This window comes from Pinus tabuliformis, chromosome 1_2, assembly GCF_031772625.1.
Source record: "Pinus tabuliformis cultivar Carrire ecotype Pingquan chromosome 1_2, CPIR1, whole genome shotgun sequence".
NCBI lineage: Eukaryota > Viridiplantae > Streptophyta > Pinopsida > Pinales > Pinaceae > Pinus > Pinus tabuliformis.
In genome coordinates, this window is record NC_142298.1 from 772,217,850 (window position 1) to 772,362,028 (window position 144,179).

A 144,179-nucleotide genomic window follows, 5' to 3' on the forward strand; every position below is an offset into this window, starting at 1 on the left:
TAAAAAGATAAATGATACGACCTCAGGTCGGGTTGACAGTGCTTAGATGGGTCAAACAGTAAAGAATCAACTCAAAACTGACTCAGGAAGCTCATGCACTCAAGCAAGCAGAAGAAAATTAACATGCAAGACAGAAATCAAAGAGTTACTCCCCAGCGGAGTCGCCAATTTGTTGGTAAGGTAAATCCCCTCTGCGGACAGAGGCGATCCCACTAGCCTATCACAGAACTAGCCACAAACAAACCACGCTGCTACGCAAGTTCCTAGTTATGCATCAAAGGTGAATCAAGAAGACTAACCTGGAGTCCAACGCTATGATTGAAGCAGAGTTGATATCCTCGCTCCCTTGCTCCAACAGATCATGACGTATACCTGCACATGCAAAGGAAGAGACAGATACCAACATAAAAACTACCAAGGCACAACTATATTTCAGTCAAAAAGGAAATAAATCAACATATCACCATGATAGATAATGAGATTGGAACTATAATAGCAGTCGCTCATCAATTAATAAACAGGAAAAGTTACAACCATTGTTCTGACGTCGACCCTTCTCCTGGCTGGGCGAGTAACTATATGTGTCTTGACATGCATCTCCTCTCCGGCAGCATAACCTCTCTAGCACTCGTTAGCATTCTCTCCATGACCAATAATCATCACTACTATAACTCAATTACCAGATCACTAGCATAACACTAACACCAACACTCTCGCACTAGCACTAGCTTGTCCAATGCATAATGACAAGCTTATATAGATGGAGAAGGGAGGAGGATGCGATGAACCGGGACACCTTTTGTGGAATTAGCAAAAGCCATAAAGATGGATAAAGCTTGACAAAAAACTAATTTTCTATCCTCAGAAAAGCTCCATGTAATGAAGGAAACAACAGTCGGACGTGCATTAAGGCAAAAAGCACGACTAAATTTGGTTGGCGCGACTGTTGCTCTAAGATAGAGCGCCAATGGTCGCGCCCCCTTTTGAGGATCTCCATCATTGGCGCGGGTAGGATACTGTGGACTTGCGCCAATGGAAAAAGAGCACTTTTTAGGGATGATCTGCAGAAGGTGTCTTCAGGGAACATGGAGTACATACTCAGGGGAACATAATGCAAGTGTTTTTAGCCCTTGTCACTTCTTATAACTCCCGGAATGAGTCCTCTAAGGTACGACAAGAGGAGTAACAGGGATGGTGACAAATTACTGTGTAACAGGAACCATTGGTTCCTATGGAGGAAGGACTAATCCAGGTGGATATTGGTGCCCACTTTCCTATTCCACCTAGACCTCTAGTCGGTTTCATTTGTTTCCTTGTTTATTTTAGCATTTACTATTTTTAGCAGTTTTTCGGGTCCTGAACTTCCGGAGCAGTTTTGACCCCCTAGACGAAGCATTTTTTAGGTCTGATGCAAGCCCATTTCCATAGGCAAGGGCCTACTACAAATCTTGTAGTACTCAGAGATACCTTTCCAACAAGGTATCGTATGCACCAAATAGAGATAATATGACTAAGTTATGACCTTGGGAAGTTGACTGCCCAACTAACCCCAACGGGACCCACAAACTCTTGGCGTTCCATGTCCTGGGGTTATGGTTTTGGTTGTTTATGGTTTTTCCTTATTGTTAAATAATAAATAGGCCCTTAAGCCTCACTGTAACAAAGTTCAGAGGCATGTAGCCACCACATCTCTTCTTATACATAAGTTACCATCGCCCGAGCTAGTTTATTTCCATTCTGTTTGTAAGCATATTTTAGTATGTTGATATTGATGAAATGAAGTGTTATTTTTACTGAATCTCTATATTTATGGTTATATATGTAATTTTTTGTGTTCCTATTCAAGTTTATATCAATAGGTTTGGGCACAGATTTGGCCTTCAATACAGCTTATCATCCGTAGACAAATGGACAGACAAAGACAGTCACCAGGATATTGGAGGACATGTTGAGGATGTATGTGATGCATTAATAGCGAAAGTGGGAAGACTATCTTCCAATGGTAGATTTCACTTACAACAATGGGTATCAAGAATCTCTTAGGATGAGTCTGTTTGAGGAATTGTATGGGAGGAGTTGCAATACTCCTATTAGTTGGAGTGATCCAGTTAACAGGGCGTTGATTGGACCAGACATGTTGGCAGACATGGAACAAGAAATGCAGGTGATCAAGAAGAATCTAAAGGCAACACAGGATAGGCATAAGACCTATGCAGATCAGAACAGGTTGTTTAAGGAGTTCCAGCTTGGGGAACATGTGTGCTTGTGCATCAAACCAAAGAAGAGATCCTTACGAATTGGATCATGTGCTAAGATGGCACCATGATTTTGTGGACCCTTTAATATTGTTGAGAGGATTAGGCCAGTAGCCTATCAACTTACACTACCTCCGATAGTGAGAGTCCATAATGTTTTCCATGTGCCATTTCTTAAGAAGTATGTTAAAGATGTTCATAATATGATTGATTGGTCTGTATTACAGGTGGAACGAAATTGAGAATTCTAGTTGGAGCCTTAGTGTATATTGTAGAAAAGGTGCTCATGCTTCGAAACCGAACAATCTAGCAAGTTAAAGTGCATTGGGAGCACTTTGGGCCTGATGAAGCTACATGGGAGATGGCGTATCATATGCGATCTATGTATCCTTCTTTGTTTTCAGTTGAGGCAAAGCAATTTTGGTATGGTGTTTTGGTATATGTCTTGGTATATGTTTTGGTATATGTTTGATTATGTTTTGGTATATGTACATATGTATATGGATGTAAATACCGCCATGATCTATGTTATAAAGCTCCAATAAGAAGTATGGGTATCATGTCATTATGTTGTTATGTTGTGATGTTGTCATGTTGGTTTGCTTCTCAGCACAGTAATCATTGTAAATACTCATCAAGCTATGTTATAAATCTCCATGGCTAGTATGTTTGGTATTTAGAGATTTTGCTGAGGTATAGGTGTGGTTGAACAATGAGGATGGTGTCCCCCAAGGGGGAGGGTTCTGTAACAGCCGTGGTGAAAATTCCATGTAAAAGTTAATAAAGGAAAAAATAATAACCATGGTTGATGGGACACTTATTCCAAGCTAAATGTTGGGTAAGACATCCTAGTGTGGGTGTTCATCAGTTTATTATGGCTAAGGAAATGGCTAAGGCCTTGGAAAGCAAAAATGACATTTTTGGCACATTTATTTATGAAAATAGTGGAAATTAGGAGTAAAGGGAGGTGAAAGGTCATAAGTTGCATGTGAGGAGAAAAATGAAGGAAAATAATGGAAAATGAAGAAAATAGGGGCCTCATTAATAATAAGGCTTTTGAGGATGAGTTGGTAACCTTTTGTCAGTTTAGTTTGGAGATCTCTCATTATTCTCTCTATCTCTCTCACTCTTGGACAAATATTTTTCTTGGAGCATTTTGGCATTGGATCAAGAAAGGAAAAGAGGGCAAGAGGAACCAAAGATCAAGCAGGGAAAGGAAGGATCAAGCAACTACGACAAGATTCTTTGTAGGCATCAATTTGCATGTGTATTTTCCTTACAAGATTTGGCATGTATGGTATTGCATGTGGTTCTTTTGTTGTTATGGCATGGGTTTTTCCTGGTGTAATAGTGTTTTCATCCTAGCCTTTCCATTTCCGAATAGACATTGTGTGACAAGGTTCTCATGTTTTGGTTGAGCTGGATTGTTGAATGGATTCAAAGCTAAGTGAGGTGGATCTCCGAATGATAGAGCTCATGGCCTAATGGTCTCTAAACCGAATTATGGACCACGGTAAAGAAACTAGCCTTTTGACCCTTGAGCGAGACTACGGTTAAGGTAAAGCCGGGATTGTGTTTCCTCGGTGTTCCTAGGAGTCCTTCTTGGTGAATGGAAGGATATACAGTAAATCCAAGAGGTGGTTTTCTCTCTGTTGGGCCTAGTAATCCCGAGTTTGGGATATGCGGTAAAGCCTAGAGAATGGGTCTCAGTTTAGAGCCTAGTGATCTAGGTTTGGATTGTAGTAAAGCCTAAGAGACTAGAAGACAGGAAAATTACTCACGGTGTAGGTGAAGAAATCTTGTGGCATCCATGCTTGTTTTGGCCTAGTGACCAGGTGGAGATCATGGTAAAGCCAATTATTACATGTTTATTGTGTTGGCCTAGTGATCCTGGATGGATTATGGTAAAACTTGGTTTCTATTGATGAGGGTGAGGTGGTTTAGCCTTGGGATGCCCTGGTTGGTTCTTTTGGTTTGAGTCCCACATTCATGCTTGGAATATGGCATGGGGGTGAATGGATAAAGGGAGATTTGGCTCATCCATTCTATGGTCAAGTGGAACATGGTAGTCCCATCCCAGGTTTGGATTTTGCATCATCAATATGATGTTATTTCTCCTTGTATTTATATGAGTATTATACTGTTTTATATGTGGATCATATGGCTGTGATTTCATTGGTATTTCTGTTTCTATTATGCTGGTTATGTATATGCTTTATGACAGTGACTATGTATGGCTCTCATCATGTTTTTAATTGTAAATAAATGGAAAATGTATCTATGACCTAATAAATGATAATGAAACAAATGATATGAGGGAGCAATGGTTCTTAGTGATTCTCAAATAAGTATGAGACCCATATGTTTAAACCTATAGATTATATACTTGTGATATGTTTAATGAAATGCCTATCATGGCTAGTAGGGGTCTAGTTAAGGTCTTATTCAAATATTTTATTTTGCATCATTGGTTTCCTATTATTTTACTGTTTTGAAGATGTCATTCAATTTTGGACAATGACTTGGGCTCTAGGCCTGAAAAAGTGGCTTAAATCCCTGGGACGTTGGCACAGAACTAGACAAAATAGTCCCTAGATGTTGGCATGCCTATAGCATGAGAGCGTATGGAGCCTCCTAGATGTTGGTAGGCCTATAGCATGAGAGTTCCTAGAGGTTAAGTGGTCAAAGACATCAATGGGACCCAGGGGCTAGCTACCTGAAGAGTTGGGATGGTTCTCAGGGGTCATGTAGTTGATGTGGAAGGTTAGTATGTTGTGTTTTCATCGATTCCATTTCCTTAAGGTCATAGAGGAGGTTGAATCTAATCATAGTAGCCTCACGTCACATGTTTACCCTAGTTGGTTTGTTACTTGGGTAGATTTGGGAGGAGGGTGTTACACGTATTTATTTTGTTTTGTTGTACATTGGGTGTAGGTGTATGTGTTGTATGGCAAGTGTAGGTGCATGTATTTCATGGTGTTGTATGTCGTGTGTGGTTGTATGGGCATGATGCACACTATGTGTATGTGCTCATAGTTGAGGAGAAGGCACTGAGTTTTTGTCGGTGTGACAACCGATTCAGAGTGCATATGGAGTAAGGACAAAGGTAGAATCTAAGAATTGATTAAAGGATAAGTATGTGTATTTTATTTTAGTTTTATTATGCATGTTATTTATGATTCTGGCCTACAATGATTACATGTGATCGATGATTTTGGTTTATCATGATTACATGTGCTTTATGATTTTGTTATATGATGGTTGTGTTTTGAGATAACTTGATGTGATATGTTTATACATAATGATTTGAATAAAGATGCTAGTTTGACTTGTTGTGAGAGGAAGTAAATAGGAATCAAAGTGTACCTTATTGATGACCTACCAATGAGGTATGATGTGAATTTATTTCAATTTGTTTTAAATCTAATGGAAGTTATGTTCTTTGTACAAGAAAGCATGTAAAATGCCTAGTTGGGTGGTCGAACTTGACAGCAAGGATCAACAACAACAACAAAAAGGAATTGGAACAAGCATCAACATGATGGTAAAGTATTCATGAGTAAGGCCATTGTGGGACAATGGTACCCAATAGTTTCCATTGATTTCCATGAGCATGTTATGACTGGTATGATGGTTTTGAGGCAGGGATATGCCTTGGTTTTTAGACCTTCTGATGCGAGGAAACCTTTCCAAGGGATGGACTGCCTGGGATGGGGGTGCCAACAGAACTTGGAAGGTGTGTGACTGCATGGAGAGGGGTGACTGGATTTCCTGAGGGATTGTGTAGTAGAGAAGGGAAGGTCGTGAATGGATTTGTTTTGGTAATTAGCATTTCCGGATGGAACTAGATGGACTTTGGGAGTGCACCCTAGAACAATGAGTTGGTAACTGTTCACTGAGAGGACAAGTGGTGCATGATTGTAACATTGGGCATTGGATGCAACTTTGGCTTTGACAATGTATTATGGAATTCCTGGGAAGGAGATGAATCTTGGTACTATTTTCTGGGGTGGAAGTGTGAGCCTCTAGATTCCCTTTAAGATTGATATGGGCATCATATCCTTTTATTTTCTGGTTGAGAAAATGTGTATATATGTATATCATTGTAAATATTGTATCTAGTTGGTTTATAAATCTCCACAGAAAGTATGGCTATTTTTTGGTTGAAGAAAATGTGCTTAAATATATATATGGTTGTTATTGTAAATACCGTAATGAGTTGTGTTATAAAGCTCCAGTAAATGGTATGATTGTTATGTTTCAGCATTAGTCATTGTAAATATTGCTATGATTTTTGTTATAAATCTCCATTGGAAGTATGTTTTTTTTTCAACAGTCTTTTTAGTTATAGGTGTCATTAAACATTGAGGATGGTCTTCCCCCAAGGGGGAGGGTTTTGTAATAGCCCTGGTTAAAAATCCATGTAAAAAAAATATAAGACCAAGGTCATGGAACACATATTCCAAGTTGAATGGTGGTAAAAAATCCTAGTGGTTGTTCATTCGGTTTATTTTGGCTAAAGGAATTTAACAAAGGAAATGGCGAAGGATTTGGAAAGGAAAAATGACATTTTTGGCACATTTATTTATGAAAATAATTGAAATTAGGAGAAAAGGAAGGTGAAAGGTCATAGGTTTCATGTGAGGAGGAAAATGATGGAAAATAATGGAAATTGAAGAAAATAGAGGCCTCATCGATAAAAAGGTTTCTAAGAATCAGTGGGCAGGCTTGGTCAAGGTAAGCTTTTGGTTAGTTCATTTTTGGAGCTCTCATTCTATTCTCTCTCTCTCATACTCTTGGACACTTAGAGTTTTCTTGGAACACTCTTGGAGAGTGTGGCATACTTAGATTCTTGGAGAAATAAGGCAAAGGAAGAGCAGGAAAACACAAGAGGACATTGGGATCAACAAGTACATCAAGTTTTGCTTGCAGGTACTGAGTTGCATGTATGTTTTCCTCACTAGTTTTGGCATGCATGGCATATGCATGTAGTTTTTTGGTTATGATCTATCATTGGCATGGAGTGGATTTTTCTAGCCTTTCCATTTCCCAGATAGCCATGGTGTTATGGGTTTTACTTTTGTTTTCTGGTTGGTTTTATTACACCTTTGGATGTGGGTTGAGTTATTAGTTCCTATAATCCTTGGTTGGACAAATGCTCTGGAAGCCCTATAACAACTTAGGTTGAGTTACTAGTCCTAGAAGCCTTGGTTGGACAAATGCTTTCGAAGCCCTTGGTGGGTTGAGTTACTGGTCCTGGAAGTCTTGGTTGGAAAAACGTTCTAGAACCTCAATGATAGTTGTGGGTTGAGCTACTAGTCCTGGAAGCCTTGGTTGGAAAAATACGTTGGAAGCTTAGAGATAGTTGTGGGTTGAGTTACTAGTCTTGGATGTCACATTGGAAAAAACACTCTAGATCCCTAGACAACCGGGGTAGAGACCGATCTAGTGACGATTTGTGATGTCCGACCGTGAGGTGGAATCATTGTTTGATAAGTTAAGGTGGGTTGGCCTCTAGAAGCCCTGGTTTAGTTTTGATGGATTGTTCCATGAGATCCCATGTTCACGCTTGGTATATGGCATAGGGGTGAATGGTTGAAGAGATATTTGGCTCAGCCATGTCTATGGTCAGGTGGTTTGTGGACGTCCCAAACCTAGTTGGCCTTTTCATCATTAATATGAGGTTGTTACTCCTTGTTACCTCATTAGTATTATATTGGTTTATATGTGGATTATATGGCTATTGCCTCCTTGGTATTTTTGTTGTTATTATGCTGGTTATGAGCATGTATTATGACAGTGGTTATTGATGGTTCTCATCATGTTTTTACTTGTGAATGAATGAACAATGTATCTATGGCATAATAGATTAAATTACGGCTAATGTGTTGAGGCATCAATGTTTCTTAGCAATTCTCAGATAAGTATGAGACCCCTATGAATAGTTATGTTGTTAAGACTTGTAGCTTTCATGTTTGTGACATGTTTGAAGAAATTTATGTCATGGCTAGTAGGATTCCAGTTTAGTCCTTGTTGATGTTTTTGCAAATGTATCTTTGTTTCGTTGTGAAATGTTATTTTTGAAGGTGTCATTGAGTTCAGGGCAGGGTCATGGGATCTGGGCCTGAAAAAGTGGCACAAATCCCAGAGTTGCAGGCATAGAACTGGGGAAAAAAGTCCCCAGACGCTCCCTTACCCTTGTTGTGGGAGCTTCTGGAGCCTCCTAGACAAACCTTGGTCCATATCAAGGGAGCTTCCAAGGGTTTTATGCATTAAAAATTCAGTTGGTCCTAGGGACTGGTTACCTGAGTGGTTGGGATGCCTCCTAGGAGTTTTGTTGTTGATGTGGAAGGTCTGTGTGATGTGTTTCACTGGTTCCACTTCCTTAACTAACACATAGGGAGTCAAATCATATCATAGTAACTTCTCGTTACATGTTTACCCTGGTTGGCCAGTTACTTGGGTAGATGTGGGAGGAGGGTGTTACATCTCTATACTTACAATTTTTTTCCATCGCCCCAAAAATGACATGGATTTTTGCCACTTCTACAACTATGTTCCCAAAATCCTTGCTTACACTCAATACGACAAGATCAAATGTATGATAGTTGGATTTGACTGTGTCTTTCTTTATCCCACGCACAAAGTCATGGTAGCTACCCTTTTGAAACTTTTTCCTTTCATAATTTTGTTTGTGATCTTACTTTAAGATTTAATTTTTCACTTATTCAATATGAAATTAGATTAGGGTTTAGCTATATCCTATAGTCAATTTACAGATGTCTAGCCCTACAAAGATAATTTCAGTGATGTCTTATAACCTAATAATGGTTACCATGGGAAGAAATGGGTATTTATGTAATTACCATGAGTAGAAGCTATAGGGATTCTGTATTAGAAGTAATAACTTTTGAATATTTCTAGTGAAATTAGTTTTAAGTAAAAAAAATTATTATGCAAGCACTAAAATTCATATATTTATGCTTAAAACTTCAATGCATTTTTAAAAAAAAGTACTAAGGTTGTGGCTAAGTCATACCCAACATAAACTAAAAGATATTAAACTATATCGGCAAGATGATGGGGATTGAAAAATGGATAAAAAAGGTCCAAATTAAAGATATCTAGTAATTGTTACTGCTTAAGGGGTCCAAACTGCCACCCATACAGCCTTTATAGCTTGGGTGGAAATGCTTGAGCTCAGGCCTCAGTTGATGACAATTCCTAGAGTGTGACTAGTCGTGGAAAGAATATAACACACACCCAACAGGTCCGATAGTGTTTTAAGGATGGAAGTGGTGTATTAGCAGTGGAGAGAGGTGGATGAAGGTAGAAGGTGGTGAATGAAGGGTGTGGGATCCCTTTGGCCAAACCTAACAATCATCAGAGGTCTATCTTGCACCAAAGTTGATGCCCACGGTGCCTCTTATTTGTCTTGACAAAGTGATTGCAGAGACATAGGTTGATATCAATGTGAGGTGCCTAAGAGGAGGATGGAGAAGTCTAGGTGAATGTGGGAAGGTATGCCCACCTCTGCAGATCAACACAGTCCCTGCAACTAGCCAAATACATGCATGAAATGAGAAATAACATAGTTAAATAAATTAACATGGAAAAGATGAGTTAAATCTGACTAAAATATATTTTATCCCACAATACTACTATGATCACTAAACAAATAACACTAACTCCTAAGTTGCAAAAGATAAGCATGAAAAAGGATCACAGCTAACATTTACCCATTTCCAAGAAATCATAAACAAATACTTTTGGATTGATTTTGTAGATCTTTCCAATCATTCATCCCATAAGAGAGGTGAGAGGCAATCCTGCGACTGCAATTTTTTATGATATAATATCTACTAAAACAAAAGAAGGATTGCAATGCTTTGAAACCAGAACAAGGAAATATAAGTGAGGGACTAAAGCCTCTGGGTGGGGCCCAAAACAAAGGGTTTCAACCCTCCAAAACTAACTCATATGTAGATCAATGGTAAACTTCTCATTAAAATAAAATAATAGTCACATACATCATATGAAAGTTAAGAATAACAATGTCAAGCACTAGGCTCAATAGCTACTCTTAGTTGCAACAAAAATTCGAATCTGTTGGAAATAATACTAAGAGGGGGGGGTGAATCAGTATTATCATATCAATAATTTAATTTCCCAAACAGATTTGTATACACTACTTTAGCTAAGTGAACTAGCATGTATACACGACTGTACTTAAAGCAACCAGCGTATATTTAGAGAAATTTTGATTTACCCAATTTATCATGCATTGAACTTAAACCAGTATATCAGAGATTTATTAGATAGTGAAGTAGAAGCAGAATAAAGCATCACACATAAGCAAAACACATGAACACCAAGATATAAGGTGGAAACCCAATGTGGGTGAAAACCACCTGCTGCTGTTGTCTATCTTCTTCGTTCTCCAGCTTCTACTGGAAGGGAGCTACAACCCCCTAACTCTTGTACTAGCCGATATGTTTACTAGTACATAGGATGTGACCTACAAAAGGCTACAACCTTATTTATTCCTCCAAGGAGCACGTTTCATAAATATTTAGACTTGATCCATCAACAACATTATAATTTATGAGGTATACACTACTTCCATGTGTCGAACTTGCATGTATACACGCTTTTATCAAAGCCAACCAACATACACATCTGCAAATATTAATTCATAATTCTGCAGCTATTCCAGACTTCAGTTATACCTAGATCATAATATTTACAAAACAACACATGCGTTAGTATTCATATATAGACTATACATTATCAAACAACATAATGATAATTCATTTCAAGCCTTAAGATCTTGATCCATCATTAGATCTTACCCTTCACCAACTGTTGAGGTTCATCCTTGGCTTAGATCAAGCACAACACCCTAAGCCAATAACTTGCATACTAGATCTCACTCTTCATCAGATATTTGATACTTGCACACCTGGCCTAATGATCTTCTCCTCCTTTTATATTTTTAGGCCTTTCTCAATACCATGGACCAAAAACACTTAGGACCAATACTTTGGACCAAATACCTAGGGTCAATACCTCAAACTAGATACCTTGGATATAAGTGCTTTTCCTTCTGTGAAAGTGCGTGTGTATGTATATGCTACTTGTGTTCGGTGAACCTGCGTGTATACGCACCTTGGTCAAGGTGAACCTGCATATACCTCTCTTTCTTCATTCTTTGTAGTTTGATCTGTAATTCTTTGTTATTAACCTGCTGTACTGTGAACTTTCATCTGAGTGAGTTGCCATCAAGGACAACACCTATATCATAATGCTAACAATCTCCCCCTTTGGACTTGATGGCAACAACAACACCAAGTCACTCTCCCCATTTGACATCAAGGGCAAAGGGTCATGCTCCCCCTGAGTATATGCTGAATTCTCTGATATGCTGAAATGTACTGATTGAGCTGCCATGATTGAGTCAATGCTTCCTCTGAGCACTAGTAAAGTTTGCAAGAAGATTTTCTGAAAGAAAAACATGACTCTATAAATCAATTATGTGAGGATGACCTTCCCATCACCAATGACTCATACATACACCCATCTCCCAACCAAGTGGGGATATTCCAAATTTGACTCATCCACCCAACCAAGTGGGGATATACCAATTATTTATACATGACAAAAACAAGAAATATTACATCATCCATCCCATGCATAGTGGGGTTACAAATTAGGTCTTTTCATGACCTTTACATTAAATGATATACATGACATTTATAATAAGGACAACCGATCTAAACAAGACCATAATAGTCATCAGCAACTATCATACACCATATATGAGCTGCACCATAAGCAACATCAGGATCAACAACCTGTATATTTCCATCATCAAAAGAGTCACCTGAATCAAAACAACTATGTGGATCTGTACCAAGATCTTCTAAGATAATGCCAACAATGCATTATTAGAAGCATATGCTCCCACTAAACCCTTTTTCCTGAGTCTGCCCCACTACTTTTCCTCAAACCAACATATACACGAATATGGCCATAGAAACCTGTGTATTTGACCACGCTTCATGAAACTCGCGTGTAACAACCTTTCTCTGAAAAATTAGATTTAACAGCAGGATGATGCAACAGATACTCCTAGCTTTTGTCTGAGATATTCAAATGTCTCTTTGGGCAATGGTTTAGTGAATATATCAACAACCTGTTTTGTGGAGGGAACATACTCTAATTTGACCTTTTGTTCAAGCACGTGTTCACGTAGAAAATGATATTTGATGGGTATGTGTTTGGTCTTGGAGTGCATGATTGGATTCTTTGAAATACTGATGGCACTTGTATTATCACATAGAATGGAGATGGGTGGAGTACATGTGATTTGAATGTCTTGCAATGTTTTCATCATCCAAAGTAGTTGTGTGCAGCAAGATGTAGTAGCCACATATTTTGCTTCAGTTGTAGATAATGCAATTGAACTTTGTTTCTTGCTGAACCAAGACACTAACCTGGAACCCATATAGAATGCACCACCACTAGTGTTTTTTTTGTCATCAACACTTCCTGCCCAATCTGCATCTGTGTATGCATGAAGAGTAAGATCTGCATCTCTAGGATATCATAAACCAAATTTCTATGTTCCTTGAAGATATTTGAAAATCCTTTTGACTGCCTGAAGGTGTGATTCCTTTGGATTTGCTTGGAATCTTCCAACTATTCCTACTGCATGCATGATGTCAGGTTGGGTACTTGTTAGATAAAGCAGACTTCCAATCATGGATCTGTAAGTTGGTTGATGTACTATTGTTGATTCATCATTTGAGTTGAGACCACATCCTATTACCATTGGGGTACATATTGGTTTAGAATCTTCCATGACATACTTTTTCAAGATCTGTTTAAGATATTTGGTTTGTGAAAGAAAAATACCATCTTTATTTTGTTGAACTTGTAGACCAAGAAAATAGGTAAGCTCACCAAGCAAGGACATTTCAAATTCTTGTTGCATTACTGAAGCAAAATTTTGACTCATGGATTCTTCATTGCTACCAAAAATGATATCATGAACATAACCAACAATTATTAGCAATTTATCAGTGTCAATCTTTGTATATAGATTGCTATCTGCTGACCCCTTTGAAAAACCCTGTTGGTGGAGATATTTGTCAAGACGGTAATACTAGGCCCTTGGAGCTTGTTTTAGACCATAGAGAGCCTTTCTAAGTCTGCATACAAGTTTTGCATCATTTCCAAGAATTAATCCTTCTGTTTGTTCAATGTATACCTTCTTCTAAGTCTCCATTAAGGAAGGCAGATTTTACATCCATTTGGTATACTTTGAATTTCTGAAAACTAGAAAGAGCAAGAAACATCCTTATGGCTTCAAGTCTAGCAATAGGCGCAAAAGTTTCTTCAAAATCTATACCTTCTTGTTGAGCATTCCCTTTACAAAAAAGTCTGGCCTTGTTTCTAATAACTTCTCCATTTTCATTCGCTTGTTTTTGAATATCCATTTAGTTCCTATGATATTTTTATCATGGGGTCTAGGAACTAATTCCCATGTGTTATCACTCAGGTTGTTCCCTAAGCTCCTCAAAAGGGAATACGGCCGAGGTAACCATTAACCAATCTTTTAGTTGCAGGTCCTAGCCTACCTGCAACCAGAGAGGGCTCTCTCTTTATGAATTAACTTTGTTTTTTGTTATTTAGGCTAGATATGAAGTGCAGGGTTTTGTTCTAAATTTGGTTGGATGATGATTTCAAGCAGATCTGGGATGCAATCTCAGAACAATTTAAACTATTGGGCAATGGAGTCAATGGTGGTGTACTGCTGAAAATGTTTCATGGAAAAATGTAATGCTATAGAGCCAGACAGGCATCTATGGAACAATCCTTGAAATATGAGATATGATGACATGAAATCAGGGAATGAAAGGCAGTCAAGGATCTTTCACTATGCTGATAGAGGGAAAGTGTGAGAATATTATCTAGGAGCAATTAAGAATTCCTAAACAACATTCATAATGAGAGAATTAGTGCAAACATGAGCAATTAAGAATTCATATTTATGACTGTTGAAGCCCCGAAAATCAGGTCGACAACAAGGGGGATACCCACCCGGTTCGGACCTTGGTTGGCAGCTCCTTATCCGTTTGGTATAGCGGGTCTGACTGGGGATAATGGGACCAGTTTCCCAATCTAAGGGTGTGTGTGTGTGTGCAGAGTTGGATGTTTGCTGATCTGAGAATACTTAAAGCTAATCTAATTCAAACTTTTAAACTAACTCTATGCTATTGTAATCTAATGAGAAACAACACATCTAATCTATACTAACCCGGGGTGTATTTCTTCTATTATGCGATCTAAAAAGATTTCAGACAATAACTGGTAATAAAGATCATTCAGCTATCATAAGAATGGAAATCAATTTAAGATGAACCATTTTGCATAAAAAGTTAGGCAAAACAGTTGTGAACAACATATCGCATAATAAGTTATTCATATATCATACATAAATAAATGACTCCACCGCACAAAAGTTCCAAATGGTAACTCACACATTCATGCAATAACATATAAACAACTACATACTGTATATCACTTTAGGAATATAAGCAGAAATGGCCAAGAGATAAAAGTACCATTTATGACTGGTTCTACTCATAAGCTTCAAGAAAAAATGATCTATCTCTCCTTGCTCCAACATCTACTAAGAGTACAGAAGTGCAACATCAGTAGCAGATATCAAATGCAAACATTAATAAAACTTGATCCATCCATTCATCAAAACCCCCTCCGAGGGTGCAAAAGTGCATGTTCTGAGGACAAGTTTTTGACAAATTTCTGGACCCTTCTCCAAATGCATGAGAAGGGTTTAAATACTGCTAACTAAAATAACTTAATTACATAAATTTCGGATACGGTTTAAATGACCGCCCTTTTTCTTAAGCAAAACTATTTCTAAAAATTGAATCTAATTCCTAACTATTTTTGTATTTGCTCCTCAGTGCTGCGAGCATGCAACAATTGCCCGGGAAGAATCGGCTGGTCGTCCTCTGCTTTTGTTTGAGCTATGAAAATAGAAATGGCAAGCACTGGCACCACTTTCTAGTAAACTAGAAGATATTTTTGAGAATCTTTCTTTGGCTGGGTGGATTTACTGCGTGTATACTTGGTAATAACCCAAATTTCTCTCAAACTGCTCCTACTTTTGCTATTTCGGTTTCTGGCCTTGCGAATGACTAAGCAAGTTAGGGACTTTGCTTTCTGAACAATTTTCTTAGCGATGCGTGATTAGCGCTAGGCGCTAATCGCGCATCAAAAACTGCCTCCGTTCTTTGTTCTGGGCTTTTCTGGTGCATTTTCCACTTTTAGCGCTTTTTCCTTCACCGGGTAGAAGTTTCAGGATTTTTCGTAAACATGTTGCTTTTGTGAGCTTTCTGACCCTGAATGTTGAATCACCTATTGACATCAGCATCTGTTGAGTGATACTCTGGAATCTGCGGTTCTGTTGCATGCGGCATCCGTTTATGAAGGCATCTCTTCTCTGTTCTCCGAGCATTGACGCTTTCCCCTTTTCCTTAGATGTTTCCTGCTCATTGCTTCATATTGTTTCCTGTTTTTCATTCCTGCAGTTCACGCAAAGGAAAAGAGTAATGATAATCAATACTAATACGAAAGCTCTAACCTCTATGAATGTATAAAATCATGACACTCATTGTGAACTGACTCTTCGAAAAACACAAAACTGTCCTTCTTGAATACTTTGGCGTACATTCATTAATTTCTTTTAAGGCGCGTGCCCAATTTTGGTTTATAGACAGCTTTTCTTGAATGATGAGCCGAGGAAATGTGCGATGGGCGATAGCAGCATCGCGTCATCGCATTACCTAGATGTGTTATCGCAACTTTTTCAGATTAGATTATCACAGATCGCAGATCGCGATGAGTCGTTAAATCATTGGGTGCTGCTTACGCGATATTACGATATGTGACGTCGCACATCGGCCGTCGGAGATTTCTTAAGATTTTCATTTAAGAGTGCTTCATAATGTGATGCGATGAATTTCGCGTCGCCTCTTTGCAGTTTATTATGCTCATAAGGAAATGCTTTATTCTCTTCTCGCGATGCGATATAGTTTTAAGGAGTTAAATACAAAAGTTTTTATAAAAATGTTTTTTGGATTTTTTATTAAGGGTCCCCATTTGCTTAGTGTTATTGCTAATATTAAACAAAGAGGGGAGTTGTTTGGGCCACAAAAATGGCGATTCACCTGGAAGAACCAGTTATCTCTATTTTTCTATTGAATTCTAACTTCCAAAACAGAAAAATTTTCATAAGTCTAAATTTCGTTATGGACAGATAGAGTACATTATGCCTTATCCTATTAATGATATTTTGTTTCAACCTTTTTCTATTCTAATTGCTTGCTTCCTCAGGCTTTGTCCTTGTATTTACATCAGCCATTACTTGGTCTTGTAAAGGTAAAATAAAGTCTTCTCTGTGTGCCGGCTTTTAAAATATGCTCATTTGTCGTAGGTAGAGCCTCTGCTGCCAGTAGGCATCCATAGCCTCGACAGGGTTACCTGTTACCCAGCAATGATCCTTTATCCTGCCTAAGGCTATCTACAACGTTCGAAGAAAAATCCACATTGACACTTTTTCCTTTTTTATTCTCTAAAGAACAATGTCTTGGTTTGGTAGCCAAATTATGACATAGTCATTCACTTGATTTACACTTTTGCTGAACAAGCTAGCTCGTGATGAGACCCCTTGTCTTTTGATTGCAACAATCTTGAGTCATTGCCCTGTTTTGGTAGACAGTATTGGCAAAGTCAGCAAGTTATAATATCTGTGATCATGATAAGCCGGCTCGTGATGAGACCTCTTATTCTTTTAAGAAATAGTGTTTCTTGGATTGTTCCTCTGAATGCTGTGATTTTCTTTAGCGGGGAGGAAGTCATTGTTTTTCCTTAAGAAAGCTCTGGACGACAATAATAGAGTTTGAGAACAGCATTTTTACAGAGAACCCTTATTTTGCTATTGATACCTTTCATTGTGCTGATATAAAACAATTTCTTCGCTAAAGGTTGCTTTCATCAAATTTTTGAAGTTGAAACTAGTATCATATCTAGGTTAAATTTTTTTAACTCTATCTGTCTATAATAAAGATCAGATTTATGAAAAATTTTGTTATTTATATAAGCGAAAAGCTCAAAATCTGAAAGAGAATTGGTGTCTTTTCCGTGAATACCTGTAGTAACCATTTACAACTGGTTTTATTATGCAAAAGAAAAGAAAAACCAAAACTATTCTACAAAATAGAAGAATAATCTTCTATGGAAAATATTTTTTGAGGATTTGTCCATTAACAGGCAAAGAATCCCTTCTACCTGCTAAATCCTGCACACAAACGTTGATGGACCTATGACTTCAACAATCTGAAAAGGACCAAGCCACATCTTTTGAAATTTCGTATGTTTGCCCTTTTCTTCATGAGCCTTATCCCATTTCAAAACTAAATCTCCCATCTGAAAATTTTTTCTGGTCATTATGCTTGAATCAAAAGAGGATTTTATCAGCGCTTGGTGATGAGCATGGGTTTTCTTAGCTTGTTCTCGTTGTTCTTCTAATTTAATTATTTCCATTTGTCTTAGTTGTATGGAGGAAGTAGATACTTCATCGATGTATTGTACTAAAGACAAAGAGGGGATGACTAAGTGAGTTGGAAGAACCACTTCCTTCCCATAAACTAAATTAAAGGGAGAAGTGCTGATTGAAGCTTTCTTCATTATTCTATCTGCCCATAAAGCATTTACCAAAGCTTTGTGCCAATTCTTTTGGTTCTGGTCAACTGTTCTTTTAATAATCCTGATTAGGTTTTTATTTGTTGACTCAGCTAACCCATTACCTTGCGGATAGTAGTTGGCCGAATATTTCAGTTTGAACCCTCTTTTAAGTGCAAACTCAATCATTGCATTCCCAGAAAAGTATGATGCATTATCAAACATTAAAGCCGTTGGTAATCCAAACCTAGTGATTATAAATTGATCTATGAATTCAATAATATTTTCAGAATTAGCTGTCTTGAGGGGAACTGCTTCTACCCATTTATTAAAATAATCTGTTGCCGTGAGGATGTATCTATGCTGCTTAGAAGAGTGAGGAACGATCTCACCTATTATGTCCAAGCCCCACTGACTGAATGGTTGCTCGATGTTTACTGGCTGTAGTGGCAGGGACAGCTTCTTTTGTCTTCCAGCAATTGTTTGGCAGACTTGACATTTCCTTACATAACTGTGTGAGTCTTTGAACAGCGTAGGCTAGTAATATCCTGCACGTAAGATCTTATGTGCAGTAGCATCTCCAGCATAATGTCCGCCTGCCGGTCCATCGTGGAGTTCCTGCAAAACTTTTTCAGCTTCAATTTTCTCAAGACATCTAAGAAGAATAGAATCATAATTCTTTCTAAAAAGAACATCATTTATGAGCTGATATTGTTTAGCTTTCAATCTCAGAGCTCTTTTCATAGTGTGATCTAGGTGTGATGGAGCATATCCATTCTTAAGATAATAAATGATGTCAGCATATAATGATTCTGCATCGTTTAGGCTTACCTCATTTAGTTGTACCTCTTCAGATGGGACTTTAGGGATTTGCGATGCTCCAGCCAACATTTTGCAGAAGCCTTGACCTCTTACAATGTTTGCTGGTTTGATCTCAAGGTCGTATTCCTGTAAAGCAGTGATCCAATTTGCTCTTTTCTCACCGATATCCTTCTATATTAGAAGATTTCTTACCGCTGGAAACAATACTATGATCTTAGTATGGGTTTTAAGTAAGAAAGGTCTGAAATATTTGACTGCTTTGAAAACAGCATAGGTTTGTTTCTCCACGTCTGAATAATTGAGTTCAACACCTTGTAAATTTGAGCTAAAAAACGCAATTGGAGCTTCCGCTTTCTCTTGATTTGCTTGAGTTAGAATCGCAGCATAAGATTTCTCTGAGGCAAATGTGTATAAGATAAAAGATTCTGAAAAATTCAGGGTTGCTAAAGATGGAGCATTAATAATAGCTTGTTTGATCAGGTTGAATGCTTCATGTTCATCTTGACCCCATTTAAAATTTGAATTCTTTTTAATCATGGTTTGCAAAGGAGACACAATTCATGAAAAATCTGGGACAAATCTCTTTACAAAATTGATTTGACTAAGGAAAGATTGCATGGCTTTTTTATTATGAGGTAGGGATATTTCAGAAATTTCTTTGATTCTGTCACGCTCAATGTGAATACCGGATTTTGACACTATGAATCCTAGAAGTTTTCCTTCACTTAATGTGAAAAAAGATTTCTTTGGGTTAAGTGAAATCCCATACCTTAAACATCATTGAAAGATCTGTTTTAAGTCTCTGAGATGGTCGCTTCGCTTCTTGGAGTACACTGTTATATCATCCAAATAAATTACTACGGATTTATTGACTAAACCCTTGAATGCGATGTCCATGGCTCTCTGAAATGTAGCGTCGGCATTGATCAAACCAAATGGCATCTTACGATATGCGTATGTGCCCCATTTAGTTCTGAATGTGGTTTTCAATTGATCATCGAGATGTACCAGCACTTGATTATATCTTGAAAATCCATCCAAGAAAGACATCAGTTCTGAGCCTGCTACTGCCTATAATATCTGTTCCATAGGTGGGAGAGGAAAATTGTCTTTTTGACAGGCTTTGTTGAGATTTCGAAAATCGATACAGATTCTAATATCTCCGCTTTTCTTTATAACGGGTACCATATTGGAAACCCATTTGGAATGTCTGACGGGGAAAATTATTCTGGCTTTTAATAACTTGTTTAGCTCAGTTTTTATCTGATTTTCTAAATTGGGGTGGATCTTTCTCAGTTTCTGTTGGACAGGTTTTTCGTTGTCGATCATAGGAATAATGTGCTGAATGATAAAAGTGTCGTACGTCTTCAGCTCATCGTAATTCCAGGCAAAGACATTTTTATATTGTCTCAAAAGACGAATATACGCTAGTTTTTCTTCCGGGGCTAGGCCTATGCCTAGAGTAACGTTTTGTGGTTTATCATCGGTCCCTAGGTTTACTAATTCGTAGTTCAGAGTTGAACTGTAGAGCTTTGAATTGGCAGGCCTTTTAAACCGATTTTTCAAATCGTATAAGTCTTCTAACTTAACCACCGATTTAGGTATAGCATTATCAGTGCCATTTTGTTGTATTTGTCGATCGTGATGGTCTTCGTCAATTATCTGATTGGAGTAGGATCCTTCGGAAGTGAGGAAATTTACAATATCAGGATCGTCATTGAATACTCTCCAATTTGTAATGTTGTCAGGGATGGATGGTCTAAAGATCAATTCTATTGAGAATCTATCTGGACTAAACTCTTCGGAGGGAATAAGACTAGAGGCTACGTTAGCCAAAAGGTCTGTGCTTGCGTTCTGGAGTCTTGGGATTGAAGAAATATTGAATGTTATGGAATGCTCAGTCAGATCTTGTACTAAAGATTGATAGTGTTTTAAATGACTTGATAGGCAATGTATAGTATTACGTACCTGTTTGATGACAATCTCAGAGTCTCCGAAGACTTGAAGATACTTGACATTCAACCCGATTGCTTTGTATAGGCCTTGCACCAAGGCTTCATATTTTGTTGTATTGTTTGTGCAATAGAATTCGAGTCTGCATGTAAGCATGGTCTTATTTCCTTCTGGACTAATCAGAACGCATCCTGCTCCTGCTCCTTCGTTAGATTTAGAGCCATCAAAATATAATTTCCAAAACAAAGATGTATTTACAGGTTTATCTAAAAAATTAACACACTTTGAATTATCAGTTTGGGAAAAAATTTCGACTTGGGATAAAACTGAATTTTCTAAGGTGATGTATGAGCATTGAAATTGCCGAGAAAAGAATCTACTGAGTAATTGCCTATGATACTGTTGTTGTACGCTATTGCTTCATTTTCTCCCTCCAATTCCGTTACTATGTACTTCTGGTGTAATTCTCGTTCAACCTTTATTTGATTCAGTTTGCCATTATAGGGTAACCACATGTGTGACCAGTCGGTTGAAAAGTATCCATGGAGTTTCTTGGACCAATCCCTGCTAAGAATCAAGCCATAGAATTATGGGATATCAGCCACTAGAATGTCAATAACATGACATACCTTCGGGTTAGATGACAATCTTATGGTTACTTGATTAAGTTCACCAATCACTTCTACTTGAGATCGATCAAGCTGAACTATGCGCACTACAGATTTTTGTGGTTGAACATTTAACTTGGCACATATTGATCTGGGTAAAATATTCGTTGAAGCACCAGAATCTACCAAACAATTGTGCACATTCTTATTGAAAATTTCATAAGTGAGAAGAAAAGGGGGAGTGTGAGATCTTGATCTTCCTCCAATCAAGGCGATGTCATTTGGATCAATCTTATTGATCGTGTTGGTTGGAGGTCTTCCCATGTTGTGGGAAGCTACAGCTGTAGGCAAAGATGTAATAGGCACGGCATGTAATTCTTTCATCATTATCTTCTGTTGATGTTTCAATTTGCTCAATTCGTAAAGGGTAATATTAGCCCTAGTCTTTTTCATGTCGTCAATAATATTGTATTCCATTTCATCCGACACTATCAATGTTCTTGATGGAGTTGTTTGATCTGGTTGGACTGGGCTAGATTGAGTCGCTTTAGCGGTCGTTTTTTTTGTTGTGACTTTATCTTTTATTGCAGAGCTTGCGCTCTTCTGTTTAGGGGTAGTTTGGGGAGGATCAAGTCGATTTTTGCTTCGTGTGCTAACTGGAAATGCTTCTTGATCTTCTTCTTGTGGGAAGATGAAATCCCACATTCCTTGCAATTCCACAACTTCTTCGTCATCAGTCTGTCCTTCAGTGGTACTGTCTTCTTCTTCGGATTCGACATTTGAAATAGCGTTGGGTGGTTTCACATCCATTGAAGGACCTCTTTTAAAAGCTCTGTAGGGCATTTTTGAAGAAGTTTCTGCTACTTGTTTTTTTATGTCAATCATCTCATTGGACATGGTCTTTAATACTTTCTGCAATCCTTCCAAATCGAAAGGATCTTTTGTTTGTTTCTTCTTGGAGTCTTCTTTGAAGGTGACTTTTTTAGACTTGCGTTCCTCTAACGCAGATCTTTTTTCCAGGGCTATTACGCATTTCTCTACTGCTATCGCTTTTGTCAAGTTTTCAACTAAGGTTGTTTTATTTGCCCTATCCACGAAGATTGCTAAGTTTGATGGTAAGGCCATAATATACCATTCACATCGTACTTCTTCGCTGGGTTAGGAAGCAGTGGGAATTTTTTTGAGGATCTTATTGAACCGTAAATTGAAATCTTTGATGGGTTCTCTAGCCTCGGCTTTAAGGTTGGATAGGTCATTGATTAACGTTGTCGTTGATCTGTCATCACCAAACTTGGTGAGGAATTGACTTTGAAAAATGTCCCGACTTGTGATAGACGTGGAGGGTAATGAAAAGTACCATGACCTGGCTGTTCCTTGCATTGTATAGGGAAAAAGCCGAACAACAGCATCTTCGTTAGTAACTCCGTTGAGATTGACAGAAAGCATGAAATTGTTTATGTGTTCTTCTGCTAGCATGCCTGATTCTGGATTGAATTTGGGTAGCCATTTCTCAGGATGGGCCGGTATTTGACTCAAGTGTGGAGGCATTAAAACTGCCCCAGGATTATTCCATGGAGACTAGGCCATCGTCGAGTTGCTAGTGAATGAAAGCACAGAAGATGATCCCTGTGGCTGGGAAGATGAGGATACTATGATTGTAGATGATTGAAGAAGGGTTGTGGGAGTTCTGGTAAGCGGATGAATGATGGTTTGGAATGAAGATGTGGGTGGCTGACTTCGCGGTGAGGGAGTTGAAATGGACGATGTAGATGAAAGAGTCTCACTGTCAGACTCTTGTGGTGTTTTCCTTGCTCTTTTCCTGGTGGGGAGAGGGAATTCAGTTGGCTGGATGCCAAATTTTTCACTCTTTAATCTGGTCAGGGGATGAGCAGGATTGTACTGCGAAGTCATGCTGCTTTGAGATTTATCAGACCTCTGAGTAGAAATGGAAAATCCCTGGAGTTTGTGAATCAGAGTTTGAACCTTAGGGGGTTCAATGGTAGATTGGTCTGAAATATTAGGGTGTGTAGTAGCGGTTAATACTCGAGCGACTTCTGACTCAGGATTTAAACTTGTTGGGGAAGTCGGGGGAGTTGATGAGGGCGATTTACTCTCAGAATGGTATTTAGATTTTGATTTAGGTGCCATTCATAGTTCGGGCCCTCCTTCTAGCGCCAAATATGTTGAAGCCCCGAAAATCGGGTCGACAACAAGGGGGATACCCACCCGGTCCGGACCTTGGTTGGCAACTCCTTATCCGTTTGGTATAGCGGGTCTGACTGGGGATAATGGGACCAGTTTCCCAATCTAAGGGTGTGTGTGTGTGTGCAGAGTTGGATGTTTGTTGATCTGAGAATACTTAAAGCTAATCTAATTCAAACTTTTAAACTAACTCTATGCTATTGTAATCTAATGAGAAACAACACATCTAATATATACTAACCCGGGGTGTATTTCTTCTATTATGCGATCTAAAAAGATTTCAGACAATAACTGGTAATAAAGATCATTTAGCTATCATAAGAATGGAAATCAATTTAAGATGAACCATTTTGCATAAAAAGTTAGGCAAAACAGTTGTGAACAACATATCGCATAATAAGTTATTCATATATCAGACATAAATAAATGACTCCACCGTACAAAAGTGCCAAATGGTAACTCACACATTCATGCAATAACATATAAACAACTACAGACTGTATATCACTTTAGGAATATAAGCAGAATTGGCCAAGAGATAAAAGTACCATTTATGACTGGTTCTACTCATAAGCTTCAAGCAACAATGATCTATATCTCCTTGCTCCAACATCTACTAAGAGTACAGAAGTGCAACATCAGTAGCAAATATCAAATGCAAACATTAATAAACCTTGATCCATCCATTCATCAAAACCCCTTCCGAGGGTGCAAAAGTGCATGTCCTGAGGACAAGTTTTTGACAAATTTCTGGACCCTTCTCCAAATGCATGAGAAGGGTTTAAATACTGCTAACTAAAATAACTTAATTACATAAATTTTGGATACGGTTTAAATGACCGCCCTTTTTCTTAAGCAAAACTATTTCTAAAAATTGAATCTAATTCCTAACTATTTCTGTATTTGCTCCTCAGTGCTGCGAGCATGCAACATTTGCCTGGGAAGAGTCGGCTGGTCATCCTCTGATTTTGTTTGAGCTATGAAAATAGAAATGGCAAGTGCTGGCACCACTTTCTAGTAAACTAGAAGATATTTTTGAGAATCTTCCTTTGGCTGGGTGGATTTACTGCGTGTATACTTGGTAATAACCCAAATTTCTCTCAAACTGTTCCTGCTTTTGCTATTTCGGTTTCTGGCCTTGCGAATGACTGAGCAAGTTAGGGACTTTGCTTTCTGAACAATTTTCTTAGCAATGCACGAGTAGCGCTAGGCGCTAATCGCGCATCGAAAACTACCTCCGTTCTTTGTTCCGGGCTTTTCTGGTGCATTTTCCGCTTTTAGCGCTTTTTCCTTCACCGGGTAGAAGTTTCAGGATTTTTCGTAAACATGCTGCTTTTGTGAGCTTTCTGACCCTGAATGTTGAATCACCTATTGACATCAGCATCTGTTGAGTGATACTCTGGAATCTGCAGTTCTGTTGCATGCGGCATCCGTTTATGAAGGCATCTCTTCTCTGTTCTCCGAGCATTGACGCTTTCCCCTTTTCCTTAGATGTTTCCTGCTCATTGCTTCATATTGTTTCCTGTTTTTCATTCCTGCAGTTCACGCAAAGGAAAAGAGTAATGATAATCAATACTGATACGAAAGTTCTAACCTCTATGAATGTATAAAATCATGACACTCATTGTGAACTAACTCTTCGAAAAACACAAAACTGTCCTTCTTGAATACTTTGGTGTACATTCATTAATTTCTTTTAAGGCGCACGCCCAATTTTGTTTATAGACAGCTTTTCTTGAATGTTGAGCCAAGGAAATTTGCGATGGGCGATAGCAGCATCGCGTCATCGCATTACCTAGATGTGTCATCACAACTTTTTCAGATTAGATTATCGCAGATCGCATTTATCGCAGATTTCAGATCGCGTTTATCACAGATCGCAGATCGCGACGAGTCGTTAAATCATTGGGTGCTGCTTATGCGATATTGCGATATGCGACGTCACACATCGGCCGTCGGAGATTTCTTAAGATTTTCATTTAAGAGCACTTCATAATGTACACGATGCGATGAATTTTGCGTCACCTCTTTGCAGTTTATTATGCTCATAAGGAAATGCTTTATTCTCTTCTCGCGATGCGATATAGTTTTAAGGAGTTAAATACAAAAGTTTTTATAAAAATGTTTTTTGGATTTTTTATTAAGGGTCCCCATTTGCTTAGTGTTATTGCTAATATTAAACAAAGAGGGGGGTTGTTTGTGGCCACAACAATGACCAATTCTGAAGACAATATAATTAAAAACAGGGATTGAGCAGAGGGTGTATTTAAACAAGTCCTGAGCTATTCTTCTTCTCTGCTTCTAAGATTATGAAACATATATGTGAATTTTGTAAACAAAGAAAAAACAAAACATGGTTTAGGAAAACTTATTGTTTCGTTAAACGACACAGGAATTCTGTAGCATAACACAGTTGATTACTTTCACATCCAAACAGTGCAAAGACCATGAACTTCACCGGCCATTTTATTATAAAGTCCGAGAATTTACAGTGCAATGTCTAACAGAGAAAATCACCAACAACCAACCCCAAAAATGTTCTGTGGGGCGGTATATATACAAAAAATGAGTTACAAAATATCTAGTTGATGAGTTAATAACTCATAACTTCTTTACCAACTCCTGAGGAATAGTAGATGAAAGAGTAAATGATGCAGTAGATATTTAGGGTATTAGCTATCCGTTCTGTCAGAGAATTCAGACTTTTGGGATCAACTGAGTCGGCTGAGGCTGTGCTTTTAATTGCATTTTTTGGGCCTGCTGCCCTGGTGCTTTGCTAAGTCACGGCTTTGTTATCCTGCTTTCGGTATGCATACTTGGCCTTTTTATAAAATTGTTGTAGTCATATCTTGACTCCCTCTGCCTGTTGTCTTTTCTTTAGTTCTCTGTTTCTAGTGTTGCCTCTTGCGAATTTTTGGGTTTTGCAGGTAGCTGAGCAATAGGAAGCTCTCCTTTTTGAGTAATATTTCTTAGATCGAAAACTGCCTCTGTTTCTTGATTCATGCATTCTTTAACACGATTTTCGCCCTTTGCACCTTTTCTGTGATGACATCAGCATGACGTCATCGGTGGGTCCCAGGTACGACAGGTTGATGTGGCAGTGACGTCAGCGGAGGACAGGTGGCGGATGACATGGCAGTACGACAGGGTGATGTGACAGTGACGTCAGCGGAGGACGTGGCACAGGATAGAAGGCGATTGGCAGTTTTATCAGACCGCCTCCTGTACGAGGGTGGTATTTATCAGAGCCCGCCTGATACAATCAAAACGGGACACATGTCTTCTGTACGGCGGAGAAACTGCTACGCTATCGGAAGATAACTGTCGAACCTCGGGGTGGCTCCGAAATCGCCGAGGGTCGTCGGATGGGGAGGGCCCGATCCGACGGTGGACGGAACTGCGAGCTGGTGGGCTGTTAACATACGGAACCCGCCCGAATATTCGAATATTTATACAATGCTGCGAGGGTTTAGACTTTGGGTAATATGGGTTTTATGGGTTTGTAAGTGGGCGCCAGTGGTTATTAATTTAAACAAATGCTAAATGAATCTTAGGTTTGAATGCGGAAAGGCTAATGCCAAGCCCCAAATGAACTTAGCATTTCCCCAAACTAATGCTATAGGGCTATAGTGCCAGGGGATGGGAATATGTATTTTTTTTTGGGTTTTTATATAATTTTTTGTATAATAGGGGGTAAGGAAATGATCTAGGGAGATAGATAATAGAGTTAGGAGTTAATATAACCTTGTGAAGTGAAAGTGTAGGGGCATGAAGCTAAGTTTATGAAGGAAAACTTAGACACAAGAAGTGAATGGAATTTGGAATGAGAATTTTTACACAAGAAATGTGGCTTCTTTTTATTGACGAAAGTCAAAGCTTGACTTAGTATTTTACAAAAAAGAAGTGATAACAAGACTGGTTGGGCAAATCCCAAGGTCTTTCAGGGGATATTAGTAAGAAACTTTGGGGGGGGGGGGGGGGGTGTGAAAGGGAGTTAGACATGCTTCCATAATTCTGCCATCAAACAAATGCTTTGACACTTCTGTCATTGATGAGAGGAGCTGTGATTGACAATACATGAGGTGAGCAAAACCTTGCTTCTGTAACCTTAACTACCTACCCAGCCTAATACACCTAACATTTTTTCTTCCTTTTGAGTGGGTGCACTTAGACTTGCAGACCATGATTATCCTTTTTTCTTTTGACTGCCCTCCTAACTAAGTGTACCCTTATCTCTTCCAAGGGCCCAGATTAAGCAGTTGGGCTCCTTAATTTCTCTACCTAGCTAGTGATCTGCCAAGCTTGAACTGTTTGGACAGATATTCATTCTCTAGTCTAGAACAAGCAATTTAAAACATGGCATGGTCCAGATTGAACTGTTGAGCCATGCATCAAGCTAGCAGTGGCATTTGGACTAGCCACTTTCCTGGTCTTTCTTTGGGGTTCATTTTTATCATTTTTTTTGACCAATTTACTCTTTTTGCCCTTTGATAATTCTTTTAGGGCATACCCTCTTCACATTTTTTAACTTTCCACTGTCTCTTTTGAAATATGGAACCTTTGCAACATGAAAAGATGAACATATTTGGCACTTCCCAGGTCAATCATGAAAAATGAAACCTATTGGTATAGGAACCTAACAGTGGCTCCACTTGGGGATGGCTTTCCCTTGTGGAAAGTCAAGAACAGCAGGTCAGATGGCCTTCTGCATAACTTTCGATCTTCTCTAAAACTTTCATGTTGCGGGTTGCTTTATTTGCATATATGACAGCACACTTGTGGAGCTTAGGGCCTTCTCTTTGGGCTTCAACTGCAGCAAGTTACTATCCAAACTAAACTAAAATCCTACCTACTTATCCTAATCAGCTTTTTGACTGCTGGTTAGATAAAATGAAACAGCCAGTGCAACCACTTAAGCATTATATACATCAGTGACCTTTGCTGCCTGTATTTGATGGTGTTTAAAACTGAGATCTTATAATCAAATCTGGCTTTGTTAAACTTTGAGAAGATAAGGAAACTCCTGATCTCCTTTGCTGAATCTAGAAACTGTAAAAAAGGATCTTGCAAAATATATACACTACTCCTGAGCTGAATCAAACAACTGTGCAAATGTTCTGGATAGCTTTCATGCCATGAAACTGAAATATCATCCTTGTCTTCACCACCCTTCATGCTTTCAACTGTTGTTTGTGATGATATTTTAACTGACTGTAGGGCCTGTCTACTGCAACCATTATCATCTTGATTTGGACCTTCATGGTCTGTTAATGGAGAAGAATTCTGATTTCTTTCCTCATTCAACCTGTCAGCTGTTGGATCATCGAGAGTTTGGAAGGACTTCTGTAATTTATTACATACAGGTTCAAATGGAACTTGACAGATTCCTACTAGCTATTCTTCTTTTTATATGAATAATTCAGATGATTCAAAACAAAAGGGAAAGGAACCAACTTGGATTTTTTGATCATCTGTTGCTACTTCCAAGCCTTTTTCTGCAATCTGATGTTCAATGAGATTCTGGGACTGCAAATTTAGATATGACAAATTTTGAACAAAGATTTGATTGCTTTCCAGATGGTCAATACCAAGGCTTGTTGATATTTGATTTTTAGTAGCATGATAGTTATCTTTGATAAACTGAAAAGACTCAAAACAAAATGGAAAAGTTCCTTCACTTATTTCAAAATTTTCTGCACTTTCCTCCTCATTCTTATTGCTGAAGTGAACAAGCTGATTAGTACTTTGAAGCTGTTGAACCTGAATCTCTTTGTTTTTTCCCAAATTATCTTCTGATTCGTCTGCAAGGTTAATTTGGATCTGAAAAACATAATCATCATCATATTGATCATATTTGGGCACATTATTAAAAGAAGCCATATTATCGAATGCACATAGTAAACTAGGGGATTGCTCCTCCGCACATTGTTTTGTGAATCTGTTTTCTGATCTATGGTTGGTTGAATTGGTAAAAATATGTTTAGAAATGTCAACCCTTTCTTCTTGTGGAGCAAAAGTGTCATGGTGATCCAAACATCAACTTTCATTTTGACTTTCTGCTTTAAATCCTCTGCTTTCTTTATCAAGATATCCAGTTCTTCCTCTTTTTTTGCTTTCAGCTTCCTCTCCCTAACTTTCAGATTAACCTCTACATCTATAGCCATGTTCTGCATCTGTTGCATAGTGGAGGGGTTTCTCTCTCTCAGATGAAATTCTATCTCTGAATCAAATGCTCTTGGATAATGCAATAGAGCCAAATCAGGGGGAGGTTTTATATTCAATGGTATTGAATGATAGATTTGATTGAATCTATTTGAAAATTGTTGTATTGTCTCATCTGGATGTCTTTTTAACTGATTATATTCTTCTATGATCATGAGGAGATTGACTTTGATTATCCATCTATCAAGGAAGAGTTTGAGAAATTGCTCAAGATTTGAGATTCTTGCGTGAGGCAAATTTTTGAACCAACTCCTGACTTTGGCTTGCAAAGAAAGAGCGAAAAGCCTAATACTAACATCCTCAACATCCACTTCAAATAAGTTAAGATAATCTTCAAAAACTTGGACATGCTTTTGGGCACTGACACCATTCTCTCCATCAAATCTAGGGAGATACTTGGGATGATTGCTAGGTAGATTATTGAGTGCAGGAGGCAAAATGAGGGGTTTGTATCTATCAGGAACTTTATGAGGTAGTGGAATATGTTCAGGGATTGGATGATTTATCTAAATTTTTGGGTTCTCCTTATTTGGAAAATGATCTTGAGGATTAGAAGACTGTTGTTCGAATGTATAAGGAGAGTTTTTATCTATATTTTTGGAAGGAAGATAATAAAAATTTAATCTAAAATCATTTTTATAATACAATATACATTGAAAAATTTTGTCAATGAGAAAGAACACAATGTCTTGGATAACAATCCAAACCAAAAGACTAATCTTTCTATAGAGTTCTTTCAAGTCCATTTCTCCAGTGGAGTCTTGATTGTGAAAATGATGTGGAGTCGCCAGGTGGATGATTTTAACCTTGGTATGTCTGATCCCTGGCCACCATCAGAGATCAGATCTAAACTTGTAAAACATTTTGAAGAAAGAGGAAGTTAATAAAAAATAGGAGCTTGAATTTCCTTCAGATGAGTTTGAAACGGGGAAACTGATTAAGCCTTTGGGACAGTTGTTTAAAGAATAAAACTAGGCTGGAGATTGACTGAAGCAGCTTTTATTTACTCTTGTAAATGCAAAGCAAAAACAGTTTCAAAGGCTATCTGGCTAACTTCAAGCTCCATCTGTAGTTTTAGAAAATAGACAATAGTAACAAACATTTATTCAAATTCCCCAGTGGAGTCGCCAATTATTTTATCCCTCAGATTGTTCCCTAAGCTCCTCAAAGGGAATACGGCCAAGGTAACCACTAACCAATCTTTTAGCTATAGGTCCTAGCCTACCTGCAACCAAAGAGGGCTCTCTCTTTATGATTTAACTTTGTTTTTTGTTATGTTAGGCTAGATATGAAGTGTAGGGTTTTGTTCTAAATTTGGTTGGATGATGATTTCAAGCAGATCTGGGATGCAGTCTCAGAACAATTTAAACTATTGGGCAATGGAGTCAATGGTGGTGTACTGCTGAAAGTGTTTCATGGAAAAATGTAATGCTACAGAGCCAGACAGACATCTATGGAACAATCCTTGAAATCTGAGATATGATGGCATGAAATCAGGGAATGAAAGGCAGTCAAGGATCTTTCACTATTCTGATAGAGGGGAAGTGTGAGAATATTATCTAGGAGCAATTAAGAATTCCTAAACAGCATTCATAATAAGAGAATTAGTGCAAACATGAGCAATTAAGAATTCATATTTATGACCAATTCCGAAGAAAATATAATTAGAAACAGGGATTGAGCAGAGGGTGTATTTAAACAAGTCCTGAGCTATTCTTCTTCTCTTCTTCTAAGATTATGAAACATATATGTGAATTTTGTAAACAAAGAAAAGACAAAACATGGTTTAGGAAAACTTATTGTTCCGTTAAACGACACAGGAATTCTGTAGCGTAACACAGTTGATTACTTTCACATCCAGACAGTGCAGAGACCATGAATTTCACTGGCCATTTTATTATAAAGTCCGAGAATTTACAGTGCAGTGTCTAACAGAGAAAATCACCAACAACCAACCCCAAAAATGTTCTGTGGGGCGGTATATATACAAAAAATGAGTTACAAAATATCTAGTTGATGAGTTAATAACTCATAACTTCTTTACCAACTCCTGAGGAATAGTAGATGAAAGAGTAAATGATGCAATAGATATTTAGGGTATTAGCTATCCGTTCTGTCAGAGAATTCAGACTTTTGGGATCAACTGAGTCGGCTGAGGCTGTGCTTTTAATTGCGTTTTTTGGGCCTGCTGCCCTGGTGCTTTTCTGAGTCACGGCTTTGTTATCCTGCTTTCGGTATGCATACTTGGCCTTTTTATAAAATTACCGTAGTCATATCTTGACTCCCCCTGCCTACTGTCTTTTCTTTAGTTCTCCGTTTCCAGCATTGCCTCTTGCGAATTTTTGGGTTTTGCAAGTAGCTGAGCAATAGGAAGCTCTCCTTTTTGAGTAATTTTTCTTAGATCGAAAACTGCCTTTGTTTCTTGATTCAGGCATTCTTTAACGCGATTTTCGCCCTTTGCGCCTTTTCTGTGATAACGTCATCGACAGGTCCCGGGTACGGCAGGGTGACGTGGCAGTGACGTCAGCGGAGGATGTGGCATAGGATAGAAGGTGGTTTGTAGTTTTATCGAACCGCCTCCTGTACGGGGGCAGTATTTGTCAGAGCCCGCCCGATACAATAAAATCGGACACCTGTCTTCTGTACGGCAGAGAAACCGCTATGCTATCGGAAGCTTACTGTCGAACCTCGGGGTGGCTCCAAAATCGCCGAGGGCTGTCGAATGGGGAGGGCCCGATCCGACGGTGGACGGAACTGCGAGCTGGTGGGATGTTAACATACGGAACCCGCCTGAATATTCGAATATTTATACAATGCTACGAGGGTTTAGACTTTGGGTAATATGGGTTTTATGGGTTTGTAAGTGGGCGCTGGTGGTTATTAATTTAACCAAATGCTAAATCAATCCCAGGTTTGAACGCGGAAAGGCTAATGCCAAGCCCCAAATGAATTTAGCATTTCCCCAAACTGATGCTATAGGGCTATAGTGCCAGGGGATGGGAATATGTATTTTTTTTGGGTTTTTATATAATTTTTTGTATAATAGGGGGTAAGGAAATGATCTAGGGAGCTAGATAATAGAGTTAGGAGTTAATATGACCTTGTGAAGTGAAAGTGTAGGGGCATGAAGCCAAGTTTATGAAGGAAAACTTAGACACAAGAAGTGAATGGAATTTGGAATGAGGATTTTTACACAAGAAATGTGGCTTCTTTTTATTGAATAAAGTCAAAGCTTGACTTAGTATTTTACAAAAAAGAAGTGATAACAAGACTGGTTGGGCAGATCCCAAGGTCTTTCAGGGGATATTAGTAAGAAACTTTGGGGGGGGGGGGTGAAAGGGAGTTAGACATGCTTCCATAATTCTGCCATCAAACAACTGCTTTGACACTTCTGTCATTGATGAGAGGAGCTCTGATTGACAATACATGAGGTGAGCAAAACCTTGCTTCTGCAACCTTAACTACCTACCTGGCCTAATACACCTAACATTTTTTCTTCCTTTTGAGTGGGTGCACTTAGACTTGCAGACCGTGATTATCCTTTTTTCTTTTGACTGCCCTCCTAACTAAGTGTACCCTTATCTCTTCCAAGGGCCCAGATTAAGCAGTTGGGCTCCTTAATTTCTCTACCTAGCTAGTGATCTGCCAAGCTTGAACTGTTTGGACAGATATTCATTCTCTAGTCTAGAACAAGCAATTTAAAACATGGCATGGTCCAGATTGAACTGTTGGGCCATCCATCAAGCTAGCAGTGGCATTTGGACTAGCCACTTTCCTGGTCTTTCTTTGGGGTTCATTTTTATCATTTTTTCTGACCAATTTACTCTTTTTTCTCTTTGATAATTCTTTTAGGGCATACCCTCTTCACATTTTTTAACTTTCCACTGTCTCTTTTGAAATATGGAAGCTTTGCAGCATGAAAAGATGAACATATTTGGCACTTCCCAAGTCAATCATGAAAAATGAAACCTATTGGTATAGGAACCTAACACCGTGTATTATTTTTTTTAATTTGCTCAAATTCTTCATTCATGGCCTTGACCCAACATTCATCTTTTCATGCTTCATTTACATTTTGAGGTTCAGTGGAGGATAGTAACGCTAGATAGCTTGAGGTTTCTGTAATAGCTCTTCTTGTCTATACACCTACCTCTTTTTCCCCTAAAATTTGAGTTTCTGGATGATTTTTCTAAACATACCTGGATGGAGTCTTTTCTTCTACCGTTATCTCTTCTTCTAGTGCTTCATTAATTTCTTCTTTAGAATCACTGTGATTTGATGTGGGAAAATAATCCCCATCTTCTTCATTGTCATAATCTTCGGTTTTTATCTGTTTTGGATTTTTGCATGCTTCATCAACTACAACATCAATACTTTCAACAATCTTCCCAAGTCTTTTATTATAACATTTATATCCTTTACCTCGGGAAGAGTAACCAAGAAGAATACCTTCATCTGCTCTGGGCTCAAACTTACCAAGTTTTTCATTAGTCCTTTTGATATAACATTTGCTTCCAAAAACTTTAAAGTATTTTACAGTTGGAGTTTTACCATACCAAAGTTCAAGTGGAGTTTGAGTGTTGTTTACCCGAACATTTTCTTGGTTGAGAATAGTTACGGTGGCAAATGTAGCTTCACCCCAGAAGGTTGTAGGAGTTCCAAATTCATCTAGCATAGCTCGAGCCATTTGTTGAACAGTTCTGTTCATTTTTTCTACCACTCCATTTTGCTGAGGAATCCTTGTGGTGGAGAACTGCCTTTTTTCATGTTGTTCATAAAAATCAAAAAATTCATTCGAGGTAATTTCCCCTCCTCGATCAGATCTGAGGCATTTGATTTTGCGATCTGATTCATCTTTATGCTTTGGAATACCTATCCAACACATTCTGGAAAAATCATCAATGAACAAAATAAAGTATTCTTCTCCACGAGGTGGCTTTTTCCTTGATGGTCCATATAAAATCAATATGAACAAGTTCAAGAGGCTTACTAGCTGACCCTTCTTTTTCAATGAAGTGAGATCTAGTTTTCTTACCAAATTGACATGGTTTTCATATTGTATTTTCAGGAATGCTGATATCTAGAAGATCACGAACATCCTGGAATCTGCATGCTTTTATTATTTGAGAAAAGTTTAGATGCCCAATCTTCTATGCCATAGCCAGTTTTCATCATTTTTTATTAGATAGCATTGTTTTTGTCCTCCCTTGAGTATGTATAAGTTGTTTGGAGTTCTTGTACCTTTGATCATGGTTTCTTCTATATCAAGCTCACGAACAACACATCCGTTTGATCGAAACACCACTTCATTTCCTTGAACACACATTTGACTGACACTCAACATGTTTTGCTTTAAACCATCTACATAAATAAAATTCCCAGCTTTAACCTTTTCTTTCAAGAAAATAGAGCCTTTACCTTTTATGACAGCAAGAGTGTCGTTTCCAAATGAGACATTCTTTTCCTTTTCTAAGGAATTATATGAGTGAAGTTTTTCTTTGTCACCTGTCATGTGTTTTGAGCATCCACTGTCGATGTACCATTGATTTCCTTGTCCTTCTGCATACAAGGCTATACCACATCTTTCTGTTTGAGGTTCTTTCCTTCTCCATATTTTGGGATTTAATGGAGTTTGCTCCTTTTGAGATGTTTGCCGAAATTTACTCCTGCATTCAGATTCTTCATGGCCAAAGTTGTTACAGATTGAGCATTCTATTTCATTTTCAAGAAAAGAAAAGTTATTATAGGAACTTTTCTTGATCCCTGTCACATTCCTTTGATTTCGTGTTTCTCTAGTCATGATGGTTTTGTAAGAAACACATTGAGCAACTTTGTATCCAAAATTATGACAAGAGAAACATTGACCATTAAAGAAGTTCCTACGATTATCGAATCTATTGACCTGATGATTGTAGTTTCTATCGATATTCATCTTTGAAGAAAATTGAGTATGATTTACCTGAGGTTGATTGCTTTTGTTCATCCTTGAAGCAAATTGAGCCTGATTTACCTTGTGATCTACTTTATGCCTTTGTTGACGATTGTCATACTGTTCACTATTTTTGTTGCAACAAGATAGCTTTTAGTGGAGGTTGACGGCTTCTATGATAGAGATGCTTCTTCAATATATCCCAGACTTGTCTTTATCAAAGGAGAACGTTGCACTTTGATAATTTCATTTAAGGTTTCTTATCCTTTAGCAAATCTAAGATTGAGAGACTTTGTTTTCTCAAGATCTTTTCTTAGACCCACAATTTCACATTCTAGTTTTTCATTTTGTTTTTCTCTTTCAGCAAGTTGGTATGTCAAGGTATCTATAATCATATTCTTTTCTTCTAAATAGATTTTGAATTTAGATATTTCTTCATGAAGATCATCTTCTTCTAAAGCATCCCAAAAATTATCATCGTCATAAGCCATTAGAAGTCTATAGTCATTACTATTTTCATCTTCATCACTATTTGATCAACCATCGTTGTCTTCATAAGTATAGTAACTCTTTTTACTTACACTTTGGTTTCTATTCCATTTTGCAGATTTCTTCCCTTTATCATATTTATCTTTATGAGGACATTTGGCAGCATAATGACCGACTCTACCACAGGCAAAAAATTTGAAAGGTAGTTTACCTCTAAATTTTTCGGAACCCGTTGAAGCTTCTTGACAAAGTTTACTCGTCTTCTTTTTTCGAAATATGTCCTGATACATTGAGTTCTTCCCTTCCTTTTGTTTGAAGCTTTAAATGCAGCTTCTCTCATATCTGATGGGCCTCCTTTTCTCATCTCAAAGGCAGTTAAGATTCTGTGAAGCTATGTCATAGTGATAGTCTATAGATCCTGTTTTTATTCTATGGTTGATACTTTTGATTCAAATTTAGCCGACAAGGATCTTAAAACTTTCTCAACTAAGGTAACTTCCTTTATCTCTTCACCCAGATTCTTCATACAATTAACAACCTCATCTATACGTAAGAATAAACTAGCTATCCTTTCATCATTGTGCATCTTAAGAGTTTCATATTAAATTCTGAGAGTTTTCAATTTAGCATGTTTTACTTGAGAGTCTCCTTCATAGCTTAGAACGATTTTGTCCCATATTTCTTTGGCTGATTTGAGCTGCATAACTTTGACAAACTTTGATTATGATAGACTTCCCAATAATTTATTGACAACCCTAGCATTGGTTTCATATTGCTTTTTACCCACCGTATCTGTAGTAATTGATGATGGAAATGTATATCCTCCCACTATTTCCCATACATCAGTTCCAAGTGATGGTAGATAGGTTGTGGTTCTTATCTTCCAATAAACAAAGTTTTTCCCATCAAATATTGGCGGTCTGATGGATCCCACACTTCTTGATTACTCATGATGATGGATCTCCCTTCAAGCGATCAAGCTTCTTCTAAAGGACTTGCTCTGATTCTAATTGTTGGAAATAATACTGAGAGGGGGGGTGAATCAATATTATCAAATCAATATTTTAATTTCCCAAACATATTTGTATACTCTACTTTAGCTAAGTGAACTAGCGTGTATACTTGACTGTACTTAAAGCAACTAGCGTATATGTAGAGAACTTTTGATTTACCCAATTTATCATGCATTGAACTTTAAACCAGTATATCAGTGATTTATTAGACAGTGCAGTAAAGGCAGACTAATGCATCACACATAAGCAACACACATGAACAAAAATATATAAGGTGGAAACCCAATGTGGGTGAAAACCACCTGTTGCTATCGTCTCTATCTTCTTTTAATAATAAGAAAATATGTTTACAATCTTGTACTGATGCAAACTTATACTAGTACGCAGGCTTCTACCTGTAGAAGGTTACAACTTTCTCTCGTTCTCTAGCTTCTACTGGAAGGGAGCTACAACCCCCTAACTCTTGTACTAGCTGATATGTTTACTAGTACGTAGGCTACGACCTACAGAAGGTTACAACCTTCTTTCTTCCTCCAAGGACCACGTTTCATAAATTTTCAGACTGGATCCATCAACAACATTATAATTTATGAGGTATACGCTACTTCCATGCGTCGAACCTGCGTGTATACACACTTTTATCAAAGCCAACCAGCGTACACATTTGAAAATATTAATTCATAATTCTGTAGCTATTTTAGACTTCAGTTATACGCAGATCATAATATTTACAGAACAACACATGCGTCAGTATTCAGATCTAGACTATACATGATCAAACCACATAATGATAATTCATTTCAAGCCTTAAGATCCCGATCCATCATTAGATCTTATCCTTCACCAATTGGTGAGCTCTAGTATTGCGCAATAATGTTGCAACTCCTAGGGCTCCCTTCTTTACTTTTATCAACCCGGTAGTTCATAACAAACTTGGAAGCGACGGTGTTGTATGCACAAGTACTAGCTCTTACTGCAGGCTGTCACTGGATCAGCTGGCACAAGTTCGCTAGGAGTTCAAGCCAACTTCTATGAGTTCTCAGAAGAATATTTTACTGTGATGACAGAAGACTAATTCTATAGGGGCTATTCTACTTGCAGAAAGAGAATGAAAACTGAAATGGAATTCAAACCCTAGCAAACCCTAGAAAACCCTAATCGTGCAAGAAAAGAGATGGAAACTACTGAAATGGGTGCCATTGAAAACTGAAAAGGTAAATTGTATTTATTCAAGCTACTTCTGAAGAGAAATGGAAAGAAATCATCTTTTTGCAATTTTGAGTATTTTTATGCGGATTTATTATGCTTGTGATTTGACTAATTGTGACTGTGCAGAGGTTTGGTGGAAAAGGAGGATGGATTTGGCTTTTGCAAATGGTGAGGAAGGTGTGGAGGGGTCCTAAGAAGTCCCTAGTACCCTTCTAGATATTTCCATTGCGATCAGACTTCGAAAAATCGCTCGCATGAATTTCTATAGGAGGTTGCAGGGGATCTATAGGAAGTTCTACAGGAGGAGGCCGAAAGTGATTTTTGGAGTTTTGAAGATGGAAAATGGTGTGAAAAAGGAAATGAAGGCTAGATGAAGGTGTTGGAGGGTCTAGGACTCTGTTAATGAAGATCAGGAATGAAGGAGAGGGTTGGATTTGCTCAAAGGGAAAGAAAGAAACTTTGCACAAAAACACAGAAATTAGGACAGTTTGGCGAAACGCGGTGAATGAGTGAAGGAATCTGCGAAAGATGAGCTGGTGCAGGTTGTGCTATGGAGGGATGACAAGATGGAATGTTTTTCAAGTGAGTTGCACACCTACTTCTTAAAACTGACCCAAGCAAGAACCGAAAAACAGAGTTTGTCTAATTTGACCTAAAATTTAACCTAAAAACAGAAAAGTGCTAAACAGAACTTTATCAACAAGAAACTATGTGAAAAAGCCATGGTAAATGAACAAGAAATAGTCTAAGCATGTGAATCCAAACAAATAGCAGCTTCTCCAACTCAAAACATCACACTAGCGATTGCATGAAAGGAAAAAATATGTTTTTGGTGGCAACAACAGTGCCTAGTCCTCAATTCATGGTCCCAAGGAGGGAGAAAGGGGATCAAGGCCTGCTGGTGGCCTTTTTGGATCTTTTTCTGTTACTACAGCAAACTACTTAAACAACTTGAAGCAAGAACAACTAATTTAGTCATCAAAAGCAACCTATTTTACCAAAGCAAAATTAATCCTAAACAACAAAAATCAACTTACGAATGCAAGAAAAAAACATATAAATACACAAAGGAGGTGTTGGGCAGCTTGGGTTAGGCTCTAACCCAAGAGCTTCAGCCCTCTAGAAAAGATCAGTGCTGGTTCAAAGTTGGATTCATCTTCATTGATTAAAAAATAATAGTTACATCACAAAACTGTCTGCACAAGGAGCTCGAAAATGAGCTGAGTAAAATATTGCACAAAAGTGCAAAATAGACTATGAAATGGCTAACCTACTAAGGTCTAAATCCTTCTTATTTATACAAGTGAGGACCCCCAACAGTCCCCCTAAACTTAAGGAACTCGGCTGCCTAAAACTAGAGATAACAACAGCCCCACTTGAGTTGCTCGGCTACCCCTTGGAATCATTGATGTGGTGGCCTTTGAACTCCGAGCTGCTGGTGGAGAACTTGAGGAAGGGGTCATTAATGCATGAGACACCCCTCCTATAAGTCCTCAACCCTGTTTCCTCGAGTTTGGCTGCTAATCTGCTCATAAATGCCTGGTCCTTGTCCAAAAACTATGCAAAAATCTGCAATAAACACTCATTAGATTATGTGGCAAAGCGACTATCCCCATTCACTCAATTGACATAAATATATTCAAAAACATGCACAAAACTATGGATAATGGTGGATTAAATGGAAATAATAGGCAAAATGAGTCCATATAGTTACCCATTTCTGGGGCTCATCATCACCCCCCTGCTGAATGGGTTGCTCATCCTCTAAGCAACTAGTCCAGTTCTTCATCCTTGATAGCTTTAACAGCTTCCCTGACATCCCAAGCCTTTGAGGTGATGTCCTCTTCCCTGTCATGAAAACCTGCCTTTCTATCCACTTCCTCTCATTGCTTCTGTTCTTCTTCCTTAACCCCTTCCAATAGTCCTAAGAGTAGTGGAGGACTGAACTTAAGGCCAATCCAGTTGGATTTCAAGTTTTGCATTGATTGTTTGTATAGGGGCACTCTCACCAAAGCCTCTCTCATTTGGTTGGAGAGTGATACTCCATGATCTTTAAGCTATATGACAATGTATTCCACCTTCTCATGCAAGCATGAAGGCAATCATCACTAAATGATCTTTCCATATCTTCAAAATGAGCGATAGATTTTGCTTGCCTTTCAACATAATCAGGGAGAACTTGAGGATTGTTTGCAAGGTGTTGATGAGCATATATGAGAGCTGAGGGGTCTTCCGGTTCGGCCCTTATTAGTAGAGGCCCACTTAGCTCTTTTTCCATGATCTGTTGAATTTCCACTGCTCTCTTTTCCTCTTGGCTCATCCAAGAAGCCATAACCATGAGCTGTAGGTCTCCCAATGTAGCATTCGGATCCCAAAAATTCATATTAAGGAGTGCCATATTATGTAAGTAAAATTCTGCTAATTTGGCTTTATCCTCAGCTAAACTAGTAGCACATAGATGCATAAACTGACCATAATTTTGGAATGGGATTGTGCCCCTTTGGGCCAATGTTTTAATCTAGAACTAGAGCCATTGGTCTTTGAGATATAGTGCATAGGATCTAGCTGGTTTCCTGCACTGCAAGGCCTCCATTACCCAGCTGGCCATGCAGGCCATCTGGGCTTCCCTTTCCTGCAACTGCTGCTTCAACATCAGCACTTCAGCTGCTACCTGAGATTCTCTTTCTTGCTGCTGCTTTATCATCATTTCAACATCAGGTTGTGGCTCTTCCTCTTGTTGTTGTTTCTCTGTTGCTTCCTTATCTGCTAGGGGACCTTCCTGTAGTTGTTGTTCTTCAAAAATTTGTGATTTGTCTCCCCCTTGAGTTTCCCGTTCCTGTAACTGCTTTTTCAGCAGCTCATTCTCTTCCTGTAGTTGGGCTCTTCTAATGCTCTCGGTGTGTCTCACCATGCCCAACTCCCTTCTCAACTCTTTCAACTGTTCTTCCATGTGCCCGATATCTTCCACTCCTTTAGATTTAGCAATCTTCATCCAGGTGTGGGTTCTAACCCTTTCTTGTTCTAGTTCAAAGAAAAGGGGCACAACGAATTTCTATGGGATGATCTTCCCACCTTCTAGCAGATTGTAATATGAGCCTAAATTAGGCTGAGGGCTTGGTTCAGGTATCTCTTTGGCCTTGCCTTCCTCTTGTGACTGTTCTACTGCCTTCTCTTCTAATTTTTCAGTCTCTTTCAGTTTGGCCAGTGTTTCCTGTAGAGAGGTTTGAGCTTCCTATAGAACTGCTTTGGAGTCCATTAGTCTGATTCTTTCCTTCCAGGTGGAAGTTTTGGGATTCCCTCTCTCATAGGTGATAGAGATTTTGGAGGGGGATTCCTCCTTTTTCTCTCTAGGTGCATCCTCAATTATTATAGGTTCTTTTGATGGTGGTTGGGGCCTGCCCACCTTAATCCTGGTGTTCCTTCTGGCTTTGAAATACATGGATGTTTCTCTTTTTCTTTTTCGCTTTTGTTTTGTCGGAGTTCTCAATGTAGCAAGCACAACAGCTGCTTCTTTTACTAATGTTTCAGGGGATGCTTCTTTCTGTGTTCTTCCCCTTCATCTTTTGCAGTCTTTTCTGTGTCTGTTGTTTTTTCTTTTGTCTCTGCTATCTCTCGTAATGTCTTCTCTTTTCCTTGCTGGGTCCCTGCCTCTCCTGTGGCAGTCTTTTTCTGGGATTTCTTGGGCTTTTTCTTTTCAATTTTTGTTCTTTTCCTCTTCTCTGTCTTTGAGGCTGTTTTCTTTTCTGCCTTAGGTATTACAATGGGTTTGTCAAGTTTCTCCTCTTCTTTCTGCTCCTCCTCTGTTTCCTATTCTTCCTCTGTTTGAATATTTATGTCTCCTCATGCATTTCTTTCTCAATTTCCTCTTTCTTTTCCTCCTCCTCACTGCCAGATGGGCTGATGTCCTCAGTCAAAGTTTTGATGTCATCTTCTCTGGACATATTCTTGAAATTTCCCAAGCGGATGGTGTATGTGTGTAGTGGCATCTTCCACCAATAATTTAATGAGACCATGGTGGGCCAGCTAGTCTTAGGACCCCTGCATTCGCTTGGTGCCACATTCTATCAAAAACTGGAGGAGGAAATATGGGAGACTGAGTTTTCTAACTGGAGGTAGGTCCATCCCATACCTCAATTCATGCAATAACCTTAAGTGATAACCATAAATTATACTGAACCTTCCTTCACAAGTGATATATTTCATTATTTGGTAACTGACTTCACTCCATGGAGGAGGTAAGCTTGTCCTTCTGACCCCATTTTTATCCTCTACAGGATGCTCCCCAGGTTGAAAAAATGTCTTCTTGGCAACCTGTCCCAATGTTTTTTCCTCCTTGCTCCAAGGGAGCCCAAGTGGAAGACCTGTGATTTGACTGATAAAATCAGGTGTAAGCTCTAGGGTCAGACCCCTGAAACTAACTGTAGCGTGTGTTTTCGAATGGGGTCTTAAGGACATCAAAAATTCTTCAGTCACCTCATCATCATATCCATAAATTATTTCAAAGAAAATCATCCAATTTTCCCTGGTGAAGAGGGCCACCACCTCAGGGTGCTCATGCAATTGGTTGGCGTTCAAAGGCACCTTTCTCATAAAACCTCCTGACATGGTGTTTAGTGGTTTCTGAAGTGCTTTGGTGAGGAAAAAAACAACAATTTCCAAAATCAAAAACAGAGGGACAGTTGAGTTTGTTTTTTCTTTTTCCTGAAGTGTAGGGAATTTCTTGTGTGCTTCTTCTTCACAACACCAATTTTCAATTCTCCCTTTCTTCAAACTATTCTCAACCTGAATTTTCTTCTTGGTTCTTGGAAGAAATCAATATGCTGACATAACAGGGACTATATAAACAGTTGTTTTTTCACAGAGTAAACAAACTTACAATTTTGTTTCCTCCCCAGGTTTGATTTCTATGACTGCATCCCTTTTTTTTTTACAGCAAAATGTGAGGAAGAGAAAGGAAAATCTTGAACACAGAGAAAGGAACAGAGAGACTGTGTAGAACTTCAGAAAAGACACAACAGACTTTTGAATTTCCCTTTCCTCATTTCTCTTCACCCACTACTCTAGTTTTAAGCTACCACCTTATCTAAACATATCATATGCAGAGTAGGTTTTTGAGCCTACCTCATTCCCAGCTCAAATTTGACAAGAATTCTGAATTTTTCGGCTACAGAGCTACTCTCTGTTTTCCCTGTAGAAATCTTCCTGTAGAAGGTGTTCCTGCTCCTGTAGAATGCAGTAGTGCTCCTGTAGAACCCGATAGGCGGGAGGGTTTTGAAAAATTGGTAGAAACTACTGGTTCGTTGCTCTGAAGGTGGTAAACGAGCACTGCAGTCGAGAGCTTCGTAACATGAAAATGAACCAAAGGGTGGTGGAGGCTTAGACCGCACTGTACTTAATTGTTGGCGTAATCCGCGGTGAGGAGATGAGGTGGCCGGATGGGTATGTTATCCCCATCTAGACCATTGGTCCTATTCCAGTGTAATTATGGTTCTTCATGCTGCCTGACCGCCATCACCTCCCTTACTCCCATTATACGCCGCCACCACTACCGGTTTCAAATGTTTTCTTCTCGAGTTGACATGCCACATGTGCTCACTTGCGTATCTTATCGGCAGTTTGAATTGGACGTGGCTCATCTGAATTCCACGAGGGTGTGTGAACTGAATGAGGGTGGCCAGTTAGCTAGCCACCAAGTCCACTTAATCATGACCATTCCCATAGTTCATGCAGTTTTGAAATAGTATTCATGCAATCGAGGAATAGGTTTAGCCACTTACCTGCTTAGTCGCTGTTGTGCTATGCATACTTTGGACTCTGGCACCTCATTTCCTCGTTGTTGTTGCTGCTGGTGCTCTGCATGCTTAGCCTTCGTCTTATGCTGATGATTCCTTGATCAAGATCTACTCCTTACATGCTTCATACATCTATTTTGTTGATCCTGTCTCTGGAGTTTGTTTTTCAAAGGGATCAGCTACTACAGGAATCCTACAGGATTTCCTGTAGCTGCTTCTCCTTCTGAAATTCAGGCTGATGCTTGAGCAGGCTTAAAAATATAGTTGAAAAAGGTTCTGAATGGAAGACATAGCAACTAGAAGGTATCAGGTAAGAATAAGCAAGAAGAACGCTGCTACTTTATTTGTCATCTTCTTTTGTGTTTTCAAAGTGGAAAAAAAAAAACAGAATTTCTGTATTTTGTTTGTGCAGGGAAAGGAAAAAACGAGTGGAAATGCGGGTGTGCAGAGATGACATGGAGAGTTAGGTGGATGGATGGTGGTAGGGAGGTTCATAGGCCTTCTAGACGAATTTCCATCCCTCGGGTTATTTTCTAAAATTGATTTTGGCCTTTTTGTAATTTCTATAGGATCCTCCTGTAGAATACACAAAGTTTCCTGTAGGATGCGAAATTTTCAGAACAAATGAGACTGAGGCCTAGAAAAGGATAACAGTGATGGAGGGATGGACTATGAAGGGTGCATGCAGCCTGGTCTTGTCTTTCTCTCTTGTGTGACCCTCCTGTGACCTGTAATTCATCCAAAAGAAGCTAGGTTTTTTTTTTTTTTTTTTTTTTTTTTTTTTTTGAGATAGCTGGGGCACCTTTAGGAGGTTTTCACCCTCACTGCATGCCCTAGGTGCCTCCAAGAGGTTTTCGCCCAAGGATCTTTTATTCCTCTTTCTGTTTTTTTTTCTTCTGTTTTTTTGTTTTTTTTTTTTTCTTTTTTTTTTTTTGGTTCAGGGTGTGGGTGGAGTGGAGACAGGGACCTGCTCCACTACCAACACTGTTTTTCCCACATTCTCAATGAACTCCTGCTTGGAAAGGGGCTTCCTGTAGATCTTCAATCTATGCCCATTAACAAGCATAGGGATGGCTTCTTCATCTATGGTCCGAATAAGGACTGAACCATTTTCATTGCATTTTTCTACTATATAGGGTCCCAGCCATCTTGTCCTCAGTTTTCCCTTGAAATATTTATATCTTGAATCATACAGCAGCACCCAATCTCCTTGTTGGAATTGTTTTTCTTTGAGGTGTCTGTCATGCCATATTTTTCTCTAAAGTTGGACTACCTCTGAGTGGACTAGGGCCTGCATTCTCTGTTAATCCAATCCATTTAGCTGAAGCAATCTTTTGTGCATGGCTGAGATCTAGGTCTAGCTGAGTTGCTATCCTTAATGTGTTATATTCAAATTCTATTGACAACAGAGCCTTCTTCCCATAGACCAGCTCATAGGGTGTAAACCCTGTGGTGGTTTTCCAGGTGGTGTTATAGGCCCAGGTGGCCTCAACCAATCGATCTGCCTAATCTTTTCTGCTGTTGCTCACTACCTTAGTCAAAATCCCTTCCAAAGCTCTATTGGTGACTTCCACCTGTCCATTTGCTTGTGGATGATAAGGGGTGGAAGTTCTATGCTTAATCTTGTGGTGTGTGAGCAAGTCTTCAACCAAATTGGAGGTAAACTGACTCCCTTGATCTGTAACTAACTCTCTTGGGTAGCCAAACTTGTAGAAGATATTTTCCCTTAAAAACTTAGCTACTTTTTCTTTTGTTGTCGCTTTGATCGCCTTTGTTTCTGCCCATTTTGTCAGATAATTAGTACACACAATGATGTAAGATTTTTGTTTTGAAGGAGGGTTGATAGGACCCACAAAGTCCATGCCCCACTTCTCAAATGGCTCGAAAGTCACTTGAGGTTGCAGGGGCATCTCATCCCTTGGAGTCAGTTTCCCCATCCTTTGACATCGATCACATTGGCTGATGTATCTTCTGACATCTTGATGAAGAGTGGGCCAATAGTAGCCTGCCTGCAAAATTTTGAAAGCAGTCCTCTTTGCTGCAAAGTGGCCCCCACAAGGTCCATCATGACAGGTTAAGAGGATGTCAAAGACTTCCTCCTCCCTGACACATCACCTCAAAATCTGATCTAGGCCAAGTTTGAAAAGATTGCCCCCAATCTAAGTGAATGGGGCGCTTTTCCTCACGATCTTGCTCTTCTCTTTTGAGGACAGGTGTGGCGGAAATTGTGCTAAAACCAAGTAATTTGCTATATCAGCAAACCATGGAAAGAGTACTGAAATAGCAAATAAGTGTTCATCTGGCATTTGATCATCCACCATTCCTTCTTCACCTGCAGGTAGATCTACTCTAGACAGAAAATCAGCAACAACATTTTCCTTACCTGGCTTATTAACAATAGTCAAATCAGATTGCTGCAATAAAAGTAACCATCTAATGATATGAGCATTTACATCTGGTTTATTCATCAAATACATAATTGTAGCATGATCAGTGTGTATGAGTGTTTGATAGCTAGTGATGTAGTGTCTGAACTTGTTTAGGGAATGGACTACAACTAGGAGCTCCTTTTCAGTTACAATGTAGTTTAATTCTGCCTTAGACAGGTTTTTATTGACAAAATATATGGCATAAGGTAGCTTCTCTTCAAGTTTCCCTAAGGCTGCTCCGATCGCTTTGTTCGAGGCATCTGTGTGAATGTGGAAAGGTAGGGCCCAATTTGGACCTCTCAAGATTTGGGCAGTTACCAGCTTACTTTCAAGGAATCCAGAGCCTCCTGACAGTTGTCAGTCCATATAAACTCAACATCTTTCCCCAAAAGACCAAACAATGGAGAGGCTAGTTTACTAAAATCCTTAATGAAGCTTCTATAATACCCTGCTAAGCCTACAAAACTCCAAACATCTCTTACCTTTTGAGGAGGTGGGACCCTTTGGATGATAGAAATATTGTTGGGATCCACCTGTAATCCTTGCTAATAAATTGTATGACCTAGCACGGTCCCTTCAGTCATCAGGAATTCGCATTTTTTAGGATTGAGGGACAGGTTCATTTCAATACACTTGGCTAAAACTTTTACCAGGTGAGTCAAAGCTTCCTAGAAGTTATAACCATAAGGAGTAAAGTCATCCATATAGATCTCCACTGAATCATGAACCAGTTCAAGAAATATGCTCAGTACTGCTCTCTGGAAAGTGGCGGGAGCATTGCATAACCCAAAACGAAGGACCTGGTATGCAAAAGTACCCCATGGAAAAGTGAAAGTGTTGTTATCCTCGTCTTCTAGGCTGATTTGGATCTGGTTGTACTCGCTAAACCCATCTAGGAAGGAGAAGAACTTCTTCCCTGCCAGGCCATCTAACACTTGATCTATGAAAGGCAAAGGGAAATGGTCATTCTTGGTGGCCTTGTTTAGTTCCCAATGATCTACACAGATTCTCCACTTCTAGTTTTTCTTTGGCACTAGCACCAAAGGAGAAACCCATTCGCTATCAGAGATGGGGTAGATGAATCCTGCATCCAACAACTTTTGCAGTTCTTCTTTGACAATGTCCTTAAGGGCTGGATTCATCCTCCTTTGAGGCTGCCTAACTAGTTTACAATCTTCCTTAATGTAAATGTGATGAGTACACACGGAAGGGTGGACTCCCTTCATCTTCTTATAACTCCAAACAAAAGCATCCAAGTGATTCTTCAATAAGCTACACAGTTCTTTCTCCTGAGAGGTGGATAGGGATGAGTTGATCTTCAAAGTTTTTTCTGGCCCAAATTCCAAATTCTTGACTCAGATGGAGGTCGGATCAGCCACACAGAGATCAACTAGAGGATTAGCTTGGGTTTCTTCCACCAGCTCTTCTAAGGGCAACACACTGGGGGGTGGATTCTGAATCAAGTTCTCAATAAGATCATCCTCAGTTTGTGGACCCCCCATGGTAGCTTCTACTATACACAATGGTGTGGAATAGACTTCATCCTCATCTTCCTCCTCCAACCAGAGGGGTAAATCATGTTCTAGCAGAGGTTCGGTAGGAGGATAGAGGACTAGCTGTTTGGACATATGCCCATTCTTGGTTGACATGTTCCCAGCTCAGCCATTGATGTAGGCATCTACAATAGCCAACCAAGGTCTTCCCAGGATGAGAGGATACCCAGTGAGCTTCTGCCTTTGGTTGGAGAACCAAGAAATCACTAGGGTACTCCCAAGAATCAGTAGAGACCATGACATCTTCCACAATCTCCTCAGGGGTCACGGTGGAGCAGTATGTTAACTACAGTACTATTGAGGTCTTTCTTAGGGAACCCTAAAGGTTGAGTTTAAGCATAGTGTCTTTGGTCATCACATTAATGGCAGCACCTAGATCAATCAAGGTAGGGGGGATTATTGTGTCATTGATGTGGACATCGACTACAGGACTCCCAGGGTCTAGATATTTTGGACAAATTACCTACTCCAACATCAGATCGGATAGTTGTCCTATGACATTGATAGTTGGGGCATCTCTCTTTCGCCTACCTAGGTGTTTGAAGCACTTCTCCTTGATCATCTTGTTGTATATAGGCACATCCTTTATGGCTTGGAGAAGGGGTATTTTTACACATAACTGTTTCAATTCTCCCAGAAGTTCAATTTCTTCTGGGGTTGGTTGGGTGGTTCCAGTTAGTCTCTCAGGAAAGGGTGGAATGACTTTGGGTTCACTTTCCTGTTTTTCTTCCTCATCCTCCTTAGGAGGAGGTTGGCTATTTGGGAGAACCTTCCCAGATTGTAGGTTAATCTCCTGAATCTCCACAACATAGGTTGGGCATGATGTTTCCCCACTATATACCTATTGGGCCTGTCTGTTGTTGGGGTTCGAGTTCAGTTGAGCAGGTATTTGGGGTTGTCTTGGAGGAGCAGGAGGTAATGGTTGTGGTTGAGCAGGTGGTGGAGGCAAAAGAGTAGGAGGAGAGTTATACTGGGGCCTCCACCCCTGATGAGGTGCACTCCACTAAGGTTGTGGCTAAGCATAAGGATGAAATGAATGAGCAACTAGAGGGGCCTGGTATTGAGGAGGATATGACCAAGGAGGGGGTGTGGACCAGGAAGGATGAGTAGGGGGACCCCAAGAAGGCATGGAAGTGGCTTGATTGGGGTAGTAATAGCTCTGGGAGGTCCCTTTCATTCCCTACTGGTAAGGTTGGGCCCATGTGGCCTCCTTTGGTTCATGAAATAGAGTGGTTCAGTGGCTCCTTCAGCCCTTTGATATGCAGCTTTGATTCCGGGCAAGGGAGGGCACTGATTCGTAGGATGGTCTTGTTCACAGACTACACACTTCTATAGAGTGCAGTGGACATACGTTCCTAGGATGATTTCTTGTGCACCTAGGACAAAAGATGGCCAAAGCTCTCTCAGCTTCCTCTTATTTCCTTTTAATATGCAAGGTATCCATTTGCATGGCAAGAGTCTGCCTCACCTCGCTCTTGAAATCTTCTAGTCGATTCTTAAGTTCGCTTATAAAGGATGAGCTGGATGAGGATGTATTGGCTAATGGTTGACTTCCCCTACCTCTCTTCCTAGCTAACCTAGAATGGTTTCTAAACACAGTCTTTATGTCATCATAAGGTAGTTGGTAGATGTCTCCCCCAGCCAACAAATGGAGGGTATCTAGAAGGTCTTCAGGGACTCCTCTAAGCAGAACCAACTTCAGAGATTCAGGGTCAAGTGTGCACGTAGCCCTTTTATAACTTAGTTGAAACCTCTCTTCATAGTCTTCTAAAGATTCATCACTACCCATGGTCATTCGGAAGATTTATTCCTTGGTTTCCTTTGACCTGCAATAGTCCCAGTATTTGTCGTTAAAGGCTTGCTGCATCTGAGCCCAAGTTGTGATACTGTTTCTAGGTAACCCCATGAACCAGTGCAAGGTTGCATCCTTGAGGGTAGAAGGAAACAGTTTCAACTTCTACTCGTCTTTTTCATAGTCATAGGTTCGACAGAGAACAACAAATTCAAACAATAAAGTGTCAGGATCTTCTATAGTCAGTCCATGGAAGTGAGGTAGGGCTGAAGGACTTATGTTTTTCATTTTTGTGTCCCGATTGGTCTCCCAGATGGGAAAGGTACCTTCTATTCTTTCCTCATTCCCTCTAACATTTCGGTTTTCAGCCATGGTCTCAGGAGGAATGTTTTCTCGCTCTTCTTCTGTTATAGGATCTTCGTATATATTTGGAGGTTCACCTATAAGATCTTCTAGATCACTGCCACCAAAGAAGAGAGAAGGGTGACTCAGTGATGTGTTGGGTAGGAATTTTCCTGAATTGTCTTTGTTCCTACGAGGCATGAAAGGAAATCTCTTTTTTGAATTTTTGTGTTTCTTTTTCTGCTTGTACCTGCAAAAACTGAAATGGATTGAACAACAAATTGCAGCTAACTAAAATAAACCTTGCTGAAATGAAAATTGCAGAATTGAAATGAAAGCAGGAGATGTCTAATCTACTTTTGCTGAAATGAAATTGCAGAATTGAAATGAAAGCAGGAAATGTCTAATCTACGCTTGCTGAAATGAAATTGCAGAATTGAAATGAAAGCAGGAAATGTCTAATCTACGCTTGCTGAAATGAAATTGCAGAATTGAAATGAAAGCAGGAAATGTCTAATCTACGCTTGCTGAAATGAAATTGCAGAATTGAAATGAAACAACTACTCTACTCTTGCTGAAATAAACTACTTAGCAGAATGTTGCAGTAGAAAATAGAAGAAAAGCAGTAATCACAAATACTTTGACGCTTCCCCGGCAACGGTGCCAAAAAGAGTGGTGAGCTCCAGTATTGTAGCAATAATGTTGCAACTCCTAAGGCTCCATTCTTTACTTTTATCAACCCGATAATTCGTAACAAACTTGGAAGCAACGGTGTTGTATGCACAAGTACTAGTTCTTACTGGCGGCTGTCATTGGATCAGCTGGCACAAGTTTGCTAGGAGCTCAAGCCAACTTCTATGAGTTCAGAAGAATCTTTTATTGTGATGGCAAAAGACTAATTCTACAGGGGTTATTCTACTTGCAGAAAGAGAATGAAAACTGAAATGGAATTCAAACCCTAGAAAACCCTAATCGTGAAAGAAAAGAGATGGAAACTACTGAAATGGGTGCCATTGATTACTGAAAAGGTAAATTGTATTTATTCAAGCTACTTCTGAAGAGAAATGGAAAGAAATCATCTTGTTGCAATTTTAAGCATTTTTATGCGGATTTATTATGCTTGTGATTTGACTAATTGTGATTGCGCAGAGGATTGATGGCAAAGAAGGATAGAGTTGGCTTTTGAAGATGGTGAGGAAGGTGTGGAGGGGTCCTAAAAGGTCCCTAGTACCATTATAGAGATTTCCATTGTGATCAAACTTCGAAAAATTGCTCGCATGAACTTCTATAGGAGGCTGCAGGGGATCTATAGGAAGTTCTACAGGAGGAGGCCGAAAGTGATTTTTGGAGGTTTGAAGGTGGAAAAATGGTGTGAAAAAGGAAATGAAGGCTGGATGAAGGTGTTGGAGGGTCTAGGACTCTGTTAATCAAGATCGGGAATGAAGGAGAGGGTTGGATTTTCTCAAAGGGAAAGAAAGCAACTTTGCACAAAAACGCAAAAATTAGGACAGTTTGGCGAAATGCGGTGAATGAGTGAAGGAATCTGTGAAAGATGAGTTGGTACAAGTTGTGATATGGAGGGATGACAAGCTATAATGTTTTTCAAGTGAGTTTCACACCTACTTCCTAAAACTGACCCAAGCAAGAACCGAAAAACAAAGTTTGTCTAATTTGACCTAAAAATAGAAAAGTGTTGAACAAAACTTTATGAACAGGAAACTATGTGAGAAATCCATGGTAAATGAACAAGAAATGGTTTAAGCATGTGAATCCAAACAAATATCAACTTCTCCAACTCAAAACATCACACTAGCGATTGCATGAAAGGCAAAAACGTGTTTTTGGTGGCAACAATAGTGCCTGGTCCTCAATTCATGGTCCCAAGGAGGGAGAAAGGGGATCAAGACTTGCTAGTGGCCTTTTTGGATCTTTCTTGTTACTACACAAAACTACTTCAACAACTTGAAGCAAGAACAACTAATTTAATCATCAAAAGCAACCTATTTTACCAAAGAAAAATTAATCCTAAACAATAGAAATCAGCTTATGAATGCAAGAAAAAAACATATAAATACACAAAGGAGGTGTTGGGCAGCTTGGGTTGGGCCCTAATCCAAGAGCTTCAGCCCTCTAGAAAAGATCAGTGCTGGTTCAATCTGGATTCATCTTCATTGATCAAAAAATAATAGTTACATCACAAAACTGTCTGCACAAGGAGCTCGAAAATGAGCTGAGTACAAGACTGCACAAAAGTGCGAAAATAGACTATTAAATGGCTAACCTACTGAGGCCTGAAGCCTTCTTATTTATACAATTGAGGACCCCCAACATTCCCCCTAAACTTAAGGAACTCTGCTCCCTAAAACTAGAGATAACAACAACCCCACTTGAGTTGCTCGGCTACCCCTTGGAATCATTGATGTGGTGGCCTTTGAACTCCGAGCTGTTGGTGGAGAACTCGAGGAAGGGGTCATTAATGTAGTAGACACCCCTCCTATAAGTCCTCAGCCCTGTTTCCTCGAGTTTGGCTGTTCATCTGCTCATAAATGCCTAGTCCTTGTCCAAATTTTTTCCAAAAACCTGCAATAAACACTCATTAGACTATGTGGCAAAGTGACTATCCCCATTCACTCAATTGACATAAATATATTCAAAAACATGCACAAAAATATGAAGAATGGTGGATTAATGGAAATTATAGGCAAAATGAGTCCATATAGTTACCCATTTCTGGGGCTCATCACCAACCACTAAGGTTCATCCTCGGTTCAGATCAAGCACAACACACTAAGCCAATAACCTGCATACTAGATGTCACTCTTCATCAGATATACGCGCTTTTCTTTCTGTGAAAATGCATGTGTACATATACGATACTTGTGTTCAGTGAACCTGCGTGTATACACACCTTGGTCAAGGTGAACCTGCATATACCTCTCTTTCTTCATTCTTTGTAGTTTGATCTGTAATTCTTTGCTATTAACTTGTTGTACTGTGAACTTTCATCTGAGTAAGTTGCTATCAAGGATAACACCTGTATCATAATGCCAACAGAATCCTCATGAGACTTTCAGTAGGTTTACTTATACAAAAATTATTGAGGGGAAACTTCCTTGAAATGAGGAATGCTCCCCTCCAAAATATCGAGATTTGTGGATTTGGTTCCCTTTGTCCTTGTCATTCACTTGAATTTCCTTGACTGCTAGTGAATTCGAGTTTTTGGAGAGGAATATGTGATATGAAGCTAAGTTAGGGAGTTATTGAGGTGTACAACGTCCCTATATTCCCTCTAGGTGTCTCCATCAAGCCCCTACATGCTAAATATCTCCAAAAATGCTTCTTTGACTTGCATATTAGTCACATTAGGCCATAAAATATTAAAAACACCTTTTAGTCTTCCTACTAAGCATATTATGGATAAAAATGTGAATTAATGTGAGAAAACAAGATTTTTAAGGGTTGGAGGATAGCACAATGAACTCCAAAAGATACCTATTGATAGGACCCATCATCACCCCCCTAGTGAAAGATTTTCTCACCCTATGAGAAACTCAGTCACTAATATGAAGTTCATTCATGGCCTTGGTGGCCTCTCTGACATCCCAAGGAACTTTAGATGATGTGCCTTCCTATGGATAGAAACTTGCATTTGCCTCTATGTATACCCATTCTTTTTGTTACTCTACTTGGTTTTTTCCTTCTTGTAGGCCCAATAATAAGGGAGGATAGAGTTTGAGGCATACCCACTTGATCTTTATCCTTTGCATGATCCTCTTGTATAGTGGGTTTTTCTCCAAGGCATTCCTTAGTCTTTCTAGGGAGAGATATTCTCTGATTTCTAAGGTAAGAAGCAGGGCCTACCATCTTGTTTGACAAGCTTAGACGCTTTGGCCCCAACATCCTAAAAGTGTTCTCAAAATGTAGGATAGATTTCTCTTGGGTTGCTATGTACCTAGGTGCCAATTTAGGATCATAGGAGATGAGATTGTGGTTGCCGATGACAGCCTTGGGGCTCACTAATTCTGCTTTGATATATAAGGGATCCTTTTCTTCTTTTTCCATCACCCTTTTTACTTCTTCAGCCCTCAATGTCTCCTTCTAGGTCAACTAGGAGGCTAATTTCATCAATTGCATGTCTACCAACCTTGAGTTTGGGTCTGAGAAATTCATGTCTATGAGGATTAAGTTATGCATGTAAAACTTAGCTAGCTTGGATCTATCCCCAATACTTTCCCTTTTACAAAAGTCTATGAATTTCCTATAGTCTTGGAAAAGAAATGAGTTTTACTATTCTAATGTCTTAATTTTTGCTCTTTGAGGAAAAGAGCATAGGATGGATGCCTACATTATATAGCTTTCATGGATAAACTTGCCATGGTGGCAAGTTGTGTCTCTTTTTCTTGCAGTTGCTCTCTTCACGTGGTGTTTTCTTCCTATACGTCTTCCCTCGAGATTGAATCTCGTAGTTTCATATCATTCAATTATCTTCCCTTCTCATTGAATTTCTTCTCCATGAGACCCACATCCTCTAAAATTTTTTATTTTGAAATTTGCATCAATCTATGTGTTCTGCCTCTTTCCTTCTCTAACTCAAAAAAGAGTGGGATGGTGAATTTCTCAGGTATAATCCTGCCTCCCTCAACAAATTTGTAGTAAGATTTTAGGTTGGGTTGTGGTTCAATAGCTTGAATCTCTTTTGAGGAATTTTTATTCTTCTTTTAAGGTGGTTGCTTCTTCCTGTAGCACTTCCTACTGCTCCTGTAGTAGCCCCTATTTCTCATGTAGTAGCCCTTGTTTCTCTTGTAGCTACCTTGTTTCCTACTGTAGCTCTTCTTTTTCTTCATGTAACATGGCAGCTTGTGTCTTAAGCCTCTTAAAGGTGTCGAACCTAATGGTGGGCCTCCCCACAAGGAGCATAGGTTGCTTGGTTTGATATTAGGATGAGCAATTTCTTCAATCTTCCCCTCACTATGTCCCACTTCTTCCTTCTTACTTCTTGAATCCTCTATGGTGATAGGCACCTTTGTAGGAGGCTAAGTCTTCCCTTGCCTTATCCTGATACTCTTCCTTATTTTTAAGTATAGGGGATCTTTTGAATCAGTGATCAGAGAATCCACAGTTTGAACATCTTTTGGGATTACCTCCTTTTGGGATTGACAAGTGTGCTCAATGTGGCCAATGTTGCAGCCACTACTTGCTCAATATGTCCTGGAGAGAGACTAGTTTGATGTCCTTGTTTCTTTGTCCCTTGAGGCTTTGAGGTCTCCTTAGGGTTATCTTTTTCTTCTACTTATTTCTCTCCTTCTTCTTCCTTAATTTATGCTTCTTCTTCCTTTTTTTTTGTTGCCTCCTCTTCTTCCTTAGTTTCCATTTCTTCTTTTCCTTCTCTAACCCCAATACTAGAGGTTGGTGTTCCCTCTTGCTGTGTGGAGGTTATGTTTTGTGTTTCAATGAAATTTTCCCTGTCCATATCTATAAAATCAGTCTAGAGTATAGGGTACCTTAAGTGGTTGAGGGCATCAATAACAATTAGCTTGATGAGGCCATGGTGAGCAATGTGTTGTTGGTTCCCTTCCCTCACTTTCTTGCTCATCTCGATGATAGACTTTAGTAAGAAATGGGAAATATTGAATCTTTATGGGATAGGAAATTATGATTTGAATATTAACTCATGGAGTAACCTAAAATAGTAGGCATATACAATTATCAACCTCCCTTCATAGGATATGTATTTGAGACTGTGGTAGGCCACTTCATCCTATGGGTAAGGTAGGCTCTCCCTTATCACTCCATTTTTGTCTTCTATAGGTTTTTCCTTCAGAATGAAGAAGTTTTTCCTAGTTGTGACACTCACTGCTTTGTCCTCCTTGCTCCATTGAATCCGTAATGGTAATGTAGTCACTCTTCTCATGATTATAGCACTTAGAGATATGGTAAGGCCTCTAACAATAGTGGTGGCATTTTCTACTCCCTAGGGATTTAGTGCCATGGAAAATTCCTTGGTTATGTTACCATCATACCCCTTCAATAGTTTAAAGAAACCCAACCATTGATGTCTCTGAAAAATATTTACCACAGGAGGATGTTGATGAATTATCTTTATGTTTATGGGTTCTCTTCTATTAAACCCTACCCCCATCTCTCCTACTACTCCTTCTCGAGGATACTTAAGTGTATCTCAAATTATGGCCTTAGAGAAGTCTTAGTTGTAGAGATAGTGTCAAATATTCCCTTTTTATAAGAGGGGGAGAAGGATGAAAATAATTTCTTCAAAAACCAGACCTTTCTTTGACCCTAGCTTGCTCTTACATATGATAATTTCCAAAATGGAACTACTGTATAATTCTTTGCTACAGGGCACTTATTTGAAGTAGACCTTTCCAGGCAGAGGTATGGAAATTAGGGAGGGAAAAGATCACTTATTCCTTTTAATGTTACTCTATCATGTGCATGATGGTTTGAGGGCAATTTTGGGTCACTTTGGATTCCTTTCTTCCTTCAATTCTCTCATGTAGCTTCTTTTCAGGCCTCCTGTATCATCCCAGAGCCTCTTGTAGCTCCTCCTGTAGACTCTCCTTTAGCACCTGAAAACATTGTTTGAAGTAGCTCAGTGGTACCCTAGGCAGTCTCTGATAGCACTATCTCATCTTTGTCTAACTGTTTCTTGAAATGAGTGATTATACAAATGGAGTTGAGCTTCGTACTTAATTTTCCTTTTCTGGTAAAGGATCAGAGCGCTATGTTGACATGGATCTTGCATGAACTTCTGTTTTCTAACCATTGTCCCCACTCATTGCAATCATCACCCTACTCCTTGTGATTATAACCTCACTCCTTTTAATCACCACCTCACTTGAGTTGACTTTTTAATGTTCATGTGTAACTGAAATGAACTTTAGTTTACTAATCGAAGGTGGCCAAGTTTACTAGCCACCTCAAACCCATAAAAAATTCCTTTCTCGAGCATTACGCATTTTATCATCTTATGCATAGGGAAGAGGCAAGGGTTGTACTACCTGAGCCTACATGTGATGTCAATGTGATGGAGAAGCTTGCATGATGAAGTTGGTCTTCATAATATGATGATCCTAAAAGTGTTTGTTTCCTTTGTTTCTTCTACACAGGTCCTCATAAATAATTCTTTCACTGATAACATTGTTGTGTGTGTAGGTTTCTTCTTGGTGTCCAATCTATTGTTGGTGGAGTGGATGGATTATTAATTTATGTGCCCCTTATTACTTCATAAATTCCTCTATGATGCTCAAGGTGGCTGGATATATTTCTCTGTGGGTGGAAAAAGTTTATTCTGGGATTTTTGGTGTGACTGTACAGGATGCTATAGGAGGAATTCTCTTCCTCTAACAATCATTTAATTCCTTTGTTAGACACTATATTGCATGTGGAATTTGACGGTAAGTTAGAAAAGGCATGAGGATAGGTTTAGGATCATGAGGAAATGGTGTAGGTGGTGGAAAAATGAAAGCAAAGATTTTCTGTGTTTTTTTGTATGCATGGCAGAGTGGAAGTTGAAACTGACTTTTGGCTAGATGGAGTGGATGGGTGATGAAATTGATGTTATTGGGCCTCTCTCAACACTCCTTGATGAATACATGACCCCTTGGCCTCTTTCTCCAATCGGATCTTCCTCTTGTGTCATTTCAGGCTCCTCCTCTAGCATTACAGGTTGCTCTTGTAGCATTATAGTGAGGAGGAAAAAATTGATTCTATTTTTGGTTGGATGATGGAGAGACTAGGGATGTGAGTGGAGAGTGTGAACATGCAGTGGGTGGTTGCAAAAATGGAGGAATACACTTGTAGAATATGTCTTCTAGTCATGGTTATGTTGGTTATCTAGAGTCCTAAAAAGAGAGATGTTAGCACAAGTAGTGTAAGAACTCCTTCCTTGTGTTTTTCTTTATTATTTTTCTCTTTATTTTTTTTTGAGACATGCAAGATGCCTCTACATAGGTTTTCAACCTGCATGCCTACCCTAGGCGCCTCAGAGGAAGTTTTCACCTGGGGATATTTTCATCTTTTTTTTTGCTCTTGGACCACCTCAAAGAGGTTTTCAACCCTGGAGTTAGCCTCATATGCCTCATGGAGGTTTTCATCTAGGTCCTCTTTTTTTAAAAAATTTTTCTTTTTTAGAATTTTTGTGGATTGAGGAATATGAACCTCCCAATCACATTCAATTCTATGTTGATTGAACTGACAAATTCTTCCTTGGACAAAGGTCTTTTATACAACTTTAACATATAACCATTGACAAGTAAGGGGATCCCTTCCTCATCAATTTTTCTGATCTGGACAGACCCATTCTCATGACATTTCTCTACTAGATAGGGACCCAACCATCTTGTCATTAGCTTTCCCTTGAAATCCTTGAACCTGGAATCATACAACAGGGCCCAATCTCCTTCTTGAAAAGTATTCTCTTTGATGTGTTTGTCATGCCAAATCTTCCTTTGTAGTTGGATTACCTTAGTGTGCAGGAGAGCTTGCAGCCTAAATTCATCTAGACCATTGAGTTAGACTAACCTCTCCTATTGTGTTATAGTGAGATCCGAGTCTAACTGGGTTGCCATCCTTAATGTGTTATATTCAAATTCAATAGACAATAGGGCCTTCTTCCCATAGACTAGTTAAAATGGGATAAATCCACTGGTGTTCTTCCAAGGGATGTTGTAGGCCCAAGTGGCTTCTACCAATCTATTTGCCCAATATTTTCTGCTGCTACTAACAACCTTAGTTAGAATGTTCTACAATTCTTTGTTTATGACCTCTACCTGCCCATTTTCTCTAGGGTGATAGGTAGTGGATGTCATGTGCTTGATGTGGTGCTGCTTCATGAGATCTTCAATAAAGTTTGATGTAAATTGTGCTCGTTGATCAGTTACTAACTCCCTTGGAAAACAAAACTTGTAGAAGATGTTCTCCCTTAGAAATTTAGCCAGCTTTTGCTCAGTTGTTTCCTTTACTACCTTTGTTTTAGCCCATTTAGTCAAGTATTCAATGCACTCAATGATATATCTCTCTTGTCCTAGTGGGGGATCAATAGGTCTAATGAAATGCATGGCCCACTTCTCAAATGGCTCTAAATTCACTTGAGGTTGTAAGGGAGTTTCATCCTTGGGTGTGGGTTTACCCATCCTTTGTCATTGATCACACCTGGTGGTGTACCTTCTTGCATCCTGATGTAAAGTGGGCCAATAATAACCTAATTGTAGAACTTTGAAGGTTATCCTCTTAGCAGCAAAGTGGACCCCACAGGGTCCATCATGGCATGTTGAGAGGATGTCAAAGACCTCCTCTTCCCTCAAACATCTCCTCAAGATCTGATTTGGTCCCAATCTGAAAACATTTCCCTCAATCTAAGTGAATGGGGAACTCTTCGTGACAATCTTGCTTTTCTCCTTGGAGGATAGATTAGGAGGGAACCTCACAACAACCAAGTAATTGGCTATATCAGAAAACCAAGTAGAAAGCACAGATATGGAAAAGAAATGTTCATTTTGAAGTTGATCATCCACCATTTCTTCATTATCTGCAAGTAGGGTTAGTCTTGACCGGAAATCTACAACCACATTTTCTATCCCTAGTTTGTCAATAATGGTCATATCAATTGCTACAATAATAACAACCATCTAATTATCCTAGCATTGGCATCAGGTTTATTCATTAAATACTTAATGGCTGCATGATCAATGTGAACAAAAGTTTGAAAACCAGTGATATAGTGCTTAAACTTGTTTAAAGAATGTACCACAACCTTGAGTTCCTTTTCAATGTCTGTATAATTCAAATCACCTTTAAAAAGGTTCTTATTGATAAAATAGAAAACATAAGTCAATTTATCTTCCACTTGTCCTAAGGCTGCCCCTACATCTTTATCTGATGCATTTGAGTGTATATGGAAAGATAATGCCCAGTTGGGACCCCTAAGGATAGGTGCAGTGGTCAACTTTTCTTTCAACACTTCAAGGGCATCTTGAAAGTTGCTTGTCCAAAAAAAATTTGAATCTTTGGCCAACAATCCAAACAAAGGTCAATCCATATTACTAAAGTCCTTAATGAACTTTCTATAAAACCCAACTAATTCCAAGAAACTCTTGACATGTATTTATTTTTTAGGGATGGGGGCCCTTTTAATGATAGAAATTTTGTTTGGGTCAACATGTATCCCCTCCTTGGATATAGAATGGCCAAGGACAGTGCCTGCATTCATAAAATATCACATTTCTCGGGACTAAATAAAAGATTTATTTCAATGCATTTCTATAAGAATTTTCACAAATTAGACAGAGCTTCCTGGAAGTCACATCCATAAGGAGTGAATTCATCCATGTAAATCTCAATAGTGTCATGAACAATTTTAGAAAAGACACTTAAAATTTCCCTTTGGAAAGTAGCAGTGGCATTGCACAAACCAAATGGAAGGACCCTATAAGAAAAGATAACCCAAGGAAATGTAAATGTGGTCTTATCTTGGTCTTCTAGGATGATCTGGATTTGGTTGTATCCACATAATCCATCCAGGAAGGTGAATAATTTATTTCCTACAAGGCCGTCTAGGACATGGTCAATGAAGGGAAAAGGAAAATGGTCCCTCTTTGTAGCCATGTTAAGTTCTTGGTAATCAACACAAATCCTCCACTTCTCATTTTTCTTGGGGACTAAAATAAGAGGTGACACTCACTCATTATCTGAAATGGGGTATATGAACCTTACATCCAGCAACTTTTGCAATTCTTCTTTCATAATGTCCTTAAGAGTTGTGTTCATCCTTCTATGAGGTTGGTGCACAGGCTTGCATCCCTCCTTGATGTAAATATGATGAGTACAAACTAAGGGATGCACGCCTTTCATTTCCTCATAATCCTAAGCAAAAGCATCCAAATGTTGCCTTAACGCACCACATAAATGTTCTTCCTGCTCAGTAGAAAGATAGGAGTTGATCTTTAGAGTTTCGAATGGGCCAATATCCACAATCTTGGCAAGTTCCAAGTTAGAGTCAACATAGCACAATTTAGTCCAAGGACTACTGTCATATTCTTTCATCAACTCCTCAACTGATATGTCAGTGGGAGGTTAGTTTTGTAAGATATGGTCAACAATATCATCTTCATCAAGATTCACCCCACATATAACAATTTCTAGAGTGCAAACTGGGTAGAGGGATGTCTGATAAATTATTCCTCTTCCTCCCAATCTAACCATAAGGGTAAGTCATGCTAAATAGAAGGTTGAGCAGGAAGATACAACACAAGTTGTATGGATAAATTTCCATTCTTAATAGTCATGTTCCCAACCCTGCAACTAATGTAAGCATCAATAGTGGCCAACCAAGGTATTTCTAGAATGAGAGGATATCCATTTAACTTAATTTTGGGATGGAGTACTAGGAAATCAGTGGGGTGCTTCTAGGAGTGACTGGAGACCACCACATCCTCAATAACCCCCTCGAGAGCTACTGTGGACCCATCTGCAAGATATGACACTGTGGTGGTCTTTCTTAAAGCCCCTTGGATGTTGAGATTTAGCATGGTTTCCCTGGTCATTACAATATTGTAGCCCCAAGATCATTCAAGGTATTAGGGACCACAATAGAATCGATGTGGACATCCACTACTAGACTACCAAGATCCAAGTACTTTGGGGAGATAACTTTTTCCCAAAATTAGATCAGATAGTTGTCTAACAACATTTACTGTGGGAGAATCTCTTCTCTTTCTCCCAAGAATTTTGAAACATTCCTCCTTGATAAGTGTTAATTTTTTATAACAATGGTATGTTCTATTCTTAGAGAATTTTTAATTCAATTTCTTTATTAGCCCAAAATCAATATCTAGTTTAGCAATCACATCATCATGATAGTAAAATGCAAATAGAACATAAACAATAACATTAGAAGACAATCCAAGACAAGAGGACAGGAGATATGGAACCAGCCAGGGACAAACCCCATTTTGGGGAAACCCTTGATCAATTCTTCTTATAATTATTCAAAAGTTCATCACAAAGAGAGAGTACAATATACAATTTTCACTTGCCCAATCAAAGTGAAATCTGATCAGTCAAACAATAGTAACAATAAGCCCTAACTAGAAAGTCAACACTGGTCAACATGGAAGAATTCTTCCTCCAATTCAGCTCAGTCAAGTCTAGTCCACTTGACCTCCAACAACAAGTCAAATCAACCCAAAAACAGTCCAAAAAAAGTCCAGCCAAAATTGGTCAATAAAAGTCAACGCTGCAGCAAACCCTAACACAATCAACGTTGGTCAAACAGAGGTCAAACTGCCTCGAATTTCATGCCCATAATTGCAGCCTACCCAAACACAAATCCTCCACCCAAAACTACATTCAAAGATGGTCAATGCCGGTCAATATTGGTCAAAACAACCTTCTACAATTTTTGGTCAATTCTAGTCAACACAGGGATAGCAAAAGAACAATCCCTTCTATGCATGTGTGGAGAGAGAGAAGCCTCAAAAATCCATACCTAATCAAGAGAGATGTGTATATGAATGAATTGTCCAAATGAGGAGGAGGCACCTTGTATTTATATGAAAACGTTGAGAATGAATAGACATGACTATTGGGCTTCTGAGGCTACATGAGTTTGTTGGTCGACCTTGATAATTTGCCCATAATAAAAATAAATTTATAATTCCATTTGTACATGTCAAAATGGGATGATATTTAGATCAATCCTACACCTCTCGAAGAGAGGAATCTAATAAAAGTATCGCCTTCCTCATATGAGTTATCCAAGGTGAAGTTTAGCCTAGTTTCCAAAATTAACACTCTCTCTCAACTAGGGATAACTTCACCTACCAAACTGTCTGAGAATTTGTACCATCCCTATCTTTGCTCTTCTCTGCTTTGCTCTACTAAACCATGAAGAAATAAGAAATGATCGAGAATGTATCATACCATTCTCCACTAACCCAAAGTTAGTCGCCAATAATGGAGAGGGTGTCATACCACTCTTAAATGACCCAAAGTCAGTTTCCATTGATCCTAGATCAATATCAACATCCTAGCATAAGGAGTATGGTAGTACACAATGCTTTCATCAGTAGTGCTATGGTTGCTATCCTCATTTCCTACTCATTGGCTAGACGAGAGGTATTTCCCATGAGTCTTGGACTTCATGGCTAGGGTGTGCAAACAAGATAATGTAAACCACTCATCTTTCTCATATGCCATAGGAGAAGGTGAACCACTTAACCTATGCATATGTCATCATGGGGTATTATAGGGGAAGGTGAACCACTCACCCTATACATCGGGCACCATTAAGGGAAGGTGAACCACTCTGGTCGCTCATCGCTCCAAGAAGTACCCCAAGCCCCTTGGAGCTCCCAGAGCTTAACATCCATCTCATACAGGACCCTCATAAGAGGGTCTCTCCACAACTCCAAGTTGTTCATGGAAGGTTAAGAATTTGACCTTCCCTAAGGGCATCGTAAGAATATCGATGACCTAATCATCATTCCCAATGTGTTGGATCCTTATTGCTCCCTATTGTACCATATCGTGGATAAAGTGGTACCTGATATCAATATGCTTGGAGCGGTCATGAAACACGGGATTCTGAAAAAGACGAATCCCACTCTGGTTGTCACAGAGGATCACAGTGGTATCCAACACATGTCCAAACAACTCAATAAAGAGCTTCCTCAACCAAACAACTTCATAGGAGGCCAAACTAGCAACAATATATTCAGCCTTAGTGGTGCTCAAGGAAACCAACTTCTACTTTCCTGCTCATCCAAGATATTGAAGTAAAACCTAGAGAAGGAACATCCAAATGTGCTTTTACGATCCACCACACTGTTAGCCCAGTCTGAATCAGAGTAACCATGGAGCCTCACATTCCCAACAGTGTATCTCAGTCCATAAGTGATTGTGTCCTTAAGATATCTCAAGTGATTCTTCCTAGCAATCCAATGTATGTGATGAGGCTCGACCATAAACTGACTCAATGTATTCAATGCAAAACATATGTCTAGACAAGAGTTCACAAGGAACATCAGGGCCCCCATGAGTTCAATATGCTCAAAAGGATTTCCAAAATCAGGCCCAACAATACTTTCACATAACTTCTCGAAGTTAAGTTCCATCGAGGTAGTCACAGACTTGCACTCCACCATCCCAAGTATTTCAAGTATCTTCACAATTTATTTTCCTTGAGAAAGGAAAATATCATCTGGATTTTGCCAAACCTCCAACCCTAGGAAGTAATGCATCATTCCTAGGTCCTTCATCTCGAATTTGGAAGCCAACTCCCTCTTACATTGATGAATAAAAGGGTATGCACCTGTTAGAAAGAGATCGTCCACATAGAGCACCAATATGAGAAGTCTATCATTCTCAACCTTAAAGTAAAGGTTTTGATCGGCTTCACTTCTTGTAAATCCTAGCTTCATTAGATAGCTATTGATCCTTTCATACCAAGCCTAGGGTGCTTGCTTCAACCCATAGAGGGCTTTCTTCAACCTGCATACATGTGTTTGATGATCTTGAACTTCGAACCCCTCAGGTTGTTCTACATAGACTTCCTCCTTAAGTGAACCATGCAAGAAGGAAATTTCGACATCCATCTAGTGTAGATTCCATCCTTGTGATGCAGCAAGGGCAATGATCAAACGGATGATGGTGTAGCAGGAAACCAGTGCAAATATCTCATCATAATCTACACCTTTCCTTTGAGAGAAGCCTCTAGCAACGAATCTGGTCTTGAACTTTCAGAACTTCCATCAACTCCATGCCTGATCTTGTAGAGCCATTTCAAGGTGACAACAGATATTTCCTTGGGTCTAGGAACCACATCCCATACTTCATTCCTCATAATCGAATCATGCTCTTTGTTCATCGCTTCCTTCCAAACTTTGTGTTTGGCAGCTTCTTCGAATGTGCAAGGCTCGGATTGAACAATGGTTTGCATTGCAGTTAAGTACCCTTGGTACCTATTCGATTTCTTTCTTTCACGAAATGTCCCCCTAGGTGCAACATGCCTCTCAGAATCTTGGAGAGTCTCCATAAGCCATGAGGGTCTCCTTTTTTAGGAGGGGGGGTTATGAGGGGGTGGATCAATGGGATCCATTGGTCCTTCAACATCAGGCATTGACTCATCCTATGGTTCTCCCTGCTTTCCTGAATCTGCTTCTTTGTCCTTACTTGGAAGAGGGAGGTTACTAATCTTCCAAAAGGAAACATCCTCATCAAAGGTGACATCATGACTTATCTCCACTTCTATTTGACCAAGAACATAGATTCTATATGCCTTAGAAGTTTCACAGTAGCCCACAAATGTTCCTTTCTTCCCAAAAGCATCCAATTTGCTTCTCTTTTCTTTCGGCACATGAAAATATATGAGAATACCAAAAATATAAAGTGAGAAACATTAGATTTCTTACTGGTGAAAACTTCTTCAGGATTTTTGGAGTCTAATGCTTGATGAGGGCATCTATTTTGAACATACACAACGGTGTTTGTAGCTTTGGCCCATAAGAACTTTAGAAGGATTTGATCATGAAGCATGTCACGAGTGGATTCTATGATAGAATGGTTCTTCCATTCAAAAACACCATTTTTCTCAAGAGTATATGTGGTAGTAGTCTCCCTCTTAATGCCATCTTCTCTACAATAAATTTTGAACTCATTTGATTCATATTCTATTCCATTATTAGTCCTCAAAATTTTGATCTTCTTCCCGGTTTGATTTTCGACCAAAGCTTTGAAAGAACAGAACCATGAGAATACTTCGTCCTCCTTCTTCAAGAAATATATCCCATTCTTGCAAAAGAAATCATCCATAAATATAGCATAATATAAATATCCTCCTAATGAGGTCATAGGCATTGCACCAGATAGATTAGAATGAACCAATTGCAATATGTCAGTAGTCTTGCTATCACTTCAGGGGAATGGTCCCCTTGTATGCTTTCCTTTGTCACACCCCTAAAAAAAACCTTCATGTTCTACTTTAAATTCGAGCATACCTGTCACCATCTTCCTCACATCAAGTAGAGCCTTATAATGTAGATGAGCAAACCTTCGGTGCCATAATTCAGATTGAAGTGATGTGTCGCAAGGCATAACTCTCAATGGGATTCCTCCAACTTGATATAGGCTATCAACCCTGAAGCCAAGTATAAATGTGTCTTTGAAATTTTTGTTCCACACACGTACCTTTATTGATGAATGCCACCTTGAATCCTTTTTCCTCCGTCACCGAGATAGATACCATGTTCTTCTTTCGATTGGGTACATATAGTACTTCTTGTAGACAAATGGTGTTACCTTGATTCAATTGAAGAGTAACATTCCCAACTCCCTTCATGGGACAGGTGACATTGTCTCCAAGAATAATTTCCAAATTTGTATCTATTTCCATTCCTTATACCCAGTAAAGTGCCTTAAGGCACCACTATCAATCAACTAGTTTCCAAAGTGTTCGGAGGAGATGTAGTAGAAAGGGTAGATATAAGATAGAATTATTTTTTCTTGTTATCAACAACATTAGATTCATAATACTTGGTGTTTCTTGATCTCTTGGGAGGGCGACCATTTCCTTGATGAGCAACGGGAGCATTGCTTTTTCCTTGGTTGTTGAATCTACCATTCCTTTGATTGTTATTGCCCCTGAAAATGTTGTTGTTGTGGTTGTCATCATCATGAAGTGTACCCCTTCTATTAGGACACTCCCTAGCATAGTGACCAAACTTATTGCAAATGAAGCATCTTCCCTTCCTTCCATTTTTGAAACCCGACCTTCCTTGACATTGCTTCTTTGAACCTACATTGTTCTTCTTTTTTGCATGAGTGGACAATGCAATAGGATCATTCCTATTTGAAGGAATACCTAGTTCCATCATCTTGATTTCTTCTTGAGAACATATAGTCAACAATTCTTCAAAACTTGCATCATGTCATCGTTAAGAATAGTAGTGTTGAAGACGTGCCATTCACGAGGGAGTCCTTCAAGAGCAATGAGAGTAAGTTCCCTATCAGCAATAGCTTCTCCAATCGAAAGAAGATCATTTTTTATCTCAGTAATCCTCATGAAGTAGGATTGAATATCTTCATTTCTTCCCTTATTTATATCCTTCATCTTGTTCTTGAGGAAAAGAATTTGATTTGCATTGCTAGATTTGAACATGCCAACCAACCTATCGTATATCTCCTTTGATGCATTCAAATTAGAGATGTAAGCAACTAAATTCTTATGAATAGAATCCTTGATGATCTTCTTGGCTTTGACTTCACCCTTCTTGTACTTTTTCTTAGCAGCAACTGGTACATTTGAAGGCAGTTCTGAAATAATTCCCTGCATATTATCCATAACATCTTTCTCTCCTAATCTCAAATCAAGAGACATCTTCCATGCATGATAATCAGAATTATCATGAAGCTTATCATTAGACTTGAAGTAGGATGTGGAGGCCATTGAATCTTGTCTTTGTTCAGTGATTTCTCCTCTTAGTTATTTCTCTTCTTACTCTTGTGTGGGCTTTGTCTTCACCTCAGCTCTGATACCATGTTAATTTTTTATAACAATGTTATGTTCTATGCTTAGAGCAATTTTACTTCAATTTCTTTATTATCCCAATATCAATATCCAATTTATCAATCACATCATCATGATAGTAAAATGAAGGTAGAACATAATCTATAATAATAGAAGATAATCTAGGACAAGAGGACACAAGATATGGTACCATCCAGGGATAAACCCCAATGTGGGGAACCCTTGATCGATTCTTCTTATGATTCTTCAAAAGTTCAGCACCGAGAGAGAGAGAGAGAGAGAAAGTACAATATACAATTTTAACTTGCCTAATCAAAGTGAAATCTAATTAGTCAAACAACAATAACAACAAGCCTTAAACAAAAAGTCAACGGTGGTCAACAGGGCATAATTATTCCTCCAATTCGGCTCGATCAAACCCAATCAACTCGATCTCCAACAAGTCAAATTAGCCCAAAAGCAGTCCGAAAAAGTCCAGTCAAAACTGGTAAAAAAATTCAATGTTGTAGCAAACCCTAGCATAGCCAATGTTGGTCAAATAGAGGTCAAACAATCTCGTATTTCATGCCCAGAACTATGGCCTACCCAAAAAAAATCCTCCACCAAAAACCACAGTCAAATATGGTCAACGCTGGTAAAAAAAACCTTTTGCAATTTTCGGTCATTTCTGGTCAACGCAGGGACAACAAATGAACAGTCCCTTCTTTGAACGTGTGGAGAGAGAGAAGCCTCAGAAATCCATACCCAATCAAGAGAGATGTGTGTGTGAATGAAGTGTCCAAATGAGGAGGAGGCACCTTGTATTTATATGCAAACATTGAGGATGAATAGATGTGACTGTTGGGCTTCTGAGACTACATGAGTTTGCTGGCCAACCTTGAAAATTTATCCATAATCAAAATAAATTCATAATTCCGTTTGTACATGTCTAAATGGGATGATCTTTAGATCAATCCTATACCTATCGGAAAGAGGAATCCAATAAAAATATTAGCTACCTCATATGAGCTGTCCAAGGTGAAGTTTGGCCCTAGTTTCCAAAATTAGCAATAAGCTTGTTGTAAATGGGGACATATTCGATGGCTTGGAGGAGGGGCATATTGACACACAAATTCTTCAACTCTCCTAGAAGTTCACCCTCTTCTAGGTTGTGTTGTTTAGGGTGGACCAACTTTTCAGGATAAGGAGGTGCATTGATTTGAGGGGAACTCTCCTCCTTCTCTTCTTCAAGCTCCTCAAATGGAGAAGGTGGTTGATTATCTGGGAGCACTCTCCCAATCTGAAGGTTTATATCTTGGATTTTCATGACATAAGAAGAATAGTATGTTTCCACACTATAGACTTGTTGTGCTTGCTTGTTGTTCAGGTTTTAATTTGGTTCAATAGAAATTTGAGGTTGTTTAGGTGGAGTATGGTGAGGGATTTTTTGTTGAGGTTGAGGTGGAGGCATTAAAAGTAGGAGGTTGGGTGGTTTGAGGCTGTTCCCCTAGTGAGGGGTTTCCCCATTGGGAATTTTGGGGTGATATGGATGAAAAGGAGGGTTGCTAGGCTAAGAAGGATATTGAGGAGTATGAGACCAATGAGGAGGTGTGGACTATGATGGATGAGTGGAATGGAACCAAGGCTGGAAAGGTGCATTTTTACTTGGATTGTAGTGAGGATAATGTGGACCTTGCATGCATTGTTGATCTAGTCAAGGAATTGGGGGTCTCCTTTGGTTAATGAAGCACAACTACTCGAAACCACCTTATACCCCTCCTTGGTATACAACTTTTAGGCCTAGTAGAGGGGGACATTTATCTGTTGCATGATTTTCCTCATAGAATAAGCATACTTCTATGAAATGCAGTGGACACTCATTCCTCAGGTGTCTCTTATTACATGTAGGGAAAAAAATAGCTAATGCCCTCTCTGCTTCCTCTTGCTTTCGTTTGATATGCATATTATCCATTTGCAAGGAAACGGTATTCAACATTTCACTCTTAAAATCTTCCAACATACTTCTTATCTCATGCTTTATGGATGTTGTGGAGGGAGAGGAACTGACCAAGCTTTTCCTAGACCTACCCTTCTTCCTACCAGCCCTGGAGTGATTCTTGAATACAATTTTGATGTCATCATAAGACAATTAGTAGATATCTCCTCTAGATATCATGTTGAGGGTTTCCATTACATCTTTCCTAATCCCTCGGAGAAGAAATAGCTTGAGTGACTCATGATCAAGGGTATAGTTGGCCCTCCTATAATTGATTTGAAACCTTTCCTCATAGTCCTCCAAAGATTCATCATGTCCAAGGGTCATCCTAAAGATTTCCTCCTTTGTTTCATTGGACCTATAATATTCTCGGTATTTGTCATTGAATGTTTGTTGAATTTGGGCCTAGGTAGTGATGTTTCCTCCAGGTAGACTCATAAACCAAGACAAGGTTGCATCTTTGAGGGTAGAAGGAAACAACTTCAATTTCTGCTCATCAGAGGCATAGTCATAGGTAATACAAAAAGCAACAAAATAAAATATGAAGGTTTTAGGATCTTTAGAGGTTAGGCCATGGAAATGTGTAAGGGAAGCAGGGCTTATATTTTTCTGGTTTTCGGCCATAGTTTGGGTAGGTGAGATAGGTTCTTCTTCTCCTATAGGTTCTTCAAAAATTTTAGGTGGCTCTCCTAAAGGGTTTTCCAACTCCCCTATAGTCATAGAGGGAAGTTCACAATCACCAAAGAAGAATGAAGGTTGAATTCTTGAGGGGGTGGGGCTTTTGGTAAAAATTTCCCTTGGTTATCCCTACTCCTACAAGGCATGAAAGAACTAGTGTATTATTATTTTTTTCGGAAAAATTTCAAGAATTTTCATAGCAATAACACTGATGAAAATAGAAAAGAACAATAAATTCTTAAGTAGAAACAACACCTACTTAGATGCCTCCCCAAAAACAACGCTAAAAAGAGAAGATACCTAGTATTACACCAAGAATGTTGCAACTCCCAAAGGCTTCTTAACTCAAGTTATCAACCCGAGGTTAATACAAACTTAGAGGTGACATTGCTATATGCACAATAGGTTAGGTTCTACTCATGGTACTCCTATTCATGAAATCAAATCAGGGTATTCAAAGACCATTCCTCCAATTACTTGTAGTGAAAAGCTCTTATGAAATCATAAATGAAGATGATTCTATTACCAAGGTGAAAATTTCAATCATCAAATGTAAATGCTAATTGAAATTGCATAATGGAAAATAGGCTAATTTAGTGGCATAAATAAATCCTATTACTTTGCTTACCATTCATCAAATGTAAATGCTAATTGAAATTGCATAAGGAAAAAAAATAATTTATTTGCAGAAATAAGTCATGCTACACTACTTGCATAGTTGATTCAAATCAGTAACCTACCTTGCATGCATCATTTATTTACTCACACTTGCTGAAATTGAGAAATTACATCTTTAACATGCCTATGAAGAAAAAAATGCTAAATCTAACTTTGTTTTTGCTATCTGATTATTGCAGTGATAGAAGGATGAGGTTGGAGTGGTCTTAAGGTCTTCCCTAATCATCAAATCATAGTGTGGGGGCTATTATTCAACTTAACTAGGCCAGAGTCCAAGTTTCGGGAAAACTGGTTGAAGAAATCAAAGCTAGAGGGTTGCTACAAGAGGTGCGACAAAAGGGCCTGTATTGCTACATGAGGCCATGTTTTGCTACAAGAGGGGGTATGAGAGCATTTTAAGGATGGAAGTTGTGTCTTAGTAGTGGAGAGAGATGGATGACGGTACAAGGTGATGAATGAAGGGTGTGGGAGCCACTTGGCCAAGCATAACACCCCTCGAAGGTCTATCTTGCACCAATGTTGATGCCCACTGTGCCTCTTATTTTTCTTGATAGAGTGATTGTGGAGACATAGGATGGGAGCAGTATGAGGTGCCTAGGAGGAGGATGGAGAAGTCTAGGTGAACTTGGGAAGGTATTCCCACCTATGCAGATCAACACAGTCCTTGCAACTAGCCAAATACATGCATGAAATGACCAACAACATAGTGAAATAAATTAAAATGGAAAAGATGAGTTGAATTTGAAAAAACTACTCAGATCACTAAACAAATGACACTAAATCCTAAGTTGTAGAGGATGAGCATGAAAAATGATCACAACTAAAATCTACCCATTTCCAAGAAATCATAAACAAATATTTTTGGATTGATTTTTTAGATCGTTCCAATCACTCTTCCCACAAGAGAGGTGAGAAGCAAGCCTGCAATTACAATTTTTTATGATATAACATCTACTGAAACAAAAGAAGGATTGCAATGCTTTGAAACAAGAACAAGAAGGAAATACAAGAGAGGGACTAAAGCCTCTAGGTTGGGGCCAAACCCAAGAGTTTTAGCCCTCCAAAACTAACTCGGGTGTAGATCAATGGTAAACTTCTCATTAATAGAAAATAATAGCCTCAAACATCAGATGAAAGTTAAGAATAACAATTTCAAGCACTAGGCTCAACAACTACTCTTAACTGCAACAAAAAATTGAATCTTAATTCGCCTTTCAACATGTTTAATTATACAAAAAAGATTGAGGGGCAACTTCCTTGAAAGGAGGAATGCTCCCCTCTAAAATCTTGAGATTTGTGAATCGGATTCCCTTTGTCCTTATCATTCACTTGGAGTTCCACGATTTCTAGTGAATTCAAGCTATTGGAGAGGATTTTATGATCTCAAGCCAAGTTAGGGAGTTAATGAGGTGGAAAACCTCCCTATATTCTCTCTAGGTGTCTCCATCAAGCCCCTGCATGGTAAATATCTCCAAAAATGCTTCTTTGACTTGCATATTAATCACATTAGGCCATACAATATGACAAACACCTTTTAGTCTTCCTACTAAGCATATTATGGCTAAAAATGTGAATTAATGTGAGAAAAGGAGAGTTTTAAGGGTTGGAGGATAACACAATGAACTCCAAAAGATACCTATTGATGGGACCCATCACATACAACAACTACAACCAATATGACTCTCCCCACGAGCATTAGCAACTCAAGTCATCCACATTGCAAGGTTATTTTATGGAGATCAAACTCAAATGAAAACACTTTATGACAATACACTCTCAAAGCATATACATATACTCTTTATTCCCCTCGATTCGAGAAGGACAGTGGCCCCGACCCATACAGGCTTTGATACCAATTTAACAAAACAATTGCACACCAAAAAACTTCTCATTATTATAAACACATATAAATACATCAAATATTGGTGTAAGATAGAAATACTATCTTAACCACACAATCGATAGATTGAGAAAATATCTCAACCACACCTAAATAAGATCTAAAATCTCTCTTAGATGCAACAAACTTCTAATCAAAATAAATAACTCCATCACAGATTAAATAAGAATTATATTTTCAAATATAATTACACCAAATCATTAACTAATTCACAATAGAAAATTGAAAAAAATTAAATATATTTTGTTTTTTTTTTTTTTAAATAATATATAAAATATATATTTATGATATTATAGTTAAACATTTTATCATCAAATTAAAACTAAAAAAAATTAGTATAATACAAAACTTATATCAATGAAAAATTACTTTTATATGTTAACTAAAACATATATAATACTTAACTAATGAATATCAAAATATAATAAAAATGCTAAATTATATATAAAATAAAAAATTTACGAAATAAATAGGATTGCCCATCACTTTTATATCTCGATTATGCGAATCAAAATTCCTAGCCCTACTATCCACTTGATTTCAAATATTGATAACATACGTGACTCTGGGAGATTTATGGTAAACATATCCCGTCACATTATATAAAATCTTTGATTGAGACTTATTTTACCTCTATATATATAAGTATATATATATAATTTTAATTTATTATTATTTAAATTAAGTTTTAATTATATAAATAAAATAAATATCTTTAAAATTTATAAATATTCCTATAAAACAGTTGGAGATTATGCATACTACAAAAACTTAATTTTGTAATTAAAAAAAATCTATTACAATTACAAAAACTTGATAGCCCAAATTTTATTACAAAAATGTAAAAAAATTATGTTTCGCACAATTATACTACCAATGCGAGGATACCTTCGTGTTGTATGGGAAACCGAAAATACCTTATTATTATATACTAGTATAGATTAAGGATAGATTTAATTTGAATAAAAAAATTAAATTTTTTCCGGTGTAAATTTCTTTTAAAGTATAATATAATGTTTATTTTTTCATTATTTAAATTGTAATTTTGAAGGCTATATAAAGTATATAACTAAAACTTGTTTTAATTAGATTTCTAAAAAAAAAATATACCAAAAAAAGACCATACAATAAAATACTAAGACCATTGTTTTAACCATAAAAATTTACTTTTTTTTCAATAACTCATCTTATTATATACAACATTAAAATATTTTTTTAACATGTTTTCATACATATAAAGTTGATATCGATATAAATTAGCTAACACAAATGTTCTTCAAATAATTTAATTAAATTTCGTATTGAAATAATATAAGGTTTAAACATTTTACTCACATATTTTTCTTTCTTCTAATTACTTTAGATGAAATTATATCATGTCATATGGAAAATATTTTATTTTTATTTTAAGAGTGACCCATGTCAACTCTACCTTGAGCACAGACAAGCTTACACATATTCCTCACAGTGGGTTGTAGAATGGGCCTCTCAACTCAAAAATGATCCAAGCGTCAAGTTACCTTTGAAGGAGAGGAAGGAGTCATACCAACCTCTGCCAAGGCCATGGCCAACCTTGAAACCTTATTTTTAGATCTATTTCGTTGTCCTTTGATTAATAAATGATCCTGAGACCCCATTTGCTCATTACCCTACTTTGTAGATTTTTCATTTATGTGAGTGGCATTGTTGGCTTTCTGCCTTTGGTGGACAGTGTTGGAATCACTCTACATACACTTAAGTGTAATGCCTAAGAATGGGAATTGAAGAAAAGATCCCTGCAAAGCCCTTATACCTTAGTTGGTAGTCCTATTATAACAACCCACCCATGTGGCTTGCATGTAACCATATTTCCTCCATAGTGGAATGTACATTCCTCTTTTCTAGAGCGCCGCTCATGATCTTGATGACCTTAATTAACTTGTCTTCCTTCCCCACAAACAATACAAGAAATTGTTGTAGTAGGCCATTGTACTTGTGAGTAGGTCGAGCCATCTCAAGTTGCTCCTTGAAATCTATGTCAACCAAGAAACATTCGTTTTCCTATTTTGATCCCTCCCTAACCACATCAATGAATTCATAACCATCTCTGGACCCAAACTATATCTTGCCCATTTAAAGCACATTGTGAGAATACCATCAAATAAACCAATTTGTAGTATGACTAATAATAGTGATAGCACCACTACGATACCCAAAAATACAGTCGACTGCCTTTTTATGCCATTTGGGTTTTAAGAGAGTAGATTTACTAACCTATAGGATATCCTGCTGTTTTCTCCCATCGTGATTTACAAATGACTACAAGGTATCATGCCAAACAGAGAGTGTTCATTATGAATCGACGCGAACCACTCTTCTAATCTACACACTCAAGAGCACTGAATCTGATTTTTTCCTTCATCGTCGCTAAGGCTTTCAGTACATCTTGGAGTGGACATGACTCAAATGTAGTGCCAATTCTAGAGGAAATACCTTGTAAACTCACAAAAATCTATGCCAGTGATTTTAAATTCGAATTTATACAGTTGCATGGCACGTATATTGAGTTGAGATGGTGGTGACTGGTTGATTTTGATTTTGTTGGCACAAGGATGGAGCACTTGTATCACTTAATCCATTGGGTTTATAAGAATGATAATCCATTTCGTTTATTCCTCCCTTGATTTTATAATATTATTAATCCCTTTGGGGTTATAGTATTTATATTTGTAAGCTTGGTAGGACCTTTCATTCATTCATTTTCAAAAAGTAGGTTACATCCATGAAAGACGTTCCGTGGCCTCAACTTGCCCATTGGAAAACTAAGTCTGTTGGCCATCAGACCTCATTGTATGCCATCCAAAATCTTAGAATCTTAATTCTGTCAAATAAATCCTTATAGGACTGAATGTCTATAAACCAGTTTACACTTAACACACTACCATAAGTATTGTTAACCGACATATACATTAGCAAAATAAACAAAAAAATATGTTTCTAACTACTGCTCATTAGAGGAATCCACCGGGGATGGGTCCTTAGCAATGGTACATAGTAGTTCCAATTGAGGAGGGCACAAAATTTTCTTCTCAATACGACCAAGACAAACATTTTTCTACTGAATTTGAAATTGGACAATTTGAAATTCTTTCTGAATTTCCTAGAAACATGGATCAGACTTAATGGAACCTGTAGAGTTCATAATAGCTCGAGCCATAATACTATTCAACATCCAGTAAAGGTGAACCATTTGTTTATACTGTGTGATCCGACCTTGAGCGTGGCCAGGATCTAAAATGAAGAGACACCAAACCTCGATTTGCACTTCATTCTAGGCACGCTGGTTGAGTTCTGCCTCCCATGATGAAATCAATTGTTTCACTTGGGCTAGGGTACTTGTGTTATATGCTTGGGCAGCAACATTAATAATCTGAGCATCATTATTTCTGCCACTTCTCCTTGATGGCTGAGTGGATGAGGAACCCCATCCACCTTTATTCCCAGACTTTTGACTGCGAACCTGACCCCCATTTCCCAATGGACCAACACCAGGAGAAGGACAATGGATATATAGAAGCCACCAATCCAACAAATTATATCCTATCAACCTAACAGACCGAGCCACAGTCCTGAAATAAACCAACTGCATGCGGGCTAAGTGCAATCCAAAATTAATATAATCTGACACAATTTTAGAAGAAAAGAGAAATAAGTGAACTATATTAGGCACAAGCCATATGTAAACATTGCAGGTCGAAAAGGCCAACCACCAACACCATCCGTGATTGATGACAAACACCCCATGCTAAGATGGGTCAATTAACATAGAGAAGCTAGAAATATTCTGCCACCTCAAAAGGGAGGTGCCACAGACTGGTTCCCTAAGCCAACTACCATGGGAAAACACACCATAACCATAAAAAAAACCATAGACAAAGAGTTACAGGAGACTTTCTCATTCCAGTTCAACAAATCACGAAGAAAGCCATTACCATCGAGCAGACAATCCTTCCACAAAAGACAACTGACCCGAATTTTTCCATACATTCCCATTCAAAGCAATATAATACCATATAAGACAGACACTAGCATAGAAACAACAAACAAAACATAGAAAATAACCACAGAAACTTTCTCGCTTGCCGAGCAGTCAATTCCTTTTCTTTCAATAAGAAATTTGCAAGAGGGGCCAACAATCTTGCAGGAGACATTCATAAATAGAGCAGATTGTGGATGGAGAGGGGATAGAAGGAAATGAACGTACACGACTATGCTTGCCATCAACCAAAGGTCGATGACATCTTGAGAGAAGAACCTCCCAACTGAGCTTACCATAAGAGGACAGAGAACTGAGAACCTCCACTTACCTCCTAAAACCAAGCTCCAACATGAAACAGATGCATGAATGGGGCTTTGAGCCCTCACCACCCAGATATTATGAACCCTACACCGGATCGCTCTAACATTGAACTCACCCATGCATTTTTCCACCCCACCATCCTAATCGCGCATGTAAGGCCTAAGGTTGAGCCACCCTTAAGCATTGTCACCCATCATCTCACCTCTGTCGAAAGTCCCAAGAGGGAAGATGATCTGTCCCACACCCCAATCAAGGGCTTGGGTTTATAGTATTAATCCCTTGGGTTTATAATATTAATCCTTAATATGTATAATAATATATTAGGGTTTATAATATTGATCTTAGGTTTGATATATTAATCTTAGGGTTTATAGTATTAATCCTAGGGTTTATAAAATTAATCCCTTTGGCTTATTAGTCCCTTGGGTTTATAACATTAATCCCAAGGGTTTATAAATTAATCCCTTGGATTTTTAATAAAAATCCCGTGGGTTTATAATATTAATACCTTAGGTTTAACATTATTGCCTTGGATTTATGATATTAATCTCATAGGTTTTTAATATTAATCCCTTGGGTTTATTAATCCCTTGAGTTTAATAATATTCCCTTAGGTTTATAATATGAATCTCATAGCTTTATTTTTTTGTTCGTTTGTAGTTTGATTTCATCAGGGATTACATTAGGCTTGAACCATAGCTTGAGAAATTGCAACCAAGGGGCATCTAAGCTATCAAAATCACTCGAAGATCGCACCCGACCTGAGCCACACCAGCCCTTAACATGACTGTATTTTTGCCCATGAAGTTTTGAACAAGTGACCTTCACATCACATAGTGACTTAACAATGCATCCCATCACCATCTATTCTATGCCTGTGGGCAATCCCATATGTTTATTAATCCCTTGGGGTTATACTATTAATAATCACTTGAGTTTATTAATGTCTTTGGTTTATAATATTAATCCCTTGCGTTTATAATATCAATATCATGGGTTTATTAGTGCTTTGGGTTTATAATATTTATCCCAAATTTTTTATAATAGTAATCCCTTGGGTTTATAATATTAATAATCCCTTGGGTTTAATATTTTTCCCTTGGGTTTATAATATTAATCCCTTGGGTTTTTAATATTGTTTCATCAAGTTTATAATCCCTTGGGTTTTTAATATTATTCCCTTAGGTTTAAAATCCCTTGGATTTATAATATAAATCCCATGGGTTTATTAATACTTTGAGGTTATAAGATTAATAATAATTTGGGTTTATTAATCACTAGGGTTTATAATGTTAATACCATGAGTTTATTAGTCTCTTCAGTTTATAATATAAATAATCCCTTGAGTTTATAATATTAATCCCTTAGGCTTATTATTATTAATAATCTCTTGGATTTATAATATCAATAATCCCTTAGCTTAATCATATTATTGATAATATCAATGATATTATCATATTATTATAATATAATAATTATTATTATAAGTTATTATAATTACTATCCTAATTATAATATAAGAATAATAATATTTTACAAAATAATATTTTTTTATAATATTTTTATAATAATTGTATATTTATTGCTATTAATATTAATATTAATATAAAATTTATACCGTTGACACCTATTAGCGTATATAAACCACATTTACTAATGTGTTTGTGCATGTGATTGATATACACCTATTGGCATATATCAACCACATTTATTAATGTAGTTGTGGTAGTATCACTTAATGGCCTCACTTCCACTTACTTCAATGGTAGACGCCTCTCAGATATTCGACAAGAAAGCCCTTCTCCAAATCCATGAGTTAGCCCATCAACAACTCAGGAAAGTATCAGAAGGCAATTTTCAAGCATGTTTGTCCTATATAGATACCATTGGAAGCAATGACGTAGCTTCTTCTATTCTACTAGATAGATTAATAGCAACATACACAAGACAAACATGTAATACAAATCCATTTAGATGACAAAGAATATTTAATAGAAGAAAGATGGATAAGATTTTGGGGATTTCTGAGCAGATGGTTTCTGAGCATTTATGAGGGTTTCTATGTTTTTTTAGGATTTTGGTTCTCCGTGATAGCAAGTTTTGTGTGTCTTTTTTTACTTCTAGATCTGATGATTCATAGGGTTTTAGAGATGAGTGCCTAGGAGGGAGGGGATAGAAACCCCTCCTTCCGGAATGGAGTAATGGGAAAATCAGCACAGGGAAAAACTAATATGGAAAAATTAGGAGCTAGTGGTAAAATGACAAATCCTCCTATTCTAAGGGCGCAATGGTAGGCCAATTTGTGTGGGGATTGTTTTCCTAAAGAGACTCAAAAATCTAAGTTTGTCATTCCACTGAAGATTCTAGATTGTAATCGTAAATAGATGAAAGATCATGCTTTCATCTGTAAATTTATGGGAGGTTGGCCAATGGAGAAAGAGCTAGAAAGACCGATTTAGCAGAAATGAAAACCTAGGGGGGGATATTGATAAGAGATTGGGACCTAAATGCTTTTTCATTGTAGTTTTTCACATCTTGAAAAAAAGAAGAGGATTTTTTTAGGGTGGCCCTTATTTTTTTAACAATAATGGCCTTTACATGTATCATTGGGAAGAGCGCTTCAATCCCAATAAAGATGAATTTTTGGTGGCTCCTATTTGGGTGAGACTTTGTTCCTTACTAGTAAAATTTTGTATCCATGAGGTTTTGGAAGGAATTGGGAATGCACTAGGTAAATTTGTTTCAGTTTCAAAGGCCACTAAGAGAGGTATAAATATGTCTTATTCTCGTTTGTGTATGCATATGAATATTTCCCATCTGATACCTGAGTCTATAGATTTAGAATATCAAGCAGAAATTTAGACTCAAACCCTAGATTATGAAAATATGTCTTTCCGCTATCAACACTACCACGAGCAAGGCCATTTATTCAAGGACTATCTGTTACACCAGAAAGAATTTGAAACTACTGGGTCACAATCCAGTGACAGTTTTATTAAGATGACTTCAAGACGAAGGAATAATAGAGGACAAAATGTTCAATCCATTAAGAATTTGGAAGAGAATAACCCATTTGTTGTTCTAGAAGAAATGTAAACATAGGTTACTATACTAGGAGATATTTTAATGTTATAGTTACCCTCAAGTCTCAAGTGGAAAATCTTCCTCCCAAATGTAAATCCCCTAACAGGGAAAATGAGAAAGAAGCATGTAAGTTATTTTTTGATTTGTTGGGTATTGGAGAAGTTGTCTCTTTATCTAAGGTACCCACTAATAAACTGATAGAGGAATAAAGGGAATTATTGAATCTTTTAAATGATTGGGCCTCACAAGATTTTGCAGAGTTACCAAAAGAACAACGGGAATTACACACAAAAGTGTATATTGATTGGAAGACTAAGAAGTGTCAAGACATATTGGATGGGAATACAATTAAGTCGGTGAATGTGTTGAAGGAGAAAGGAAAGGCATTGTTGGTCAAGGACCTAGTTAAAGACCCAAAGAGGAAAGGCTGCAAGATGTCACAACAATTAATTCAGAATACAGGTGAGGAGGTAAATAAATCCAACCAGACAAATGTGATTTCTAATTATTTTCCCCATTCTCAAAATCCATCTCCATTAGATACTCTCTTGTAACATACAAGGTTTGAATAGTAAAGGGAAAAATCGTTATCTACGTGATAGGATCAAGATGGAAAAGCCAATAATAGTAATTTTCAAGAAACAAAGGTTTCCATGAATAAATTAGTGTAAATTAGCAATCAATGTTGGCAGGGTTGTGACATCATGGATTTCGATGCCAGTGGTAGTGCAGGAGGGCTTGCGGTTTTGTGGAATCCAAATGAAATTCTTTTCCAAATGGGGTGGTGAGTCCGCGAGTTTTGAGAGCTAGATTTCACTATTTAGGATCTAAAGATATGGTGGCATTCACAAAAGTTTATGGATGACCTATGGTAGGGGAGAATCGTAAATTTTTAGAGACTATTTGCAGTCACCATAGTGTTATTATTGAACCCCTTTGGATTCTTGGTGGAGATTTTAATCTCATTCTTTCTTTGGAGGAGAAAAAGGGTGGTATTTGTAAATTGGATTATGATTCAAAACGTTTTGAAAGCTTTATTGAGGGATTAAGATTAGTGGGCATATCAACTGTCAATGGAATTTGTACTTGGAATATCTGTCGAGAAGGCAGACACTAAGTGGCTAGTTGTCTAGATAGGTTTATGGTTTTTGAAGATATTTTGGACAGGGATATATTTATTGAGGCCTCAAATTTTCCCTATTTTAGGCCAGATCATTGGTTGACACAGTTGGAAATTGACCTAAAATCATCTCCTAAGAATCAACCACTCTTGAGATTTTTGGCTTCATGTGCCAAATTTTGTGGAGAAAGCCAAAGGTTGGTGGGAGGAAATCTCGATTACAAGTAACAACAAAATTCATACTTTTTAGTTGAAGCTTAAGGAGCTCAAATCTAAAATCAAATTATGGAACAAGAAGGAATTTGGCAACAATTTTTAGGAGAACTTTAAGTTGCAATTCATATGCAAGAGGTACAACAACATATGATTTTGTAAGGAAGAACGCCAATTTTAGTTTTAGAAGGAACCACCTTACACAAACTGGAATTGTGCAGACAACTAGAGGAAATTTTGTGGAGACAAAAATCTCAGGTGCAGTGGTTGAAAGAGGGTGAGAAAAATTCAAAATTCTTCCATAAGTCCATGCTCTAGCATCATCACTCCAACCAGATATTCCCCATCATTAGGAGAGATGGTGAATGAAAGCTCACACATTTAGAAATTCAAGAGGAATTGATTGTTCATTTTAGGAATATTTTAACTAGACCTTCTTATGATAGGAAAATTGCTATAAACACGATATGCAGATTATTCCAAAACTTATTAGTAAAGAGGAGAATATGGTGTACTCATCTAGCCAATGTTATAGAGTTTACATGATATTCTGTTGAGAATTTCAAGCTTTCTTCTTTGATGATGACACATTTCAAGCATAGTATTCCTCCAAATGGTTTCGTATTCACTGGTAATATGAAGAGGTGATTTTTTTAGAGTGCTTTAGAGACAATCTCCTTGACTACATCTGGATCTAAAGACAACAAATAGAAGTCCTTTACATTAATGCCAAGAATGGTATATGTTGCGTCTTCAAAAGAAATTTATGAAATAAACTCCCTAGTGTGATATTGTATGTCAACCTTAAGTAAGTATCTATAGTCACAATCAATTACCTCAACATTGCATTTTGGGTAATACCATGTGCTTGCATTTTTTGGAATGAGTTTCTTCATGCATTTTTTTCCAACAACGATAGACATGAAAAAAAAAAGTAAAAATTGTCCATCCAAATTTTCGTTATTGTACCTTTCACTTGGAAGAACACAATTTTTTCAGAGGAATCAATACTATAAATATCAGTGAGTGTTACTTTTTTTGGTGGATGACCAAAATAAATATGCTTAAGGATGTAGAATTTGTCGAACCTTCTTTTTTGAACCATGAGTTTAGAGTGTGGGCCTCTTTAATGTTAGAGTCTATAATAACAATGGATTTTGTTGTAGTGCCAAAAAATTTCCATTTAATTCTTTAACATGAGAAGGCTTGATTAAAATGTTGGGATTACCTCCTACAGCACATAAGGAGGAAATTTTTCTTGACTCAACATCGAAATTGCCACCCTAGAAATTGGCGTCCATGCTATATCCAAACTTGTTTTAAATGTGCAATGTTTGTTTAGTAACTTCAAAGACGTCTTTTCTATGTATAGTGCATGGACTGGAGATATCAGTAAAAATACCAAAAATATCAACAACGGAGTTGACATTTGTTGTTCTAATATCATTGATCGATTTTGTATCAAAATTCACTATTGGATTACATGCTCTTTTGTCGATGACATGTTCTATGGTAGACATTACATTTAACAAGATATCCCAGTTATTGTTTGAGTGGTTGTATTTGTTGTTAGCCAATTTCACATTTCCTTTTGAGACAATGTACGCATTGCCAACCTAGATTTTGTTAAAAAAAGAATCAAAGACATTATTGAATTAGGTGCTATGTATTTCTCCACCTTCTACACCGAAGAGGTCAAAGCCAAACACTTTATCGGATCTGCGTTGAGTTTGAAATTGGTGAAGAGGTGTCTTTCTTTGGGCACAAGCTTTTATGAACAAATTTGAATGGTAAGGATTTAGTGCTTTGATGGGAATATAGAGTGGAGTGATGGATGGGGTTGGAATGAAAGGAAAGAGGCAATGCCTTTTTGATGAATGATCCTGGTTTGATGAGGAGGGAGTGTCTTATTGATAAGAAATCAAAATAATCAGATTTCTTGAATTACCAATTACAGGTGTAGATGTAGCAATAATCTCGAAATCCAATAGCATTATAGACTTACATGAAAAATGACAGACATAGGAGCAATTGTTAGTTAAATTGGAAGCATGTAACGAACTTACATTGATGCACTAATAAGTGAAATCATCTAGCTTTTAACATGTCTAATAGAACCCTTTTGAAACAAGGTTATTGCAGCAAGGTCATTAAAATATATTGGAAGCATAATGTGTTTCATATGTGTGCCATCAGAGATGGCGATGTGATAACGTAGAGTCGAACTTTGCATCAACCGAAAAGGGTCGAGTTCAAAAATTTGTAGCAATGGTTGAATATCAGTCGACATAGAGAGCATTGAAAAAATATCATTTTTAGTAAGTTGTGTTGTCATTTTCTAAAATGAGAGATGACAAAATAATTAATATAGAGTACATAATTCATTGCATAATAAAAGGTGGTTCCTACTTTAGGATTGTTTATATGTGGTTTTTTTTGCATTAGATGTTCTACATTAATAGGATTCCTATAGTGCTACTTGATAACTTGGAAACAATATAATAAACTATGGGGAAGCAAGCATGTCCATATTCATTTTAGTTTAATGGTTATCTAGACTTCTAAACAACAAAATGGTTTTCCTATGCTAGTATGAAAATATTGAGCTAGAATTCACAACTCTAAATTGGCACTTGGTCAATGTGTTGGTTGAATGAATCATGATTAAATATTCTTACAAACAATTTCATAAGCCCATCTAAATTGTTTGCATTGATTTATCATTTTTCATCCTTATTTTGATTTAAAAGTAGCAATCCAAGATAATTAGTTCCTAAGTCAATTGAATTGCAAAACAGAAGGAGACATTATTCATCTATTGTTCTCTACCTTCTAGTTACTATCTTGTTCCATTTCTTTGCAGAGATTATCCTAAGAAGAATACTACATGTTGCATCCTACTGATCAACTAATGAAAATGTGGATTGTTAACCAATTTTATTTGGAGATCGTAGAAAGGATCTATGAGATCATACTGGGTTTTATCACATGAGAGATCTAGATTGACAAAAATTCCATAATATACAAGAAGAAAATCATAATAAAGGAACTCAAAAGGAAATATTTCAAAAACAATTAAAACTCTAAATCCACCGAACATACAAATTTACATCTCACAAGATCTGGAAGGCTTCCGTTGATTCTTTCCCTAGTAAGAATAATATTGTAATAAAAAATAGTAATATTATGAATGTTGCATGAATAGCCAACCTAAGGAGATGTTTAAAGTAATAAGTGAGTATATTTCTCTTTCATATTTTCTTCCTTACTGGAATTTTGGAAAGGAAAATAAGGGTTAATGAAGTGTTAGCTCTGGAAGAGGCATACCTATATCAAGGCTGAAATACAAAATAAAAATTAGGTTCTTCCTTCGAAACTTTTGAAAGAGAAGAAAATTTCCACCAAAATGAACCCTGCAAATTATGGCTACAGATTAGATTTAATGATTGATAATGTACCTAATTGTTGTCTACTTTGATCTACCTAATTCTTGTGTACTCTGATCTATCTAAGTCCTTATATTATTTATATGAGACTCTAGTAATAAGATAATATATCTTTTTAAATGTTAGGCTCCTTACTTAGAGCCGAATGCATTAACGATCTGTACTACATGAGTGTTTTTATTAGGAAAATGAATATGTAATGATTACCAATGTGTATACTTATTCTAGAATAGAACATGGTTTCAAATTTTTCATATGTGGGTGCACATTTCTATTTTTTTTCTACTTTATTATTTTCAGGTTTTGAAAATGCATCTTACATTTCATGAGTAAACACGATATAGATATGCTATTTTATTTTTCCACCTTATCATATTTAATCTAATGTACTTCAAAGTAATCCATCTTAAATGATGTGTGGTAAAATTGAATCTACTGAGCACAAAGAGTGTGAGATGGATAGGAAAAAAAGGTGCAAACCTTTAGCTGCCTTAAAAATCAAGAATTAAGATAGAGGCATGCCATTTTATTTTTCAACCTTATAATATTTATAAATGATTTGTTCATAGTATAGGAAAATCCAAAAATATTGAGGTTTATCTATCTTATTTACATGATTTAAATAATTACATAACTTAATAGAAATTTTGTAGATCCCATAATAAAAACCTTCAATGTCATAGAGTCGAGGAAATATGATCGTTGCGAAACAACAAATCATAATTGATGACAGTTGAAGGTTCCATTAACAATTGTAAAAGATAAAATGGTTCTAGTTTGTCTGAACCAAATCATGGGTATGAAAACTGAGATACAAATTGTTAAATACCAGTTGAAGCATAATTATTTAGCTGAATTCTTGATAAAAATAAAAATATTGAAACTACTCCCATTCACATGCTTGGAAATTGAATTGTAATATGAACACTATATCATCAAGGGCCTAATATGAAGGATAACTCGTAAAAGTTAGTGATCCAAGTGACAACAAATACTAAATTGAATGGAAGTGAACATTTATAGCTGGAGAGATTGATCAGGTGCTCATGTCCTAAGTGTCGTAAAATGCTCAAAATTTAAAGTGCTCAGAACTAGTTCAAAGTTGAACGACTGGAAAGTTATCATCCTCCCGATTCCGGTGCCACAAACGGTTTGAAAAACGGTCGCCGTATGAGGAAGTTATGGCAAAAAGAAGAATTTGCCCATAACATTAGAAATTTTAATTTTTCAAAAAAAAATAATTAAAAAAGGAATATTCCGCAGAATATTCCTTGGAATATTCTAGGGAATATTCCCTTTACACAGCCAATCAGAAGCTGCCACGTGGCAGGCTCGGAGGCCGCCACGTGGCCCCCAGATGACGTCACCAAGATGGTTGGGCGGATGTATTCAAAAAATTTTGGTCGGATGGGGAATTGAACCCCTGACCTATGGTATATTAGCCAAACGCTCTACCGCTAGACCACGTGGTCATATGTTGACTAAAGGGCGAAATATACAGTATTTGAATGTTACAGTTGCATGGGGCGGAAACCAAAGGGGGCCAGCCCCCCTCTCATATGACCGTGACCGAGAACCATGGGCCCAACCCAGCCGCCAGCCAAACTGCCAGCACAAAATCCGAGGCAACCACCCAAACATTAAATGTAACTACAGTTAAGTTGGCGGAATTTTGGCAGGAGTGCAAAATTTGGCGGACCCGCCATAATTGGCGAAGCTAACTGGAGTTAACTAAAGTTAGCTTGAGTTTTTGTAGGGGCAGCTGGCAGTTGGGAGTAAATGGCCATAACTTTGGCTAGGAAAGTTCGTTTTGGACGAATTTTTTTATTTTTATTTTGGGTATTTTCGACCTTCTGAAGCCATTGGTGCAGGTATTACAGCCATCTAAGGTCATTTGCAGAGGTTTTGGAGCCGTGAAAGTTCTAGGAGCCACCAGGGCCCAGTTTTGTGAAGACTGTATAGGGTTGCAGGTATCCATTGGAGGTGATCCAATAGTCAATCCTGAAGGATTCAAGTGTTTTGAATCCATTTTTACCATATATTTCTCCTGTAGATGCTTCTATTCAGCTGTATTTTCAATTTGAGCATTTAATAAAAACAAGGACAAGCCCGGTTGGGAGCTTTGGACCCAGCAGACGTAGCCCTGGAGGGGGTGAACTGCTTTATCAACTTCTTTTGCATTTGTGGTTGATTTATTTTGCAGAAAAAATTCGTTTTAATGTGTTAAACAGTAAAAGGAAATAACTCTGCTATGCTTAAATGGGTTATGAACAGCTAAAAATTTCATGTGTTTTCTTTCTGCAAGACATGGAAATCTTTTAAACATGTTTAATTCTGAATTGAATACCTTGCAAACAAATTTCAAGTAGTTTCAAATTCAGATCAAGTTGGTATCAGAGCTCAGGGTTTTTGTGCAAAGATCTTCTAACTGTCTTGCAAAGTATTGATTCTTACCAGGTTGAAACTTAAAAGAGGGGAAGGACAGTTGACTAGAGAACGAGAGAATCCTCAGTCAAGGAAGGCCATAGAGCCATCACCTCCACCTTCAATTTCACCCTCAAGAGTCTCAGCAGAAGCTTCAAGGATGTCTGAACATGAAGGAGAAATTCCTACAGAGACAAATCCAAGAGAAGAAGAAAGAGTCTTCAGAAAGGCTTTCTTGGACCTCACTGAAATGGTGAGGATATTGTACCAAGAAAGAAATGAGAAATTGGCTGGAGAAGGGTCCAAACATCCACATGAAGGAGAGGGCTCTTCAGGAGGTAAGAAGGATGATGATCATTCCAAGAAAGGACATGGAGGAAATGGTGATCCACCACCCCCATCTTCACCTTCTTCCTCTTCATCCTCGTCTTCTTCCGTTCATAAGCATAGATCCTCTGGAAAAAGTCCTTTTTTGAAGCTTGATGTAAAATTCGAATTACCTATGTTTAATGGTGAAGTGAATGCAGAAAAGCTTGACAACTAGATTAGGCAGTTGGAAGTTTACTTGAGGATCCAGAATATGCATGATGATGCCACAAAGATTCAGTTGGCTTCTTTGAGAATGGATGGAGCAGCACTGGTCTGGTGGGAGGCCAAGACTAAAGAGGAGATCAAAAAATTTGGTAAGGTTACCTTAACATGGCCTGAATTTCTGTTAGCCATTAAAAAAAAGTTTTATCCTCTTGCTCACATGCAGAAAGCCATCATGAATTGGCAAAATTTCAGACAACTTAAGGGTCAGAGTGTCCAAGACTACACCCAAGAATTCAGGAGAAGAGCTCTCTTGTTAGGGGTAGATTTACAGACCCAAGAAACCTTGCTGAAATACATCGGTGGCTTGCATAGCTACCTTAGACACACCATCTTGATGTTTAACCCTACTAGCCTGGACGAGGTTTGTGTCCAAGCTACCCATTTAGAGGCAAGGGGAAAAAGCACATTTGAAGAGGGTAGAAACAAGCCCCCCAAGGGGAAAAACAAAGAGAAAACCTCCAAGGGGAAGAGCAAAAAGAATGCATCTGTCAAACAGGAGAGTGAGAAAGTGATCTGTAAACATTGTTCTAAACCAGGCCATGAGGAGAAAAACTGTTGGAAATTATATCCTGAAAAAAGACCTCAATTTAACAAATCCAAAGGGAAACAGAAAACTGCTGCTACTACATCTACACCACAAGATTTAGGGGAAGATTCAGGTGATGAAACCAAAATTGCAGCCATGGGTTTGAAAAACTTGAAGGGAAAAGAAATTGAAACTCAAGCCAGCACTAGTACCTCAAACTGCCATGTACAAGCTCCTAATGAGGAAGAAAGAATTGAACTGTTTCATGTGAGGGTGATTTCAATACATACTAAAATTGACACACTTTTTGATAGTGGGTCACAAGAAAACCTTATATCAGAGGACTTGGTCAAGCAGCTTAAACTTGAGACCGTTCCACATCCGGAGCCATATCCACTTGGATGGATTTGCAAGGATGCAAATTTACAAGTTTCAAGAAAGTGCACATTGCGCTTTGCAATTACTGCACATTTTATTGACACAGTTGAACTTGATGTGGTACCTTTTGAAATAGCAGGAATTGTTTTGGGAAGTCCTTACTTGTTTGACAGGAAAGCTATCTTTCATCGCCATGAAAACAAATATCATCTTTTCAAAGATGGCAAGGAGTTCATTGTTAGAGCTCATCGCAAGAAGACAAAATATAGCGATGGTGAATGCAGGACAGTTAAAAAGGCTGGTCAATTCAAGTAAGAATTTTGTTCTTCTTATGATTAAGCCCAAGGTTGATGTGAATCATGAGTCATTTGACAATTGTGATCCAAAACTTAAATCAGATCTGTATGATGTAGTTGATGCATATCATGAGATGTTTCAGGAGCCAACAGGTTTGCCTCCTAAGAGGGAGATTCAGCATGAAATCCATTTGCATCCAGATTGTCCTCTTCCAAACATAGGCATGTACCGCATGTCTATTATGGAGAATGCTGAAATAAAGAAGCAAATCAAGGACTTGTTGGACAAGGATTTCATAAGGCCAAGTACTTCGCCATGTGGGTCACTGATTGTATTGATTCCAAAGAAAGATGGCACTTGGTGTATGTGTGTTGATTTTAGGGCCTTGAACAAGATAACGGTAAAGAATCGTTACCCACTCCCAAGGATAGATGATTTGCTAGACCAGCTGAAAGATGCTCGATATTTCACTAAGCTAGACTTGCGCAGTGGATATCATCAAGTAAGAATTGAAGAAAGTGACATTTGGAAGACAGCCTTTAAAACCAAACAAGGACTCTTTGAGTGGCTTGTGATGCCGTTTGGTTTGTGCAATGCACCTGCAACTTTCATGCAGGTAATGGATGATGTCTTGCGTCCTTTTCTTGATGATTTCGTTATTGTCTACTTAGATGACATCTTAATTTTCAGCAAGTCTAGAGAAGATCATGTCATGCATGTTAGGAAAGTACTTGATGTTTTGAAGAAGAATCAGTTATTTCTTAAAATGTCAAAGTGTGAATTTGGAAAGACTTCTTTGGTTTATTTGGGACACATAGTAGGAGGAGGTGCTTTGAGAATTGATCCTGCTAAGATTGAGGCTATTATGAAGTGGCCTACTCCCAAATCCATAACAGAGGTAAGAAGTTTTTTGGGTGTAGCTCAATATTGGAGGAAGTTTATCTCTAACTTCTCTTCTATAGCAGCTCCTATGCATGCAGTGACAAGTTTGAAGCATGCTTTCCAATGGGGAGGCAAGCAGCAAAAAGCTTTCGAATCTTTGAAAGAGAAGATTAGTTCAGCTCCAGTCCTTGCATTACCGGATTTGAGACAGCCATTTGAGATACAAACTGATGCTAGTGATTATGCTATGGGTGCAGTTCTTCTACAGCATGGTAAGCCTATTGCTTTTCATTCTGAAACTTTTAATGGTGATGTTGTAAATTATCCTGCATATGATAAGGAGTTGTATGCGTTGGTACAAAGCGTCAAGAAGTGGAAACACTACTTGATGGGCAAAGAAACTATTATACATACCGACCATCAGCCCTTACAGTACTTGCAATCACAAAGCAAGTTGCAACAGTCACGACACTTCAGATGGATGGGCTTCTTGCAACAGTTCCATTTGGTAATAAGGTATAAGAAAGGTACTTTGAATAAGGTTGCTGATATGCTTTCAAGGCCTATTATTTGTGTTGTTACTTTACTTAAGAATGATTCCATTGTACATGATAGTTACATAGAACAATATGCATCTGATGAAGACTTTAAAGATGTGTATGCTAATTTGAGTAAAGGGAATCATGTAGAGGAAAATTACTATCACATGCATAACAATTTGCTGTTTCATTTGGGCAAGTTGTGTATACCACAGGGGGAGAGGATAAATGTCATCAGAGAAGCTCATTCTTCTCTTATTGTTGGCCATTTTGGTGTGAGCAAAACAGTTGCACATCTACAGAGGTATTGCTATTGGCCTCGCATGGTAGATTCTGTTTCAAGGTTCATAAGAGGTTGTTCATTATGTGCTACAAGCAAGCCTAGCAATAGGAAGCTTGGTTTGTATACTCCTTTGCCGGTACCTTCTAGACCATGGGAGAGCATCTCTATGGATTTTGTAGGAGGTTTGCCAAAATCTCGAAAGCAGCATGATTATTTATATGTAGTAGTTGATCGTTTCAGCAAAATTTGTATACTTATGCCTTGTAAGAAAACTATAACTGTTGAACAAACTACTGAATTATTTTTTCATCATGTATGGATTCACTTTGGTTTGCCTACTTCCATTATTAGTGACAGGGATTCCAGATTTGTGGGGAATTTTTGGTCCAACCTATGGGAGATGATGGACACAAAGTTGAAGAAAAGTACTGCTTTCCATCCGCAAACAGATGGAAAAACCGAAGTTGTGAACATAACCATTGTGCACCTCTTGAGAGGTTATTGCAGCAAGCATCCCAAGCTTTGGGATGAACATTTGCACTACATACAGCATGCTTACAATTGTGCCAAGCACTCTTCCACAAACACCTCACCGTTTGAAGCTTGTTTTGGTTACTTGCCAAAATCACCTCTTGATTTCATTCTTGAGAAAGATGTTGCCATTGAGGGACATAGTGACATTGACAAAGCTCGTTCATTCATTGAAAGAATTCAGCAAATACATCAGCAAATTTAAGAACAGCTTGAGAAGAGTCAAGGCAAGTACAAGGAAAGACACGACAAGCACAGAGTCGATCACAAGTTTCAAGAAGGGGATGAGGTATGGCTGTACATTAGTAAGGAAAGGATGCAAGGAGAAGGTAAAAAGCTGAAGCCTATTCGTTATGGTCCATTCAAAATCCTCAAGAAGGTTGGAAATAATGCTTTTCAATTAGATTTGCCTTCCTACATGCAAATGTATTCTGTTGTCAATGTGGACAACTTACGTTTGTATGAACCTCCTTTGATTGCTGATCATGACAATGCTGTTCAGCTGCCATCTATAGAAGATTTCTCGCCAGAATTCTTAGATGAGCTGAAAGAAGATACAATCCTTGACAGAAGGACACGCACTTCAAGGAGGGGCAGTGTAGATTATGTTCAGGTTGGTTTCAAAGGCAGAAAACCGAACAAGGCAAAGTGGATGGAGGTGGACAGAGTGAGGGAGTTGTACCCTCACCTCTTTAACAGGTAGTTGAAGGCTTTTGGGGTCCAAAAGCTTCCCAATGGGGAGGCGTGATCAGGTGCTCATGTCCTAAGTGTCGTAAAATGCTCAAAATTTAAAGTGCTCAGAACTAGTTCAAATTTGAACGACTAGAAATTGCTCGTCTTCCCGATTCTGGCACCGCAAATGGTTCGAAAAACGGTCGCCGTATGAGGAAGTTATGGCAAAAAGAAGAATTTGCCCATAACATTAGAAATTTTAATTTTTCAAAAAAAAATAAAATTAAAAAAGGAATATTCCATAGAATATTCCTTGGAATATTCTAGGGAACATTCCCTTTACACAGCCAATCAGAAGCTGCCACGTGGCAGGCTCGGAGGCCACCACGTGGCCCCCAGATGATGTCAACAAGATGGTTGGGCAGATGTATTCAAAAATTTCTGGTCGGATGGGGAATTGAACCCCTGACCTATGGTATATTAGCCAAACGCTCTACCATTGGACCACATGGTCATATGTTGACTAAAGGGCGGAATACACAGTATTTGAATGTTACAGTTGCATGGGGCGGAAACCAAAGGGGGCCAGCCCCCCTCTCATATGACCGTGACCGAGAACCGTGGGCCCAACCCAACCGCCAGCCAAACTGCCAGCACGAAATCCAAGGAAACCACCCAAATATTAAATGTAACTACAGTTAAGTTGGCGGAATTTTGGCAGGAGCGCCAAATTTGGCGGACCCGCCATAATTGGCGGAGCTAACTGGAGTTAACTAAAGTTAGCTGGAGTTTTTGTAGGGGCAGCTGGCAGTTGGGAGTAAATGGCCATAACTTTGGCTAGGAAAGTCCGTTTTGGACGAAATTTTTTTTTATTTTGGGTATTTTCGACCTTCTGAAGCCATTGGGGTAAGTCTTACAGCCATCTGAGGTCATTTGCAGAGGTTTTGGTGCCGTGAAAGTTCTAGGAGCCACCAGGGCCCAGTTTTGTGAAGACTGTATAGGGTCGCAGGTATCCATTGGAGGTGATCCAATAGTCAATCCTGAAGGATTCAAGTGTTCTGAATCTATTTTTACCATCTATTTCTCCTGTATATGCTTCTATTCAGCTGTATTTTCAATTTGAGCATTTAATAAAAACAAGGACAAGCCAGGTTGGGAGCTTTGGACCCAACAGACGTAGCCCTGGAGGGGGTGAACTGCTTTATCAACTTCATTTGCATTTGCGGTTGATTTATTTTGCAGAAAAAATTCGTTTTAATGAGTTAAACAGTAAAAGGAAATAACTCTGCTATGCTTAAATGGGTTATGAACAGCTGAAAATTTCATGTGTTTTCTTTCTGCAAGACATGGAAATCTTTTAAACATGTTTAATTCTGAATTGAATACCTTGCAAACAAATTTCAAGTAGTTTCAAATTCAGATCAGAGATAGGAATAACATTAGTACAAAATGGCTAATAAGTTACTTACAAAACGATTAAAATTTGCATATAAATGACCATTTTTCTGTGGGTGACCAATAGTGACTAATTTACAGTATCTTATAACGTGACCAACTTTTAGTCGTATTTAACTTAGTCATTAATTGGTTATCTCAGTTTTATCCTTTAGTAGTATATTTAGTCATAAATTTGGTCATTAATTTAGTCATTGATTTAGTCATTAATTGTCACAATTAATGACCAAATACACAACAAAATATAGTACTACATGATCATGATCACCCAAAAAAACCAATCAATGACCAAAAAATATGACCAAAATGTTGGTCGTGTTATAAGATACTGTAAATTAGCTACTAATAGTCATATACATGAAAATTTTAGTCATTGTTTCAAACCAATTAATGACTAAATAAATATGACTAATTTTCAATCGTTTTATAAGATACTTTAAACTAGCTACTAATAATCTATATATGCAAAATTTAGTCATCATTTGTAATTACAAATTTATCATTTACAGTAGTCATTTATCTCTTTTTGGTAGTTTCATATTCATTATATAAATGACTAATTTAGTAATTTATATTCATTTTATTTACTTTCATTAATAATTATTATAAATAACATTGTATATTGATTCGTTGTATATTGATTTTATTTGTGTTCATCATTAAGCAATATAAACTACTAATTTAGTAATTTTTTATTGATTTTATGTATTCATTATTAATCAACATAAATTAATTAGTATGATTTTGCGACTAAATTAAAAAAAAATCATTCATTTTATTTGTGTTCGTCATTAATCAATATAAACTACTAATTTTTGATTGATTTTATGTATTCATTTTTATTTTTTCTTTTTTCTTTTTTTGTTGTTGTTGTGGTTCACAGACACCCTGGTCAACGGGTGGCGCTACGTCCATGGAAAAATTTGGGCTGATCAACCTCGAAGGGAATCTAGCCCCGTGGCCCACTAGCAAGGCCTAACCCCAAGGGCTTCAGGGAGAATGGAACCTGTGACCTCCTGATGGCGAGGCAATGATTTTGATCAACTGAGCTAACTCTTGGGGCTTGATTTTATGTATTCATTATTAATCAACATAAATTAATTAGTATGATTTTACGACTAAATTAAAAAAATGTCATACAATGTGCATGTTCATCTAATATGAAAATGCAAAGTTACATATGTTAATTAAAATACTAAATAATATCAACTACAACTATAAATAATTTCAACGATACAAATTATATTATATGAAATGTTAGTATTACAATATGATCAATTTCCACATATGGATCATGGTCTATGAGTTGCAGGATGCTATTTATGGATGATTGGTCATGTTGGTAAAAATAGATGGACCTCTATTTTTAGACATATGGGCGGAGTCTATTTGTAGACTGCCAGTTTAAAAATAGAATAGTCAAATATTATTAGCTCTTAATAATATTTGGAATATAAACATTATCTTATCCTCTTGCAGCACTTCAGTTCGAGCTACGGATGTGGCACATGCAACTGCGAGAAGGAAATACGCTTTTCCTATGGGTTAGTTGAGCTATTGCATGATGGACTTCAGTTAGAAGTCAAGTGATTGAGTTTGGTGGAGTTGATTGAGGAGTTGATGGAGTTGTGTTCAGTTTGACTTAGTTGAACTAGTTGTATTTATTCTAACTTCCAAATACACTAGTGATGAGTGATGTGAATTAATTATTAATTAATTCACTAATTATTAACTCATAAATCAACTAAAGAATACATCAGTTAACTCAGTGCATGGACAGTTCAGTGGAGACAAGTGTTAGAGGTGGGTGAAAGGGTGAGATTACTATCAGTTGTGACTATAGCTGTGCATGAGATTTGCACAATCATTGATTGAGATTGCCAATGAGGATTGCGCAGTACAAGCCAAGGGAATTCGAACTTGGATCTGATCTATTCTCAACTTGGATTGCGTAGTAGAGGCAGGCAAACAGTGGAGAAGATTTGAACCCATGACTTGTTTAGATCTGAGCTAGTTTGTGTGTAGCATGAGGAGATAGTACTGAGTACTTGTGAGGAGTATTGTACTATGTATTGTTACATGTTCTCTATCATTATAATATACAGATAGTTGGGGGTTTTCAGCTGTATTCTTTCCCCATTACATACTGTGTTGATATGTGTGATTGATGTTTCAATGTGTGCATGCGATTGTTTTTAATTCCACAAATTGATGATCAATGGTAGAGGAGGTTATGTATTATGCATGCATTCTGCAAATAGTGTATAATCAGGATAATCTCTGTGAATAAGTGTTATATTATTCAAAATTTCTACATGGTATCAAAGCGAAGTTGATCATCAGATCTATTATTCATAAAGTGATTACATTTTATTTCTTCAGGCAGAGTCTGTAATCAGGCCAGGTAGCCTCTGGATTCATCCTTCTTTTGGAAGGTGAGATATCCGGTAAATGCCCATACAGTCAATCTCTGTACGAGAAATACTTTGTTCTCACAAATTTTAGATCAGAAGCGGTTGAGTTTTGAGCTGGTGGAATTCGAATTTGCAGTAGTGTTTTCTTGGTGTCGAAGTTGAAATGTCTTTCAACGGATTGCGATTGGAGTATGCCCTTGAAGGCAGCTCAAATTATATTGCATGGAAAGACATGATGGAGGCAGTGTTAGATGAAAATGGGTTGAAGGAGTTCATAGACACTGAGGTCCCAAAACCTACTGATGCTGCTCAAGTTGAGGCTTGGCAAAAGAAGACAGCAAAGTGTCGAAGGATTCTGTTGGAGGGCGTGAAGGATCACATTGTATCTAGCCTGCATGGAAAGGCTTCTCCATTCTTGATGTGGAAAGCGTTGACAGATTTATTCCAAAGCAAGAGCGACCAGAGGAAGTTGGCGCTCAAGGATAAACTCAGAAACATTAAGTGTGAGAAAGGAGACAGTATGCCCAAGTATCTCACAAAGTTCACCCAATGCTGGGATGAGCTGGGAAGTGTTGGGGTGACTGTCGATGATGAGGACTTGATGAGCTTGGCTCTCCTTGGTCTTCCGAAGAGTTGGCATTCTTATCAGGACTCTGTCAATGGTCGGGAGAAATTTCCAAGATGGGAGAGACTTTGGTCTGATCTTGTGCAAGAGGAGATCAGGCGGAATACCAGGGACGGATCTTCATCAAAGGCATTTGATGAAGAAAATTGTTCTTTGGCTGCCAAAGCAAACAAGGGGAAGAACAAGAAAGCTTCTCATTCCAGTGCGAAAGGCAAGAAGCAGGACATGTCCAAGGTGAAGTGCTTTCACTGTCACCAGCATGGACATTATGCCACAAATTGTCCACAGAAGAAGAAAAATAAGCAAGCTGCTGGATCTGCAGCGGGAGAGGCCTTAGCCTCGCAGTTTGAGCTGGATTTTTCACTGATCGCATGCTTGGTATCAAGTGTGATGGGATCGGTATGGTTCTTGGATAGTGGTGTGTCTTTTCACATGACAGGAGATTGAGATTTGTTTTCTGATCTGGATGAGAAAGATCTTGGAGTGCACATCGAGATGGGCGATGATGATAGATATAGTGCGACCGGTATTGATACCATTTCCTTTGAGAGTGAGTCTGGTAAACCCTTCGTATTGAAGGAAGTGATGCATGTTCCAGGATTGAAGAAGAATCTTATCTCTGTGGCGATGTTAGAAGACAAGGGATATGATGTTGTCTTCAACAAGGGAAAGGCTTTCCTGTGCAGTAAGACAACTGGAGAAACCCGGAAGATATGGGTTCGAGTCAAGAACCTTTGTCAATTGCATGTAGATGGTTGTGCAGCAATGGCATGCAAGGTAGAAGGATTGGTGAGCTGGGATGATGGCGAGCTGTGGCACCGGAGATTAGGCCACCTTCACCATGGAGCCTTGAAAATATTGCAGCATATTTCTACTGGGCTTCCTAAAGGCACTCTTGCGCAGTCAGATCAATGCAAGGGGTGTACTTTGGGAAAATTTGTGAAAGCCACCTTTCATGAGAAGGATAGTCGCACCATGACGATCCTTGAGAGAATTCACATAGACGTGTGTGGACCTTTCTCAGTAGCTTCGACAGCAAAGCACAAGTACTATGTGATCTTTGTTGATGATTTCTCTCGAAAGTGTTGGATCTTCTTCATGCAGAAGAAGAGCGAGACATACTCAAAGTTCTGTGAGTTTAAAGCACTGGTCAAGAAGGAATCGGGGAAGAAGGTGAAGGCTCTTAGGAGCGACAATGGTGGTGAATTCATCTCTGGCGAGTTCAAGGACTTCTGCAGCGCAGAAGGGATTCGAAGAGAGCTCATAGCTCTCCATAACCCACAGCAGAACGGGGTTGCTGAGGGGAAGAACAGAACGATCATGGGTGCTACACGAGCGATGTTGCATGATCAGGGCCTACCCCTTCACTTGTGGGTGGAGGCATGCAATACTGCAGTATATGTGCAGAACCGTTGTCCTCACAAGATACTTGGCATGAGTACACCCGAGGAGGCTTATTCTGGTAAGAGGCCTGATATTTCCCATTTGAGGATTTTTGGTTCTCCTGTTTACATGCATGTGACGAAGGATGCCAGGAAGAAGTTGGAGCCGACCACAGAGGTTGGGATATTTGTGGGGTACACTGATACGCCCCACAACTATTGTGTGTATTTTCTAGACAGTCGCAAGACTGTTGTGCAACGGGATATCAAATTTCAGGAGGAGAAAGCCATGAAGTGTTTTCTTGAGAGGGAGCCACACTTGCATGCAGATGAGGAGCTATTAGTTCCTAAGGATGAGCTTCAGGATGTGGATCAGCCACAAGATGAAGTTCATGGAGTGGAAGAGACCACTCATGCAGCGCCAACCATCAGAGGGCGAAAGTGCACTACAGAAGCTGAGCGACTGGCTCAAGATGCAGAGAAGGTTGTAGGACCACCTACAACATAGCACAGATAGAGACAGTCACCTGATCGGTACACTGGATACATGGCTCTTGTGAGCAAATGTGTCGTGATTGAGCCATCCTCTTTCGAGGAAGCTATGGAGGATCCCGCATGGGTAGATGCCATGGTGGAAGAGTATGATTCGATTATCAGAAACAGTGCATGGGAGATTGTCCCAAGACCGAAGGGGAAATCAGTGGTGGGTTCGAGATGGATCTACAAAGTGAAGCAGGCAGCTGACGGGAGTCGTGCTTGGTACACACGGATAGACAGTTATTTCACCGGACTTGGATTCTCCAAGAGTGAGGCGGATCCTAACCTATACCAGATTGTGGTGGAGGGTAAGTTGTTGATCATTGTACTTTATGTAGATGATTTGATTTTGACAAGAGATGAGCTGTTGATACTTTCATGCAAGGAGGATCTTGCTAGAGAGTTTGAGATGAAGGACTTGGGCCTCCTTCATTATTTCCTAGGATTGGAAATTTGGCAGCACAGTGATGGACTATTTGTTTCTCACGGTAAGTATGCTCGGGAGATACTAGAGAAGTTCAACATGCATGGTTGCAAGCCTATTGATACTCCTTTTCTTGGAGGTTGGAGGAAGGAGGATGCTACTTCAGCGGAGGTAGTGGATGCCACTGTTTATCGACAGTTGGTGGGGTCGCTTATGTATCTGGTCAATACACGACCCATTATATGATATGTTGTTAACCAGCTTTCACAAGCTATGGTTAAGCCAACCAAGCTCTTCTGGAAGGCAGGCAAGCATGTTTTGCGTTATCTCAGAGGCACATCGGGATATGGATTGTGGTACAGACAGGAGGATGAGGTGAAGCTATGTGGCTTCACGGATGCAGATTGGGTAGGGAGCCCAACGGACATAAAGAGCACATCTGGAGGGATCTTCAGTATCGGGTCGACAACAATTTCTTGGTACAGCAGGAAGCAGAGATCCGTGGCACTCAGTTCAGCAGAGGCCGAGTATATGGTAGCAATTTTGGCTGCATGCGAGGCTATATGGATGAGGAAGATCCTAGTTGGGTTGTTCGAATCACACTTGGAGCCTACTGTGATTCATTGTGATAACCAGAGTTGCATTAAACTCTCGGCTAATCCAGTATTTCATGATAGATCCAAGCACATCGACATCAGGTACCATCATATCAGAGATTGTGTGCAGTGGAGAATCATGTTACTTTCATACATTCCCATGGAGGATCAGGATGCTGATATCTTGACGAAGGCGCTCACCAGGATCAAATTCGAATACCACAGAAGCAGGATAGGGGTTGCAGATAATCCATATCTTGTTGAGAGGGAGTGTTAAAAATGCAACAAGATGATGGAGCTTAGTGAAAAGAAGTTGCCTTCACTAAGTGGGCCCGCAGGCTATTTTTGGCGCAAAGTCTATTTTTAGACTATGTCTATTTTTAGACATGTGGATCATGGTCTATGAGTTGCAGGATGCTATTTATGGATGATTGGTCATGTTGGTAAAAATAGATGGACTTCTATTTTTAGACATATGGGCAGAGTCTATTTTTAGACTGCCAGTCTAAAAACAGAACAGTTGAATATTATTAGCTCTTAATAATATTTGGAATATAAACATTATCTTATCCTCTTGCAGCACTTCAGTTCGAGCTATGGATGTGGCACATGCAACTGCCAAAAGGAAATATGCTTTTCCTATGGGTTAGTTGAACTATTGCATGATGGACTTCAGTTAGAACTCAAGTGATTGAATTTGGTGGAGTTGATTGAGGAGTTGATGGAGTTGTGTTCAGTTTGACTTAGTTGAACTAGTTGTATTTAGTCTAACTGCCAAATACACTAGTGATGAGTGATGTGAATTAATTATTAATTAATTCACTAATTATTAACTCATAAATCAACTAAAGAATACATCAGTTAACTCTGTGCATGGACAGTTTAGTGGAGACAAGTGTTAGAGGTGGGTGAAAGGGTGAGACTACTATCAGTTGTGACTATAGCTGTGCATGAGATTTGCACAATCATTGATTGAGATTGCCAATGAGGATTGCGTAGTACAAGCCAAGGGAATTCGAACTTGGATCTGATATATTCTCAACTTGGATTGCGTAGTAGAGGCAGGCAAATAGTGGAGGAGATTTGAACCCGTGACTTGTTCATATCTGAGCTAGTTCGTGTGTAGCATGAGGAGATAGTACTGAGTACTTGTGAGGTGTATTGTACTATGTATTGTTACATGTTCTCTATCATTATAATATACAGATAGTTGGGGGTTTTCAGCTGTATGCTTTCCCCATTACATACTATGTTGATATGTGTGATTGATGTTTCAATGTGCGCATGCGATTGTTTTTAATTCCGCAAATTGATGATCAATGGTAGAGGAGGTTATGTATTATGCATGCATTCTGCAAATAGTGTATAATCAGGATAATCTCTGTGAATAAGTGTTATATTATTCAAAATTTCTACACGTTACACGCTAAAAATCTCAAACTATCGATAACTTGTGAAAACAATGGAAAGAAAAAGACAACATATAATAAACAAGAGCCATGTGGTGGCAATGTCATTGTTTTTTCTTTTCTTTTTTCACATTGCCACCACCTAAATCTTGTTATAATAAGTTTAAAAAAAAAAATTGGTTAACAATGTCATTATTTTTTCGTTTTTGCACATTGCCACCACCTAGCTCTTGTTATAATAAGTTTAATAAAAAGATAAAAAAATTGGTTACTTTGATCCTACAGTAGACTATAAGTAGAATAAACTATAGTAGTATGAAATATAAACTAAAATAGAATATAAAGGATTCATACAACATATACCTCAACATCAACAATGTCAATGTCATTTCACTAGTAGAAAATGGGAAATTAGTGACTAGGAGACTAAAACTTTTCTAAGTGAAATACTACCAAAAATGAGAAATCTTAAGCGACCCCACTAAAAATGACTAACATAAATGACTAATTTAGTCTCGAGTTAAAATATATGACTAGCTAATAAGTAATACAACTAAAAATGACTAATGTGAATGACTAATTTAGTCTAGGAACAAAATCCTTGATATCCTAATTCTTTTTTCATGTTGGCTTTACTAAAGTTGATCTCTTTGTTGGTGGATTAAGGGAATCCAAGTAACCCTTATCTACAACCCTCTATCTCTATAAAGATTATTAGGGTGTTTAATATTCTCAAGGGCCTCTCTCACTTGGCATTTATTGTAATGGTCTTCTTTTGCTGCAAGCTTAGTTCCCTCAAGTTCAATATGATGACAACAAACCCTGAATGGTCTTGAGCGACTTTCACAACATTTAGTTTCATTGTGTGCAATCTAGGGTTTGTTGTTGCAAATTAAGAATGGATATTGATCATCAATAAATTATGACTAATGTATATGAAAGTTATTGAATAGGAACCTTGAAATTGTTTGACATTTTATTGTCTCTTGTTTGACCTATTATGAGATTTGTGGTAGATATTATTTCTTATTTAGAGATCCTCACATGTTAAGATCTTGGTTTATTATTAATACTAAGGACATGTTATCCTTTTCTTTTTTCAAGGAAAAACCAGGTAGGAAACCTAAAGGATGCTTCCCCACATTCATGGATGACATCCCAATAAACTCATTGACATAAAATAATACATCAAACATAGTGGTATTTAAACTGAGCATTTGCTAGCACATATCTAGCCAAATGCCGAACGAAATCAATACAACTAGTTAAAATTGCCCCTCCTCTTGACATATTTTTCTTTTTATTAAAATACTTGGTTAATTAAAAAACATTATTATGTACCCCACATCCAACTCTAATACTAATGAAATATCTTACGGTTATGAAACTAGCTTACGAAAAGATAGAAAATAAAGATCAACGCCTTAGAATTCAGCCTCTTCAAGGGGGCAACCTCCTTTACATTACACAAATGAATAATTCTTAGATGATCCAAATGACAAGACATCCTTTCTATATATATGAGTCTAAGGGGTCATAATACAATTAGAGCCGAGATAACAATAATAATGTAAGGGCACAATAATAACAATAATGGGCTTCTATGGGGCACAATAATAATAATATGGGGACTACATGGGCACAAAAATATAATAAGGGGGTTGTACTAATAACAATAAGGGGTTACACTAGTAGTATAGAGACCTAACATGCCCCTCTCCTTCAAAAAGTGTTGTCCTCAATGCTTGAGTAGTTCTTGCTGCTTCTGTATAAAATTCTTGTCCTCCCACGTGGAATATTTAGCGAGTAAGTTCTTCCACTTGATGAGATACTCTGAAATTGATCGATTTCGTAACTGTTGGGTTCTTGTTTATGTGACTGCTCCAGGTTCCAATATGATTTTTCCTTCCTCGTCAAGTTCTGGCAATATTGTTTGAACTTGGATCTTCTACACCTTTTGAATGAGTTGCGACTCCTCTTCATCCTTCTTCCATTCATCCCTTGCTTTGTTTATCCAATCTGGTTGGATAATAGAAACAACACAAAAGAATGCTTCCACATCCTCATCCTTTCTTGAGAGTGCATCTGCAACAACATTTTGCTTCCCTTTTTTGTAGATGATTTCAAAATCATAACCCAACATATTTGTGACCCATTTTTTCTTTTCTTCTAAAGATCATCTTTGTTCTAAAAGGTATTTCAAACTATCATAATCCAATTTTACCTTGAAGTGTCTTCCCATTAGGTAAGGTCACCATTTCTTAAGTGCATGTAGTATTGCCAACATTTCCTTCTCATCAATATCTTGCTTGAGATGTAGCCGTAAAAATACCCAATCGCCTACATCAAAACTTCTTTCACTGTGATGTTGATCAACCTCTTCTTTCATTCGATTCTGCACCAAAGTGGCATTATCCTTTAAAAGTTGGAGAACTTTTTGTTGATGCTTGATTTGATCTTTCACTACTTGAAACTTTTTCTTCTTGATATGTCCTTCTATCTTGAGAGTTTGAGTAGTAATTTCTTCCAATGCATTACAAGATATGGTCAGATTCATTTCTTGATGCTCGATGTGATCTTTCAGTTCTTGAACATTTTTCTTCTTGATATGTCCTTCTATCTTGATAGTTTGAGGAGTGGTAATTCTTTCCAATTCCTTACAAGATATGGTCAAATTCATTTCTTCTTTCTCTGGGGTTGGTTCTTGGTGTATATCCTCTTCTTTTGATGTTTCTTGATCCTTTTCTTCCTCCTCTTCATAATCTATGTAAAATAATTTCTTCTCAGCACACTTATGACCTTTAGTGCATTTGCTATCACAATTGTAACAAAGCCCTTTTCCTCTTTTTTCTTCCAATTGTTGTGGCATAAACCTTGTAGGTTGTGGAAGGGTAGGAGAAAAAACACTTCCATAATTATAGTTGTGAGTGGTGGGATTCCTTGTTTCCATAATTTCGCATTTCAATTTTTCTTGCCCACCTGAATGCCTTCTCCAATGAATCAGGTTCCCAAAGAAGAACCTCGTGTTGAATGTTATCCTTTAAAGTACCTATGAAGACATCAATCCTTTGCTTCTCTAGAATATCATTTACCCTTATATTCAATTTTTGAAAGTCCTCAATGTGCTCTGCCATTGAACACTTTTGTTTGAGATTTATCAATTGGCTAAAGAAGGTGTTTCTCCTTGTATCCTCATAATGTGCTATCATTTCCTCCATGAAAATTGACCACGTAACAAGTGGTTTACGAGAACAAAGCCCTTTATACCATAAAAATTGATCTGGTTCTAAATATGAAGATGCAATACATACCTTTTGTAATAGTGGTACACCATGAATATCAAAATATTTCTCCATCTATAGTATCCAATTTACTGGATCCTTGCCATCAAACTTCCTCATATCGCCTTTTCTTGATTTTAGGAGCTCGATCTTGAAACGACTGTAACTTTGTGATTTTGAATCTTCCAGTTCTAAAATCAGAACTTGCAGTAGCCCTCTGTGTCCTCTTTCCCATGCCACCAGTCTGATTGAAATTTGATTCTCCAAGAAAGAGTTATGCACAATCTCCCAAGATGACCTAATTATATACCTTTTCAGAAGAGCGAACTTGTATGAAGTGCCACATGTCACTGTTTTGACCTTTGGATCTGAAAAATATACACAGGAGACTACATTCCATCCTCTTTCTATAAATTCTTACGAAATTTCAATCTGATGCTTAGAGAGAAAGTTAAGACGATTTTCCCAAGGTCACCTGTTTAATATGTAATTCGGGAGTCTGCAAAAAAACTAACTTCCTCAGATCATATATCCGAAAATATAGCAAGACAAGATATGAAATTTGGACCCGAGGTTTAGATTGCTTTCTTCTCAAATGGTTTTTTTTTTTAGTTTCTGAAACTTCATAGAAAACATGTTATAGTAAAACTTCCACGATGACTAATTTGGTGCAGCGAAACCCTAGAATCCAAAGCTCTCATACCAAATGTTATTAAACCAACTCACAAAGAGATATAAAATAAAGATCAACACCTTAGAATTCAGCCTCTTCGAGGGGAAAGCTCCTTTACATTACACAAATGAACAATTCTTGGATGATCCAAATGACAAGACCTCCTTTCTATATATAGGAGTCTAAGGGGTCACAATACAATTAGAGCTGACATAATAATGTAAGGGCACAATAATAACAATATGGGGACTACATGGGCACAAAAATATAATAAGGGAGTTGTACTAATAACAATAAGGGGTTACACTAGTAGTATAGGGACCTAACACTTACCTTACTATCTCATTATTCAAATATTAAAAAAAAATACATATGAATCTTATTGACATTTATCATTAAACCAAATCTCCAAAATTTAAAATTCTATTTAAAATATATATTCTATAACGTTACATTACTCCCATCTTCTTGATCCCAAAAATAAAAATAAAAACCATTTTCCCATTTTTCATCACAAACCCTCTTTCTATTTTGCATTATCATATATTATCTTTCTATTTTGTAATTAGATTCTCTCAAGCATAGTTTTGTGGCTCTATTCCACATTTATTTGTGTTTGTTTGTATTCTAGATGTGACCAAAAACCTATCTGTTTCTCATTATCATATATTATCAACTTTTACTACTCTTTTGTGAATCCCAAAGATTAAAGAAACCCTCTTTCTATTTTGTATTATTGTATATTTCCTAGTGTGAATGGACCTAGGATTAGGATATATGCACCACCTAATACCACTTGGGGCGAGGAGATGCATCCATATCGAAAATTAGAATGCGCTAAATGAGGAACAACGAGGGAAAATAAAACTTCATACAAAAAAATCACATTGCATACAAAACACATCACATTGCATGGAATGAATGAAAAAATAAAAAACGGAGAAAGAGGAAGAATAGAGATGGAGGCAGGAAAATTGAAGGAGGAATATCTTCTTGATCGAAAACCAAAAATCCATGCTCTCTTCTATCATTACAAAGAATTTTACTTTGGCAAAGCTTTAGGCACATGCACAGTCGACTGGAGTTCCAAGTGCGTGACTTTGTAAGAATTACCCTGCTAGCTTATCTTTTTCTCCATGCACACAAGTTTTTCATATCAAAATTTTCACCATCATTGATCCTTGTTGAAACTTCGATGCAAAAGACAATCCATATGTGTTCTAAAATTTATTTATGGAAATTTACAATTAAAATAAATTGCATGAACTGATGAAGAGGAATTGTGATCAAATTTGTAAAATTTCTAATGAGAACAAGTGTCTTTTATTTGGTGAGCTCCTTCCACGCAAGTACTCCTATTGTGGGGCACGATGTTGCTGGAATTGTAGGGGTTGACGAATCTGAAAAGGCCATTGCAGAAGGGAGCTCGTTGGAGATCGAGAAGAGGCTGGTGCTGAAGGCCTTCTAAATAGGATTCATTATCGACGTCCAACTCTTACTGAGGTACTGGTGGTTTAATTTGGAAAGGAAAGGACTTACTATTTCTATTTTAACTGTTTCATTTTTGGAAGCCAAAACCTTTCCCTTACATCCTCGCTATTGGCCCATTATCTTAGACTGTCAGCAACATATACGTATTTTTCTCCTTGTCTCCTTCTGAACTTGCTTTAGATTGGTTTTGAAGCATCATCCTCGGTCATGTTTTCCGTCCTCTCTTCCGAAATCTTCCATATCGCTATCATTTTCCTACTGGCTATATACATTCTATATTGTATCATTTGCGACCAGTTGAGACTTTTTCGAACATTCTTAATGTATCTTGTCCCGATTTGGTTCCTGACCCTAGGACCTACCTAGAAATGACTAATTATCCTATACTTTGGAGGAAGTGGATTGGCTTTTTCACCATATCCTGTCCTTGTAAAAATTTTGGGATTAGATGTTGCAATAGATGGTGGACATGTCTGGGCTGCTATTGTGATGGATGATAGTTTGGCTACATCCACATTCATGCACTAGTGGTTTTTGATACACATTCTCGATCTGCAATTCTTTGGGTTGCTTGGGTGGTGCACTTTTTTCAGTGTCCCTTGCCGAAAGAATCCACCTATTTCCATTCCTGACAATTTTCAAATTGGTTAGATATTAATTATGTGAGGTTGGTGGTTGTTCTACAAGGCACAATTTATGGGGCCTGTACTGGTATTGAGATTCTCCACAAGATCTTAGTGGCTGGTTTCTGTTTTTCGAGGCGGTTCTACAGGTAGCTTGGTTGGAATACTAGACATTCCATTTTTCTTTCATTAAATTTCCAATTCGGGATTTGGAACGATGACGGGGTGGCTTCTGGGATCTACCTACAGTGGGTATCTCTCTCTATACAATTGTCATTCGACGGGACTCAAGGTACTACAGTCTGCTTTACAAGGCCTTGTTTTATGATTTTCTCACCTAACTCCTTTACTACTTGCCTCTGCTCCCTTGATTTTCTCTGTTTCATTATCCTACTTCCCCTTGACACTCGATATTTTGCTTACCTGCCATGCCACTTTGAGTTGGACCTATCCTTTCACTTTTCATGCCCCACTACCCCTAGGCCTATGGACCTATCAGACCTATATAAATCCGACACATCGAAGCATGAGGCATTTATACATGCCACCCTTATTGTTGAATTGACACACCAACATGGCTCCATATTGACAACCCACATGACACATAATGATCCACTCCACATTCCCCCTCCTGATGCCCATTTGTCATTTTCGACCCATGCAACTTCTCTCCATCCTAACGAGAATAACACCCATGTTCATTCTCCTAATGCAGATCATCCACTTGTACAACATGCAACTCATCCACACCCTGAATTGCATCATGCTCCTCCTTTGGCAGCTAAGGAAAAACATCGAAGCAGGGCGATTGGGACTTCTCCTCAGATGAAGCTTCTAGGTTTTGGTTATGACGTCCTTTTGGATCGAGTGATTAGTCTGCAAAAACGTGCATTGGTGGGACGCTAGTATTTCTCAGACCTTTAGGAAGTAGAGATGCAGGAATGGGTATCTGCTTAGTGGGAAACGCTTCTTGGCTACACTCCTACGGTCAGTCGACTTATGAACTCATGGTATAGTTTCCACTTCCTGCATCAAGAGGATTTGGAGAAAATTCACAAAATACCATGGGTTCGGGGACATAGTTTCCTTTCTCTCCACCCATGGTATATTGGTTTCAATCCTCTCAGGGACACTCCTAGAAACAAAATGATCTGGGTGAAGTTGCCTGGGCTTCCCATTGAATTCTGGACCAGAAGGGTTTTGATGGACATTGGAAATTCTATTGGAAGGTTCATATACATTGATCCAAAGTGTTTAGGGGCTTGGGACAAAAGAGTCGCTTGGATCTTGGTAGAATTGGGCTTCTCTGCACACATAGATTTGGCCTGGGAGTAGATCCACACCCATTAGAGATTGGATTACTAGAGCATTCCATTTCATTGTCTTATCTACCACCAGACCAGACATCTCATGGCCCATTGTCCTCGGTGACTCAGTAGAAGGGAGGCTGATGGTGGGCACGCTTGTGGAAGGGGTGGTGTTGGTCAGGAGGTTGATGATCGACACACCCGTGGAAATGGTGGAGCTAGTCAAAATTTTCAGATACATCGGTCTACTCTTTCAGGTACCTCTCCTAGTGCTAATCTCTCATCCCTTGATAAACATATGAATGGGCACCCAACGTCCTCCTCTCCCATCACCTTACCATCCTCCCCTCGATCCTCACCAATTGGTACGACAGATCCATGTCTACCTGAGACTGCAGTATCTTCCCTGCCTCTGGAACCTTCCCTCTTTCCCCATCACTCCTCTCCTCCCATTTTTCCTCGCTCCATATCATCCTTGCTACCCGTATCATTGATGCCCCCTAAGTCTCTGGTCCTTTCTAATCATCTTACAATTCTGCGTAACTCGGAGAAATCTCCCCATACTCCCAGATTGTGCTCTTATTGTTGTCCACTTATACCTCCTTCGCCTAACTCCTCTCCTTGAAATTTGGTGGGTAGCGACATTGACTTTCTCCTCGCAAAACCCTGCACTCAACCTACATACCTTATCCATCCATCAGGAACAAACAAAGCCATCCCCTTCTATTAGTCCCACCTCGGCCCTTAATATCATTATCTGTTGTAGAGGGGTGCGGGGTAGTCGACACTTCCAAGGATGCCCAAAAATCAAACCCATCCCCTTCCCTAGATCCTCTGACCTCATTGATATTCCCATTTTCACTTCCTTTGATCCTTGGGCCCTTAGAGCAACTACGCCCGACCAACATGGATCATGAATTTATGTTTATCCCTAAATCTGTGGGGTCTAGGGGACTTGCACAAATTCCTCTCCCTCAGAGATCTCTTCTCCTCTAATTTTCCCTACATCATTCTATTACAAGAAACTATGATGACTACTCATTGGGTTCTTGAATACTTCCAGAAAATGCTCCCTGACTGACATATGGTGGCAGTCGACTCTATGGGCCTATCTGGTGGATTGGCAGCTTTATGGGATTCGCGCTAGACATCTTTCTGGGCATATAAATGTTTTGCAGGTATTTTCCTCTTAGGACGTCTTCGGGGACTTGCTGGTCATTTACATCTTCTGAATTTATATGCCCCTTATCGGGATCATACTACACTTTGGGACCATTTGGATGCTTCAGACCTACTCAAGATAGGCTCTCTTATTGTTGTTGGAGATTTCAATGCCACTATATCATTGGAGGAATGTTGGGGCTCACATTGCAGAAAGGATCCCCTTGGGGATAGACTCCAAATGCTTTTCAGTGACAACAACCTGATGGAAATTCGACCCCTTCCCATTGTGCCCACATGGCATAATGGCCAGGTTGGCCCCCAACATATTGGAAAGAGACTTGATCGGTTTTTGGTCCATGAAAACCTTGTAGAGAGATTGGGCTTCCTCCATTCTGATGTCCTTAAGATATATGTCTCTGATCATATGCCCATATTGTTATTTTGGAAGTGGGAGGAGATGCGCTCGGGTATGCCCTTCAAATTTAACAAAATCTGGCTCGAGGACGACGAATTTAACACATTGATTAAATCCTTCTGGACAATGTCACACAGGGCATCAAATATTTCACCCATGCATGCCATACATGGGAAACTTCAGGCCTTAAAATCGGAGGTTTGAAAATGGGAACGAATAAAGAAAAGAACCATGATAAAGGACTTACTTAATATCAAGGAGGAATTGGAGAGACTCAGTAAGATCCTGGATAAGGGAAACCCATCCCCAGATCTCATCAACAATATAAAGGAGTTGGAAGATAAAAAGAGGAAAATCTTGCATATACAGGAGGTCACCTGGCACTTGAAAAGTAGAGCACTATGGCTTAAAGAGGGGAACATGAACACTAAATTTTTTCATAGGTATGCAAACTATAGGAGGCACATCAATTCAATTTGGCAAGTCAGAGACTCCAATGGAAACATGGCACATTCCACTTCAGATATCCAAAAAGAAGTTGTTACTTTCTTCGAATCTTTCTACAAGGTGCGAGGGGGAACTCAAATAGAGGACCAGATTTGGGGTTCAGACTCCTATCCCACCATGTTCGATCCAGATAAAAATTTGGAATTATACAAGCCCATTGATCTAGAGGAAATACATAATGTAAAAAAATCTTTTGCAAAAGATAAATGCCTCGGGCCAGACAGTTGGATGGTTGAATTCTTCACACATTTTTTGATCTGGTGGGGCCAAATTTACTGCAAATGGCTGAAGAGTCTAGGATTCAAGGAAACATTCTAGGGGCCATCAACTCCACATTCATTTCCCTCATTCCGAAGCAAAAGGAGTTGGAATCCTTTAAGGACTACAGGCCCATATCCATGTGTAATATGATTTATAAGCTTATATCCAAGATCATAGCGGTTCGACTAAAGTCGACTCTCTCTACTTATATCTCTCAGGAATAGTATGGGTTTTTGCATGACAAATTGATACATGATGATGTTTCCACAACCCAGGAATGCCTTCATTCCATCCACACAAAGAAAATGGAAGCATTGGTCATGAAGGTGGATTTACAAAAAGCATACGACTATGTAGATTGGGCTTTCCTACACATCATTCTTTTAAGGCTTGGCTTGGATATGAAAAATATAGAGTGGATTATGGCTTGTGTATCCACTGTTAAATATGTTGTAATCATAAATGGCTATCCCACTAATTTTTTTGGTGCAGGAAGGGGACTACGTCAGGGCTGCTCATTATCGCCCCTACTTTTTATTCTAGTCATGGATGGCCTTAGCAATAAATTAATCAAATAAAACAAATTAATAAAATAAAAATAAATAAATAACTAAACATGAAATAAATACATAAAATTAATTTAATAGACATATTAACAAATAATAATAATAATATTAAATAATTAATTTTACATAAAAGAAATAAACATAACAATTAAATCAACAAACAATAAAATTAATTTATCCCTTTATCTTATTAATTAATAAATTCTTTTAAATTTATTAATCAAACAAATTAATTAAATTAATAATCAATTAAACCAACTATTTAAAATAATTAATTTTATATAAAAATAAAATTAATAAACATAATAAGTAATTCTATAAATAATAAAATCAATTAATTTAGTTATTACTTTGACCTATTAATTAATTTATCCTTTAAAAAAAATGAAAAACTAGTAAGATAATGGCCGACCTATTTTCTAATATCTTTTCTTTAATAACCTATATATATATATATATATATATATATATATATATATATATATATAGCTCTTCGATACATCATTAAGATTTGGAGAATATCTATTGACGCATCCCCTGATGATGGACTCACTTGGTAGTTCAAAACGTTGGGTCCACAAAACTCTATAATAGGTCATTCCTCCTCTATCTAAAAACTATCCTCACCTGTATGGATTCATTATTTAACAACACAAAATCAAAGCTGCTAGAATGGAGAATCAATTTACTAGACTCACCTTGGGTCGTGGCATAAAGGTTACACAATATTTTTGTTGATGACATTATGATATTCGAAATGCTTTCCAGGTTGCAATGGACCGCACTACACTATATCTTTTGCAGGTTCGATAATGCTTCAGGGCTTATAATAAACAAAGGAAAATCAATGTTATTATATGTTGAAGGTCAACAAGAGGAGATAGATCACATTGCCAACATTTTTGGTGTGGCCACATAATCTATTGTTTTCGGTCTGAAATATCTGGGTTTCAACATCAAACCAAAAAATTATAGAGTAAATGATTGGTTATGGATTGCATATAAGTTTCATAGGAAAATCTTTAGATGGGAGCATCGTTGCTTGACTCTCGAGGGCAAAGTCATGCTCACACAATCAATTTTGCAGCAGCTTGCGGTTTACTGGGCACACCTATACTGTCTCCCCGCCACTATCATCAACAAAATATGTCGAATTATGGCAAACTTCATCTAGTTTGGCTCTAGAAAATATTTCAAATATCATCTAATCAGATTGGATAAACTCACGATTCCAAAGCAATTTGGGAGATGGGGGATCTTAAACTTAAAAGTTTTTGGATGGGCTCTATTAACTAAATCTCTATGGCACGACTTATTTGGCGAATGTCTGTGGGGAGACATCATTCGAGCTAAATATCTGGGATGCATTAAGGCGAAAGTGTGGATGCAAGATGGCCTGATCGGGAAATCGATTGGATCTTCCATTTGGACAAGTTTCAACAAAATCAAAATATGGCTCCTAAATCACACTTGTTGGTCATTTGGCTTGGGGAACAACATTATCATAGGTAGAGATTGCATTCTAGGAGTGGAATAGGATCCATATTGTACAAGTGATTTAATTTCCAGATTAAATTCCAGAGGGATATTTTACCTTGCTTAGGTGATAAAAACATGGAACGATAGCTTTCTAGTGTGGAAGAAAGTGGAGGAATTTGGATTGATAGGTGTCACAGTAGTGGCTTGGGATAGCTATACTGAAGTTTTGTGCAGATCAGGCATATGCAAAAATGATGAAGGAGACCAAATCGCGTGGGATGGCCTACTGCATCGGGGGTCCATATCTGTTGCTGACACATACCTCTTCATTATTGGTATCTCATACAATCTACAACACATATGCTGGTTCAGGAAATTTTGGAAAACACAGGTCCCGTACAAGATTATATTATATACATGGCTTGCTTGGAAGGACAAGACACTAACTTGGGAGAACCTGAAGAAAAGAGGTATATACAAACCTGGTCGATGTGTACTTTGCAGGAAGGCAACGGAAACAAATTATCATATCCTATTCGATTTCCCAATTGCTGCTCAAGTATGGTTCAGGATCTCAAACATATTTACTTTCCCTCTATTGGTTCATGACCCTATAGATTATTGTTTTCTATGGTGGAGAAGGAGAACTAGGGATTAACATGCCATTCCCCTTGTAGTTTTTTGGGAAATATGGAAGGCCAGAAATTCCATCATATTTGATGATATGCCTCTCAATATAAATAATATTGTCAACAAAATTGCATTTTGGATGATGTCCTCAAAGCAAAAGTAGACACAGGATAAAGCAATAGGTTCCAGAAAATCTACTCCACACATCAACTACCCTACAGGATATTTTGATGGAGCTACACAAGGTGGCTCATGTGGATGTGGGGCATGGCTTCACGTGAATTTAGAACAACAGTATAAAATATTCTGGTTAGGGGGAAATGGCACAAACATGCGGGCTGAAATCATCACACTATGGGGTTTATTATGGTTTGCTAGGTTTTTGGACATTCAAAGCATCCAGATCTTTGGGGACTCACAAGCTCTTATCAACAACATGAAGGGTATTTCTATTATCTCTCATCCACATCTACAGGGTTGGATCTATCACATTGAATATCTTAAGATGTCTTTTCATCACATTTCCTTTCAGCACATCCACCGGGAGCATAACTCCATAGCAAATGCTATGTCGAAGATTGGTATTTCTTCTGCGGTGGGATGGATACATTTCACTCTGCTGGTCGATAACAACATCATTTTTAAGGATGACATCATCCTCCCGAGTTGATAATCCATGTTTTTTTGTCATCTTTAACTTTTGGCTGAATCTGGAAGGTACCATGGTTCATAGAGCACATTGATACAAGCTGACACCCTTTCCTGTTTTTTGATTTTCATACCTCGAATATACTATTTCTCCTGTTGTTGTACATATGAAATATGCTTAGTTTATCTATTTTTGTTAGATGGAGGTATTACTATGTTCATGTCTATGGGAATTGGGACTCATTCCTCACTGGACTATGGTTTTTGGCACAATATTGCCACTTTGTTGCACAATGTATCTGGAAATTATGGTGACTTGATGTACTGGTATTAATAATAAAAACCAACGTTTTTTTCCTTCTAAAAAAAAGTAGTGATTTCTTAACTATTGTAGTTTTTCTTTGGTACGTAGTCCCTAAATAGTGTATACCATGTGAACCTTTAAGGATCATGGGAATTTGGTTACCTAAATTATATACCCCTGAAGGGCATAGTTATCTTGGGAGTGAATTAGGGGTTAGCAATTAGAAGAGCCCGACTTATTTTGAGCACTTGGATTATTTGCAAGCAAGTGGCCCTTCATCCCTAAGATATGAAGCTTCAACAATCTAAATAAAATGAATTGGTCTCCATGGTCTAGTTTTATTATGGCAATTAGAAGTACATATTTATTTTAAAGTTAGATTTATGAAACATTGAGCAGAAATTTAACTTCTAAATGTTTGAAGTTATATAGAATTGCAAAAACCCCGATAGGTCAATGGGAAAATTCTCTAGAATGCAAGAGGATTCGTGGGTTTCCTATCAAATAAAACAATTTAAAAATTTAAGAACAGTTATGCAAAGAGAAATCGAGTAATTGTGAAATGATTGAATGGAATAGAAGTTGTACTAAATATTATTCTACGAGAACAAAGAAAGACATTGTTAAAGGGATTCAAGAAGGAATGTAAAACACCACCTATTACAAAGGAAATCTAATTTAATCTAAACATATATTCACTACTGGTTGTGGTTAATTGTGTTTATCTCGAGCAACGAGGAGGAATGATTGTTATCCTCCTCACCCAGGTTAAACTCCAATAAGTGATATGTTGAGCTCATATTTATGTTGATAGGCGTCTCTTCTTGAAAATGGTCAAGCCAACCTTCATCTACCCTTTTGCCTTTGGGCTGACATGTGTCCCATGGTATGACAACGACATGTGTACTCATCCATGAATTTTTACACCGATGTGCTCCACAAATTTTTATGTTGATAGAAAACCACAACTTTTATCATCATGGTCTCAGATTTGTCCACCTGGCATAACCATCATAACCACAATGTCTTTGCCCCCTCAGAAATAGTTGCTCTTACTCTATTTATCCCTCTTCTCCCATAATAGTCTCTGCAACTCCTACCACTACATCACGAGTGCTCAACCTGAGACAAATTGTTGTGGGAGCTCAGCTTAGGAATGATTTATTTTGGTTCCTAAGATTGGATAGCGATGGGAATTTAAGAACATACATTCAATTAGAGACCATGTTGGTATTTGATTTAGACATGTTTTCTATCTACTTTATGGATTTCTATAAGCTTCTCGATATCTGTGGTTTAGTTAGAATTTGTAGCTCAAGAGGGACTTGCAGCTGCTAGGGTGATAGGTGATGCTATATTTAATGAATTTTAACCCAATATTAGATGTAGTCCAAGGAAGAATCCTATATGCAGGGCTTCAAACCAATTGTTGGAGCTTGATGGGGTGGATTATTTTGCAAATGAGTACAGGAATCTGAGCTCCGTCAGCCTCGAGCAATGCAAGAACTCATGCATGTTGAACTATTCTTGTGCTACGTCTTTCTTCTGGAATAACTCTGGAGGGTGTTACCATTATCAGGAGATCAAATCCCTGAAACGAGTCTCAGATTAGAGCATTAGGGCATCTATCAGGGGTTTGCATTATTGTCATGGTTTTTGCACTAGGCTTTCTTGCATGGAGATATAAGGTGAAGAAGAAAATGGTGAAGCACAAGTCTAAAGAAGATTAATTTCTAGAGAATTTGCCAGGCTTGCCCCAAAGATATACATACATGGAGTTGGAGGAGGCCATGGCAGGATTTAGTAGGAAACTTGGGGTTGGTGGGTTTTCAGTTGTGTTTGAAGGGAAACTTGCCGATGGAACAAAAGTTGTTGTGAAGAAATTGGGTAACGCTGATATAGGGCATTTTCATTTCCGTGCAGAGGTTGCAACCTTGGGAAGCATTAACCATGTAAATTTGGTGAGACTATTTGGGTTTTGCACTGATGGCACCTATAGATTGCTGGTGTATGAGTACATGAGCAATGGATCTCTTGATCACTAGTTGTTTCGGTGCCCTTATGACAATAATCCTTCACCATATCTTGATTGGAGAAAGAGATACAAGATCATCCATGATATGTATTTGGGATTGGATTTCTTGCATGAAAAATCCAAGGATAGGATTCTTCATTTGGACGTGAAGCCTCAAAATATTCTGCTGGATGAGAATTTTGGAGCCAAACTTGCAGATTTTGGGTTGGCCAAGTTAATGGATAGGGCTCAGAGCCACTCATTTACTCGTGTCAGGGGACTCCTGGGTACTTAGCTCCTGAATGGATTCTACATTCCTGTGCCACAGACAAGAGTGATGTTTACAATTTTGGCATGGTTTTGTTAGAAATAATCAGTGGGAGGAAGAATTTAGACCTGTCCCAGCAGGAGGAGATGGAGTTTTTTCCTTCATGGGCAATTAGTATGATTCAGGAAGGAAAGATCAGGAATGTCGTTGATTTGAAACTGGGATATCTGGTAGACTACGAGTGGAAACAGATAGAAAGAGTTATCATAATTGCATTCTACTGTATTCAGGAGGATGCAAAAGGCCTTCAATGAATAAAGTGATCATGATGCTGGAAGGACATACTAAAGTAGAAGATCCACCTCTTTGCGTTGAGTTTTTGATGAGAACTAGGGCTAGGGTTTCTTCTCATCCATCACAGTGGGAGAAAGAGGGCACATCAAGTAGTGTTGCCACCATTTCTGTCTCTTTCTCTACAAGGTGAATGAAGATATTGTTGGAGCTCTGGACAATATTTACTGTCTCTGATGTGTAGTTGGCCAATGTTTTTTTCAGCATGCTTCATAAATTTTCTTGTCTGACATTCTTTCAGATAAATGCCAGTTGGCATAAAGATGCAAGTTTGAGGAAACTGTTATCCACATTCTTAACATTTATCATATAATGCCCATCAGTGCAACTATATGGGAAGCATAACCCATTTTTAAGTTTCATGGAAAACTTGGTCCTTTTATTGATTCAGTGAGATGACATATTTATCCTATAATGCTCATGGGTGCAACTAAATGGTTACCATAACCCATATTTTGGTTTCATGTAGGACTTGGTCTTTCTATGAATTCAAACGTTCCAAATCGAACAACCACAATGTTTTTCGAAATATCTGGATAGCCTGTGAAACATTATCTCCATAAGTGATGTCGTATATGCTTAGATCAGTCCAAATTAAAGCACATACATGGTGACTCTATTACGTTCTCAAAATGAGAATATTGTCTAGAGCTTATAAAAAACATTCAAGCATCACATAACCAATTCCTTTTACTTAATTCATAGTCAGTAGGAAGCATTTATGTCACAACAGAGAGGTGGTTTTTCAGTGAGATTTGAAAAGTAATGTTGAAATATGGCACACTTAATTTGGAGAAAACAAGGTAGCATCATCATGATATGTGTGACCACATGGTTAACAAAAGAGCAATATAACGATGCCAATATTTTCTAGGTTTTATTTTGAAAAAACTGGTATGGTATTCTTAATTCTGTGACTAACCATGTGAGTGATATACCCATTTGTTTAATGTATATGTATTATGGATTTCTTTCAAGCTATGTAATTCTCTATATATCAATTCAGTGTTGAAAATTATTATTTTTTTGGACCCCTATTCTGGAATTGAACATAAGTAGGACTAGGCAGTCTTTGGAGAATGCATAATATGGTAAATTGCGAAACAAGCATACATGAAAAATCGATGTATGTATGTCACTTCATATCTTTTTTTGTAAACAAATACTTGCTCATTACTTTGTTAATTGCTGAGATGGAGGGCAGAAAATGAGCTAGTCTGTAGATATCCTCATCTAAATATATAAATGTGTCAATTCTTGGTGATGTTGATGTTGAAACTTGACGAAAGTGCTACTATTCTTATTTGATGTTGGAGTGATTATGTTCTTATTTAATGCAGTGTTGGTGGTTGGATACCATATTTCAAACTAAGTGCATATTTAAATCCTCATTGCCTTCTCTTCAAATTAAGAACCATAAATTCAGTGTTCCTTGAACGATAATGCTCAATGTGATGTTTGTGTCTGATCGAACAATAAATATAGTTGTTATTTTGTTTTATTAATGAGCATATAAGTGTTGTGAATGTTTTGAAATGAAATAACCTTATTTAATAGTTGGAAACCAATGTATTAGAAACTTAGATCTTTGGATATGCCACACATAAAATAAATAATTGAAAGCATAACACAAAGACAAAGGTTAGTGTTAAGGAATTTATATGCATTGTTGTAATTTGTCATTCAAGGAATTGCAGCGACACTAGTTGAATTTATTAATTCCACAAGGATCCGTGTTGGTGAAATGGAGAGGCCATAGGCATATTACATTTACATATCAACTTGACTCCTTGGACAATGTCTTTCTGCTGACGGACTCCACAGAGATTTCCTTTGCCTATATATTCATATCTCTACAGTTGTTGAGTCTTGAAAATGTCATTCATTTCCATTACACTTTCACTATTATGTCCATTATATCACCTCCATTTCACCTCCATTTCACTACTATGTCACCACATTCATCCCACTTTCATTATCATTGGGTCACCTTTATGTTTTTCCAATCTTTATTATTTCTAAGCCTTTTAAGTGAATTTGTGGTTAAACATTAGAAAATAATGTGCATATGCTTATACCTAACAAATGGGTTGAGGTTGTTGACATGTGTAGGTTGAAAGGAGACTTCTAGAAGACCCTTATGTGGCACTCTAAGGCCAAATTCGAATTTGGTTGGAAAAAAATCATGGGATCATGAGGATATGTGTCACATCTCCTAATTGTATTTTAACTCTAAGAAGACATGTGTCTTATCAGTTCCTATTTTGATTAGGACTCTAGAGGTAGAGGGAGAGATTCATGGACTCTCATTAATGAGATGGCTTCTCATCTTTTTGTGTAAATAGGAGATCTCTCTCCTTCATTTGTTAGTCCTTTTTAGCTTGTTAGTCCCTAGTTCTTAAGTTTGTAGTTCTTCCTTGATGGCTTTTGAAAGCTTTGGAGGACTTTGTTGTACTTTGTACTTTTGAAGAAATTGAATAAAGCTTTGTTGTTCTCAACATGGAAGGAGATGTGAAGTAGATGTCATGGAGCATATTAGGATGTAAGGTAGAGTAGATTTCATTTTGTAAATATTGCTTTGTAGAATGTAAGGAAGAGTAGATTTCATTTTGTAAATATTGCTTTGATTTGATTTGATTGCTTTCAAGTTTGATAGATTAGATTTTCCATTCATGCAATTTTAATTCATGTAAGTGTGTTCAATTTTGCTTTGATTTCATAGGTGGCAGAGGGCCCCTGCCTTGTATAGTTTTCATTTAATTTTGCATTTAATTTTGTTGTGCTTCTGTATATTAGCTGTACATAACAAGTTGTTTTGATTACTGTTGTTTTACATTAATTTTGTTATGCTTATGTATATTAGCTGTACATAAATTGCTTTCAAGTTGATTGTAGATTAGTGATGCACATAGCCTTTTAATGACTAATGACATGATAGAATCATCTTGTCCTTTTGCTGAAGCAGCAAGGATACTGGGTCTCATAGTCACTAGCTCATTGTTTGGTTATTGCATTTTATTTTGATTGAACTAATGACATGATAGAATCATCTTGTCCTTTTGCTGAAGCAACAAGGATACTGGGTCTCATAGTCATTAGCTCATTGTTTGGTTATTGCATCTTATTTTGATTGAACTAGTTGTATATTTACACTTTTGTTTAAATACTAACTCCATCAATAACATGTTTTAAGTTCTTTTGAAGTGCTAAGTTTTGGAAGTTACCATTAGGGACATAGGCCTTGTCTTGAAATCTTTATCCATACTTGTCCTTTAAAAGTATTCTTAAGACCTTAGAATAGGATTTCCATTTGCATTAAACACTTTAGAAAACCAACAAGAACAAAACCCCAAAAACAACATAAACTATAAAACAACGAAGTAAGAGAAAGGTTAACTAAGCACATATAGTGCACCACACTTCATCAATTTACGATACCCGGATTGATAATTTATGTAGAGCAATTTAAGACATTAAATTGACTAGACAACAGTAAACACATTTTCTTTAGCGCCTTGCACCTTTGAGCTTTCTCCTTGTGATTTACAGTCACCTTGTATATAGACAATCAAAGCCAAACTTTGATCTAATGAATTCAATGATATATTTTTATCTATTCATCTTATTTCTTTTGGATAAAATGTCTCATATTTATAGGAAAATATTTACAAACAATAGAGAATAAAAAGAAAGAAAGTGAAAAGGCATGTAGAATGGACAACATAAATTCCTCCCACAAATTCCTAAAACTTATATAGATCCTAAATAAACCATGGGATCTAAAGATTGGACATCTTGAAGTGTCCTTGAGCAAGAGCTGAGGGTTACCTCATCCCTCCACATAGAACAAAATGCAGACAATGAGGTATCTTGAAAGAGAAACATGTGCAGAACTATGTGAATGGTTGTTTCAAAACATAAGTATTTTGGTTTTATGTGAAAGTTATGTTCTTGTTGGAGATAGAGTAGATTACCAGGAATACTGGCTTGTAAAATTTTCTGCCTATTTATTATTGATTGATACCTTTAACTGACTTCATGGAAGTACCAATAGAGTTAGTAAAGAAGAGACCGACACTTGATATATAGTTCGCTCCCAACTAAATTTTTGATCTGATATGCAGAAACTAGACCACCACTTCAAGCTTGTTGTATAGATATAGGGGGCTGGCCCCTATCCATTTATAACCATACCCTCACCAACTAACTTAGGATCTATAGATATTATATAAGTAATTATGCAAGCGGCTAGAGAAATTAAGTACAAGGCTTGAAATACCCTCTTACTACATGAATGAAGACCTTTACTTTTTAAATAGCCTCTTAGTCCATCTGTAAATGGAATAGATAGATAGATAGATATATTTATATAGATAGTTGCAGCGTAAGAAACATACTGTCTTCAAGCAGTGGTTCTATTGAATGCCAACATCATTAGGCCCTATCAATAGTACCCATCCTTTAATAAATACAATATAAAATTCGTTGAGCTGAAGTTGGTACTCATTTGTCACTTCGTTAAAGTTAATTGAAGCATGCTTCTATATGTGGACTGCATTCAAATGCCTCCTCCACAATGCTTGGAAGATTCCCTTAGAGATGTTTTGGGGAAGTGAAATTGGCTTCACCAGGCTTAGCCACTTATGATGAAGAAAGTGTTATAAGGGACATATGGGAAAATTTGTGCAATGCCTACGATCTCCTTACTTCTTGTTTTGTATGAAGCATGTTGACCATCAATCCTAGAATGGATGTAGTAAGCATCAAAAACTACAATGGGAATGGAACCTATTGTTTTGATAAGTGTTGTAGGCCAACCTACAATCTGAACATTGCATGAATTTAGACTCCAACAGAAATAGAAACCCTACTTCTAATCTATTACAAGTAGCTAAAGCATTTACAATATTGTCACATTGTAATTCTCTTTAGGATTATTTTGAAAACCCTAAACTCCTTGAACACATGAGGAGGTCAAGGAGTTTAGGGTTTTCAAAAATAGAACTCAAAGGCATTAGCTTGAATATGCCATTTTATTATTTTGAGTGCTTTATGTAGCTAAGTGACTCTTATTGTTAGGCCTATATATACTAATAGACATTGGATGCACAACCTTAGGATTCCCCTTGGTTCATTCAGAGTGGGCTCCCACTAGCTTTGGTTTGAGATAGCTCACCACATCACACACCTCAAAAGGAATTTTCAGCTATGTCACTTACAAGAGATCAAGTTGGAGGAGCACATTGTCTTCAACTGTTCCATCTATTAGGAGATAACGTTGTTACATATTTATTTGATCTATTCTTGACTGATAACACTTGTTGTTTGGTTGTTTTCTCATGACTCACATCTTATTCATCAGTTTTCAAGTTCTGTTTGTTGCCTAGAGTCTATAGCCCAAGGACTAGGCACTAGGTCTTGCTTAGCTTTCCATTTTAAATCTTAAAATACAAAAACAATATCATTCTACAAATCTATTTTTTTAGCATTTAAAGGACAGTTTTGTAGGCTTCTCAGGGATTCCTCCCTTGTGTTGGAGGAGATCTGGCCTTAAGTGAGAAGGATGATCACCAAGGTGACAATGGGTGATATCCTCAAGTAATGTTGGGGTTTGTAATGGTCTGAGTTACCATAACCAACCTGAGAACAGATTGAAGGGAATGATGAGCACATTAATTGACCAAGTTCAATCTAATTGTAATACTTCAGAATGTTATGAGGAAGACATAACATTTCATTCAAATATTCAACACAGGATTAATGTCTCAATTTATTTTAAAAACATCCAATGTGAAATATAATCTAACCCATTTTATTAATTATGTTACTTAATGATAGAATTTTCTCTGATCTTTCAATTCAACAACTTGTGGCATGGGCCAGTGTCCACTGCTAGACTGAATTAGAAAGCTTTGGAACATTTGACATCTCATATAAGTATTGGTGTTAGTGGATCTCAGGGATTTAGTCATTCATTCAACCAATTTTTGTAGTAGTTTTTCTTTTTGGTAATTTTTCATTTTTATTAAATACTAAATTATATTTTGGATCTTAGGGATTTTTTTATGCACTAGATTATCTAATAACTAGAAAAGCACTGAATGTGAAGCACAACTCCTAAATATAACTTGAGTATAATAATATATTTGTATACTAGTTGCTCCCTCAATACTCATGGGACTGTGGGTTTGAGTGGAGGGTCAAATCCTATTTTGATAAATATCTCAGCTAGGTAAAGATTGCATAAGCACAAATATGGATCAATTGTATGGAAGTGAAATGCATTTTCTTTTATAGTCATAAGATATGCTAAAATTTTGTGAAAGAGTGATGTGGCTAGTGTATAGTAATTTGGCACAGTCTAATCTCTGCTTTGAGCATCGTGATGTAGTAGAAGTTAATTTGTTTGGATGCATTGTGCATACCATGTTTGTAGTTCATATTAGACATTATCATAAAAACCATTACTCTTTAGATTCTTAAAGGTTTATAACTTTCCTAGGTTTGAATTTTACTAATAGTTGGCGCCATAGCCCAAAGATTAATGTTGTGAATGAGTTTGAACTTTTAATTTCCTCCAACTGTGTGAAGTATTTGGAATGTTTAATAGTCAATGCAACATATTATATCTTTGTTTTTTGTTTACTAGGTTTGATTGTTTGGTTAGTTGATTCGAATGCCTTCACAAGGCAACATGATAGGGTAGTGGGAACTTGTGCTTATTTATTCAAAAACAAGTTTGTTCAAAGAAAACCTTTAAAGCTTTATGGAATTCTGTAATCCAATGAGTTTAGTGTGATAGATGACCTTGCTCTTGGTTGCATTATTTAAGGCAACAAACTGTTTTGAGAGAAAATAATTTTGAAAATACCTCCTTTTTAATTTACTAATCTGAAAAGTATTTTGAAAATCCCTCCCTTTTAATTTGCTAATATTATTTGAATTTACTTGTGTAGCCATACCAGCAGACGGAAGATGCTTGTTTCAGGTTGTTGCTCATGGTGCTTGCTTGAGAAGTGGAAAACTAGCTCCAAATGAGAGCCTTCAACGAGAGCTAGCAGATGAATTGCATAACAGAGTAAGCCTTTATTTATAAAGTTTAATATTTTGTCTCATGGGCTTTTAATTTAAATCTTATGGGTCAATATTATTTGATGGAATGTTAAAATTGCAAGTTGTGGTGTGATTACATGATATTTGCATAAATAATCTACTTTATTCCTTCCATGTAAATTTTAAATAATTAGGATATGTGATCTTACTTGTAGTATATCTAGATTCTACACATCACATTTAGTCAATTTGTTTTTGTATTTTAAATAGGTTAATCATGCTTCAATGCTTGATTGCATTCTTGCACTCTTGGATGCCATATTTGGAAGGACCCATTGATATATAAGGAACAATGCCATATATATCATTATCAAACAATTCTCTGACAAGTAACTTCATATCCTCAAATTCACACAATCATTAAATTAACCTTTGGAGCCTTCACTGATTCATTGCATATACCCTCACATCTAAACAAATGACTACATGTTTCCAAACCCTCCAAAATTTATAAAGTATATGCCTCATTCTGTCTCTAATTCCACATTGTTGGTCAATTCAAACCTTGTAAGTTATTGAGGGGAGTGCTTGTTATTTTTAACAATTATTATTTTTTATTAGCAAGTTATTGGTCTATAAAATTTCAAGCTATTAGTCAGTCCTTAGAAAATTGGATTGTGATGTTGCATGATATTGTACTTCAAGCTCCTCATAAAATGTCTCTACTATGTAGGCCCTTTTTTCTCTCTCTTTGATGCCTTTCTCTTTTTAACACCTATGATTGATCAAGTAGGTATGGTTTTTTCCATTACTTTCAAGTTTTTAGTACCCAAATTTCTCTCTCTCTCTTCCCAAGTCGTAACTTTCTCTTGTAACAGTTCTAGTTTCTTCTTCTTCTCACTGCATTGCTTTAAGGGATTTGGGTTTAATGCCAACTTTGCTCCCTCTTCTCAAATATTTGGATCCACAACACATACACTTGGTAGCAGTTGTTGTGCATGTTCTTGAGGCTTTTATGGACTATAGTAATCCTGTTGCAACCTTATTTAGGGATTTAGGAGGCTTGGATAACACCACAACACGCTTGAAGCTTGAAGTCTACCATTTTGAGGAGAGAGTAAGGAAGCAGAGTGGAGAATCACAATCAGGTTCCAAGGGAAAGTATCCTAAAAAAATGATGTTGTAGGGTCAAAGGCAATGCAGATAGCTCAACCTGACACATTGGTTCTTTATGATAGAAGACTTCTTATGAAGGCTTTGCTTCAGGCTATATCTCTTGGCACATATGCTCCTGGAAATACTATATGGCTATATGGATCTGAAGAGAGTTCTTTTCCATTTTTCTTGTGAAATATATTCAGAAGATCAAAGGACTTTGGCGGTGGTGTCTTTTCACTTGTAGCTACAGTCATGAGTGGTCATATTCACAAATATCCAACTTGTTATTATGTTCTAAATGTTGTTGGTCTGCCTATTGTTTTTTTGGATGCCATCATGGTTGGTGTCCTCCCTTCTGCAGATGCAGTAGCATGTATACCACAATGCTTGGGTGCTTTATGCCTTAATAACCTTTTTCTTCAAGCTATTAATGATCGTGGTGCTCTAAGATGTTTTGTGATTTTTTTTATGTCAAAAACCTACTTATGGGCTTTGGTAGGTGACACTCTTGGCTCCTTATCATCTGCCTTGGATGAGATGATGCAACATGCTACTTCTTTGAGGGGGCCTGGGGTGGATGTATTGATTGAAATCTTAAATGCTATTGCAAAACTTGGATCTGGCACTGAAGTGTCTTCCCTGTTGCAAGAATCTACCAGCTCTTCTATGCATGTTCCCATTGAGACTGATTTAGAAAATAAAACAATTAGTTTAGGGGATGGAGATGAAACATTGAGGGAAACATATGAGCTGGGGGTTGATGCTTCTGCTGAAAATTTGTCTTCAAACATGGAATCATTTCTCCCATATTTGATAAGCAATGCTACACATTCTTAGAGAATATTTTGCATAATACAGATACATGTGGGGTGTTTTTTGAGAAAAAGGGTATAGAGGTTGTGTTGCAGCTATTTGATTTATCCTTCTTACCATTGTCATTTGCAAGTGGCCAGAATATTGTTGTTACAATTAAGGATTTTTCACTGCAACACTCATCTCCTCTCACAAAGGTTGTTTGTACTACTCTGAGAGAACACACAAAACCTGCAATTGAATTCATGGATTTGTTGGCTGGAACAAAGCTGACAGATATTGAGGTAGCACAATGAATTAGAATTTTGAGATGCCTTTCAAGTCTAGATGGTGTTTTATCTTTTTTAACACATCTGCTGAAAAGAACAACAACAATGATGCTTGAAATTCGTTTTCGGGATGTAGATATACTAAAGCATGTAGGGAAGGTGTACAAAGAAATAGTCTGCCATATATCTCTTGTTAGTGATTCAAAAGTAGATGTGAAGAAAGAGGTTGAACAAGGACCTGCAACTAGAAATTTGGCACCAAATAAAATAGGTATAGAAGCTGGCAGTGACAATAACACAGTTTCAATTGTTTGGTATCTTAACTCAATGTCTATGAGGAATGGAATTGCTTCTCATTGGTCCATTGAACCTGAATATATTTTTGTTATACAAACAAGACTTCATCGCCATAGAAGAAGGGACCATGGTATTGAAGGGATTTCAAGAATGTGTCTTGGTCAGCTTGGGCAACATGAAGATGCATTAGAGGTTGACATTGGAGGTTCTGTAAGTGCAGGTGAAACATCTCAAGCCCAGGAAATTAAAAGGAAGTCACCTGATCTCCTAGACTTTGAGATTATGAATAAGGTTGTGTCTACAATGCGATCATTCTATGTGAATCTTGTGAAGGTTTTGGTAGTGCCCAATCGACATCGTGATGATATAGGATCACTTAGTGCAACAGCCAAGAGTGTGGTGGTTTACGTTGCATCTGCCAGTTAGGAATAACCATTTTGTTTGGAACCTGCTCTTCCTGACAGTGATTAGAAGATGCATGGACCCTTGTCTCATATGGATAGACTTATGAGTGAGACAGAGAGACGACCTTCTAGAAGGGTAACCTTATTTTCTCCCTGCTATCTTTTTTGATCTAATTAGTTTGATGAAAAATTATTCCCCATTTCCTTTTTTCCCTTTTTAGTGATTTCCTTAGCATGTAAAGATGAAGGATGTTTGGCAGAATGATATTTTTCTTAATGTAGGAGTTTGAAGAGCACTAGCCATCTTCTCTTTTGCAATCAGGTATTATGTCTTGAAATATCAAAGATACATCCACTGAGACAACAAAGCAATCAGGTATTGTGTCTTGAAATATTAGAGATACTTCCACTGAGACATCGCCTTTGATGCAAGGTAGTCAAGGTGCATTAGGACATTAACCTGTAATGGGTTAGCCTCCTCACCTAACACATCAAAATAATAGCCTGACTTCATGATCAAGGCTAAGAAACCTTCAAGCTTTTGTTCCTGGCCACAACAATTCAAGTTATGGCTTGGCATATTCATTCAATTTAACACATTTTGTTGGTCACCATGTAGCTTCAGAAATTGAATCTAGGTCAGTAGGTACAAAAACTCCATTAGGAATGGTACCAAAATCTTAGGAAAAATCTAGATCTTCCATTATCTTTGATCTTCTAAGCTTCGAATTCCTATTGCCTGTGACACCATCATTGAGCAACATTTCTTTACCAAAAAGACAACAATTACATAGACTTGCTTCTCTGTATCCTATCACACAATCTGTACAACCTTCTATGCAAAGGTTTCCACTTATACCTCCATCTGCACCACCCCTTCAACATCAACAGTTTTAACCACTAAACCATCAACCTCAATCTAATTTCATGAAGCCTGGTCAATCACAAGTTCAACTTCCTTCTCTCCATTCCCAAGGTCATTATTCATAGTCCTTTCAACAATATCCACTTCAATAACAACTATTTAACAAATTCCTCAATAGCTACCACAGTTACAATGAGTGTCACAATCCCAAGCTACTCCAATTTTTTTGATTCAATTACCATACAACCTTTCACAAGGTAACCAAATTCCATATCAGTTACCAATACCTCAGTAAGTACAACCAATTCTCCTTACTCCATTTCAAAAAATTACTTCATCTTAAGCATTGACGCAATCCCAACCTCCACAACAATCACAGTTAAGTTATGGAGCATCCCAAACAAGGGGATTTGTTGTGAGTAGTAGCATGACGAATCCTAATTCAAGCTTAGCATCAAGGCCTACTTTACTTCCTATATTGCCCAATAAATTATCTTCCCAGGTTTTAGGAGTGCAGCCTCCTCTATCTCCTGGCCCACCACCAACTTCATTATTGGTAGCATCAACATCATAGACATCACAATTGACAACTTCAAACACCACATTAACATATTCGATAGGAAATGTGTCATCTCTTTTATGGTCACTGATGGCACAAGGTGTAATATGTACAGAAACTTTAGCTGCCTCTTCTTCTAATCCATCTATACCTATTTCTTTAGCTACAATACCAAATCTATCCTTAGATAAAAATGCAACTATACATGTCATTTCTACTACAACATCCTTGTTTCCAGCCCCATCTTTGAATGCAACACCTCCAAAATCAATTCCAACTAAAGCACTGGTTGCTGCTCAAGATATCATTGGAACTCAATTCAATTAAGATATACTCAAAGTTCGTCATGAATTTTTTCTTAGTGCATTGTATGAGGATTTTCCAAGACAATGCACAACATGCGGTTTGCACTTCAAGTTTCAAGAAGAGCACAACAATCACATGGATTGGCATGTGTCTCAAAATCGAACTGTATCTAAGATTCATAAGAAAAAGTGCCACAATCAGTGCCTTGAAAATGGTTTGTGAGTGCCAAGGAATGGCTCAGTGCAAAAGAGGTGTCAACATCTGAGGTTGTTTCTACTTTTTTCCCCGTGGAAAAAACTTTGGATAAAAAAGAGTGAGGAAGTGGTAGTGCTTACTAATAACAAGCATAGTGTCTGTGTTCTATGTGGAGAACTCTTTGATTATTTCTATAGCAATGAAACAAATGGATGGATGTATAAAGGAGCAATGTATATGCAGGCTCCTAGTGGGAGCAATGAAGGCATATACGGGTCTAAGTTGGGCCCTATCATCCATGCTAAGTACAAGTCAGAATCATGGGAGCTTCTTTTGCAGATTCTGAAGAGGATGAACAAGTAAGAAGTTTTAAAGGACATCTAATTTTTCTTTTCATTTCCTTTTTTCTATTTATTGTTTGTGATGTTTATTATAACATGTATTCAGAGTATATAAACAATAGCATGCAAAGTTGTTATAAAGATATTCCTAGGAATGGGATCACATAAATTCTGCCATTGAAAGTATAATTTTATGCTTGAACTTCCTACTCTCCTTAGTTTCCTCTGTCCATAATGCTTTGGGCTGTTTTTCTATGTCTTCCTGTGCATGTACCTAGATGCAGGTTACCCTCAACATGGACTGGTCATGAGGACTTCATGCAAATTCATATCCAGACATTAGTTGGAAAATGCTACCTACTAACTTGGGCATTGATGCCCAATGGGAGATGTGGGCAGTAGCGATAAAGTTGGCATAGAGGACAAAGTGGATAGCCTATCAATTCTAATTGATCTTACAGAAAAGGATTGGACAATGATCCAGGATGTTTTCACTTATATATGTATAGAAAATAATTGCATATAAAATTGCAGCTTAACACATAAATGTGCACATATGAAAAGAAGAAGAAAAAAACATAAAAGGCACAAAAGAGAACACCAAGGCTTGATAACGGAGTTTGTCCAATTTGGACTACGTCTCCAAGCCCAGCTGAATAATGAGGAGGCCTTTCTTATTAAATGGCATGAATAAACAGAATTACATTTATCAATCTGTCCATAAAGAGTCTTATACCTCCAATCTGCCTTATGGCTATGAAATGAATGCCTGAGATGGAGTGGTATGTAGCACCAAATATTTCCACAACAATAGAAGAGGGTTGGAGTCATGTAACTGTCCAAAACAACTCAATAGATGCTCTCGGCCTCTGCGAACAGCGTGCTGCAACCATCAAAATTGCATCCCCCGTGCTCTTCCATTGATCCTCTTTTATAAAGGATTCTCAGACAAAATCCCATTTAAAATAGGGCGTGCCTGGTTAATAAGAGAGGTTGGTAGAGTGGAAGGATCGGTGGGTGCAACCGTTCCTAAAAATGGCCTTTTTATCGTTGCATTGATAAGGCTTCAAAACCTCGAAAAACACTGCAAATCTGCCCAAAAACCATATACCCGGACCTCAAAAACCATTAAATCAGGCTTATTTTTCCTATCGGGTCCACGCTAAGGTTTCAAATCGACGTATCAGGGGTGCTCCTGTCCTAGTTCTTGGGAAAGACTGATCGTTGATTGTCGATCGCCGATATTGGCGTCGGCCAATCATGTCGGCGTCTCGCACATATATCGCCCTAGGTGTCTGTTGAGGGTTCCACCGATCCGATAATCGCCAATCGCACTGCCTGACTGTCAATATACCTTGTGTGTGTATATATATATACATACATACATATATATATCTATATATATATATATATATAACCACCAATTGTGATTGCCTCCGATCCGCCGATCTGATCTGATCAGAGATTGGCGTTTGGGGGTTCCACAACCCAAACCTTAAGTCTGCCCTCATGCGACCTCAGATTGTGATTTGACCTTAAGGCTTAAGACTCCTTTTTCAAAGGAAATTCCTCATTTTCTTAAGGATTGAAGAGCCCTTCTTTTTGCAATAACTTCATCATCCAGACTTGAATTGAATTACCGTTTGCATCGTTGGACTCAGAAAGACGAGATATACATTCTGGTCCTGAGTTGACTTCATTTTGTCCACTTAGATTTTTTATTTTTTCCATGCCATTATATCTGAAGTTCCACCTGGATCAATCCTCCCCATTGAAGAGCTTTTGGACCGCTAAAATATTTTCATTCGTCAATTGGCAAGTGAGGGTATTGTACCCTCACTTTCTCTTTCTCCAACCATCTAGCCTTGTTGGGATGCATTCCCTTGAATCCAACTCAAAGGTATTCTACATCTCCTCACCGTGAATTCCTGGTACTTCTGTCAAGGATGATGTCTTCAGGTAACTCATCGAGATATTCAGGTGAAAAATCATTAATGGTAGGAACTGTGCCCACCTCATTAGTGTCCATGATCAAAGGTGGTTCATATAGCTTTAGGTTCTCCACATTCACTACTAAGTACATTTGCATATATACTGGCAAGTCAAGACGAAAGGCATTGTTCCCAATCTTCTCCAATATGGTGAATGGTCCATACTGGATTCACCGCAACTCCTTTCCTTCTCCCTTCATCCTGTCTTTGTTGATGTGGAACCACACCTTGTCGCCTACTTGGAATTGATGGTCAACTCGATGTTTATCATGTCGAGCCTTGTAACAGGATTGACTCTTTTCCAATTATTCTTGCACTGCTTGGTGAATCATTTGGATTCACTGAATTAACTGCTGAGCTTTGTCTTTATCATTACGTCCATTGGAGCCATCCTCCCTTCTAAAGACCATGTCTAAAGGGTCCTTTGGGAAGTAACCAAAGCATGTCTCGAATGGTGAATGCTATGTCAATGAATGCATTGCTTGGTTATAGGAATGTTGTATATAGGGGAGATGTTCATCCCACAACTTGGGATGTTTCCCACAATAGCCTCGTAATAGGTGTACCTCGGTATGGTTAACAACCATAGTCTGCCCGTCAGTTTGCGGGGAAAATGCCATGATTCTTTTATACTGTGTAAATTGTATAGCTCAAACTTATGACTCCAACAATTCTCTACCAAATTTTGGACAAAATTGACAAACAAAAGAAACATATCCAAAAAAAACCATATAAAAAAAACAAAACATAACATAATTAAACTTAACTAAAATAAAAACTTTAAATTATACTTACCTATTTATTATTTGCAAAAAAATCATGAATTAACATGCACGCACACACAATGTGCATTTCACATCATATTTATATTCATAATGAGAATTCTTATCAGGTCTACCAATGATCTTGTAAGTTACAACTTTGAATCTACTCATCATTGGCAATGAATCTTTGAAATTAATGTCATCAATCGTGATAAATATTATGAGGAACTTACAGAGAGAAGAACTATCATCATCATTATCAATGAACTTTGAATGATAATAATGAAGATAAAAAGTATAACAAAAACTCTCATCGTCACTAGCAATTAATCTTGAAGGCAGTTAATTAAATGTCAGAATACACTCAAAAAGTTTGGCATTCCAACACACAAAATTTACAATGATTTATCATTTTTATTAACACAAAATCTCAAATGATTTATTGTTTTCATCAACAATTGAAGCACAGTTGTGTCCAAACTTTTATCCCTGCATTTCACTTGGAAGGATCATAATTTGTAACAAATGTCATCCAAGGCTATTGATATGCCAAAAATATGGAAGCACTTATTATAAATCTCGCATTTTACTCACCTCACTTAGCAAACATAACAACCAAACTACAACATTTTATAACAAATAACACAAACCTTCTCCTTAATATTTTTTTACATTACATATTATTAAAATTGTCTTTTGATTGAACTAGTAAAGAAAATGCAGTGTTCTACTTTCTGCATAGGGGAGCATGGAAAAAAACAGTATATATACAGATTAATCAAACTACCATTTGCTTATTGGTGAGCATATATACATAAAAATATATTGGATAGTGGTCTTCAAGACATCTGATATAACAAATAGCTAAAAGTTTCATATACTTAGGCAAAAGCAGACAATGATATATGGCATTGAATCATGCCTTCTTAAAATATTTTATCATTCCAAACAATACCCTACTTTCTATCTATCAAAATCTTACATGTCCATGTAAATCCCTCTGCACCCTCAAAAGTTTGCATGTCCATGTAAATCCCTTTGCACCCATGTTTAGCAATTCCTACACCCCCTATCACATACCCTACTATATTTGTAATAAATGTTTGCATGTCCATACATATCCATTAAACCGTTTTTTGTTTCAGTAGACATTCTTCATCATCATATTCAATTGCACTAATTTTTCTATTATCCAATTTGTATACCTAACCTCGAATGCATGTAGATCCAACTATACCACTTTAGACTAGAAAAAACAAGAAGGATCTCTCCTTTACTAGAACAACTAGGCACATGTTTACAAACTGGATTAGTACACATGTTAAATGACTTAGGGGACCTGTTGTGATAAATAAAAGTTAGTGAACACCTTCTTTATTAGCTGCAACAAAATTTTAAATGATATGATGCATCAACAATTAAATTCCATACAACCATGTATAAAAAAAATTCAGTTAGTTCTCTCTACTTATGCTAACAAATATTTTTCTATTTTCAATTCATAACAATTAATATCATTGAAGATATATGCACAAATTCAAAAACTCAATTACTGACTTTCCATTTGTAACAGTGCCAATGATTATCCAAAATGCATCAACCAAAATAAATCACAATCTTATTTGAAATTATATTGCGAGATTCCGGTCAAAAAACCCATTTAATCTATTAATTAAACTACGTCTTTAATTTATATAACTAAATTAGTTAATATTTATAAGAACTTTAGATTTCCTAATTCACATTCCAATATTATTTAAAAATTTATAATTAACTAAATATTATCTTTAAAAATTACAAAATAGAAATAAGTCAACTATAAAACTTCCTACTACAAAACATCCACAAGCTAAGGAAGTAAGTCAACTTGAAAGGGAAAAAGGAAAATATGTTTAAATTGATATCTGAATAAAATCTTAAAATTTATAAGATGCAAACTAACATGGAAACACATTTGAAAGAAAAAGAGTAGCAACTCAGTATTTCAGTTTCCATTCCTATATCTACAACTTCTATAGCAAGTACTTCAGCAGTAGGGACATCTACAACAATATCCATCACAATAGAAGTACAGTCTATTGATTCAACAGAAAATTTTTCAAAGGCCATGGGAGACTTATCTTTGAAGGGTCAAGAAATTGAAAAACTCAAAATGCAACTCCAAAAGATTCAAGAACAGAAAATTAAATATGATAATGCATATTTGGCTGAGATTCAAAAGAATTACAAGTTAACTCAGCAATTAGAATTTTATGAGAATGAATCTTTAATTGCACAAACTATTGCTCAGGCCAAGGAAAATATTTGGATTGACATTAGTGCATCAGTGACTGAGTTATGGCCTTCAATTGAAATTATTTTTTAGCAGGAATATTTATTACAGAGATCAAAGGCAGTAGTAGCAGAAATAAAAGAAGACCTAGACCATAAGCTAGGAGATGTCACAAGGATAATCAAAGTTTTAAAACTCCAAGACAAAATATGAGCTTGAAGAATTCGGCATTGAAGATAGAACTGAAGTTGTCTTGGAGGTGAGGAAAGTTTTAACTAAGAGGAATTTGATGCTACAACTTGAGAACAAGTGCCAGAATTTAGAGATTTAGATCAAGAAATTTCACAGGAAATTCAATGCTTTACATCAGAAAGGACTTCCAAGTTTGCAGGATAGAGGTGGAAAATTGATTCCACTTGAATATTATCAACACAGGTTACATGAAATTGCAGTGGACAAGACCAAGTTTTCCAAAATCAGAGGAGTTATAACTAGCAAAGATTTCATTGAAGGTTTAAGTTATGATTTGTTAATTCAGCATGAAATTAAGCATTTGTTTCTAACTAGGCCCACTTTTGAAAAATATACTGAAGTTGATGAGTCATATAGAAAATTGTTAAAATTTTATATCCCTGATGAAAAGAGATGGGATAAATTTTGTAAGCTCATTGAATAGGAATAGAATGCTAAATCTCAAGAGAAGACAGAAGAATTTCAATGGAAGTGAACAGAAAAACATATTTCTAGCTAGAGCCATCAACAACAACCCTCGAAATCTATACAAAGTGTTCAAATCATGCCAGATCTACTATTTTTTTGTTCTATTTTTGTAATATCTCAACTATTTGGGATGATATTATATTTTGTTATAAATTTTGATTCTAGTTTAGATATTTCTGAAGTCGAACTCTATAGATATTTGGTAATTCAAAGAAGAAAGGGTTGAACCCTTGCAATGAACCAGTGGACATGCTTGTAACTTTCTAAGTCATTTATGAAGTTAATAGAAGGATTCTGGATTCATTCTGAGCATCTTATGTATCTTTGTGAGTTCTTCTGGTTATTCAACTGTGTTTTCATTTTTTATTTTCTCTGCACATGTTCAAGGTAAAATAGAAGTCTGGATAAGAATATATTGAATGTCAATCTCTCTGAAATCTCCTACAAAGTTATCATCATTAAAAGAGATTAATTAACTGAAACTATCTGTCTTAGTTAATTCCTCTAAAAAAATTAATTGTTTCCTTCTGTCATCTATTGCACATGTGCTATTTGGCTATAGAAAACTTCTATACACATCTAATATATATAACAAATTAGATGTTCAAACTGAATATTTAAGGAATTATATATCTTCTTAAACTCTACTTTTCAAAACATTTTAAAGCATAATTCTATTAAGAATGAAGAATCAACCCTTTTGATTTCTCATGAATACTTAGGATTCGCATATGTTTAAAATTTTAAGCATTGATAATCCACTTAAAATAAAAAAACTTCATTTTAGATGCTTTGGTATAGTTCCTTAGCCTAGAACTGTCTACAAAGGAAAACAACACCTACAAACAATAAGACTGTTGAAAGAAAAGCACATTTCCCATAGAGCTTTATAACTAGGCTCTCTGTAGTATTTACAATGATCATCCTACTCAAAAGAAAACGAACATGAGAAACATGACAACATGAGAACCATAATGAAATTATACCCATACCTCTTATTGGAGCTTTATAACACAACTCATGGAGCTATTTACATCCATATACATATATACATATACCAAAAACATCACACCAAAACATCTACCAAAACCATTCACTCAACTAGAAGATAGAGAAGAATACATCACCCACATCTGATTAGTGAGCTCTCATGTAGCTTCATTGGACCCAAAGTGCTTCAATTGCACTTAACCTACTCGATTGTTCAGTTCTGAAGCATGAGCATCTTTCTCTGCAAAATGCACTGAAGTTTCACCTGGAATTTTCCTTCTGGTTCCACCTACAATACAAACCATTCAATCACGTTATCAACATATCTAACATACTTATTAAGCAATGACACATGGAAAACATCAGGGAATTTCATTGTTGGATGCAATGTAAGTCGATAAGCTACTGGTCCAATCCTCTCAATAATCTTGAAAGGTCCACAAAATTGAGGTTCCAAGTTGGTACATGATCAAATTCTCAAGGAGATATTCTTGGGCTTGATGTGAAAATACACGTGTTCCCCAACTTGAAACTCATAAGCAAACTATTATGATTTGCATAAATTTTTTGTTTGTCCTGTGTTGCCTTTAGATTCTTCTTGATTACCTGCATTTTTTGTTCCATCTCTGCCAATGTCTGGTCCAATCAACACCATGTTCACTAGATCAATCCAAATGATGGAATTATTATGACTTTTCCCATACTATGCCTCAAATTGACTCATCCTCAAAGATTCCTAGTACCCATTTTTGTAAGCGAACTCAACCAGTGGAAGATACTCTTCCCACTTCTGTTACTGATGCATCACATGCATCCTCAACATATCCTCCAATATCCTATTGACCCTCTTTGTCTGCCCATCTATTTTTAGATGATAAGTTGTACTAAAGGCCAACTATGTACCCAAAACTACAAATAACCCTTTCTAGAATCTAGAAGTGAACTTGGCATCCCTGTCTAACACAATTTTCTTCAATACACCATGCAACCTCACAACATCTCTGATGAATACCTGCAGTACATCATTGGCAGAATATTTAGACTTCACTGGAATGAAGTCGGGTACATTTTTTAGCTTGTCAACCACAACCATGATGAAATCATGTTTTCTAGATGTCCTTGGAAAACCTGTAATGAAATCCATGGAAATGGCCTCCCATTTCCACTTTGGAATTGGAATAGGCTGAAGTAATCCACTAGTATTCTTACACTCTTCTTTTACCTGTTGGCAATCCAAGCATCTAGCCACAAACTCTGCACTTCCTTCTTCAGATTCGACTAATAATAGAACTTCTTCATCGCTTTCAATTTCTTCTGATATCCTGGGTGACCTGAATGTGGCCTAGCGTGAAATTCCCTCAACATAATCTTCTTGAGCTCACTGTCATTTGGCACATAATTCTTATCCCTAAATCTGACCAAGCCACATGTTGTGAGATGGTAGTCCACATCTTGATCACCTGTACCCTACTGTAACCTATGCATAAGCTCCCTATACTCGTCATCTTGTTGTCCTTCCTACGAGATCTGATACTATAAATTTGTCCCATAAGAACTCATAGTTTTTATGTGATTTACTTGTATTTGCCTGCTAAGAGAATCTACAACCCTGTTCTCTTTACCTTTAATGTACCTAATCTCAAATTCGAACTCACTGATCATGGCCAACCATCTAGCTTGCTTGGAATTCAAATTTAGCTGGCCACATAGATACGTCAATCCACTGTGATTGCTCATCAATACAAACCTCATGCCCAAAAGATAGTGCGTCCACATCTTCAATGCATGGATGACCATTTCCAACTCAAGATCATGTGTCAGATAATTATTCTCGTGCTCATTCAATTTCCTTGATTCATAGCATACCACCTGTCCTTCCCGCACAAGGAATCCACGAAGGCCTCTCTTGTAAGCATTTATACATACTACAGAATCTTTGTCTGGATCTGCAATCTTTAAAACTAGAGCATTTGTCAATAACTGCTTCAACTGCTCAAAACTAGTTGCACATTCCTCTATCCATTCAAATTTCTTACCTTTCCTTTGTAATGACGTAATAGGATAATCAAGCTATGAGAAGCTCCTGATGATCCTCCTATAATAACCTACTAACCCCATGAATGATCTTACCTCATCCACATTTCTAGGAGCTTCCCACTCCATGACAGCCCTTATAATTTATGGATCCATTGATATGCCTTCCTTGGAAACCATATGCCCCAAGTAGTGTACCTTTGTCTAAAAGAAACTGCATTTTCTAAGCTTGGCATACAACTCATGCTCTATCAACAATCTCAAATCAATTTCAGAGTATCTCATTAAGTGGAAGAACTTATCCACTGAAGATTCCACATGAGAGGATGAGGAATTTATATAGAATCATCCATAACTACTCAAGCGTTGAGGACAACACTTTTTTGAAGGGGAGGGGCATGTTAGGTCCTTATAATACTAGTGTAGCCACCCTATTTTTATTGTTGTGCCCATGTAGCCCCCATATTGTTATTGTTGTGTCGCAAAGAAGCCCACTAGTGTTATTGTTGTGCTCTTACATTATTATTTTATGTAGGCTCTGATTGTAGTGCAACCCCTTAGACTCCTATATATACCAAGGAGATCTTTTCATTCGTATCATCCAATAATTGTTCATATATGTGATGTAAAGGAGGTTTCCCCCTTGAAGAGGCTAATTTTCAAGTCATTGATCTATCTTTTGTTTTGTTTTGTGATTTGGTTGCATAACACTGATTAGTAATTATATTAAATTCATTCAAATGCTCTTCAACTAAAGCACCCTCCTTCATCTTCATATTATATAGCTTCTTAATCACGAATACTTTTATTTGAAGTTGTATACTTCTTGTTGAGCCTCCATGTCATCCATTTTCACCTTCATTTCCATCATTTTACCCTCATTATGTAACTCTGTAACTCCATAACCCTACATTAGTAACCATTTTCATAATCATATGGGTTTATTATTATAATTTTCCAAGTCATTGATTTTAAGTATTATAAGTGAATTCTTAGATTGTAGGGCACTTGGTATTTTATTTTTGTATATATCGCACTTCTGGACAGTTATGTCGCTATTATATTTTGTTTATCTTAGTATATTTTGGACTGTTACCTCCTTGCGTGGATCAAGGTAACAAGTTTCTTTTGAACTCTGCTACTCTGGATGATGACAGCCATGTCATTGAAAAGTTTCTGAATATGCATATGCATCTACAAAATGTAATTTCTCTCATTAATGAAATTACGAATTTTCCAAAGGGAAAAAAAAGTATTATAAGTGAATTTGTGATTAAATATTAGGATATTAACATGTTTTCATATATATCTAAAAGTGTTATGAGTTTTGTGATTTTATAGGCCTACTTGGAGATTCTAGAAGGGTCCTACTTGGCCATCCAACCACAAATTTGAATTTCAAATTCCAACTCATGAGGATTTGTGGAATAATTGTAGAAGATGTGGATCATTAACTATGCACATCCAAAGGAGAAGAATCATGGATGAGAGGATTTTGAGAGGATTTGTATCTTACATTTTTAGGAGATTGGTTGTAACCACAAGAGATAAATATGGATTTAGGGGAGATCTAAGGATCTATATTTATTGAATAGTTATCCTTATTTTTTGTATAAATAGGAGTGCACCCTCCATACAAAGGCTTGTTAACTAATTATTCATTAGTAGCTAGTGGTTAAGTATTAGTGTTAGTGTTAGTTTCTAGTTGGAGGTTCCAAGTTCCATCCAAGATGTGATTTGTAAAGTGAGGAGAGAGAATTCTTGTAATATCTTGTAATTTCATTTTATGAAATACATATTGACACTTTGATCTCCAAGATGTGATAGTTTGCTTAGTGTGCTTGATGAGGAATGGAGGGCCCCCATCACAGTTTGCACACCTTTGTACATATTGGTGACATAATGTAGTTGTTTTATTTCATTTATTTTCAGCAAGTGTGTTTTCATTTTATGCAAGTGTGCTTTTCCTTTCAGCAAGTGTGATTTCATTTCAGCATGTGTGAGTGTGATTTCAATTCATCAAGTGTGATTTCAATTCTGCAAGTGTGATTTCTTTTTAAAAAGTGTGGTGTGATTTCATTTATGCAAGTGTGGTGTGATTCCAATTCTGCAAGTGTGATTTAAATTTCAACCAAGTGTGATTTCTTTTATGCAAGTGTGATTTCAAATTCTTCTTTTTTGGTTTGGCTTGAATTAGATTGATTTAACTTGTTTGGTAATTAGTTTTAACGGCATTAGATTAATCTATTCTGATAAATAACTACCTAGTACATATAGTATAGGTATACCTTGTCAGTTCTACGAACCCCGGGTTGATGATTAAGGACAAATATTTAAATCACAATTAAATCACCCAACACTTCTCATACAAAACATGTACCTTCTTCCATAGTCTTTTTGTTGTCTTCTCACTCACTACATTAAAGCAAACACTTCTTGCTAGGCATTGTCGAATGATAGCAATGACCCTCCTATCAAGGGACATCCAAGCTTCACCTGTCATTTTTTAGGGTCTCTTTGCCACTCATTCATTGAATTGGAGAATACTAATACTTTAGAATCATAATATCTTCTATTTGTGATTTTCATAGGTCGAAAATGACCCCATTCAACTTTTCCATATCGCTTAATATATTATTCTCCATACTACCTAGCTTACACAACCCGCAACTTTGATAATAGTTATTCTTTTTCCGAAGATAACGATGCGTCATTTTTTTCATCATAGGGAAAATAAAATTACATTTTACATATATTGTCAGAATTCTAGAAGAAAGACACCTCTCGACATAAAACTATGAAAAGAAACTAACAATTAAGATAAGCATACAACAAAGGGAAGAAGGAAGTTAAGTTTAACATTGTGCATCTACTTTTTATTTTTTCTTTTTCCTTCTATGAACCTTTTTCCAACCATCTAAATTTGGTTCAAAATAAATAAAATCCAATTCTCAGCCCACTTCCATACGGGGAACATCTCTGTCTGAATCTGAGCTCTCTAAAACATGGGTTTTTTTTGTATCCCTATTCCCATCCCATGCTTGAATACCTTCAAATTTCCTCCATTTTCTAAAGAAAAATAGTTTCTCCTGACTATGCCATATTTCCCCATCTATTTTGGTTTCAGCTTGAGCCATAACATCATATTCTATACAAACATGATGACTCTCCTTTATATCTTCTTCCTCGTCTTCTGATAGACAGGGATCTAAAAATTGCCAACCTTTTGGCCTGTTGGGTTGTCTCTTTTTCATTTTTGGAATATTCTTCGCTTGAGGAAATGTGTTCTGTAGGTGTCTTGTTTGGAAGAAAACATGACATCAGAATGCCTTATTTTCATAATCTAAGAATTGTGACCACTGGAAATTTTGGTGTTTCAATAATATGTGATCTGGAAGAAATTTGTTAAGGTTTATCTCCACAAATATTCTATCAAAGGTGAAGAGGCCTTTATTAGTTTTTTTTTTTTTTTTTTTTGGTGGAAAATCAGGGTAGGCCCACCCAAAGGGACCACACGCCCCAGCCAAACTAATTAAAGCCTAACCCCAAGGGTGTCGAGGACAATTGAACCTGTGACATCCCAATGGAAACGTGCTTTACCAACAAGACCTCGGCCAATTGAGCTAACTCGTAGGGCCACCTTTATAAGTTATTTCTAGGTCCACTTTTTTTAATTTACCAAGTGTTTCCAATGTCCTCAAGGACTTTATGATGTTAGAATGGGAGGGGGAGATTTGGGGGCGTTACCCACGCCGACATGGTTGAGAACACCATAGTTGTGGTGTCAAACTATAGGAACCATGGAGTGATAAATAACTTATTCTGACACCAGAACCAAGGGCTTTCATTAAGAACAAGATCCAAATCCTTTTGGGTTTCAAATTGGACTATAAATAATTCTTTTGAGCATAAATAAATGTCACAATTGGGTGTCCACATAGAGAAAACCCATTGGTATAAAGCTTTCGACATTGGTCAATAACTATTAAATCTTCAAATGAGAGCATTAGAATGGAGGAAACATAGTTACCGATCAAATGAGAAAATTACTTGGTACCCATTTTTTTGAGGTAGCAAAAAATCACCCGATTTTTTAAAAGTGGTGATTCAAAATACACCTTTTTTTTTAGCATATTTATGACACTTTGAATTTTCTTATGTATCAAGTATGAACATTGTTTTTTAAATGTTAGTGACTTTCATGTTGATTTTGAAAATTGTTGATGCAACATTGACACATTTTTTTAGACGGATTATTTTTTACAATTAATTTTTTTTATATATCAAGTATGAACATTTTTTTTTGTTAGTGATTTTCATCTTGATTTTGAAAAGTGTTGATGCAACATCAATCATTTTTGTTCAGAGAGCTTATTTTTTGCACTTTAAATTTTCTAATGTATTAAATATGGAATTTTTTTAATGTTGGTGATTTTCATGTTGGTAACAAAATAAAATCAAATAAAAAAAAAACACCATAAAAATGTTAAAAAAAAACAAAATTAACGTGTAAAAATAAAAATAAATTAAAAACATATATATTTCAAAAAACATATAATTTAAGGGAAAAATATAAAAATTAACCCAAAAAAACTCTAAAACAACCTTTTTTTAAGTAAAAAAAAAAAATTTAAAATAACTACAAAAAAATTACCCCGCCAACCAGCCCAGGGGTGGCAGGGGCCGACTCCGAGAGTCTGCCCCTACAATCCCCAGGTCTGTTGGGCTACGGGGTGGCCGAGAAGGAGCTGTGTGAGTCAGCACCTGCCACCCCTGGGCGTCAAGCCACAGGGGTGGGCACAGAGGGAGTTGCATGTAGCTCTCACCCACCCACCCCTACAGCCCAACAGGCCCGGGGGTGGGCGGGGTAGGAGCTGCACAACTCCCTGCCCGCCCACACCCATGGCCTAACAACCTGGTGATGGCATGGGCCGATTTCGGAAATCAACTCCTGCCACCCTAAACCTATTTTTTCCAGTTTTTTTAATTCTTTTTTTTTTAATTTAAATTTAAAATTAAAAAATTCATAATTTTAAATTTTAATTTCTTTTTAATTCTTTTTTTTTTCAATTTTTTTTTTATTTGTTTTTTTTTGGGTTAATTTTTAAATTTTTTTCTTAAATTACGTGTATTTTTGAAATATTTTCCGCATTTTTTTATTTTTTGTTTAAATGTTTAAATTTTACAAGTTAATTTTGATTTTGTTTTTACATTTTATAGTTTTTTTTAATGTTTTATTACTTGTGATTATTTTCTAAAATTTTTAGTGTTTTTTTAATCGTTTTTATGTTTTTTCAATATTTGAATTTTTGCTTTCTTTTGTGATATTTTTTGTGTTTTTATTTTTTTCAATATTTGAAATTTTGTTTTCTTTTGTATTTTTCATTTTTATTTATTTATTATTTTGATTTTAATTTTTTATTTTTCTGCAAGATCTGCGTCGATGCTCGTTTAGCTACCCAATATCATTATGTGCAATTTGATTGTTGATTTTAAATTTTTCGTTATAATGAATCGAGACTGCCTCCACAATGTGTCAATTTCAGGATTGGTCTTTAAGTTTTCATTACAATGGGTCAAGTTTATATACACCGCATGTCAATTTGATGGTTGATTTAAAAAAAATTGTTGCAATGTATCAAGTTGTCTTAATTTAAGATTTTAAAATCGCTATACATTTACCATTTAAAAAAAAAAAAAATCTCTTGGTATAATAACTCTTTCATTCAGGTGTTCATTTTTAAAGTTTTTTTTAGTCATAAGATTTTTCCATAATGTCATGCTTGAAATATTTTGAAAACTTAAGATTTTTTTGTAGTTACAATCTTTGGTTTTAATTCCA

At 37.5% G+C, this 144,179-nt stretch overlaps 1 pseudogene; it reads left to right on the forward strand.

Annotated features, from left to right (window-relative positions):
- Window positions 1–26,746: 26,746 nt before the first annotated feature.
- LOC149208131 (G-type lectin S-receptor-like serine/threonine-protein kinase SD2-5) lies at window positions 26,747–117,439 on the forward strand (annotated as a pseudogene).
- Window positions 117,440–144,179: the final 26,740 nt, after the last annotated feature.